Source organism: Tachyglossus aculeatus, chromosome X3 (assembly GCF_015852505.1).
Source record: "Tachyglossus aculeatus isolate mTacAcu1 chromosome X3, mTacAcu1.pri, whole genome shotgun sequence".
Classification (NCBI taxonomy): domain Eukaryota; kingdom Metazoa; phylum Chordata; class Mammalia; order Monotremata; family Tachyglossidae; genus Tachyglossus; species Tachyglossus aculeatus.
Window position 1 is genome coordinate 26525447 of NC_052099.1, and position 137623 is coordinate 26663069.

The following is a 137623-nucleotide window of genomic DNA, read 5'->3' on the forward strand; positions in this document are numbered from 1 at the left end:
CCGCCGCCCTCCCCGTCCCTCGTCGTGTTCGGACGGGGAAAGATCCGTTTAGGAGTCCGCTCGCGGGGCACGAAGAGGCGGCGGGAGGCGCGGCGATCCCGGCGCGCGCCCCCCCCTCCGCGATTGGTACCGCCCCGTCCTGGCGCGCGTGCGCGGCTGGATGGAACCTTCTGTAACGAGGGAGGAGGGAGGCCGGCCAATGGGAGGGAGGCGCGCCGCCGCGCCGCAGCCAATGGGGAGCGCCGGACGGCCGGCGGACGGGGCCATGTGCGCCGGCCGCCGCCGCCTTTTCATTCCTACAGTCATTCACTGCACGGCATTTATTGGGCGCTTACTGCGTGCACGGCGCTGTGCTAAGCGCTTGGGAAGTCCCAGTCGGCGACATCTAGAGACGGTCCCTACCCAACGAAGGGCTCACAGTCCAGAAGGGGGAGACGGACCAAAAAACAAAACATATTAACAAAATAAAAATGCAGTCCCGTTGCATTCGATCGGATTCGTTTATCTATTTATGGAGCGCTTCTTTCATTCATTCATTCAACGGCATTTATTGAGCGCTTTCATTCATTTATTCAATGGTATTTATTGAGCGCTTCTTTCATTCAGTCCTACTTCATTCAATGGTATACATTTATTTATTGAGCGCTTCTTTCATTCAGTCCTATTTCATTCAATGGTATACATTTATTTATTGAGCGCTTCTTTCATTCAGTCCTATTTCATTCAATGGTATATATTTATCTATTTATTGAGTACTTTCATTCATTCATTCATTCAGTGGTATTTATTGAGCGCTGTTTAATTCATTCAGTGGTATTTATTGAGCGCTGTTTAATTCATTCATTCAGTGGCATTTATTGAGTACTGTTTAATTCGTTCATTCAGTCCATCATTAATTCAGTCACTCATTCATTCATTCATTTATTCATTCATTAAGTCCTATTTCATTCAATAGTATTCATTTACCTATTTTTTGACCGCTTCATTCATTCATTCAGTCATTCAATGGTATTTATTGAGTGCTTCTTTCACTTATTCAGTCCTATTTCATTCAATGATATGCATTTATCTATTTATTGAGCGCTCTTTCATTCAAGTCAGTCATTCATTAATTCAGTCACTCATTCAGTCATTCATGTGTTCATTCATTCAGTCCTATTTCATTTAATTGTATTCATTTATCTATTTATTGAGCGCTTCATTCATTCAATGAATGACTGAGACTGTGAGCCCGTTTTTGGATAGGGACTGTCTCTATATGTTGCCGACCTATACTTCCCAAGCGCTCAGTACAGTGCTCTGCACACAGTAAGCGCTCAATAAATACGACTGAATGAATGAATGAATTCAATAGTATTGATTGAGCACTTCATTCATTCAGTCATTCAGTCAGTCATTCCATCATTCATTCATTCGGCCCTCTTTCATTCAATCGTATTTATTTATCGAGTGCTTCATTCATTCATTCAATGGTATTTATTGAGCACTTCATTCATTCATTCAGTCAGTCAGTGCTATTTCATTCAATCGTACTTGTTTATTGAGCGCTTTTCATTTCATTTATTGTCAGTCAGTCCTATTTCATTCAATCATATTTATTTATTGAGCGCTTCTTTCATTCATTCATTCATTCTATGGTATTTATTGAGCGCTTCTTTCATTTCATTCATTCATTCATGTAGTCATTCATTCATTCAGTCCTATTTCATTCAAACAGTGCTTTGCACATAGTAAGTGCTTAATAAATGCCATCATCATCATCATCTATTTATTGAGCGCTTCTTTCATTCATTCATTCATTCAATAGTATTTTTGAGCACTTCTTTCTTTCATTCATTCAGTCAGTCCTATTTCATTCAATCAAATTTATTTATTGAGCGCTTCTTTCATTCGTTCACTCATTCATTCAGTGGTATTTATTGAGTGCTTCCTTCTTTCACTCATTCATTCATTCAATGGTATTGATTGAGCACTTACTGTGCGCAGAGCACTGTACTAAGCGCTTGGAAAGTACAAGTTGGCAACAGATAGAGATGGTCCCTACCCAACAGTGGGCTCAAAGTCTAAAAGGGGGAGACAGACAACAAAGTGAAACATGTAGTCAGGTGTCAAAACTGTCAGAATAAATAGAATTATAGCTATAAATGTGTGCAGAATATCCATTCATTCAATCTTATTCACTCAAATCGTATTCATTCAATCATATTCATTGAGCGCTTACTGTTTGCCTAGCACTGTACTAAGCACTTGGAAAGTACAATTTGGCAACAGAGACAGAGCACTGTACTAAGCGCTTGGAAAGTACAATCAGACAGCGTGATAATAATACTAATAAAGGCATTTGGTAAGTGCTTACTATGTGCCAAGCACTGTTCTAAGCACTGGGGGGGTGGGGATACAAGGTGATCAGGTTGTCCCACGTAGGGCTCACAGTCTTAATCCCCATTTTACAGATGAGGTCACTGAAGCACAGAGAAGTTAATTGACTTGCCCAAAGTCACACAGCAGACAAATGGCAGAGTCCGGATTAGAACCCATGCCTTCTGACTCCCAATCCCGTGCTCTGAGCACTGTACTAAGTGCTGGGAAAGTACAATTCGGCAACAAATGATAGAGACAATCCCTACCGAACAATGGGCTCAAAGTCTAGAAGGGGGAGACAGACAACAAAGTGAAACATGTAGTCAGGTGTCAAAACTGTCAGAATAAATAGAATTATAGCTATAAATGTGCGCAGAATATCCATTCATTCAATCTTATTCACTCAATCGTATTCATTCAATCATATTCATTGAGCACTTACTGTTTGCCTAGCACTGTACTAAGCACTTGGAAAGTACAATTTGGCAACAGAGACAGAGCACTGTACTAAGCGCTTGGAAAGTACAATCAGACAGCGTGATAATAATACTAATAAAGGCATTTGGTAAGCGCTTACTATGTGCCAAGCACTGTTCTAAGCGCTGGGGGGGTGGGGATACAAGGTGATCAGGTTGTCCCACGTAGGGCTCACAGTCTTAATCCCCATTTTACAGATGAGGTCACTGAAGCACAGAGAAGTTAAGTGACTTGCCCAAAGTCACACAGCAGACAAATGGCAGAGTCCGGATTAGAACCCATGCCTTCTGACTCCCAATCCCGTGCTCTGAGCACTGTACTAAGTGCTGGGAAAGTACAATTCGGCAACAAATGATAGAGACAATCCCTGCCGAACAAGGGGCTCACAGTCTAGAAGGAGGGAGATAGACAACAAAACCAAACAAGTAGACGGGCATCAATAGCATCAACATAGATAAATAGAATTATAGATCTATACACATCATTAATAAAACAAATAGAATAATAAATATGTGCAAATATACACAAGTGCTGTGGGGCGGGGGAGGGGGTAGAGCAGAGGGAGGGAGTTGGGGCGATAGGGAGGGGAGGAGGAGCAGAGGAAAAGGGAGGCTCAGTGTGGGAAGGCCTCCTTCATGATGATGATGGTAATGGTATTTGTTAAGCCGTTACTATATGCCAAGCACTGTTCTAAGCGCTGGGCGGGCGGGGGGGAATACAAGGTAATCAAGTTGTCCCACGAGGAGCTCAATCCCCCTTTTACAGATGAGGTAACTGAGGCCCAGAGAAGTCAAGTGACTTGCCCAAGGTCACACAGCAGACATGCGGCGGAGCTGGGATTAGAACCCATGACCTCTGACTCCCAAGCCTGTGCTCACTAGGCCACGCTGCTTCACCGCCCGGCCTCACTTTCATTCATTCATTCATTCATTCAATCGTATTTATTGTTTCTAGACTGTGAGCCCACTGTTGGGCAGGGACCGTCTCTATATGTTGCCAACTTGTACTTCCCAAGCGCTTAGTACACTGCTCTGCACACAGTAAGCGCTCAATAAATACGATTGAATGAGTGAATGAATGAACTTTTACTTCCCAAGTGCTTAGTACAGTGCTCTGCACACAGTAAGCGCTCAATAAGAGAAGCAGCTCAATAAGAAGTGCTCAGTTGAGAAGCACTCAATAAGAGAAGCAGCATGGCTCAGTGGAAAAAGCCCGGGCTTTGGAGTCAGCGGTCATGGGTTCGAATCCTGACTCTGCCAATTGTCAGCTGTGTGACTTTAGGCGAGTCACTTAACTTCTCTGGGCCTCAGTTACTTCATCTGTAAAATGGGGGTGAAGACTATGAGTGGGACAACCTGATCACTTTGTAACCTCCCCAGCGCTTAGAACAGTGCTTTGCACATAGTAAGCGCTTAACAAATGCCATTATTATTATTATTATTAATAAATACGACTGAATGAATGAATGAATATCGAGCACTTACTGTGTGCAGACCACTGTACTAAGTGCTTGGGAAGTACAAGTTGGAAGCATATCCCTACCCAACAATGGGCTCACAGTCTAGAAGGGGGGAGACAGACAACAAAACCAAACAAGTAGACAGGCATCAATAGCATTAAAATAGATAAATAGAATTATAGATCTACAACATCGTTAATAAAACAAATAGAATAATAAATATAATATCATAATATATATATATCAATATAATATATATCATAATATAATATAAATATAATATTATAATATAATAATAATCATCATCATCATCAGGGTATTTGCCAAGCACTGACTAAGCACCAAGAACTGTTCTAAGTGCTAGGGTTGTTACACGGTAAAATCAGGTTGTCATTCATTCATTCATTCAATCGTATTTATCGAGCGCTTACTGTGTGCAGAGCACTGTACGAAGCACTTGGGAAGTCCAAGTCGGCAACATGTAGAGACGGTCCCTACCCAACAACGGGCCCACGTCTAGAAGGGGGAGACAGACAACAAAACAAAACCCGGAGACGGGGTCAAAACCCTCAGAATAAATAGAATTATAGCTATCTGTTGTCCCACATGGGGCTTACGGTCCTAATCCCCATTTTAAGGATGAGATAACCGAGGCCCAGAGAAGTGAAGTGACTTGCCCAAGGTGGCATAGCAGACAAGTGGCGGAGGCGGGAGTCGAACCCAGGTCCTGTGACTCCCAAACCTGTGCTCTTGCTGCTTTCCAAGTGCTTAGTACAGTGCTCTGCACACAGGAAGCACTCAATAAATACAATTGAATGAATAACGAATAAGAGAGGTCAAATTGCGCCTTTGCGGCCTCTCTCCTTCCCTACATGGCGCTGGGAGAAACGCTTTAGGAAATGGACTGGGCACATGGGGCCGCAACAGCATCAACGTGCTTACCTCCTCTCAAAAACTCCGACGCGTTCCTTCCCTTCACTTGCTCCCGGGGGGACGCTTCTCTGAGGAACAGTTAAGCCACACAGACGCCCCCAGTTGCAGAGTTCTAGAAAACTTGTTTTATTTTTATTTTATTTTATTTTATTTTATTTTATTTTATTTATTATTTATTTATTTATCTATTTATTTATTTATTTATTTATTTTGTTAGTACGTTTAGTTTGTTTTGGTTGGCTTCCTTCTTACCTCCTTCCCTTCCCCACGGCACCTGTATATATGTATATATGTTTGTACATATTTATTACTCTATTTATTTGTTTATTTATTTTACTTGTACATATCTATTCAATTTATTTTATTTTGTTAGTATGTTTGGTTTTGTCCTCTGTCTCCCCCTTTTAGACTGTGAGCCCACTGTTGGGTAGGGACCGTCTCTAAATGTTGCCAACTTGTACTTCCCAAGTGCTTAGCACAGTGCTCTGCACACAGTAAGCACTCAATAAATACAATTGATTGATTGATTGATTAGTACAGTGCTCTGCACACAGTAAGCGCTCAATAAATACGATTGATTGATTGATTGATTGTCCACCAGACGACTTGATTTGGTTTCTGCCTTAACTAATGCCAAGACACGGTTCCTTCGAGGTTAAGGAAACTGCACTGAACAACGAACAATGTCAGATAAAAATAATAATAATGACAATGGCATTTAGTAAGCGCTTACTATGTGCAAAGCACTGTTCTAAGTGCTGGGGAGGTTACAAGGCAATCAGGTTGTTCCACGGGGGGCTCACAGTCTTCATCCCCATTTTCCAGGTGAGGGAACTGAGGCCCAGAGAAGTGAAGCGACTTGCTCAAAGTCACACAGCTGACAACTGGTGGAGCGGGGATTTGAACCCGTGACCTCTGACTCCAAAGCCCGGGCTCTTTCCACTGAGCCACGCTGCTTCTCCGAAGCATCGCTAGTAACAATACTTTATTTGTTAAGCGCTTACTATGAGCGAGGCCTTGTACTAAGCGCTGGGGTGGAGACGAGCAAATGGGGTGGGACGCAGTCTCTGTTCCAGTGTCTCAGTGGAAAGAGCACGGGCTTGGGAGTCAGAGGTCTTGGGTTCAAATCCCAGCTCCGCCACTTGTCAGCTGTGCAACCTTGGGCCAGTCACTTAGCTTCTCTGTGCCTCAGTTCCCTCGTCTGTAAAATGGGGATTAAGACTGTGAGCCCCATGTGGGACAACCCGATCGCCTTGTATCCTCCCCAGCGCTTAGAACGGTGCTTTGCGCATAGTAAGCGCTTAACAAATGCCATCGTTATTATTATTATTATTATTATTATTGATCCCCATTTTACAGATGAGGTAATGGAGGAACAGAAAATTACGACTTACCCGAGGCCACACAGCAGACAAGTGGCAGAACCCAAAATGAGAACCCAGATCCTTCCGACTCCTGGCCTATAAGCGACATCGCTTCCCTAGTAAGTGCTCAACAAACATAAAAAAATGAACCTCATTCATCATCATCATCATCAATCGTATTTATTGAGCGCTTACTATGTGCAGAGCACTGTACTAAGCGCTTGGGAAGTACAAATTGGCAACATATAGAGACAGTCCCTACCCAACAGCGGGCTCACAGGCTAAAAATCATCTCCTCAAAGGATGTAGAGGGGGACACCGAGGGAGGAAGAGCATGTTAAGTGCTCCTGAATTACTCTTTTAGACATTTAGAAAGTCCAGGTTCATTAAAATAGGGAACATATTCTTAATTAAAAAAGAAGCTACTCCACGCAGAAACTGGCCTGTTACTAGGTTTTTCAAGCTACTTAAAGAGCGCCCCTTTTGTATCAAATTAAAGTACGAACCTCAGATGCGGAAACCATTTCAACTGAAAAAAATGAAGCAAAGGGTGTCTTTCTGGCCGAGGGCCCAGTCCAACCGCCGTAAAAAGAAATATTCTCAGGATTTGGCAGCTTTCCCTACCTGTACTGTATGGCATCGTCCTATTTTATTTACTATATTGGAGGCCGTCAAGGCATTTCCAAGCACTGTGACCAAACCTGGCTCCTGCATTTTGAGCTCCTAGGAGACACTCTTGTCTTTCCGGCCTCTTCCTAGTACCACGTTCTTGGTCAGTCCTCGCTGACATCGGGTTTGGGGTTAAGCAGGGGAGCCCCTTCGTTAATCGGGTAAGTATTAACCACTTCGCATCAAAATTGGGCTCCCCAAAAAACTGTTATTGATTGCATCCTGGTTGTTCATGTTCTCATTTGACATCCACATACGTTCCCGCGTAGATTTGAAGAGCCACGCGTCTGCTCACGCCGGCCCTTGGGAATTCGCTGCATTTGACATCATCATCATCATCAATCGTATTCATTGAGCGCTTACTGTGTGCAGAGCACTGGACTAAGCGCTTGGGAGGTACAAGTTGGCAACATATACAGGCATCAGTATAAATAAATAGAATTACAGATATGCACATATAAACACAAGTGCTGTAGAGCAAAGAGGGTGAGTCGGGGCAACACTGAGGGGAAGCTGAGGAAAGAGAGGCTTAGTCTGGGAAGGCCTCTTAATTCCCATTTCCAGATGAGGTAACCAGTGCAGAAAAGTTAAGTGACTTGCCCAAGGTCACACAGCAGATACATGGCCTTCCCGGACTAAGCCCCTTCCTTCCTCTCCCCCTCGTCCCCCTCTCCATCCCCCCCATCTTACCTCCTTCCCTTCCCCACAGCGCCTGTATATATGTATATATGTTTGTACATATTTATTGCTCTATTTATTTATTTATTTTATTTGTACATATCTATTCTATTTATTTTATTTTGTTAGCATGTTTGGTTTTGTTCTCTGTCTCCCCCTTTTAGACTGGGAGCCCACTGTTGGGTAAGGACCGTCTCTCTATGTTGCCAATTTGTACTTCCCAAGCGCTTAGTACAGTGCTCTGCACATAGCAAGCGCTCAATAAATACGATTGATGATGATGATGATGGTGGAGCTGGGATTAGATCCCAGGTCCACTGATTCCCAGGCCTGTATTCTTTCCACCTGGCCACACTGCGTCCTTATTTGTAATGTACTTTCCCAAGCGCTTAGTACAGTGCTCTCCACACCGTAAGTGCTTAATAAATACCATTAATTGACTGAAAGAGGATAGTGAGGTAGGGATGTCAGGGTGATTTTGACTGTTTACCATATGGACAGTTAGAAAGCTGTAGCCCACATGGTGTGAGATGAAGTTTTCCTCATGTCTGGAAGGAAATTGGAACATCGATGTGACTGACAGGAGGAGATTAACCAGGCGCATGGACTTCCAGAGGAGGAGTTGACCTCCTTTTTAAACCATTGAAACTTTTGAACGTGGGGGCAGAGTCTGACATTTTGGATTGCGATCCCGTTTACGTCCATGCCGTTTCTTTTTTCGCGCTTACCGCTCGAACCTAGTGACGTTTATGTGTTTGGCGTCTTTTCCCGCTGGGCCTAGGGTTTGCACGGATCTTCCGGAGAAAGCAGGGGAGGAGAAAGTGAGCTCCTTTGGGTGGCTCCTCACTAACAGCAGGAGGCACCCTTAGCCTGCGTGGCTTACGGAGTCCTTCTGCTTTAATTCAAAAATAAGTGGCTGGATAAGGAGTGTCATGAGCTCCTTTTTTTTTTTAATGGCATTTATTAAGCCCTTACTATGTGCAAAGCACTGTTCTAAGTGCTGGGGAGGTTACAGAGGGATCAGGCTGTCCCACGTGGGGCTCACAGTCTCACTCCCCATTTTCCAGATGAGGCCCAGAGAAGCTGAGTGACTTGCCCAAAGTCACACAGCTGACAACTGGCGGAGCCAGGATTTGAACCCATGACCTCTGACTCCAAAGCCCGGGCTCTTTCCACTGAGCCATGCTGCTTCTCCTTGAAATTGCCGTAGCGGCCCATAGTCCCAGCTGCAACGATGGGCAGGGCGTGCGTCCGTTCATCGTTGAAGTGTCCTCTCCCGAGGGCTCAGTACAGTGCTCTGCCCACAGGAAGCGCCCAATAAGCTCAATAGAGAAGCAGCGTGGCTCAGTGGCAAGACCCCGGGCTTGGGCGTCAGAGGCCGTGAGTTCTAATCCCGGTTCCGCCACCTGTCTGCTGTGTGACTTTGGGCGAGTCGCTTCACTTCTCTGGGCCTCAGTTCCCTCATCTGGAAAAGGGGGATTCATTCATGCAATCGTATTGATTGAGCGCTTACGGTGTGCAGAGCACTGTACTAAGCGCTTGGGAAGTACAAGTTGGCAACATAGAGAGACGGTCCCTACCCAACAGTGGGCTCACAGTCTAGAAGGGGGAGACGGACAACAAAACAAAACATAGTAACAAAATAAAATAAATAGAATAAATGTGTACAAGTGAAATAAATAAATAAATGGAGTAATAAATATGTACAAACATATATACATATATACAGGTGCTGTGGGGAGGGGAAGGAGATAAGGTGGGGGGGGATGGGGAGGGGGAGGAGGGGGAAAGGGAGGAAGGGGCTCAGTCTGGGAAGGCCTCCTGGAGGAGGTGAGCTCTCAGTAGGGCTCTCAGTAGGGGATGAAGACTGTGAACCCCCCGTGGGACAACCTGATCACCTTGTATCTCCCCCAGTGCTTAGAACAGTGCTTGCCACACAGTAAGCGCTTAACAAATACCAACATTATTATTATTAGTAAATACAACCGATTGACTTGACTAGCCACAGTGGCAAAAACAGCATTTCTACCGTTTTGTCTCTAAGGTAATAATAATAATTTTGGTATTTGTTAAGTGCTTACTATGTGCCGAGCCATGTTCTAAGCGCGGGCTAGATACGAGGTAATCAGGTTGTTCCACGTGGGGCTCATAGTCTTAATCCCCATTTTCCAGATGAGGTCACTGAGGCACAGAGAAGTGAAGTGACTTGCCCAAAGTCAAACAGCTGATAAGTGGTAGAGGGGGTGGTTTCCGGTGGCAGCAATCCATCAGTCAATCAATAGTATTTATTGGGCTTCAGGGTACAGAGAACTGTACTAAGCGCATGGTGAGCACAATAAAATAAATAATAATAATATTAATGGCATTTATTAAGTGCTTACTATGTGCAAAGTACTGTTAATAGAAAGGATTCCTGCTTTCAAGGATCGTACAGTCTAGCAGGGGAGACAGACGCGGAAATGATCTACCAATAGGAGGAAAAAGGGAAAGGGGATATGTACGCAAGTTAGTGCTTAAATCATTGTGCGGGCATAAAACGTAGGCAAGTGTTATGGGACTAAGTGATACATATATGCTGAGGTGGCAGTTGGGTGAGGAAATGAGAAATTCATCAAGGAAGGCCTTTTGGAGGAGATGTGATGTCAGAAGGGTTTTGAAGAAGATGGTTTTTTGAAGAAGATGGCTGTGCTATGGCTAAATCAATCAATCGTATTTATTGAGCGCTTACTGTGTGCAGAGCACTGTACTAAGCGCTTGGGAAGTACAAGTTGGCAACATATAGAAACAGTCCCTACCCAACAGTGGGCTCACAGTCTAGAAGGGGGAGACAGAGAACAAAACCAAACATATTAACAAAATAAAATAAATAGAATAGATATGTACAAGTAAAATAAATAAATAGAGTAATAAATATGTACAAACATATATACATATATACAGGTGCTGTGGGGAAGGGAAGGAGGTAAGACGGGGGGGGATGGGGAGGGGGAAAAGGGGGAGAGGAAGGAGGGGGCTGAGTCTGGGAAGGCCTCCTGGAGGAGGTGGGCTCTCAGTAGGGCTCTGAAGGGAGGAAGAGAGCTAGCTTGGCAGATGTGCGGAGGGAGGGCATTCCAAGCCAGGAGGAATTTGTACCCAATAATCTGTACATTTGTACCTTTGTACCTTCTCTTCACCCAACATCCAGCTCCACAGCACTTAGGCACAGACCCATAATTTTTTTTTATTTATGGTAATGTCTGCCTCCCCTTTAGACTGTCTACCAGCTTTGTTGTAATGTGCTCTCCCAAGTACTGAGTACAGAGCTCTGCATATAGTAAGCACTCAATAAATATGATTGATCGGCCGATCGATAATGCCTGAGGTTACATCCTGGAAATCCTGGATACTTTCTACGGCACATAGATTGCATAGTGCTAAATTAGGCTTTGTGCACTGCCAGGCCCTAATCCTCTGATGGCTTATATCCTCAAAATAATAATGTCATTGGTATACATATCAAAGAATTATGAGTAACTGAGCCGAAATAAAATATAAAATGAAAATGTCCACATATTTTATGTTCTGTACAAACCCAAGAATAAGTGGGATAAGGGAAGGTGGAATCATGAAAGCTGACTGGGGTTGGGGAAAATCAGGGAACGGTTTGCTCCATTTAAAAGCAAGAATACTGAAGAAAATTAAACCGCTTTTAGATAGTACCACTTGCACCACAAATCTAAAATGGTTCCTTCAGTTACTACTGGGATTTTCCCAAGATTCTTTTTCTTGCCTGACAGATGGGCTGCACTCGATTTCTCTTACTTCTCTATCTTTATACAGTTTCTCCAAGTGCCAACTTCAACAGTATGAAAGCCCCAACATGTCTGAAATGCTCAAATTAGAAAGTACCATTCTGCTTTGTAAATATTAAACGAGACTCCACCGTGAATGAAACTTCCCTGTGTTCTTCCTTATGCAGACAATATCGCTCCGTCCTTTGTGTCAGTAGATGATGGTACAGGAAGAAGCCGGTTGAGGTATCTGCTCACCGTTTCCCTTGACTGCCTGGAATGAGACTTGAAACTCAAGGAGTTACGACCCATCTAAAAGCTGGTGGGAAGAGTGAAAGGAGGTCCTTGAAAATGACTGCAAACATTTTCCCTCTCAGGAGTTGGGTAAAAATTCAAGTATTGTTCATAAATATTCATTGCCCCATACCTAGGGGGCCAGATGAGGTGAAAAGGAACCGGAATTAAGACACCAATCCAGACGACGTAGACATAAAAATCTCTTTCCAAAGAGGGACTTTTTAAACTTGAATTATACAGATTGCTCACTTTGAATAAAATTAACTTAATTCCTCACCTCTTCACTTCAACTGGCCTGGATACCCGTAGACATAGCTGAGATGAATCTTTAATCTTTAATTGGCTACATAGGATATACTTTAATCACTTATTTTAATTGTCTTTATAGGAACAAGCCTCAGATTCTTTCAGGAACGAATGGTTTTGAGAGGGTAATTGATTGAGTTTTAAACATTTAAGTCCTATTTTATGGTGTGGCTATTGTTTCTGTTGCTGAATAAAGTGAGGGAATTTAATATCACACCACAAATCTCAAAGGGGAGTGAAGGATGTATTCATTATTGATTTATGGTAGTAGCTCTCAAGGTTAGCTTTTCATAATGGAGACAATTGAGGCATTTAACTCAGGAAAGGGAATTCCTATGCATCTTTAAAGAAACAGTTTCTAGTCCATGTAGCAGTATGACCGTGAACTATTGAACAGTACAAAATGTCACTATTTTCAGGGTGTATTTAGTAGTTGAAAACTAAGGTCATTACGGCTGTCTGGGATGATCAATCAATCAATGGTATTTATTAGTGCTTATTGGGTGCAGAGCATTGTACCTGTAAGCATTGTAAGCACTTGGGAGAGTACAACAGGAGGTAGACGTGTTCCTGGCCCACAAAGAGCTTACAATCTAGAGGGGGAGACAGTTATTAAAATAAATTATCGACATAGACATAAGAGCTGTGGGGCTGAAGATGGAGTGATGATGTGAATTTTTAAACTCAATAATAGTCATGATAATAGTGGTATTTGTTAAGAACTTACTATGTGCTAAGCGCTATTCTAGGCACTGGGGGAGATACAAGATAATCAGGTCCGTATGGAGCTCACCGTCTAAGTTGGAGGGAGAACGGGTATTGAATCTCCATTTTGCATTTGAGGGAACCGAGGCACGGAGAAGTTGGGTGACTTGTTCAAAGGGAAGAAAACTTTCTCTATCTCTACCGTGCTCTGTCCTTCACCCAAACCAGTCTTACTGCCCATGGAAATGGTGAATTTTGACCAGGTGTTCGAAAGCTGGTTCCGCATCTCCCATGCTTAGTTTATTAAGGTGTTCCAGAGAGCTGTGGTAAGAGAACTAAAACGGCTGCCATTGCTCTCCAGTACAGTCCATATCAAACATCAGTGGTCACAGAGATTTTTACATCTGTTCTATTGCCTTTTCATAGGGGCACTACATTTACTTGCTCCCTTTTGAATGCAGGGATGACATAACTTTTCATGAAACAGGTTTTTGAAAGGTGCCATCTCTTGCCGATTTGCAAGCGTCTTTTTCCGGGAACCTATAAAGTGTGTCATTTCACCTGAGGGTCACCAGGGCCATTACTAATGGAGCCCTTTAAGCTCATAGGTGATAAGAGATGGGAATTTCCTTACCTTTTCCTCAGTCTCCATTTTGTCTTCACCCTAGTTGTCCTTGAAAATCATTTCTCCGGCTCACACGGCAAAATTCTCGTGTGAATTGCATTAGTAACAAAGTCATATTTTTTCAGAGGTCAACTGTTCTGTTGAAGTATCTGTCATTACAATTTGATCTTTGGGCATCTGGGCAAAGTCCATCCCGTCAGTCTGTCCAAACCTCGCTTTTCTTTTACCCAGTTCAGGGAGTAGAAGCCAAATATGGGTGAAAGTTAAATTCCCAGGTTGTGAACTCTCTTGGTGCCGGATCCTTGCGCTCACAGAATGCCTGTCTTGGCAGTTGGATTTCAGAGGTGGCGAGGACATGCTTGTGGGTTGATGGGCTTAGTTCAGTGCTTAGAACAGTGCTTTGCACATAGTAAGCGCTTAACAAATACCATAATCATCATCTAGGGAGACTTGGATCTGCTCACTCTAGCTCCAGGAGGGCAAAGCTGAGCCGCATAGAATCAATTTATTGATTGAGCGCTTACTATGTGCAGAGCACTCTACTAAGCTCTCGGAGGGTATGGTACAACAAAATTAGCAGACATGTTCCCTGCCCATGACGAGTTTACAGTCTTGAGGAACTCGGTATTGGAAAGCCCACTGAATTGCTGTTTCCCCGGCTCAGTCATCAGACAACCAGAATTGTAGTCCTCAGTGACAACCTGTAATATTTGAGGCCCTGACCAAACTCAAAGACTCCCACCGTATTAGGCAGATACAAATATTCTTCACCCTGGAAATACACTGCCGCTATGCTAACCTTCTGAAAAAAAGTGAAATATATCTTACTCTATAAGGGTCTCTCTTTTATTGACTGGAGATAGGCATTAGGAAAATACAAATTAAGCCAAAGAAGTAAAATGAAAGACAGGAGGGGCAGAAATTGTGAAGGAGAGCAAGCACCCCCTTAACCTTCTGAGCCCTTTTACCATTTCCAGACTCCATGAAGAGGCCACTCTGGAGGTTCTATTTTGCTGCTGAGTTCTGCAACCGGCAATATTTTGAAATGATAAAATCCAACAGTTCTCTCTTGTGTTCACTTATTGTGGGAATTTCTGCCTTCCCATCAGAAATGTTTTCCAGCTTGAAAGACCATTGTTACAGCTGTTGAAATGTCTGGGCATCGGTTTTGTGGTTTCCTTTTCTTGAGAAATCATCATCATCAATTGTATTTATTGAGCGCTTACTGTGTGCAGAGCACTGTACTAAGCACTTGGGAAGTATAAGTTGGCATCATATAGAGACAGTCCTTACCCAACAGTGGGCTCACATGTAGTGGTAGATGATGGAAAATGTAATGGATTTCACTGCAGCATACGCAGTCTTAGGTGAAACGAAACACACCAATTTATCTACCCACTGCTTATAAAACAAGCCTTTCTGGTGGTCCTGCTCATTAATAATATGTTTCTTTCTTTTTTCTACCAGAATAGGTATCAGAACATCTAAAAGCTGTTTTTACTCTAAGGTGAAATCAATTACCTTGGTGTGGGTGATGATTCTGATTCTGGGTTTTCCATTTGGTGCGACACCGAGGCTCCGTTGGCTGCTTTCACTTGGCATGCAGTCCTGCATATCAGAGCCTACAAGAACTAATAACAGGAAATTAATTCACATATCATGGAATTTCATCTTCAGACATTCACTCATGCATCTGCGGATGTTATTTGTTCACAGCCCAGGCCCAGAGATGAGTTAAAACTGCCTTCGGTTATCTGATTAATAAGGAACTGCTTTCGGCATGTAGAGGTGTTTAAAGCCAACGTGGAGAAGAAATTGGAGATAAATGGTTTTATGCCTAAGGATAGACCCTCCCTGCATCCCAGAGCTGAGGCAATCTGGGGTAAGACAGGTCACCTAGGACCATTCCAATCAATCAATCAATGATATTTATTGAGCAAGGGCTTACTGTGTGCGGAGCACTGTATTGAACGATTGGGAGAGTACGATGTAATAGAATTGGTAGAGACGGTCCCGCTGCCCTCCTCCAAACACACAGTGGGGCTGCCTCAATTCGAAGCTGGACTGGAAATTTAGATTGGACTCTCCTCTTTCTATGCAAGCCCACCCCCGTGCCCCATGTCCACCTCACTGGGATTGTATCTGTTCTGCAGAATCCTTAACTAGGTGTGGCCCTCCCTTTGCCCTCTGTGAAATTTTCTCCTCCAGCCAGATCACGCGGTTGCTGGCAGAGGAGAAAAAACCAGCTGGCTTTCCCTCGAGTCGCATCCAATACTCCCGGCACCTCTCTTCTTACCAAACCACCTAGCCTACCGTCACCTGGGGACTGTGGCCAGTTCCAAGTTTGCTATGGCTGTTTTTTCTTTATTTTTTTATGGCGTTAAGTGCTTACTCTGTAACAAACAGCTCTGGGGAAGATCCGGGTTCATCCGGGTTCATCAGGCTGGACGTGGTGCCTGTCCCATATGGGCTCAGGGTCCAAGCTGGAGGGAGGAGGATTCAGTTCCCATTTTATAGATGAGATAACTGAGGCACTGAGAAGTTAAGTGATCTGCCCAAGGTCACACAGCAAGCCACTGGCAGAGTTGGGATTAGAACCCAGACCCGCGCTCTTTCTACTAGGCCATATTAATCCTCCCCATTTCTCATTTGAGGATGCACAGAACCTCACACACTGTTGGTGAAGTCCACTTGCCTGCACAGGAGGGAACGTTTGTCTTCCTTTAATCACACGTTATTTATTAAATGAAAGTTAGCCTTCGCATTCCAATTTCCTTACTTCATTCTGGAGAAAGCAGATGCTCTTTTTAATGTACGTGACTTCAGGACATGTTAGAATAAATTAATGTTGGCTGACCGTGTACAGTCAAAACCTAAGGCCTTGGGGTAATCTATTTTTTTTTTTTATTTAATAAGACTTGTGAGATTTATTCTGCTGGCAAGTCTCTTGAGTTGATGCCCTTGCGTGATTATTATACAGGCTGTGGTGGTTTGTATTTAAAGGCAGTTGGAATCGATTCCAAATTCTCATTCTAAGCAGATTTACACAGCAACTGCTAATAGTACTGAATATGTGCATTATGCTATCCACACTCCTCTTCCCGATGCTGTGTTTAAGTGCTCTGGAAAGCAAGAAAATCAGTAGGGATTTCTAAAAGAAATTTCAAAACTGCCTTTTAAAGTAGGCGGGCATCCCTTCATAACAACTACTGGTCTTTGTCAATGGGCCAAGAATTCTTCCCCAGACTGGTGGATGCACGAGGGTGATTTTGGATGGGAAGAAAAGGAATGTTTCTTTTCTCACTAACAATATAAAATTTGAATTCATTTCAAAACTAGTGTGAGAAGCAGCGTGGCTTAGTGGAAAGAGAGAGGGACCGTGTCCAACCCAATTATCTCACATCCAGCCCAGCGCTTAGTGTAGTACCTGGAGCACAGCACTTAATAGGTATCGTAAATACCATTAATTTTTTTTTTCAAAACCTAGCTGTGAAATAATTCCTCTTTTGATGACATTGCTTTTGCATTGGGAAGGCTTGGGGACCTGAAATTAGAGCTTTCTGAGAGGGTTTGATGGATCGATTGATTGACTGATCAAAAACCATCCTGGATGTGTACAGAGTATGGCTTTGAAATCTGCTTCAAAAACAAACTTGAAACACCACCTACACATTGCATAATAATAATAATAATAATAATACTGTTGGTATTTGTTAAGAGCTTACTATGTGCCAAGCACTGTTCTAAGCACTGGGGTAGATACAAGGTCATTAGGTTGTCCCACGTGGGGCTCACAGTCTTAATCCCCATTTTACAGTTGAGGTAACTGAGGCCCAGAGAACTGAAGTGACTTGCCCAAAGTCACACAGCTGACAGGTGACGGAGCCGGGATTAGAACCCACGACCTCTGACTCCTAAACCCGGGCTCTTTCCACTAAGCCTCACTACCTTGTGACATTAGATGGAAGCTAAACCTCTGAGTTTCCTGATGACATTTTGGATTTGGATCAGGTGTCTAATGAAATTCTCACATCTCACTGTGTTTTTGGTAGAATCCCACCCCATATCTTGCAAACAGCTCGATGTGGGCAGGAATGTGTCTATTTGTTGTAATACTGTGCTCTCCCAAGCCCTTAGTATCGTGCTTTGCGCACAGTAAGCGCTCAATAAATACGATTCAATGAAAGAATGAAGAATGAACAGAGACCCATAAACACCTTACCTGTATTCTTGGCACAAGAGAAACAGACACTTAAAAATAATCCAGTATCTCTCTCACCTCATGGTAGCAAGAGGAAAGGGGTGTTTCCTCTAGTTTGTAAATTCACTCTGAGAAACTGATCTCGAACTGCATTTTATATTTCCTCCTATTCAAATAAATCCTGGAAGGGGAATTGTGCAGATAGGAGTTGTACCTCACTGGCTTGTATGAACACCACGTGAAGGGGAGTATTAATCAATCGATGGTATGTCTTGAGCGCTTACTGTGTGCAGAGCAATGTACTAAGCGTTTTGGAAGATTCAATGCAATAGAGTTGGGAGGCATGATCTCTGCCTTCAAGGAGCTTACAGTCTAGTAGAAGGAAACGATCCTGAGAGTCAGAGTCATACTCAATCCATCAATCAGTCATACTCATTGAGTACTTACTGCATGGAGAATAATAATAATAATGATGAAATGATGGCAGGGATGTCTGCCAGCTAGGAAAGAATGAAATAGGAGAAATTTCCTATTAGCAGAGTTGGGGGTTTGTTTGTTTTTTTTTTTTTTTTTTTTTGGTGTGTGTGTGTGTGTGTGTGTGTGTGTGTGTGCTTTTCTGGTGCCTTCACTGAAAACCTAGCTCTCAATTTCTGAAAATTTAAGAACATTCAATGGCTACACTAGGATGGCGACTGACGATCCCCCACCAAATGTTCATTCATTCATTAAATCATATTTCTTGAACACTGACTCTGTGCAGAGCACTATACCACGCACTTGGGAGAGTACAACATAACAATAAACAGACACATTCCCTGCCTACAATAAGCTTACAGTCTAGAGGGGGAGACAGACATTAATATAAATAAATTAAGAAGTAAATAAATTACAGATATAGAATGCTAGACAAGGAGATGAGCATGATGTCTCACTCATCGTGTAAACCCATGGTACACTGTGATGACGTCTCAGGTGCCCTTTTCTAGAGGAGGTGATTTTCACTCAATCCTAAAACATTTCTTTGGTGGGGATCCCTAAGCCCCCCTACATGCTCTGGAGCCTCCAGTTTCCCCATCCAGGTGCAGGCAAAGTCAGGCCCAACTTTTGAGCTGTGGGACATAGCGGCAGGAGGCTTCGTACTAAAAATGAAGAGAGGACATCAAAGCGTCTGCTTCCATTTTGGAAGCAGACAAGGGACAGGCCAGCTGAAAACAGGACTGTCTGGTATAAAACCAGACATCTGTCCATCCTCATGCTCAATTAACCATTAATTGCGGGGGGGGGGGGGTCTATATATAACCCAGATAATTGAAAACCCAGATAAGTCCCAGAACCCTGCTTCTGTCATGTTCAATTTTCCCTCCCCACTGATTTGAGTTGAACTGCTAGCAATCAGTAAAATGAACGGAATTTAATTTCATCACCTTGCTTTTCCTCTTTAGTTAGACCCTCTGATTGGGGTACGAATGTAAGGAATGGCAGAAGTGAAGAGGAAGAGAAGCCAGAGATCTGAATTTGCTCTCTGAGTTTATCATGTACTTGACATTTATAAAACTGGCAACAAGAGGACTACTGAATGGCTTGAACTCTGAGTAGCATGCCAAAGAAAGCCATCAGGAGAGCCAAGGAAACTGAAAGATGAGCAGCTTCACACTATATTTTGACCTCCAAGTTGGCCCTTCAGTTCAACTCGCTTCTCTGGACTACTACCTTATGCAGCTTCCCTTCTTACCCCATAAAACTGGATTTCTAATTCCAGAAACGTAAAATCCAATTTGGTTGAGTGGAGCAGAACTAACCTAATGATATATTCAGTCACCAGATTGGGGCATGTGGTTATAAGAAAAATATCTGCTGGGTATAATCATCATCATCATCAATCGTATTTATTGAGCGCTTACTATGTGCAGAGCACTGTACTAAGCGCTTGGGAAGTACAAATTGGCAACATATAGAGACAGTCCCTACCCAACAGTGGGCTCACAGTCTAAAAGGGGGAGACAGAGAACAAAACCAAACATACTAACAAAATAAAATAAAAAGAATAGATATGTACAAGTAAAATAGAGTAATAAATATGTACAAACATATATACAGGTGCTGTGGGGAAGGGAAGGAGGTAAGATGAGGGGGATGGAGAGGGGATGAGTCGTAAAGTACTGGAAATAAGCAAAAGAACAGTGGTTAAGGTCCAAACTTGTCAGGCTAGCGTGCAGGGTAGGAAGTCGGGGCGTGGGGAGCGGTCCGTAATCAGAAGAGTGTGTTAGGTAAGGTGAGGCCCAGATTGTCTCACATCACATCATGGTAGCAGTTGTCAAAAAATCCCGGTCGGCAGAGGCTGACAAATCACCAGACGTGGTACGGCCCACTACAATCTTCCTCTGCTGGCACAGAGGGGTGTGACTGGTACGGTCTCCTCTGTTAAAAGAAAAATAGCTTCCATCTACAAAGGCACTAGCAGAGGGTGGCAGAGCCAAACCCACGCCAGGCTGGAGAAACAATCACAAACAAACAGAGCCCAGTCTCCAGAGATTTACTGGGATGCGATTAAAAACAGGAATCGGCCTCTGAGGAAATGGGAGGTGAGTTCTGACAAGTGACAATTATAAATGAAAAATTCTGTGCTCCGTTTGGAAAGAATTGATTTTTCCAAACTCTCACTTTCCAATTTCCTACACTGAATATCTTGTGTGTTTAATCTGCTTGACTTTAACGTGAATATACGGCTGAGGGTTTCTCACCAGTTCAAACAGAAAAGCCTTTATTAGATGGTATTTAATATGGTGAATTCGGGGAGTATCTCAGTACCTGAGTCTGATTAACTTGATTCTTGACTAAAGGCTGGCCTACAGAGTGCTCAGATTCGGGCTGTTTGTGTCAAACATGGTGTAATAATATCATCTATCATGGGGAGTCCTTAGTCCCCCAGGAAGGATGCATTGTTAAACTAGCCCAAATGCCGCAGGTATTGCATGGGAGAACAAAGTCTATTCTCAGCGAAGCATGCTGGGTTACTGTGTGTTGAAATTATATGGTTGGCTCCATACACCAGCTGCTCAAAGGTTTATTTTGTTGGACTCCTTGGAACAAAAGGTTGTTGCCTCCAGGCCTGGAGAAAGAAGACAGGCTTTCTAACGGGTGGGAGGCTAAGCTTTAAGGCTTGTTCAGGGAGTTGCTGCCCGACTCCCAGTGAAGAATAACTGTAATGGCACTTTAATAATAATAATAAGAAGAAGAAATCGAAAAAGAGGACCACAACATCAATTACAAGATTAGTCTTTTATTGAACACCTATGTGCTGATCACTCATCTAAGTACTTGGTAGCATATAAAAGAAGTAGAAGGAATGATCCCTGTCCTGAAGGAGCTTTAGAATCATACCAACATTTGAGAGTTGATTCGATCTCTACGATTATCCCAGTTCATCAACACATAACTAATACTTTTTAACTATTATTCCCCAAAGACCAATCTGAGGGCAGTGATGGGCAGAAAATGGGGGAGAGGCTATAGGCTACTCCCATGTAATTACCTCCTCTTCCATAGAAGACAGAAGTAGAAACATTGCATCAAAGCCCAATAGTATGTTCCCGTCTCCCATATTTTTGTTTACTCATTTCCAGCAAGCTGCCAGAAATAAGAAATAACTGGTAGAAATTAATTTCACAGTAGGATAATTTGGGGTCTTGATAACAAGAGCACCACGTTATTGGCCCCAAACTGGAGAAGAAGCATTTCAGGATAGGTTGCTGAAACATACTGAGCTCTGGTGCCCCAGCCAAGTATGCTTAAGAACAAGGTGCAGCACTTAAGGAACAGATAAAAAGCCAAAGAAGAAGGCATCTTTGGGCTTTTGAACACCCTGAGTTCCTTGGAAAAATGGCCCAACGTGACTTTAGGGTACAATTACTATTTAGATTAGTACTATTTAGGGTTAGAGAAACAGCATGGCCTAGTTGAGAGAGCACGGGACTGGCAGTCAGAAGGACCCGGGTTCTAATCCCGGTTCCGCCACGTGTCTGCTATGTGGCTTTGGGTAAGTCACTTCACTTCTCTGTGCCTCAGTTACCTCATCTGTAAAATGGGGATGGAGACCGTGAGCCCTGTGTGGGACAGGGACTGTGTCCAACCTGATTATCTTGTATCTGTCCCAGCGCTTAGTACAGTACCAATACCACAATTATTATCATTACTACTATTATTACTACTAGCCTTTGGCCTACAGCAGAAAGTCTGGTCTGATGTTCTCTGGGAAAAACATCCGAATACATTTCATGACTAAATGCTGACCTCAAAATAATTCTGACATGTCCTGAGTAAAAATCAGTAAAGAAAAAAAAATATCCAGATTTGGGTAAAATGTTTGTTTCTATAAGTTCCAGGGGTCTGCTTTACTGGTGCGTGTTTGAAAGGTATAACGCAGACAGTGACCAAGTGGCCTCAACTCTGTTTTAACAAGGTGGTACCAGCCAACCTTAATGTCAGGAAGGATTAAGAGCCTCGTGGAAGTGATAAATAGCAAACCTTTAAAAAGTAGTGAAGCACCGCGTCCCGGGAGGCCAGAGCTGGTAGGGAAGACAGGGGATGCTCCCTGAAAGAAACAGGACCTGAAGGACCCCGCCACCAACCTTTCGGTTTAATGAGCCAGTCCAGCCCTGTACAGCGAGGACTTGCTTATTTAGTGCCCTTTCACACTCTGCTAAAAATCACCAATCTGAAATAATGGCAGTGGGAAGCAGTGGGGCCTAGTGGAAAACGCTCGGGCCCGGGAGTCGAAAGACCTGGGTTCTAATCCCACTGGCCTGCTGTGCGACCTTGGGCAAGTCATTTGGCTTCTCTGTGCCTCAGCTTCCTCATCCCTAAAATGGGGATTGCTCCCTCCTACTTAGACTGGAAGCCCCTTGTGGGACAGGGACTGCGTCCAACCTGATTATCTTTGTACCTACGCTAGTGCTTAGTACACTGCATGGCACACAGTGAGCACTTAAGAGCCACAATCAACCAGTGCTTAGAACAGTGCTTGACACATAGTAAGCGCTTAACAAATACTATCATTATTATTAATAGTAGTATTAGTATTAATATAGTGATGATATGGATATATTAATAATATATTGATATTAATATAGCTACTCATTCAATCGTATTTATTGAGCGCTTACTGTGTGCAGAGCATTGTACTAAGCACTTGATATTAATAATAATAATATCAATAATAGTAATAATGGTACATTCGGTTGTTTCTTTGAGAGTTTTTGGCGAGTGACACCATTTCAGGAGGGATCAAAGGTATTTTTTCCCCTTCCATTTTCATTGGGTTTTGTATTTGGGGGCAGGACTGGGAATTCCAAATGCGGAAAGGGCAGCAGCAGGGACAGAGGTCAAGAGAACTAGCGCCCAGAATACAGGAGTAATATAAACCTTGCCATTAAATCAGATATTCCCGCAGTCACAATAAGAGGTAGATAACAAATGAATCACTCCCATTTATCTCCACAGACGCAGCCATTTAGACACTGAAAAGTGAAGTGGCTGTCAAGGTCAGAGAAGCAGCGTGACCTAGTGGATGGAGCAAGGGCCTGGGAAGCAGAAGGACTTGGTTCCAATCCCGGCTCCACCGCTGATCTGCTGTGTGACCTTGAGCAAGTCACTGAACCTCTCTTTGCTTCAGTTACCTCACCTGTAAAATGGGGATTAAGACTGGGACCCGGATTAGAGAAGCAGCGTGGCTCAGTGGAAAGAGCCTGGTCGGGCTTGGGGGCCGGAGGTCATGGATTCGAATCCCACCCCGCCACCTGTCAGCTGTGTGACTTTGGGCAAGTCACTTCACTTCTCCGGGCCTCAGTTACTTCATCTGTAAAATGGGGATTAAGATTGTGAGCCCCATGTGGGACGATCTGATCACCCTGTACCCCCCCAACGCTTAGAGCAGTGCTTTGCACATAGTAAGCGCTTAACAAATACCATCATCATTATTATTATTATTACTATTATGTCCAACCTGATTAGTTTATATTCTATCTACCCCCAGCACTTAGTACAGTGTCCGGCACATAGTAAGTGCTTAACAAATACCACTGAAAAACAAAAAAACAAGATCACCCTGCAAAGTCAATGGCCAGGTTGATCGATCAATCAATCAATTGAATTCATTGAGCACTTAATGTGTTCAGAGGACTGTACTAAGCACTTGGTAGAGTACATTATAACATTATTACTGAGCTGGTGGACGAATTCCCTGCCCATGAGTCTACAGTCTGGAGGAGAACTGGAAGTTTGAGCTTTACTAGCAGGTCCAGGGCCATGCTGTCTTCCAGCCTGATACTCTATCATCATCATCATCAATCGTATTTATTGAGCGCTTACTATGTGCAGAGCACTGTACTAAGCGCTTGGGAAGTACAAATTGGCAACATATAGAGACAGTCCCTACCCAACAGTGGGCTCACAGTCTAAAAACTCTAAAAACTCTATTGTTATTACCCAGAAAAGGTTTTTGTTACTCTGGGAAAACACCTGCAGATTATTGTAGGTGGTTGTGGTCCAGAAGTGTGCTTCCCCAGAGAGATTCCAAAGCAAATGTCAAACTTGTAAGCTTAGGATATACCAAAATTTCACCCTTATCATGATTAAAACACAAATGGAATTAAAGCTTTCCTGAAAGTTGGGTAGTCTTCAAATTTCTCAAGATACCACCTAAAAAAAACAAACAATGAAAATTAGTACTGCTGCGTTAAACCAATTGTCAACTTCCAATATAGGGCAACCCCGCCCCAGACAACTCTTCTTTCTGAAACCCATTTTGCAAGTCCTCCCTCTCCAAATGGTTCTTAAATACATGCGATCAGGGTGGGTGGCACAGGAGCCAGCTTTTCATTTCTGAGCCAGAGCCCGAAAAGCGGGTGGGGACTTTGTGGGGGGAAATGAGGACAGGGAGGGACATCATTTGGGGTCTTTTTGGCCCTGCTTGGAAGCTCTCAGATCTTGCCGGAGGCCTGGGTTGAGCAAGTCTGGGAGCCCAGGTCCTCCAACGGTGGAGGCCACCACACTGGTTGTTTCTGTGGTGGGTGGGGAGGGAAAACGAGCTGCAGGCTACGGTGGTCCAGAGTCCCTCAGGGTCCTTTTCAATAAAGGGATCTTCAGGGAAGAGGCCTGAGGTGGCACAGGATCCCTCTCAGGAAGCGACAGGAAAGTCTCCCCGGAAGCTGACTGGCTCCAGTGAGGTAGGCTATTATCCAGGTTGGGAGGAGACCAATCGACCAAAGACAAAATCTTGTGTATATTTGTCCATATAGAGAAGCAGTGTGGCTCAGTGGAAAGAGCCCGGGCTTTGGAGTCAGCGGTCATGGGTTCAAATCCCTGCTCCGCCAATTGTCAGTTGTGTGACTTCGGGCAAGTCACTTCACTTCTCTGTGCCTCAGTTACCTCATCTGGAAAATGGGGATTAAGACTGTGAGCCTCCCGTGGGAAAACCTGATCACCTTGTAACCTCCCCAGTGCTTAGAACAGTGCTTTGCACATAGTAAGCACTTAATAAATGCCATTCTTATTATTATTACTCTATTTTATTAATGATGTGCATATAGCTATAATTCTATTTAGTCTGATGGTATTGACATCTCTCTACTTGTTTTGTTCTGTTGTCTGTCTCCCCCTTCTAGACTGTGAGCCCATTGTTGGGTAGGGACCGTCTCTCTACGTTGCCAAATTGTACTTCCCAAGCGCTTAGTACAGTACTCTGCACACAGTAAGCGCTCAATAAATACAATTGATTGATTGATTAGTACAGTACTCTGCACACAGTAAGTGCTCAATAAATACGATTGAATGAATGAGTGAAAATCAATCAATCAAAATTTAAAAGATCAAGTGAAATCTGCACTGGGGGTTTTAGTCCAGGACTGCGATTATGGTGCAATGGGAATATTTGGTTTGTGGAGGTAGGGTATTCATGACCACACTGTTAGACTGGCAGATTGGTTGTTTCAGAGAGCTAAAGAGGTCAAGAGAGAGGTGGTATTGCCTTGTTAAGCAATGATTTTGTACCTGCTCAAAGATGGAGTAAGCACGTACAGAGTATCTAGGTGAAAAGTGAAAAGAATAAAGGTAACATCATGGAAAGAATCTAACAGAAACTTCCAAACCAGGGCCCCTAGTTGATTGATGGCAGATAGGGTCTTCTACAATCAACCTGCTTGGGTCAGGATCTGTTGGTGATTAGGACCTTTAACTACCCAGATGATCAGATACGGTTTTTAGACTCATTTGGCAACAATTTCCTCATCTGAAAATAAATGAATCCGCTATTTATCGAGTTGATTCTTATAAAGAAAGGAAAGAACATGGGGCTGGGAGTCAACAGACCTGGGTTTCAGACCTAATTCTGTCATTTTCTGGCTGTGTGACCTTGGGCAAGTCACTCAACCTCTTTAAAAGTCAGTTTCTTCATCTGCAAAATGGGATTAAAATACCTGATCTCCCTCAGACTCTGAACCCTACACGGGGTAGGGGCAGTATCTTACATCTACTCCAGTGCTTATCACAGTGTTTGGCACATAGTAAGCACTCACCTATCTACGTTTTTTGTCACCTGTCTACTCGTTTTGTTTTGTTGTCTGTCTCCCGCTTCTAGACTGTGAGTCCGTTGTTGGGTACGGACTGTCTCTATCTATTGCCGAATTGTACTTTCCAAGTGTGTAGTACAGTGCTCTGCACACAGTAAGCACTCATTAAATACAACTGAGTGAATGAATGAACTTAACAAATATAGTCTCAGTTTTTACGATCGTTATTAGGTTGATGGGAATCTTAGTAGGAGCAATCACAAACACGTAAGGGAAGGTAGAAGGGAACCCAGAAGGAGAAACGAAATAAACTAAAGGAAAGAAAATTTTTATTTCCAGGAGAAAAAAATTGCTGTGGCCAAACAACCTAAGAAAATTGGCTATTCTTCAAAATGACAGCTCTGCAACCTTATGAATAAACTACGCTGGAGCTCAAGGAGGGCAAAAAGAGTAGCTTGATATTGAGTGGATTAAAGCTAAAACTCTAATAACTTTAAAGTCAAATGGGAAAGTTAAAAAGTAGCAATTAGATCTCATCACCAAAGAGGAATATGCACAGATAGCACAACTCTGCAGAATAAGTTCATTCATTCATTCAATCGTATTTATTGAACGCTTACTGTGTGCAGAGCACTGTACTAAGTGCTTGGAAAGTCCATTTTGGCAACCGATTAGAGGCAATCCCTACCCAACAACGGGCTCACAGTTTAGAAGGGGGAGACAGGCAAAAAAGCAAGTCGATAGGCATCAATAGCATCAAAATGGATAAATAGAATTATAGATCTATACACATCATTAATAAAATAAATAGAATAATAAACATGTACAAATATACACAAGTGTTGTGGGGCGGGGAAGGGGGTAGAGGAGAGGGAGGGAGTCGAGGCGATGGGGAGGGGAGGAGGAGCAGAGGAAAAGGGGGGCTCAGTCTGGGAAGGCCTCCTGGAGGAGGTGAGCTCTCAGTAGGGTTTTGAAGCGGGGAAGAGAGCTAGCTTGGTGGATGTGAGGAGGGAGGGCATTCCGGGCCAGGGGGAGGACGTGGGCCGGGGGTTGACGGCGGGATGGGCGAGAACGAGGCCCAGTGAGGAGATTAGCGGCAGAGGAGCGGAGAGTGCGGGCTGGGCTGGAGAAGGAGAGAAGGGAGGTGAGGTAGGAGGGGGCAAGGGGATGGACAGCTTTGAAGCCAATAGTGTACCACTGGTTGATTGATATCCGACAGACAATTAATCTCCCCACCTTCAAAGCCTTATTGAAGACACATCTCTTTCAAGAAACCTTCCACTAAGCCCCCATTTCCTCTTCTGCTACTCGCTTTAGTGTTGCCCTTCACTTGGATTTGCTCCCTTTACTCACCCCCAAAGCATTTATGTACCTATCCGTAATTTACTTATGCATATTAACGCCTGTTTCCTCCTCTAGACTGGAAGCTTGTTGTGGGAAGGGAATGTGTCTGCCAGGTCTGTTTATATTGGTATATTGCACTCTCCCAAGCACTTAGTACAGTGCTCTGCATACAGTAAGCACTCAGTAAATACAGTTGATTGATTAACTGATTAGACAAAATGCTCTAATAAGAACCTGGCCAAAGCAGAGCACAGCAGAAGGAATACTCCCAGGGGGCTTTTTATAATGTTAAGGATTTTTGTCCTGAATCCTTCTTAGTCAAAACCTCCCAATGGGGAAGTTACTCCATTATAGTAAGCTAAGCAATGGAAACAACCCCTTCGAATCATTACAACCCCCTCTCCTGACCCCACAGCACTTGTGTATATATGTACATATCTATAATTCTATTTATGCATAATTAATGCCCGTCTACTTGTTTTGGTGTGTATATATCTATTATTCTATTGATTTATATTGATGCCCGTTTACTTGCTTTGATGTCTGTCTCCCCCCTTCTAGACTGTAAACCCGGCGTGGTCAGGGATCGTCTCTTTTTATTGCTGAACTGTACTTTCCAAGCACTCAGTCCAGTGCTCTGCACACAGTAGGCGCTCACTAAATATGACTGAATGAATGAATGAATGCATGAACTGTTATAAAATCGGTGCTCCACTGAACTAAATGGTAAGCAGCTGGAGACTGTCCTTATGTGAAAGATAGCAAAGGCCGTTCAACCCCCTTTCTCTTTCTATGTACGAGAGCTGGTCTAAGCCACCTGAATGGACAGGGAATGTGTCTTTTTAATGTTACTTTGTACCCTCCCAAGCACCTAGCACAGTGCTCTGTACACAGTAAGCACTCAATAAATATACCGAATGGATGAATGAAAGTTCAGGCCAGCTCCACCCCGCCATTCCCCCCGCCCCCATACTCTACACACAGTAAGCGATCAATAAATGCAATTGAATGAATGAATGCTTCCAGTGGTCTGGACTCTGCTGGGAGGTTGGGTTTTTTGGCCACCAAGGTGATAAGTTCACCCTCCCTGGGGGTGGAGCGTAGCTCTGGCGGGAACTGGGCAAGAGCAACTGTGACTTTTTGGAGTGAGCACGGCTTGGAAGAGCAGGCCTGATTCCTGTCCTGAGAGACCTGGCCGGAGCCACGGCTTCAGATAGGTCGTTTCTCACTCCCTCTCCAAGCTGTTATCTGGGATAGAAAGGAAAGTTACAGTGGAGTTTTTCTGATGGTCTAAAGCTGTTTTCATTCAGGACTGACTCTAGCCAGATTTTTCTATGCATGTCAATCCCATACTTATTTGCTGTGAATTCTCCTAGGGAAAAAAAAAAATCCAACAATATGCATCCTGCTCTCCCTGCAGGTAAAAAGCAATGCAAATGCAATGACAGATATCTGAGTTGGAAATCTGAGCCCTGGCTAGCTGGATTGATTTTTTAAAAATCAGATTTTCCAGTACATGTGAGGGCAGGACTATCTGAATAGAGCTGAACAGCCAAAGGTTTGGTTTTACACAAGCCCCCAGGCTTAATTCGTTTAGATTATCATCTTTCTGTTGAACAAGATGAGGATTTTAAACAGCTCTTTGGAAAACCACTGTCTAAATACTTATGTTAAGATGCCATTACTCCACAAAATCCTTCCTCACAGAGATCTGCTATTTGCCTTGTTAAAATATCTCTAAAGTTTTACATGTGTCCTGGAGTTTTCTCTTTCAAGTAAACAACGGCTAAAGAAAATATAACCCCAATTCAGATCCTGAATTTACCTTCTGTCATGGATTAGCAGGGACTGGGAAATGGAGGAGAGAGAGGGAACTTGAGACAGAGAAATGAAGAGAAGTAAGGGTCTGCGAGTCCAGAAATCAACCTCAACTCACAGACAAAAGACAAAAGATGGACAAAGGACAAACCAAATTCTGAAGCCACTGCTGCCTATTTAGCCGAAAGTTCCTCCTTTCTTGCAACTATGTCCTTTTCTGTAACCGTTTACTCCTCTACTAGACTCCCTTACTTTCTACCTCATTTACGATTTAGGTGATAGAAAAGCTCACAGTCCACGTGGCTCAGTGCACGAGCTTGGGAGTCAGAGGTCATGGGTTCCAATCCCTGCTTCGCCAATTGTCAGCTGTGTGACTTTGGGCAAGTCACTTCACCTCTCTGTGCCTGTGACCTCATCTGTAAAATGGGGATGAAGATTGTGAGCCCCACACAGAACAACCTGATCACCTTGTATCCTCCCCAGCGCTTAGGACAGTGCTTTGCACATAGTAAGCGCTTAACAAATGCCATCGTTTTTATTATTCCAAACTTACACTATACCTCTGAAATAAAAAAATTCAGTGGCCCTTCGCGTTGATTGGCTAACGGTAAAATGAGCAAATTTCAAAGGGACTAAGACGATCAATAACATTACATGGTAAAATATCTTTTGCAGGTTCACAGCACAATTGTCTTCTTTTTAATCCCCTGTAGGTATAAAAACAAAACCTAGAAAAGCCCGCTGAAAGCGTAGAAGACCTACCGATGATGATGTTGGGCTCTTCTGGTGAGAAAACAAGCGGAGAAAAAGGCAAAAGCAGCGCTTTCAATAGACCAGCTGGCAAGTGCATAACCACACCATTCTACTATCTCTCCAAAGAAATTGGCTCCGCTGACATATTCAAACAGGCCTCCTAGGACAATTGAAAACACACACACACACACACAGACACAGACAAACCATAAAAAGCCACTTAAATGGAAACCCTCATTGTGCAAAAATAAAATGGCATCTGCTGCTGAGCAGATGGGTTGCAGTTACGGCCCTGAAGATTAACCCACTTCGGAGAATTAGCAATTGATTAGGTCAATCTTTGCTTCTCAGAATGTTTCACGACTGAGGCTCGGTCTTCACTTCAGCTTCCCCATTTCTACCACCTCGGTGAGCTGCCATATGTTCTCTTGGCTGGCTTGGTCTGTGACAACGTAGAGCTTTAAGGGTAAGACAGAGGTAGTAGAAGCTCTGCCCCATTTCTCTCCACAGTGCAGCATGGCACAGATGATAGAGCCCATGCCTCGGAGTCATGGGTTCTAATTCCGGCTCCACCACTTGTCTGCTGTGTGACCTCGGGAAAGTCTTTTTACTTCTCTGGGCCTCAGCTACCTTATCTGTAAAATGGGGATTGAGACTGTGAGCCCCACACGGGGCAGGGACTGTGTCCAACCTGATTTGCTTGTATCCACCCCAGCACTTAGTACAGTGCCTGGTACATAGGAAGCGCTTAACAAATACCATAATGATTATTATTATTTCCCTCTGTCCCCCAAGTTTGCCTTATTCTCACTGCTTAGTCCCCCCATCGCAATGGTCACCCTGGCCATAGTGGGGGGGGATCCACAGGGGCCCCTACTTCCAGCACACTGTCGGTTAGTGGTCTGGCACATAGTAAGTGCTTAACGAATCCCATCATTATTATTTTGAGGCAGTTCCCGGCAGGGAAATAACATGGGCACCCGAGCAGACATCTTCCCTGGGCAGGAAAGAGTGTTTCCTCCTAGGGCTAAGCGTCTCCTTTTGGCAGGTCCAGGCTGGCATGTGCGCTTAGCAAAGTGGGGAGGTAGTCATTTCAAAAGTAGGTCCCTATAAATTCTAGTCACCGCCCTTTGAGGTTGTTATCTATCTCTCACTATATATTGCTGTATGTCTATAAATATAGATATCCATAGCTACAGCTATAAAATATAGATATATAAATAAAGATAGATATCTATCTAACATCAGGTGAGGCCCGAGTAAATTGGCCAGTAAATAAGCATGGAATTGACATGCTAAGAAAAATCTGCCTAGAATCCTGAATGAAAATATCTTTCCGCGATCAGAACTTGAACCCTTTAGCTGCACTGAACCAATTACTACTTAAAACTAAAACTGGACTGCTTAAATCTACAGGGATTAGCTTGTATCTACCCCAGCGCTTGACACATAGAAAGCGCTTAACAAATACCGTTGTTATTATTATTATTATTAGTCATATTGGGAATGAGAGGGAATCAATTGGCAGCCCATGGGGAAATATTTTACCTGTTCCTTGTTTTAGGCAGAATTAGGAAAATCTAAGGCTACAGATTGCCCAGTTGCAAATTTCACACCTGATAGACATAACTCCCAAGCAGCCTAAAGGAGCCCAGAATAGGAACGGCTTCTTCTGGAATAAGGAGTTTTGAGTTAGTTATGATAGGCATTAAGTGATTACGATGCGTCAAGCACTGTGCTAAGCCCTGGGTTATCAAAAGGATAACCCAATCAAGACCTGATTCCTGTTTCATATGGCTCAAAATCTGAGACAGGAAGAGCAGGTAGCTTATCCACATTTTACAGAGGAAGAAACTGAGGCACAGAGAAGGGCCACTGGTCTGTGGCACTAGTTGGGGTCACTCAGCAGGTCAGTGACCTACCATCCCTAATTTTCCCTCTACAGTCCTACCGTCCCCCTCAGTACCCTATAACGGACCTCTCGTTGATAAACTTCTCCAAGCACTACTAGGACTTTTTGATATTTTCATCATGCATAACCTTCCATAAGGTGTGAAAAAGTGGTTCTTTCATTTGCCTTAAACCTTCTGTGAGTGTTTCCTTGTTATATTGTTGCGGGGAGCTGGTGAACTCCAATTCTGGGTTTGCTCTTCCCCAACATTTGTGGCGTTATTACTTCAATCGTGTCCCCCTTTTAGCCTCTGTCATGCCGAAACAGAAGACCTCTAGTCTTTTCAGTTTATCCTCCTATGGACGTTGTTTTGTCCACCTCCAATAACCTTGGTAGCCGTTCTCTGTGCCTTCTCCAGCTAGCTCTATTCTGTACTTCAGGAAGAACTGCGTGCGTGGAGCTACCACAGATCTGTAGAATGACCAAATTGTGTCTTTGTTGTCTTCCTTCCACTTCCTGATGGAAGCCCAGCAATTGGCTGGTCTTTCTGGCTGCCACCAAACTGTGGGTTTCAAAAGAAACTTTTAGACTGTGAGCCCACTGTTGGGTAGGGACTGTCTCTATATGTTGCCAATTTGTACTTCCCAAGCGCTTAGTACAGTGCTCTGCACACAGTAAGCGCTCAATAAATACGATTGACGATGATGATGATGAAAAGAAGGCAGGCCTGAAGCGAAACCAAACCGAACCACCCAATCTGCACATCTCGCTCCTCTACTGCCAACCTACTTTCTGTAGCTCACTCTTGTCTATCTTACCTCCGACCCCTTGCCGTGTCCTCCCTCTGGCCTGGACCTCCTTCTCCATTCATATCTGGTAGACCACTATTCTCCCCATTTTCAAAGCCCTATTAAAATCACATCTCCTCCAAGAGGCCTTGGCATCTAAGGCCTCATTTCGCCTCTCACCCTCCCCTCAGTGTTACCTGTGCATTTGGCCGTGAACCTCTTAAACTCTTTGAAATTCACTCCAGCCCCACAGAACTTAAGCACATATCCTTATACTCTATGTTTCCCCCGGCAGTCATTTATTATAATGACTCCCCGTTGCCTGTAAGCTCCTTGTTGGCAATGACTGTGTCACCATCTCTATTCCACTGTGCTTTCCCAAGTGCTCAGCACAGTGCTCTGCACACATTAAACACTCAATAAATATCACTGATTGACTGATTCATTGAATCTTTTTATTGGGAAAAATCAACTAACTAAAGAGGGGAAATCTTGGTCCCCTGAAATCCAGTCAATTGTACCAATAATGAAGAAAGATAATAAATCTTGTTAGACCACGTTAACAAGGTCGATCTGATATGGTTGAAAGTTACCCTGAAAATCTGTGATAGTTTCTGAAGAAGTTCACCCAAATTTTAGCGATGCTCCGTGCCAGACTGAAAGCTAATCTTCTCCGGCATTTGACTCACCCCTTGGTATCTTGTACTCCGTTTCGCCTGGTTTTCTCAGGTTTCTCAGAATGTGATCTGAGTGGATGTTAATTAACATGCCAATCAGCCACATAAGAAAACCTACAGAGGTAAAGAAACACAAACAAAAAACTCTTTTGGTTAAAAGGGAATAAGCAATGGCATATTTTCTAAGCAGACACATGGAATGATATCTCTGTCACAGTAACTGCAGAGGTCCCACCAAGTTGAGTTCATTTGTTCATGCATTCAATCGTATCTATTGAGCGTTTACTGTGTGCAGAGCACTGCACTAAACGCTTGGAAATTACAATTCGGCAACATATAGAGACAGGCCCTACCCAACAACGGGCTCACAGTCTAGAAGGGAGGGGGGGGGAGACGGCAAAACAGAACAAGTAGACAGGTGTAAATACCATAAAAATAAATAGAATTATAGATATGTATACATTATCAATAAAATAGAGTAATAAATCTGTACAAATATACACAAGTGCTGTGGGGAGGGGAAGGTGGTAGGGCCGAGGGAGGGAGAGGGGGTGATGGGGAGGGGAGGAGGAGCAGAGGTCCTTCTGACGCAGGTCCATGAAGCCACGCTGCTTCTCAAATCTAACGCACTGTATCCTTCCTAATCTTCTGGGACGTCTAAGCTGCCCTAGACACTGTGGACCATTTCCTTTTCCTGGGAACCCTAATTACATTTGATTTTCCTGACACGGTTCTCTCCTGGTTCTCCTTTTGCCTCCGACTCACCCTTCTCAGTCTCTTTCACCAACTCTTTTTCGGATTCCCACTCCCAAACCAGGGATGTCTTTAAGGCTGTCTGGATCCCCTTCTTTTCTAAACCCACTCCCTTGGGTAGCTTATCAACTTCCACAACTTCAACTACCCCCATCAAGGGCAAATATGGCTAGTGCCTTTTCAGGTATGCCCTCTGAGGACCACTTCTTCGGTCCAAGTCTAATGGGCTATCCTGCTGAAATCTTAAGGGGGCCTCACCCTCAGACATCTAAATGAGCTTTCCCACAACACAGAGCTCACTGAGGGACCACCATAAGATCTCAAAGATGCCACTACAATAACCACCTTCAAGAAAAAAGGGAAGACACCTGCCTGTGGAAAAAAAAAGGGAAATTTTCCCATTTCCCATTGCTGGTGAGAATCTAGCCAGAGCCCTTCCGAATGAACTACTGAAGAATACGGTCAACACTGCAATACGGAAGTCATAGTGAGGTTTCCATCCAAATCACAGCACAGTAGACGCAGTCTGCGCAGAACAACGGATTCGGGAAAAGAACAGAGGATATTACTGATTTTGTAAAAAACATTAGCATGTTTGTCGATTTTACCAAGGTGTAAGATACCATAGAGAGATCTGGTCCTTTGGGAATTGTTAAGCAAATTCAGTTGTCCCGAGAAATTCATTCAGACTCTTAAGCTAGTTCAATAAGGGATGGTTAGTCAGGTTAGGGTTGGTGTAATCCTATCTGACTCATCAGGTTTTCATGTTCCACCTGGCACTAGAACATGTTTCTGATCCATTGGGAAACTCTTGCAGCTCAATGGATTAAGAGTACCATCAAAAGGTATTGAGATGATGAATCAAGAGTGCTGATGACTGTACTCTAAAGACACAAACACAAAGCAACATTCAAATGATCAGGAATCAGGCTGGAAATGGAAGTCATGTCCCAGCCTATGCCTGGGAAATCCTCCAGCTGACCAAAGGTTCCCATCAGCAGCACAGAATTCAAAACAGTCAATGAGTTCTGCCACTTCGGCAGTACGTGCTGTCCGGTGATGCACGGATAAACTGGAACAGAAAACTGAATCAGAAAGGCCATGTCGTGAAGGCAGAACCGACAGGATTTTGTGACAGTCAGTGTGTGGGTTGAATGAGAGCGATGAGTCAAGGACAGTGTCTTTGTGAGAAGGGAGGATGGAAATGCTGCCTTCAGTGATAGGAAAGTCATGGAAGGGCAGGGTTCGGGTGGCATTTATTGAGTGCAGCACAATAGAGTTGGTAGACATGAACCCTGCTCTCAAGGGGCTTACAGTTTAGAGGGAGAGGCAGACATTAAAATAAATTACAGACAGGGAAAATGGCAGGGTATATGTACATAAGCTCTTTGGGGCTGTGGATGGGGTTGGATAGCGAGCATTCAAAGGGTACAGATCGAAGTACAGAAGGCCAAACCGCAGGGAAAGCTGCCAGAAAACTAACCTGGAGCTCTTTCCAGGATTGGGTGGATAAGACATCCAGAGCCTTCCTCTCCTCTCTTCCCCTCCCTGCCTCCCCTTCTCGAGCAGGAGACTGGCCCAAGCCTACCAAAGCCACATTAGAAATGTGTAAAGGATTTAAATTGGGAAGTATCCCAAGCCTTTCCACCACTGGAGCCCCTTTCTTCTCCTACCCCACCCACCAACATCCAGGGGTCCCCCCAGTTTGGCAGGGACGTGAGGCTTCCAATAACTGGGGACCTTGTCCCCAGAGTCATGGGCAGTGAGCAGAAGTTCTAGACTTTGAACTGTATAAAATGGTCGGCACAGTCTGAACTCCCTGAACAGCTGAGCAGAGAGGGACTCGTTTGCCTCTAATGGGCCCTTCTGCACTGACCTGCTTGGGTAGTTTGGTTTTTCTGTTCTTTGGTATTTACACTGTGTTCTTTCTGTGTTTGTTTATATAAACTTATCTTTCGCTCTGTGTATTCACTCCTCCCTTAGATTTCAGTTCCTTGTGGACAATCAATCCATCAAGGGTATTTATTGAGCGCCTGTGTGCAGAGCACTGTACTAAGCACCTGGGAAAGCACAAAACAACCAAGTTATAGACACGTTTACTGTCCACAAGAAGCTTGCTTACAGTTTAGAGGGGGAGACAGAGAGTAAAATAAATCAGGGATATGTACCCAAGTGCGGTGAAGCTAAGGGTGGAGTGACTATCAAGTGCTTAAAGGCTACAGAATCAAGTTGGAACCATTTCTTTTATTCTTTCATATGATTTACATAAGTTGGAAAGGTTGGGATTAGTCCAATGTACAAAAAAGGAACTTAAGAGTTGATGTTGGTAAGGATGCCGATGCTTCCTTGTCTTCAAGGGTGCTGGGCAAGGACTTTTCTGATCTCCCTATAATGGAATCAATTGCTAAACATTTACCAAAACTAAAATTAAGAACAAGTTATGTCATTCGATGGGACGAAAAAAATCTTCGGGTATTGGAGGATCAGTCCATCAAAATGCTTCGGCGAGGAATTAATTATTACTGATGTATGGACTTTTGACAGATCTGTGCAGGATTCTTTAAAGCAAAAGACAGGAGGTGCACAAAAAGTTCACCAAATTTTTTCAGTGATGGCTTTCGATTATAAAGGTGGTATTGAAGGAGAGGAGATTGTTGGTTGAGGAAATCAATCAATCACTGGAATTTATTAAGTGATTAATGTGTGCAGACCACTTTACTAAGTGGTTGGAAAAGTACAATACAATAGATTTGATATAGGTGGTCCCTGCCCACAAGGAGCTTCAATTGTATTTATTGAGGGCTTACCGTGTGCAGAGCATTTTGCCAAGTGCTTGGAAAGTGCAATTCAGCAATAGAGACAATCCCCGCCCACAGCGGGCTTCTAGTCTAGAAGGGGATGGGCGGGGGGGGGGGGGGGCGGGGAGGGGATGAGGGGAACAACAGACATTTGAACAAGTAAGCAGTCATCAATAAAAATATAAATAAATAGAATTATAGATGTACATATACACATCAAAACAAGTAAACAGGCATCAATGACAACAATATAAATAAACAGAATTATAGATCTACATATACACACAAAAACAAGTAAACGGGCATTAATTAAATGAACAGAATTTTAGATATGTACACATATACACAAGTGCTGTGGGGAGGGAGCCTGGAAGTATAGTTCCTTGTCTCTTAAGTAAATGACAAAAAATGACTTAAGGTCTCCAAATGTGGGCTCCGGCTGGAAATAAGAGGATCCTCATCTCCCTCCGGACCTAAATCTGCAGCAGCTCGGTCGGCCAAAGATGATAATGGTAACAATAACAAAAGCAGAAATAATAACGATGGTATTTGTTAGGTGCTTACTTTGAGCCAAGCACTGTATAAGCACTGGGGTAGATACAAGATAATCAGATCCCACATGGGGGTCACAGTAGGAGGGAGAACAGGATTGATACTCCATTTTGCAGAAGAGGGAAATGAGGCACAGGGAAGTTCAATGACTTGCCCAAGGTCACGCGGCAGGTAGGTGGCCGAGTCGGGATTAGAACCCAGGTTCTCTGACTCCCAAGCCCTTGATCTTTCCACTAGGCCACTCTGCTTCTCCGTCTAACCAAAAGGAGTCCATTTTCACTTTAACATATAGCAAGGGATACATTCTGTCTACTCTCCTGGCCAGAGTTTAGATTAAGATGCTATCAACATTTTTAAGGTACGTTTGGCTCCTCAGGGGATATACCATTAATCAGCCACATTTGAGGATTTACGGTTTCCCACACCAGTCCCCTGCATTCCTGCAGAAGACCAAAGTGTCGTGGTAAAGGATAATCTGGATAACCAGTCCCTGAAAGGAAGTGTTCAATGAAGCGGCAGGGCCACTGGGGAAGGGAGGGGGGAGGACGGGATTCATCTACTTTATCTCCTAATCAGGGGAAATTTCCCAGGTGGTTTCTCGAAAATGCAAAGGAAGGAGGAGCTAGAAGCGGGCATCAGCTTAGAGATATAATAATCCTAAAGTAGGAGTTGAAAGGAAAAAAGGAACTGAGTTATTTCTCCAAAGAGTGCTCCGATTTAATTCATCACGAAGGGCAAGACTGTTTCAATTATTCAGTGAAAATAAATATGAATTGTATTAAAAGAACAGTGAGAGAACCTGACTGTAAACTCGTCCTGGGCTGGGAGGGTATCTACCAGTTCTGTTTTACTGTATTCTTCCAAGCGCTTAGTACAGTGTTCTGCACCCAGTACACGCTTGATAAATACGACTGATTGACTGAGTGACTCTCCAGGTCATCCTGGCTCTATACGTAGGCACCAAGGGTGAGTACATGAATTGCAATTTTCAAATCCACTTGAGTATTTTTTTACGGTATTTGGTAAGCACTTATCACGTGCCAGGCACCGTTCTAAGCACTGGGCTAGTCACAGGCTAATCAGGTTGGGTACAGTCCGTGTCCCGCATGGGGCTACCAGTCTTAATCCCCACCTTATAGACTAACTGAGGCCCAGAGAAGTGAAATGACATGGCCAAGGTCACACAATAGACAAGTGGTAGAGCCGGGATCCCAGGCTCTTTCTGTTAGGCTTTGCTGTTTCTCCTTGAGAGAACTGGGGAGTCACAGTCTATCAGTCGGAAGCTTCTCGCTGGTTGACTTTAGATGCTTCATGAACTCTCTGAGGCGACCATGCAGTTGTGCTGTTGTGGTTGGGAAACTCATTCAAGGCTTACCGATCCTGGACAAAATAGATCTCATCTGACTTCCCTTTTCAGTTGAAGTCAAGAAACTTGAGAGGAAAAACTGATACTACTGGCTGGTGTGCTTATTAGCTGCAGACTCTTTTGAAGCGGCCTCAACTGAGGAACGAAGTGCCTAATTTGTGAGTCTGAACAAATATGCGATACTATCATTCGACTGCCATTGATTTATTGATCTCACTCACCAATGATGAAACGGGGGTTGCTTATCCAACTAGTGGAATAAACTGCATATTTAGTTAAAAATTGGCCTTGTATGTATCCGTTAATGCTACAGAATATAAAAGCCATGACGAACGTGTAGATTGGCGTTGGCTTTCCTCCGCGAATCAGGAAAGGGAAAACCAATGACCTGGAATGAACGGGAAACAGAGATACTTTAAAAACGGCCTGCTCGTTTCAAATTCCCAGTCCTCTCATTTCCCTCCCCGTCAACCCAGCCAAGTCCAGCGCATGCCCTCCCCGCCGCCCCCCACCCCCGACATCCGTTGGGAGGTGAAACAGGAGTCAAGTGTTGTGAGTAGGGAAGGTATCTGTTTATGGTTATATGGTCCTCTCCCAAGCACTTAGTACGGTATTCTTCGTACAGTAAACGCTCAATAAATACAACGGACTGACTGATTGATGAGGTCCTTGTCAGGCCTTGGCCATCAGTGGTGAAGTAGCGTGGCTCAATGGAAAGAGCCCGGGCTTTGGAGTCAGAGGTCACAGGTTCAGATCCCGGCTCCACAAATTGTCAGCTGTGGGACTTCGGGCAAGTCACTTCACTTCTCCGGGCCTCAGTTCCCTCATCTTTAAAATGGGGATGAATCCTGTGAGCCCCACGTGGGACAACCTGATTACCTTGTACCCCCCCCAGCGCTTAGAACAGTGCTTTGCACATAGTAAGTGCTTAATAAATGGCATTATATAAAGTAGTCTCGCATACAGGGATCCTGAAACTGTCAAGGCTGCAAAGGCTGCTGTGGCTACCCGGGTGGCTACTCTGGTAGGCGCCTGCTGGTCTGGGGTGCTTCAGCACACCGTCGCCACAAGGCTGGGGTCACTTTGGACAGAAAAGGTTTAGAGTTTCATTCCGGCAGGATCTTGGCAACGTGCTGCACCCCCTTCTGCCTATCCGTGGCTGGCATCTGGAGTTTGTTGAGGAGCGGAGTGACTTGTCCCGAACGTTTCTGTAGAACAATGGCCTGGGTAAGAGAGTGAAGTATGGACTGGAATGGGGATGAGGCGGGAGGCTGGGAGGTCAGCAAGGAGGCTGATGCGGTAATCCAGGCGGGATGAAATGAGTGATTGTACTAGCGCGGCAGCAGTTCGGATGGAGAGGAAAGGGCGGATTTTAGCGATGTTGTGAAGGTGGGACCGACAGAATTTAGTGATGGACCGAATATGTGGTTTGAATGACAGAGAGGAGTCAAGGATAATTCCAAAGTTTAAAATTTCCCCAACGATTTTAACAATGTCATTTCCTGAAGGACCTGTCCCTTAAAATTGGCAAACGCTCGCGGTCATTCTATTCAGAATGCAGCCACTGGCCGCAAAACAAAAAAATCCATTCACGGAGCCCGATGTACAAAATGTACAGTACAGCACTACTGAAGAATGGAGGTCTCTTGGACTGTGGGCAGGGTAGAAGAAAAAGAGACCAGCGGATCTGCAAAACATCAGCCTTTGCAGGGCAACTGCATTAAGCACAGTTTAAACTGGGATGATGACGGTATCATAAAGCAGATCATCTGTTTTACCAGGCCCTACGTACGTTTCTATAGGCAAAAATCCTTTCAAGAGCACCTTCAATTTTTGCCCTACAATAAAAATGATCAAACTTGACTCAACGTTCCCACTTTTTAGTTCGGTATATCCGGCTAATAAAAGAGAACACCAAAAAACTCCACAGCACACTGATCTTTCTCTTTTCACCCCATCTTCATTTCTTTCCTCACATCCAATAAGACTTCTCAACGCCGCTTTTCTCTTTTATCTCCCAAACTGCAATTTCCTTTACATTATTTTTCATCATCCAATTTTCCCTTTTTTATCTACTCCCCCCACTTGGGCTCTCCTACTGCTCTCCCGCACTACCTTTGTCATTTCTTGTTGACCCTCTTTCTTGATTTTCCCTCAAAACAACAAATCAAAGCTGCTCTCCTCTAGACCATCTCTACATTGCCACATTCCCCAAATCCTCAAGCACATCCAGTGGTTGCCCATCAACCTCCGCGACAAACAAAAAGTCCTTACCGTCGACTTTAAAACATTCAATCGCCTTACCCCCTCCAACCTTACCTCGCAGCTCTCCTACTTCGATCCGGCCCGCAGACTTCGCTCTTCGATGAGGGTTTCGTACCGTATCTCAGTTTCTCTCTCCCTCAGTCTTTCTTCCTATCTCTACCTTCCCGTTTCCATCTGTGGCTCCCCGTGTCCAGAGATCGGGCGGTGAGCATGTCATTCCACTGGGAAAACACTTTCTGTTTTCCAATTGACGAATAGAGTGTGATTGCTTAGTGTTATGTTGTACTCTCCCATTCGTACAGGGCTTTGTACACAGTAAGCGCTCAAAAAATACGACTGACTGAATGAATGAAGTAGCTGAGGTCAGTGATTGAGCTGAATTTAGCAGGGGGTGCTGATCACTATTCAGTCAGAGACTTGCTGCTGAATTCCCCCCGTAGAATATAAGCCACTTGCGGACAGGGATGACATCTACCAACTTATTACCTTGTGCTTTCCCATGAACTTTGTACAGTGCTCCGCACAGAGTAAGCACTCAATCAATACAGCGAATGGACCGATGGATCGACTGAATTCGGAGCCCACGAATCTGGTTCTCAGATCTGTCCCTGGGGAACGCCGAAATTTGCTTCCCAATACCAGTGGGGCTGGGAATTCTCCCGAGCACAGTCTCGGTGGCTGGAATTCCGGGAAACTTGTATTGGAAATCTGGAGAGGCTCTAAATTCTCCGCTCCGTGGAGCTCGGTCAGGCTTCGGCATGGCCTGAGCCGGCTGGGTTTGGACAGCTCCCTGCCTGTCCAGTGTTTTAGTGAGAGGGTGAGTGTTCTTCCTTTTGGCTTCATTGTCCCGATGAACATTTAGCCCAAGCAAAGAAGGACGGGTAAGCTACCCTTCTGATGCGGATAGAGCACAGGCCTAGGAGTCGGAGGGAATCAGGGTTAGTTTTAGGGGAATGACTGCAGTTAAGAACCAAGCCGGGAATGGGTGTGAAGTGGGAGTAGAGGACAAAGGTCTAATCGGTCCTGGGCTCAAGGTAAGGCTTGAACTGAGTTCAAGTAGGGACAAACCTGAGACCAGCTTCAGGGCCTCGACTCATTCAATCGTATTTATTGAGCGCTTACCGTGTGCAGAGCACTGTACTAAGCGCTTGATGTGTAGGAGGGTCGCTGTGGGAGGCAGGGAGAGCCTTTATCATGGTATTTGTTAAGAAAGCACTTACTATGCGTCAAACGCTGTTCGGAGAGCTGAGGTAGATGCAAATTAAATAGGATGGACACAGTCCCTGTCCCCGTCCCTCATGGGGCTCACGGTGATTATTATTGTTATTATTAAGTAGGAGGGAGAACAACGTGGTCTAGTGGAAAGAGCACGGGTCAGAGGACCTGGCCCCACCGCTTGTAAGTGACCTTGGGCAAGTCACTTTACTTCTCTGTGTCTCAGTTCCCTCATGCGCAAGATGAGGATTAAGGGGGTGAGCCCCACGTGGGACAAGGACTGTGGTCAACCTGATTATCCTGTAACTTCCCCCGACAGGCCCGGCACATAGTGAGCACTTAACAAATACCATAAAAACAAACAAACCGAGAATTAAAACAGGAGAACTGAGGCACAGAGGAGTTAAATGACTTGCCCAAAGTCACACAGCAAGCATCTGGCCTCTGGTTCTCGAGGCTGTACTCTTTGTACTACGCCACTCTGCTTCTCAGCATGCTGGGTATTTCTGTCCATTTCACACTTTATCGCTCATGCGCAGCACCGTATTAAGCGTTTAGGAGAGCGCACTACAGTAGAATTGGTAGGCATGATCCCTGCCCACAGTATAGTCGGGGAGACAGACATGAAAATAAATGACAGATAGGAAAACTGCAGGATATAAGGACAGGGAGTAAGTACGAGAGTGTTAGAGACGGCTCATGGATTTATGTGAGTTGCGGGGCTGGGCACAAACATTGGGAGGGTTTTTGGGAGGGGAGGGGCTTTTTGTGGGTTCTAGGTCTTGGTTCTGAGTGGCGGTGGTGTGTATGTGTGTATTTGTGTGTGTCTCTGTCCCCACTCTCTGGCCCCAACTCCGTCTATGCCACATTTTTTCCCTAGCCCCATCTCCCCATTTTTGTATCAGTACATTTCTCTAGTCACTCTGTTCCTCATTGTTTTCCTTTTTTTTTTTTTCCTTTGGTAAGTTAAGCAACTAAACGTCTCATTGTAACTGGAAAATACTCAGAATTTGGTTTGGGGAATAATGTGTCCTCACTGGTTGAGAAAATCAGATGTGAAACCCAAATCAGCTAATGTGCTCGTGGGCCTGCATAGACCTGTATTACCTGTTCAGTAAGATTTACCCAAACAATGCAACAGGATAAAAGAAGAGGGAGCCCTTTTGGTTTCAGGTTGTGAAAAATACATACTTATCTTAATTCTCCTTTATTTTGTGGGGTGTGCATATTCAGCTTTGAAGGCTCAGGGCACCAAAGAATTGTAAACATGTACAAATCTCCTCCACGGTCCAAATTCTGGCACTTTTGCTCTAACCAAGTTAGACTTACCTGTATTTACATACCCTTCGGAGTAGATGAGAAGAATCAAGCACAATTTCTACAACAAATTTTCAGTCAAATCTTTGATTATTTGAAGACTGGATTATTGCTTCCCCAGTCCCACAGCACTTCTTATGTCCATAAATTCACACTCTGCTTCTTCTCCTAGTTGTCATTTATTTTAATATCTGTTTCCACCCCCCAGGCTGTAAATCCCTTGAGGGCAAGGATCGTGTCTACCAATCCACTGTATTATACTCTCCCAAACACTTATTACAGTGCTCTGTACACGGTCAGCCCTTGAGAAATACCAGTGATTCATTGATTCTTTTCCACTTTGCTTTTGCCTATTTCACTGACCAGTAATCAAAAGATAGAGACGGCAAGGAAAAGGAAAATGAGCACCAAACAGCCAGTTCTGTCTCTTAGGGCCGCTTTTTTAAGCAGTTGGTTGGAGAAAGAAGATCAAATTATTGGCTAAACTTCTCCTTTAATTATTCAAGCTGCACTGTTCCTCATGAGCATAGCTATTCAGAGCCTGGACCCAGTGAAAGTTAATATTTCATGTTCTTGAAAAAGTGCAGGAGAAGCAGCGTGGCCCAGTGGAAAGGGCCCGGGTTTGGGAGTCGGAGGTCGTGGGTTCTAATCCCAGCCCTTCCACTTGTCAGCTGTGTGACTTTGGGCAAGTCACTTCACTTCTCTGGGCCTCAGTTACCTCATCTGTAAAATGAGGATGAAGACTGTGAGCCCCACGTGGGACAATCTGATAAACTTGTATCTAACCCAACGCTTAGAACAGTGCTCGGCACACATATGAAGTGCTTAACAAAGACCATCATCATGATTATTATTATTCAATCTTATTATTATTATTATTATTATTCATTCTTTTAGTTGGCATCAGGAGAAGCAGCGTGGCTCAGTGGAAAGAGCCCGGGCTTTGGAGTCAGAGGTCATGGGTTCAAATCCCGGCTCCGCCAACTGTCAGCTGTGTGACTTTGGGCAAGTCACTTCACTTCTCTGGGCCTCAGTTACCTCATCCGTAAAACAGGGATTAAGATTGTGAACCCCACACGGGACAACCTGATCGCCTTGTATCCTCCCCAGCGCTTAGAACAGTGCTTTGCACATAGTAAGCGCTTAACAAATACCAAAATTATTATTAAAATTATTATCAGGTCACCACCAAGAACATACATCTGCTTTGCAGTTGTACACGAATGCCCTTCAGGAGCTATTAATGGCTGAAGGCGGCTAGTCGGACTCGGAATCACTGTTCCTCGCGTTATATATTTCAAAACACTTCTTTCGGGGGTTTCTGTTCAAGTAACCTCGCTAGTCACAAATAAACCTTTTTTTTTTTAGCAACCTATCAATTCATCGATGGCGCTTACTGAGCACTGTACTAAGTGCTTGGGAGAATCAGCTACGACAGAGCTGGTAGACGCATTCCCGCCCCAAAAGGAGCTTCCAGTCTAGATGTTATCTGAAGTTTCGACCACGCTTTCTTTAACTGAAACTCCACCCCTTCATCATCCACCCACAGGTGCTGAGAGGTGGAATTTCACTCTACGGAGGAGTTCCTCCCTTAAATATTAAAGATGCCTTCATTAGCCCAGTTCCTTCTGCGGCCGGACTTCAGGCCGCTGTTGTCACAGCCACGGGAAGCGGCCTCCTCTTCAGTCTGCAATATCCGCCTCAGCTCCGGCTGGGGGGGAATCTAAATTGAAAGTTCATCCTCTGGACTGTAAACTCCTCCTCTAGGCTGCTCCTCGTGGGCAGGGATCATGTCCGTCGTAGTCTACTCTCCCAAGCCCTTAGTACTGTGGTCTGCCCGGAGTAAGTGCTCAATAAATACCACCGACTGATTGATGATTGATCTGGGGCTGCCCAGGATTGGACGACCTGATCGGTAGTGACTGGTGGCAGGGGCAGAGGAAAAGGAGGAGGCCCAACAGACGGGCTTCACGGGATCTACAAACTGAGAGAAGGGCTGCTAGCATCAGTGGAGGCAGCTACAGCAAGTCTGCTAATGATAACAACAACAACAATAATAATAATAGTAACAGTGATAATGATCATGTGGTATCTATTAAGCTCTTTGGGACTGTGTCCGACCTGATTATTCTGTAGCTACCCCAATTCTGAGCACAATGCTTACACGTGGTAAGCACTTAATAAATACCATATCGGTAATAACTGTTACATTATTATTACTGTCGTTCATTCATTCAATCGTATTTACTGAGGGCTTACTGTGCGCAGAGTACTGTACTAAGCGCTTGGGAAGTACAAGTCGGCAACGTGTAGAGACGGTCCCGACCCAACAAGGGGCTCACAGTCTAGAAGCCGTGTTGTTATCACGGCGGTTAACTGACTTGCCCAAGATCACAGAGCATGGAGATTTTCGATCCATGTTTCTAAGGAAAATGTATCATATTGTTGAATAAAAATAGAAAACCTGAAGATTCATTCAATCGCATTTATTGAGCACTTACTGTGTGCAGGGCACTGTACTAAGCGCTTGATTCATTCATTCATTCAATTGTATTTACTGAGCACTTATTGTGTGCAGAGCACTGTACTAAGTGCTTGGGAAGTCCAAGTTGGCAACATATAGAGACGGTCCCTACCCAACAGTGGGCCGCAAAGAATAGGAAGGATGCCCCAGATGCCTAGCATTTTCAATTAAAAAAAATGGCAACACCAAGCTGCAAGTCGCAAATACTTCGGTTCCGCTTCCTTAGAATTAAAACTGCGCCATCAATTTTCTAAAAATAACTTCACACAAAGAACCTGTGCGAAACCGAAGTTCTCTTCTTCCTGGAGATTTCCTCACCAAAGCCTAGGTAGCCAGTTCCTTGAACCCATTCTACTGCCTGCCAGCTCGTCACTTCGTGACATTGATTAAACGCTTACTATGTGCTAGGCACTGTTCTAAGTGCTGGGGGAGATACAAGTTAATCGGTTTGGATGCAGTCCCTGTCCCTCGTGGGGCACACAGCCGGAATCCCCATTTTACAGATGAGGTAACCCAGGCACAGAGAAGTGAAGTGTCCTGCCCCAAGTCACACAGCAGACATGGGTCAGTGGTGGGATTAGAACCCAGGTCCTTCCGACTCCCAGACTCTTGCTCTATCCACTGGGTCACAAGGCAGAAGCCTCGTAAACCCTGGTGTAAAAACGATTTATAAGCAGCAAATCGAAAGGAAACTGGAGAGGGGTGTTTCGCGCACGGAACGTGCTCAGTAAATACCCTCGATTGATTTTTGATTAGCCAATGCCTCAACTATTATCATTATACCCATTTATTAGAAAAGTAGCATTGCCTAGTGGCCAGAGCCCCGGCTTGGGAGTCAGAGGTCGTGGGTTCTAATCCCGCCTCCTCCACTTGTCAGCTGTGTGACCTTGGGCAAGTCACTTGACTTCTCTGGCCCTCAGTTCCCTCATCTGTCAAATGGGGATGAAGACTGCGAGCCCCCCGTGGGACCACCCGGTCACCTTGTAACCTCCCCAGCGCTTAGAACGGTGCTTTGCACAGAGTAAGTGCTTAACAAATGCCATCATCATTATGATGATTATTATTGATACCATTCCTTCAGTGGTATTGACTGAGCGCTTACTGCGTGCAGAGCACTGTGCTAAGCGCTTGGAAAGCCCCATTGAGCCACCCGGTTGTAAGCGTTGAGGAGAGGGGATGGGGGCGGGGTGAGCCCCGTTGTTCATTCATTCATTCAATCATATGGATTGAGCGCTGACTGTGTGCAAAGCACTGGACTGAGCCCCTTCCTTCCTCTCCCCCTCGTCCCCCTCTCCATCCCCCCCCCAGCTTACCTCCTTCCCTTCCCCACAGCACCTGGATATATGTATATATGTTTGTACATATTTATTACTCTATTTATTTATTTATTCATTTTACTTGTACATATCTATTCTATTTATTTTGTTTTGTTAGTATGTTTGGTTTTGTTCTCTGTCTCCCCCTTTTAGACTGTGAGCCCACTGTTGGGTAGGGACTGTCTCTAGATGTTGCCAATTTGGACTTCCCAAGCGCTTAGTACAGTGCTCTGCACATAGTATTTATAGTATTTATAAATACTATGTATAGTATAAATATTTATAGTATAGTATAGTATAGTATAGTATTTATAGTATTTATAAAAAATAGAGTAATAAAAACTATACTATATATACAGTACAGTTTTTATTACTCTATTTTACTTGTACATATTTACTGTTCTATTAATTTTGTTAATGATGTGCATCTAGCTATAATTCTATTTGTTCTGACGATTTTGACACCCGTCTCCACGTTTTGTGTTGTTGTCCGTCTCCCCCTTCTAGACTGTGAGCCCGTTGTTGGGTGGGGACCGTCTCTGTTGCCGACCTGTCCTCTCCCAAGCGCTTAGTACAGTGCTCCGCACCCAGTAAGCGCTCAATAAACACGACTGAATGAATGAATATAGATTTAATTCTACTTGCTCTGACGATTTTAACACCCGTCTACATGTTTTGTTGTCTGTCTCCCCCTTCTTTTAGACTGTGAGCCCGTTGTTGGGTAGGTACTGTCTCTATCTGTTGCCGACTTGTCCTCTCCCAAGCGCTTAGTACAGTGCTCTGCACACAGTAAGCGCTCAATAAACACGATTGAATGAATGAATATAGCTTTAATTCTACTTGTTCTGACGATTTTAACACCCGTCTACATGTTTTGTTGCCTGTCTCCCCCTTCTTTTAGACTGTGAGCCCGTTGTTGGGTAGGTACCGTCTCTATCTGTTGCCAACTTGTCCTCTCCCAAGCGCTTAGTACAGTGCTCTGCACACAGTAAGCGCTCAATAAACACAATTGATTGAATGAATGAGTGAACAGAGCTTTAATTCTATTTATTCTGACGATTTTGACACCTGTCTCCATGCACTGTTTTGTTGTCCGTCTCCCCCTTTTAGACTGGGAGCCCGTTGTTGGGTAGGGACCGTCTCCAGATGTTGCCGACTTGGACTTCCCAAGCGCTTAGCACAGTGCTCTGCACACAGTAAGCCGCGTGTGGCTCAGTGGAAAGAGCCCGGGCTTTGGAGTCAGAGGTCATGGGTTCAAATCCCGGCTCCGCCAACTGTCAGCTGTGTGACTTTGGGCAAGTCACTTTACCTCTCTGTGCCTCAGTTCCCTCATCTGTCAAATGGGGATTAAGACTGTGAGCCCCCCGTGGGACAACCCGGTCACCTTGTAACCTCCCCAGCGCGTAGAACGGTGCTTTGCACAGAGTAAGAGCTTGATAAATGTCATCATTAAACTACGGTAAGCGTTCAATAATGGCATCTATTAAACACCTGTATATATTCTTGTACATATTTATTACTCTATTTATTTTTACTTGTACATAATTATTCTATTTATTTTATTTGGTTAATATGTTTTGTTTTGTTGTCTGTCTCCCCCTTCTAGACTGTGAGCCCGCTGTTGGGTAGGGACCATCTCTATCGGTTGCCCACTTGACTTCCCGAGCGCTCAGTCCAGTGCTCTGCACACAGTAAGCGCTCAATAAATACGATGGAATGAATGAATGAATGAATGAATGAATGAATGAAAGCACTGGTCTAATGAATGAATGAAAGCACTGTTCTAAAGCTCTGGATACGGTTGAATGGATGAATAAAATGGGGATGAAGACCGTGAGCCCCCCGTGGGACAACCCGAGCGCCTTGTAACCTCCGCAGCGCTTAGAACAGTGCTTGGCACAGAGTAAGCCCTTAATAAATGCCATCATTAAACCACGGGAAGCGCTCAATAAATAATGGCATCTATTAGCGCTGTGGCACAGAGTAAGCGCTTAATGAATGCCCTTATTATTATTATTATTATCCTCTGTGCCTCAGTTATCTCATCTGTCAAATGGGGATGAAGACTGTGAGCCCCCGTGATCACCTTGTAACCTCCGCAGCGCTTAGAACAGTGTTTTGCACAGAGTAAGCGCTTAATGAATGCCTTTATTATTATTATTATTATCCTCTGTGCCTCAGTTATCTCATCTGTCAAATGGGGATGAAGACCGTGAGCCCCCCGTGGGACAACCCCATCACCTTGTAACCTCCCCAGCGCTTGGAACAGCGCTTGGCACAGAGTAAGCGCTTAATCAATGCCATCATTAAACCACGGTAAGCGCTCAATAAATAACGGCATCTATTAAGCGCTTACTCTGTGCAAAGCACTATTCTAAAGAGCTGGATACGATTGAATGAATGAATGAATAAAATGGGGATGAAGGCCGTGAGCCCCCCGTGGGACAACCCGAGCACCTTGTAACCTCCCCAGCGCTTAGAACAGCGCTTAGCACATAGTAAGCGCTTACTAAATGCCATCATTATTATTATTATTCTCTGTGCCTCAATTACCTCATCTGTCAAATGGGGATGAAGCCTGTGAGCCCCCCCGTGGGACAACCCGAGCACCTTGTAACCTCCCCAGCGCTTAGAACAGTGCTTGGCACAGAGTAGGCGCTTAAAAAATGCCATCATTAAAGCACAGTAAGCTTTAATCCAATCGTATTATTAAGCGTGTTCTAAGCGCTGGATACGATTGAATAAACGAATAAAATGGGGAAGAAGACCGTGAGCCCCCCGTGGGACAACCTCATCACCTTGTAAATGCCCCAGCGCTTAGAACAGTGTTTGGCACAGAGTAAGCGCTTACTAAATGCTATCATCATCATCATTATTATTATTCTCTGGGCCTCAGTGACCTCCTCTGTCAAATGGGGATGAAGACCGTGAGCCCCCCCGTGGGACAACCTCATCACGTGCCTCAGTGACCTCATCCGTCAAATGGGGATGAAGACCGTGAGCCCCCCGTGGAACAACCTCATCACCTTGTACCCTCCGCAGCGCTGCTTAGAACCGTGCTTGGCACAGAGTAAGCGCTTAATAAATGCCCTCATCATCATTATCATTATTATTATTATTATTATTATTCTCTGGGCCTCAGTGACCTCATCTGTCAAATGGGGATGAAGACCGTGAGCCTCCCCGTGGGACAACTTCATCACCTTGTAACCCCCGCAGCGCTGCTTAGAACCGTGCTTGGCACAGAGTAAGCGCTTAATAAATGTCCTCATTCTTCTTCTTCTTCTTCTCTGGGCCTCAGTTCCCTCATCTGTCAAATGGGGATGAAGACTGTGAGCCCCCCTCGTGGGGCAACCCGATCACCTTGTAACCTCCGCAGCGCTGCTTAGAACCGTGCTTGGCACAGAGTAAGCTGTTAATAAATGCCCTCGTTATTATTATTCTTACTCTCTGTGCCTCAGTTCCCTCATCTGTCAAATGGGGATGAAGACCGTGAGCCCCCCCGTGGAACAACCTCATCACCTTGTAACCTCCGCAGCGCTGCTTAGAACCGTGCTTGGCACAGGGTAAGCGCTTAATAAATGCCCTCGTTCTTCTTCTTCTTCTTCTCTGGGCCTCAGTTCCCTCATCTGTCAAATGGGGATGAAGACCGTGAGCCCCCCGTGGGACAACCTCATTACCTTGTAACCTCTGCAGCGCTGCTTAGAACCGTGCTTGGCACAGCGTAAGCGCTTAATAAATGCCCTGATTATTATTATTATTCTCTGGGCCTCAGTTCCCTCACCTGTCAAATGGGGATGAAGACCGTGAGCCCCCCGTGGAACAACCTCATCACCTTGTAACCTCCGCAGCGCTGCTTAGAACCGTGTCTGGCACAGAGTAAGCGCTCAATAAATGCCCTCGTTATTCTTCTTCTTCTTCTCTGGGCCTCAGTTCCCTCATCTGTCAAATGGGGATGAAGACCGTGAGCCCCCCTCGTGGGGCAACCTCATCACCTTGTAACCTCCGCAGCGCTGCTTAGAACCGTGCTTGGCACAGGGTAAGCGCTCAATAAATGCCCTCATTATTATTATTATTATTATTCTCTGGGCCTCAGTGACCTCATCTGTCAAATGGGGATGAAGACTGTGAGCCACCCCGTGGGCCAACCTCATCACCTTGTAACGTCCCCAGCGCTGCTTAGAACCGTGCTTGGCACAGAGTAATCGCTTAATAAATGCCCTCGTTATTCTTCTTCTCTGGGCCTCAGTTCCCTCATCTGTCAAATGGGGATGAAGACCGTGAGCCCCCCCGAGGGCCAACTTCATCACCTTGTAACCTCCGCAGCGCTGCTCAGAACCGTGCTTGGCACGGAGTAAGCGCTTAATAAATTAAATTATTAAATTTTAATAACTTAATAGCTTAATAGCTTAATAACATATTTATTACTCTATTTATTTATTTATTTTACTTGTACATTTCTATCCTATTTATTTTATTTTGTTGGTATGTTTGGTTCTGTTCTCTGTCTCCCCCTTTTAGACTGTGAGCCCACTGTTGGGTAGGGACTGTCTCTATGTGTTGCCAATCTGTACTTCCCAAGCGCTTAGTACAGTGCTCTGCACATAGTAAGCGCTCAATAAATACTATTGATTGATTAATAAATGCCCTCGTTATTATTATTATTATTATTCTCTGGGCCTCAGTGACCTGCTCTGTCAAATGGGGATGAAGACCGTGAGCTCCCCCGTGGGACAACCTCATCACGTGCCTCAGTGACCTCATCTGTCAAATGGGGATGAAGACCGTGAGCCCCCCGTGGAACAACCTCATCACCTTGTAACCTCCGCAGCGCTGCTTAGAACCGTGCCTGGCACAGAGTAAGCGCTCGATAAATGCCCTCGTTATTCTTCTTCTTCTTCTCTGGGCCTCAGTGACCTCATCCGTCAAATGGGGATGAAGACCGTGAGTCCCCCGTGGGGCCACCTCATCACCTTGTAACCTCCGCGGCGCTGCTTAGAACCGTGCTTGGCACAGAGTAAGCTGTTAATAAATGCCCTCATTCTTCTTCTTCTTCTTCTTCACTGGGCCTCAGTGACCTCATCTGTCAAATGGGGATGAAGACCGTGAGTCCCCCATGGAACAACCTCATCACCTTGTAACCTCCGCGGCCCTGCTTAGAACCGTGCTTGGCACAGAGTAAGCGCTTGATAAATGCCCTCGTTATTCTTCTTCTTCTCTGGGCCTCAGTGCCCTCACCTGTCAAATGGGGATGAAGACCGCGAGCCCCCCTCGTGGGGCAATCCGATCACCTTGTAACGTCCCCAGCGCTGCTTAGAACCGTGCTTGGCACAGAGTAAGCGCTTTATAAATGCCCTCGTTATTCTTCTTCTTCTCTGGGCCTCAGTGACCTCACCTGTCAAATGGGGATGAAGACCGCGAGCCCCCCTCGTGGGGCAACCCGATCACCTTGTAACGTCCCCAGCGCTGCTTAGAGCCGTGCTTGGCACAGAGCAAGCGCTTGATAAATGCCCTCGTTATTCTTCTTCTTCTCTGGGCCTCAGTGCCCTCACCTGTCAAATGGGGATGAAGACCGCGAGCCCCCCTCGTGGGGCAACCCGATCACCTTGTAACCTCCGCAGTGCTGCTTAGAACAGCGCTTGGCACATAGTAAGCGCTTAATAAATGCCCTCATTATTATTATTATTATTATTATTATTCTCTGGGCCTCAGTGCCCTCACCTGTCAAATGGGGATGAAGACCGCGAGCCCCCCTCGTGGGGCAATCCGATCACCTTGTAACGTCCCCAGCGCTGCTTAGAACCGTGCTTGGCACAGAGTAAGCGCTTGATAAATGCCCTCGTTATTCTTCTTCTTCTCTGGGCCTCAGTGCCCTCACCTGTCAAATGGGGATGAAGACCGCGAGCCCCCCTCGTGGGGCAACCCGATCACCTTGTAACGTCCCCAGCGCTGCTTAGAGCCGTGCTTGGCACAGAGCAAGCGCTTGATAAATGCCCTCGTTATTCTTCTTCTTCTCTGGGCCTCAGTGACCTCACCTGTCAAATGGGGATGAAGACCGCGAGCCCCCCTCGTGGGGCAACCCGATCACCTTGTAACCTCCGCAGCGCTGCTTAGAACCGTGCTTGGCACATAGTAAGCGCTTAATAAATGCCCTCATTATTATTATTATTATTATTATTATTATTCTCTGGGCCTCAGTGACCTCATCCGTCAAATGGGGATGAAGACCGTGAGCCCCCCCCGTGGGCCAACCTCGTCACCTTGTAACCTCCGCAGCGCTGCTTAGAACCGTGCTTGGCACAGGGTAAGCGCTTAATAAATGCCCTCCTTCTTCTTCTTCTTCTTCTCTGGGCCTCAGTTCCCTCACCTGTCAAATGGGGATGAAGACCGTGAGCCCCCCTTGGGACAACCTCATCACGTGCCTCAGTGACCTCACCTGTCAAATGGGGATGAAGACCGTGAGCCCCCGCCGTGGGCCAACCTCATCACCTTGTAACCTCCGCAGCGCTGGGGACCGTGCATGGCACGGAGTCAGCGCTTAATAAATGCCGTTATCATCATTATTATTATTATAGCGCTGGATACGACTGACTGAATGAATAAATGAACGAATGAATGAATGAACGACTGACAGCCGTCAGGGTCCGGAGCGTGCGGGTCGCCGGTGGGCGGCGGGCGGCGGGGCGCCCAGCGCAGTCCCGGGGGGCGTCTCCCCCGTCCGTCCCCCCCCCCCCCCCCCTCCCCGTCGGGTCGGGTGGGTTACCTGTGCAGGTAGTGCAGGAGGAACATGGAGAGGAGGAGCCGGTTGGGCCCGTGGCGGAGGCGTCGGTGCGCGTTGGCGGCGGCCAGGCCGGCGGGCAGCAGGACGGAGGGCAGCTCCTGCAGGGCCCAGGCCAGCCGGGCGGGCAGGCGGGGGCCGCGGCCCAGCGCGTACCGCCCGTACGCGGCCCACCGGCGCCGCCGGACCGACAGCAGCAACAGCGACAGGCCCAGCAGCCAGTACGACAGGACTTCCAGCAGGCGCAGCTCGGACGGGACCATGGCGGGCGGGCGGGCGGGCGGGCGGACTGACGGACCGACGGACGGGCGGACCGACGGACGGGCGGACTGACGGCCGCCCATGGCCCGCCGCCCGCCGGGGCCACCCCCGGACCGCCTCCGAGCCCGGGGGCCCGACACGCCCACGCCCGTCCCCCGCCACCCCGCCCCGTCCAGTCCGCCGTCCGACCGCCTCGTCGGGCCGCGCCCCCAGGCCGGGGCTCCGGGAGGGCGGCTTCGGGGGCGGGGCGCCCCGCCCACCGCCGGCGCCCATTGGCCGACGTCCACGTCCGTCACCCCGCCCCGCCCCGGACTGTCCAATCGGGCGTCGGAGCGCCCCCAGTGACCACGCCCCCAACCGGTCTGGGGTCGGGGGGGGGCGGCTCCCCTCTCACCGCCGGCCCTCATTGGCCGACGTCCCCGTCCCGCACCGCGCCCCTCCCCGGACTGCCCAATCAGGCGTCGGAGCGCCTCGTCCGGCCGCGCCCCCAGGCCGGGGATCCGGGAGGGCGGCTTCGGGGGCGGGGGCGCCCCTCCCACCGACGGCGTCCATTGGTCGACGTCCACGTCCGTCACCCCGCCCCCCCCCGCCCCGTCCAGTCCGCCGTCCGACCGCCTCGTCGGGCCGCGCCCCCAGGCCGGGGCTCCGGGAGGGCGGCTTCGGGGGCGGGGCGCCCCGCCCACCGCCGGCGCCCATTCGTCGACGTCCACGTCCGTCACCCCGCCCCGTCCCGGACTGCCCAATCAGGCGTCGGAGCGCCCCCCGTGACCACGCCCCGAAGCCGGTCTGGGGTCGCGGGGGGCGGGGGGGAGGCTCCCCTCTCACCGCCGGCGCCCATTGGCCGACGTCCCCGTCCCGCACCGCGCCCCTTCCCGGACTGCCCAATCAGGCGTCGGAGCGCCTCGTCCTGCCGCGCCCCCAGGCCGGGGCTCCGGGAGGGCGGGATCAGGGTGGGGGCGCCCCGCCCACCGCCGGCGCCCATTGGTCGACGTCCACGTCCGTCACCCCGCCCCGCCCCGGACTGTCCAATCAGGCGTCGGAGCGCCCCCCGTGACCACGCCCCGAAGCCGATCTGGGGGGTGGGGGCTCCCTTCTCACCGCCGGCGCCCATTGGCCGACGTCCCCGTCCCGCACCGCGCCCCTCCCCAGACTGTCCAATCAGGAGTCGGAGCGCCCCGCCGGGCCACGCCCCCAGGAAGGAAGGGGCTCCCGGAGGGTGGGATCGGGTGAAGCGCGCCCCGCCCACCGCCGGCGCCCATTGGCCGGCGTCCACGTCCGTCACCCAGCCCCGTCCAATCAGGAGTCGGAGCGCCTCGCCTGGCCACGCCCCCAAGCCTGTCTGGGGTGGGGGGGAGGCGCCCCGTTCACCGCCAGTGCCCATTGGCCGGAGTCCACGTCCCTCACCCCGCCCCGTCCAATCAGGCGTCGGAGCGCCCCGGCCACGCCCCCAGGCCGGGTCTCCGGGAGGGCGGGTTCGGGGGAGGGGCGCCCCGCCCACCGACGGCGCCTATTGGCCAACGTCCACGTCCGTCCCCATCCCCGTCCAATCAGGCGTCGGAGCGCCCCATCTGGCCACGCCCCCAAGCCTGTCTGGGGTCGGGGGGGAGGGGTGCCTCGCTCGCCGCCGGCGCCCATTGGCCGACGTCCACGTCCGTCCCCTCGCCCCGTCCAATCAGGCATCGGAGCGCCTCTCCTGGCCACGCCCCCAGGCCGGGTCTCCGGGAGGGCGGGTTCGGGGGTGGGGCTCCCCGCTCACCGCCGACGCCTATTGGCCGACGTCCACGCCCGTCCCCCCCGCCCCTTCCAATCAGGTGCCGGCGCGCCTCGCCTGGCCACGCCCCCAAGCCGGGGTGGGGGTGGGCTCTCCTGTCATCGCCGGCGCCCATTGGCCGACGTCCACATCAGTCGCCCCGCCCCTCCCCGGTCTGGCCAATCAGGCGTCGGAGCGCCCCCCGGCCACGCCCCCAGGCCGGGTCTCCGTGCGAGGGGGCGGGGTTGGGGGGCGGGGCTGACCCCCACCGCCGGCGCCCATTGGCCGGCGTCCCCGTCCGTCGGCCCTGGCCGTCCAATCAGGCGTCGGAGCGCCCCGCCCGGCCACGCCCCTCCGAAGGCGGATCGGTCGGAACCCGAAGCCCGGCGCAGGCGCGGTGGGGGTCGGGCGCGCGGGGCCGGGGCCGCGTGCGCGAGGCGGGGGGGGTCGGGATTTGGGGGCGCGGGGGCCTCGGGGCCCTCGGGGGCCTCATGGGCCGCAGGCACAGAAACCGGCGCCGCCTGCAGCTGCAGCAGCTGCAGCAGCCGCAGCCGAAAATGCAACCGCAGCAGGAGCTGCAGCCGCAGCCGGTGCAGGCCGGGAAGCGCCATCCCACGGTAAGGGGGCCCATGTCCCCCGGATCGTCCGCCAAGTCATTCCTGGAATGCCCCCAATCCCTCTGCCCATCCGCCAAGCTGGCTCTCTTTCTCCCTTCAAGGCCCTGCTGAGAGCTCACCTCCTCCAGGAGGCCTTCCCGGACTCAGCCCCCTCCTCCCCCTCCCCATCCCCCCCACCTTACCTCCTTCCCTTCCCCACAGCACCTGGATATATGGATATATGTTGGTACGGATTTATTATTCTATTTATTTATTCATTTTACTTGTCCATATCTATTCTATTTATTTTATTTTGTTAGTGTGTTTGGTTTTGTTCTCCGTCTCCCCCTTTTCGACTGTGAGCCCACTGTTGGGTAGGGGCTGTCTCTAGATGTTGCCAATTTGTACTTCCCAAGCGCTTAGTACAGTGCTCTGCACGTAGTAAGCGCTCAATAAATACGATTGATGATGATGATGATGATGATGATTCCCTCTCCATCCCCCCCATCTTACCTCCTTCCCTTCCCCACAGCACCTGTATATATGTATATTTGTTTGTACAGATTTATTACTCTATTTATTTTGCTGGTACATATCTAGTCTATTTTATTTTGTTAGTATGTTTGGTTTTGTCTCCCCCTTTTAAACTGTGAGCCCGCTGTTGGGTAGGGACTGTCTGTATATGTTGCCAGTTTGGACTTCCCAAGCGCTTAGTACAGTGCTCTGCACACAGTAAGCGCTCAGTAAATACGATTGATGATGATGATGATGATTCGTTCACTCAGCCAATCAATCAATCAATCGTATTTATTGAGCGCTTACTGTGCGCAGAGCACTGGACTAAGCGCTTGGGAAGTCCATGTTGGCAACATCTAGAGAGACGGTCCCTACCCAACAGCGGGCTCACAGTCTAAAAGGGGGAGTCAGTCGTATTTATTGAGCGCCTACTTGAGAAGCGGCGGAAAGAACCCGGGCTTTGGAGTCAGAGGCCGTGGGTTCGAATCCCGACAGTCTAATAATAATAATGATGGCATTTGTTAAGCGCTTACTATGTGCCAAGCACTGTTCTAAGCGCTGGGGGGGGATACAAGGTGATCAGGCTGTCCCACGTGGGGCTCACAGTCTTCATCCCCATTTTACAGATGAGGTCACTGAGGCTCAGAAGTTAAGCGGCTTGCCCAAGTCACCCAGCAGACACGTGGCGGAGCCGGGATTCGAACTCATGACCTCTGACTGCAAAGCCCGGGCTCTTTCCACTGAGCCACGCTGCTTCTCTAGGCTGTGAACCCGCTGTTATGATATAATGATAGTATTTATTAAGCGCCTACTATGTGCAAAGCACCGTTCTAAGCGCTGGGGGGGGGGAATACAAGGTGATCAGGTTGTCCCACGTGGGGCTCACAGTCTTCATCCCCATTTTACAGATGAGGTCACTGAGGCGCAGAGAAGTCAAGTGGCTTGTCCAGGGTCACCCAGCTGACACGTGGCGGAGCCGGGATTCGAACCCATGACCTCTGACTCCAAAGCCCGGGATCTTTCCACTTAGCCACGCTGCTTCTCTAGACTGTGAACCCGCTGTTATAATATAATGATAGCATTTATTAAGCGCTTATTATGTGCAAAGCACTGTTCTAAACGCTGGCGAGGATACAAGGTGATGAGGTTGCCCCACGGGGGGCTCACAGTCTTCACCCCCATTTTACAGATGAGGTCACCGAGGCTGAGAGGAGTTAAGTGGCTTGCCCAGGGTCACCCAGCAGACACGTGGCAGATCCGGGATTCGAACCCATGACCTCTGAATTTAAAGCCCGGGCTCTTTCCACTGAGTCACGCTGCTTCTCTAGACTGTGAACCCGCTGTTATAATGATAGCATTTATTAAGCGCTTACTATGTGCAAAGCACCGTTCTAAGCGCTGGGGGGGATACAAGGTGATCAGGTTGTCCCACGGGGGGCTCACAGTCTTCACCCCCATTTTACAGATGAGGTCACTGAGGCCCAGAGAAATTAAGTGACTTCTCACTTATATAAACAAGTGCTGGGGGGGCAGGGGGAGAGGTAGAGCCACAGGAGTGAGTCGGGTGATGGGGTGGGGAGGGGGAGCAGAGGAAAAGATCTAATTATCTTATTATCAGGTGTTAGCACCTAGTATGGTAATAATAATTAGGGTACTTACTAAGCGCTTACAATGTGCCAGGCACTGTTTGTCGGCATCCTTCCTCTGGCCTGGAATTCCCTTTTTTTCTCCCCGCCGCCTCCCTCCTTGAGTGGAGTGAAGAGGAGAGGGAAACTGCCAGAAACAGGGGAATGCCTCCAGGGACCACGCCATGTGAAGCAGCGTGGCTCAGTGGAAAGAGCATGGGCTTGAGAGTCAGAGGTCGTGGGTTCCAATCCCGGCTCCCCCACATGTCTGCTGTGTGACCTTGGGGAAGGCACTTAACTTCTCTGAGCCTCAGTGACCTCATCTGTAAAATGGCGATTTAGACTGTGAGCCCCACGTGGGACAACGCGATCACCCTGTATCCGCCCCAGTGCTTAGAACAGTACTTTGCACATAGTAAGCGCTTAACAAATGCCATTATTATTATTATTATTATTATTATTATTATTATTATTCCCAGACTAGGAGGCCTTCCCAGACTGAGCCCCTTCCTTCCTCTCCCCCTCGTTCCCCTCTCCATCCCCCCCATCTTACCTCCTTCCCTTCCCCACAGCACCTGGATATATGTATATATGTTTGTACATATTTATTACTCTATTTATTTACTTTACTTGTCCATATCTATTCTATTTATTTTATTTTGTTAGTATGTTTGGTTTTGTTCTCTGGCTCCCCCTTTTAGACTGTGAGCCCACTGTTGGGTAGGGACTGTCTCTATATGTTGCCAACCTGTACTTCCCAAGCGCTTAGTACAGTGCTCTGCGCACAGTAAGCGCTCAATAAATACGATTGATGATGATGATTATGTGTGGTGAAGGATTCTCACTCGAGAACCACCAAAGCCAAAGGCTGCCAAGTTGGCAACCGAGGATTGGACTGTGGCACCCCAACACATATGCTGCGGTCACTCTGGCTGTAAATGGGTTTTGATTGTAAAATTCCCGCTGCGCTTAGCAACGCGCTGCACCCCTGCCGCCCACTCACTCATCGCACCTACTTCCCCAGCGGGAATGAGACTGCTTAGGGATGCAAGTGCGATCCTAATCCGAGACACAGTTCCTCTTCCCAGGTTCCAGACCCTGCGAAGTCCTCATGACCGGACCGACTGGACCGAGGCTCCTCCGTCGCTCCTGACAGGAGACTCCATCAGCCTTGCATCTCCCCACTTGCATCCTCCGTCGGGCAGACTTTTAATCTGGTGTCGTGTTCCTCTCCAGTCCGTTTTCTTCCCGAAACCCCCGTGCCCACTGCTAAAAGTCTCGTGTCTTCGCAGGGCTGGGAAGGAGGTTACCCGGAGATCGTCAAAGAAAACAAGCTCTTTGAACATTATTATCAGGAGCTGAAGATTGTTCCAGAGGGCGAATGGGATCAGTTTATGGATGCCCTCAGGGAGCCTCTTCCAGCTACTTTAAGAATAACTGGATACAAGAGGTAAAAAGAACATCTGTTTTTCACTGCATTGGGGGTTAGATGACGGGCACTTTTAAAAAAATATTTAGAACCCCAGTAAGGGTAAGGATTTTCATGTGCTGGTATTGACTATCCGCTGAGAGCACTTTGAACCAAGTGCAGTAGAGGATTCGGCAACATGGAGAAGAGTGCAGTCTAGGCCAAGGGGATTCCTGCTTACCCGTAGTGTCTGGTTTCACTACTGCGATTGAAACCTGGTTAAAGTATAATTGGTATTCTCTCCCAAGAGTTTAAAACTGTTCTCCACACAGTAATTGATCAATAAATCCCATTGCTTGCTTGATTGGCTTGACACCCCCCCCCCTCCAGCCTCACTGAAATTTCCTTGAATAGTCAGTCATATTTATTGAGCACTTACTGTGCACAGAGCAGTCTTGGCAGTCCAACAGACACATTCCCCATCCACAACGAGCAAACAGTCTAGAGGGGGAGACAGACATTACTATAAATAAATAATTGTGGAGATGTACATTATAATAATAATGGTGGTATTTGTTAAACGCTTACTGTGTGCAAAGCACTGTTCTAAGCGCTGGAGGGGGATACAAGGTGATCAGGTTGTCCCACGTGGGGCTCACGGTCTTAATCCCCATTATGCAGCTGAGGTAACCGAGGCGCAGAGAAGTCAAGTGGCTTGCCCAAGGTCACACAGCTGACAAGTGGCTGAGCTGGGATTAGAACCCATGATCTCTGACGCCCAAGCCCACGCTCTTTCCACCGAGCCACGATGCTTCTCATAAGTGCTTCTGTTGGGACTGTGTCGGGGGAAGAGTTAGGGGAGCAAAGTCAAGGAGATGCAGAAGGAAGCGGAAGAAAATGAAGAGAGGGGTTAGGGAATTTGAAGTCTAATGTGAAGACAGTTCTTCTAACTCCTCCCTAAATTATTACAGATCAAGATAATTGAATTTTGTTTTGTGCTAGTTAACTATCCATTATTTGCTTATGGACTCCTTGGCTTCGTGAGTTGGTTAACTTGGGTTGTGGTGGGAGAAGAGAAGAGATTAATGGGTGGGAAAGAGATGATTGAGTGCCTTAAATCCAATGGTCAGTTTTTTTTTCCTGGTTGGTGTAGGGAGGCATGGAAACTACTAGAGGTTTTGAGGAATCTGATGAAAATAATGACTCTTTGACTGTGTTTCCGTTCTTGCTCATATTAATCCAATTTATTGCTCTCGCTAGCCATGCAAAAGAGATTCTCCATTGCTTGAAGAACAAGTATTTCAAGGAGTTGCAGGATCTCGTGGTCGATGGACAGAAAGTTGAAGTGCCACAGCCACTAAGCTGGTAGGAAAATGAGGCCGCATCGTGTTTACGGGCCTCTTTTAATTCACATCGGCCACTGCCCGCCTGTATTTTGCCTATTTATTCCCATTGAAGAGATCACCCCTTTACCGTATGTTGTCTGAGCATCAAGAACAGTCCTGTATTTAGAGTGTGTGCTCAGTAATGATAATAATAATAATAATTATAGCATTTATTAAGCGCTTACTATGTGCAAAGCACTGTAAATACTGTCAGTTTGTAAAGCTTGCTTGTATTGATCAAATGGTCCAGCTTCTGTCCTCAGTATTAATTTTGATAAAAGCTAGTACTGTAACGAAGATTCATTCGAGTATATTTTAGCTACTGGCAAAACAATTGATGAACTGTTCTGACGTCCCTGTGGTACCTCTTCACTGTTAAACTGAAGGACAGAATTGAAATGAGAGTTTTTTCCTGTGTTGTAGTAGTAACAGTATTTATTAAGCACTTAAGGTGTGCAAAGCACTGTATTTAATGTTGGGAGAGAATACCACTTGGAAATTAGTCCCAGTCCTGTAGAAGGCACTGAAATTGATTTTATGTCACCAAAGTGCTAAAATCAGTCTCCACGCTGAATGCAGTCTTCTATTTCTACCATGATGGGTGGATGGGGCGTGAAGAGAAAGTCCACTACTTTGTTTTCCCCAAATTGTAGTTTTGGGTTATCTTTTAATTAACGTTCAGAGTTATATTTCTGTTGCAAAGGTTTCTGTCAAAGTCTCTCTTGAAAGTGGGTGTTAAGGTGCTTCCTGGTGACATAGTTTTGGAACGTTTTTGACATTTTGGGGCACACAGTCACTAAGGTTATCACTGCTTTTGGTCAGGTATCCAGAAGAGCTTGCCTGGCACACAAACCTGAGTAGAAAGATCTTGAGGAAGTCTCCACAGCTGGAAAAGTTTCACCAGTTTCTAGTCAGTGAAACTGAATCTGTAAGTAGATGAAAATTTTTAGTTGTTGAAGTTCTTTATGTGTGAAATTAACTTTCAAGCAAGAGCAGTGTTTCTTAGAGAATACACTCTGAGTCTAAAACACCCAATAGATTAAAAATTGTCATGGGGGGAAAAACACTTTTCATTTAAACCATGGTGCAGCCTACTGTATTGGAAGAGTTATTGGAGCCGAGGATCCTAGAGCCTTATTCAAGCCAGTGTGCAATTTTGGAACACCTCATCTTCATCCCTGAACCTCTCACTGATGCTGTAAGGGCATCGGGCTTCGGGTCAGTCTGAAGGGGGTGAATACCGTTGAGCCCGATGGTTCTCGCTCTGTAGAAGAACTGGACAAAATGAAACCTTCGAGCAGGTGGTGTGCAAAGACCTGTATGATTTATGATCCCCCCCAACCCTTGGTGTTCTGTCAATCAATCGTTAGTATTTTTTGAGTGTTTACTATGAGCAGAGTACTGCACTAAACCCAGTAACCATCTGTGCTGTCGCACCATGTTTGCTGCCATCAGGGAGGGAAAAGAGAGAAGGGAAGAGAGCTTTGGGGGCCTTAATGGGGCTGACGTACCCCCGTTTCTCCCACCACTCCTTCCACCAGCTCGTGTCCGGCCTATCTAGAGGAAGCCCTCCACCCCATTAGCACCAGCAGGAGAAGCTTGGTGAGGAGGGGGCCGGAATGGCGGGGAGAGAGAGATACAGAGGTGAATTTCATACACGGTGGCTTGCCATCGCCCCTGCTTGATTCTGCTCCCGAGAGCCTCCGACGAGCGTTTATACTGCCTGATCCAGGGGCCGCTCTTGAAAATCACTTGAGTGCTCAGAAAGATCCGTGAAGAATTTGAAACTGCTTCTCGACGGCGTGGCTGGCTGTGCCGGAGCCGGTTGCACCCTGTCGGAGCCATTCCCCGTCACCCGTAGGGTAAAGGAGGGCTACACAGTGAACCCTGTCCTGTCCGATTGAATCTACGCAGTCACTGGTCGGTGCAGCAGGAGACCCATAGGTCTTAGACTTTGCTTCTGCTCCTTCGGGAAATTTTGATGACTGTACCCTAGTGGGTCAAATCCAAGAAGACACGCAAATGATTGGGAACCTCTTCGCCAAATCAGCCAGGTTATTATTGTCCCAGGTGACCAAAAAGTCTGACATAAACCGAGGCCACTGTCAGCCCGCATCAAGAAAGCCATACACGGAACTAAAATTCTAGATTGTCAGCCCGGTGCAGCGATAGGAAAGGTACAAACAGAATCGAGGTTAACAGTCTAACAGGGATCGCTGTGTGGTACCAGGCCCCACACCATAAGGAAGGTGTACAGAGTTAGAAGGCTGTCCAGCCCTCTCTGTTGGCACGAGACTTTGGACTTCCCACAGCCACCCTCCCCGGTTCTGTCAGCATCACTAATGAAGTCCTAGAACAAAATCAGCCTCCTCGCGTCAGCTCGTTGTGGGCAGGGAATATGTCTGTCGATTGTAATAGTGTACTCTCCCAAGCGCTTAGTACGACGCTTTGCATGCAGTACAGTGCTCTGCACATAGTAAGCGCTCAATAAATACGATTGATGATGATGATGATGATGCAGTAAGCACTCAATAAATTTGATTGAATGAATGAATCTCTGGAAGGGCCGCAGGCAGAGAATGGGCAATAGCGGCCTATCCAAACAGCTTCTCTATGGCGAACTGAAATCGAAGGGGCGAAAGGAAGGAGGGCAGAGTCGATTGCTGTAGCTAGACCAGTGTGCTCCAGTGACATCAAGGAAGGAGCCACTCGCTTAGAGAAGAGGCTCGTAAGAATTGGGAGGCAAGGTGCCGCAAACCACAAGTAGCACACGCGCACAATGCGGTCAGGACGGCGGGTTCTGCCTTGACATTTTCAGTCACACGTACATGCGCACACCTTGGAATGACTGTCACCATCAGTAGCCTCTTCAAATACCAAGATAGAGAAAGAGAGCGTGCTGAACTGAGGGTGAAGCACTTCCCTAGGCCATTAGAAACAAAAGCAAAATGCCACATTCCTGGTCCTCGTAGATCTTACAAGCTAACGGAGGTCGACGGTCTAGATGTCAACCTTATCTTGTGAGTGTAGGACAGGGACTTTGCAGGGAATGTGTCTGTCCCAAGCACTTAGTACAGTGCTCTGCACACAGTAAGCGCTCAATAACTACGATTGATCGAATGAATGACAGGCTTCAGCGGAGCAGTGGATGAGCCGAGGAGTCGCCATTTGGGGTCTCTTCAGCCCAGCACTGGAACTCTCCGGCCTAGTCAAAGACATGGGGTGAGCAAGGCCTGGAGTCCAACGCAGAAAGGCATGGGAACGATTTAGCCCCTACTGAGTTGGCACCTATGATAGACGACCATTATTTTACAAATACTGTGATCAGGAGGAAGAACTGAGACCCAGCAGGAGCTACCAAATAGCGATCAATGAAATATTCTGAATATATGAATTCAAAAGTGTACCTAAACTCTGAAATAAGTGGTGTGTGGATTGCCAGGGGTTGATGGGGTAGAAGTGTTTTGAGTGAGGACATCAGTTGGAGAGGAGATAAGAGTTTTAGAGGAGATGGGGAAACCTATGTGTGATGGATTCTAGTGGAAAAGGAATTCCAGTAACTGGTTGGAGGCAGAGGAGTGGAGAGTTGAGTGTAGTCATTGCCTCTCCTGAAATCGTGGGATTATTCTGCCTCTGCCTTTACACAGATCCTTATTGGCCTCTTTATGTTTTTGGATGCTATGACCATTTATAGACCATCTTGAAAACTGAGTAATATGCTCGTGGCATGTTTCCTGATATTTTTGTGGTAAAAAGTTAAGACCTGGGTATTTGTATGTTTCAAGGTTCTTTTAAAGAACATTTCGTGTGGCTTTTCACAAATATTGGTGAAATAGTGCAGTGAAATAGTCTCTTCTTTTTTTTTTTTAAATCAGGGAAATATCAGTCGTCAAGAAGCTGTGAGCATGATTCCACCTTTGCTGCTGAATGTGGAGCCTCATCATAAGGTATTTGCAGTTTAAAAGCTACAGAATTCAGAAGTGTTCTGTCAGTATTGAAGTGAGTTCCATCGGTTTTCCATGAGCACCTCCCGTTTTGGAAAACTCACAATAGAGTGCACAGACCTTGACTACATCCCTCTCCCTTCTGTGTCATCTCTGCACTTGGATCTGTAACCTTTGGGAATTTGTTATTCACCCTATCCTCCACCCCACAGTACTTAGCTTTAAATTATATATTATAAATTATGTATTTATAGTAATGTCTGTCTTCCCCTCTAAACTAAGCTCACTGTGGGAAGGGAACATGTCTGCTAACTCTACTGTAGCATGCTGTACTCTTCCAAGTGCTTAGTATAGTGCTCTGCCCATAGTAAGTGCTCAATAAATACAATTGACTGATTGACCGACGTTCCCCACATGCACGGGACTGTTTCTTCCAACCCCACATTGTGTTGTCAAGGTAGATGTGTCCGGAGAAGACTGTTTCCTAATTTCTGAGCAATGTTCTCTCCAGAATGTGTAGTGACAGCTCATATTAGGCAGAACTGACTATCGTTTTTAGGTAAAGCTACCAATAGCATTTTTTGTGATGAAACGGCCTTTCTGGACTTGACCAACCGATCCAGCAAATTTACTGTGTGCAGAGCCCTTGGGGGAGTGCAGTATTACAGAGTGGATAGACACGTTCCCTGCTCTCACGAAATAAACAGTCTAGAGGGGGAGACAGACATTAATATTACTAAATTACAGGTAGGTACATTTAAGAGCTTTGGGGCTGAGGGAGGGGTGAATAAAGGGAGCAAATCCAAGTGGAAGGGTGATGCAGAAGGGAGTGGGAGAAGAGGAAATGAGGGCTGATGAGAGAAGGGCTCTTGGAGGAGCTGTGCCCTCCATAAGGCTTCCAAGGTGGGGAGAGCGATCGTCAGATGTAAAGTGGGAGGACGTTCCTTCCTTTTCTTCACTAAATATTTAAACGGCAACACAGCCTTTGCGGTTGGTCTGGGAGTCGATCAGTAGTTTTAACCCGTGTCACGGGCAGTCCTTAGACTTAGGACAAAGTTGCATCCTTAAAACTGGATTTCAAATCAGCCTGGAAAATGGGCTGATACATTGGCAGATGCGCCAACCTTCTCACAGGAACAGCGACGTATAGAGAGGATTGATTCCGGATCTAAGGTCAGATAACCCGGTTTTTCTGAAAGTGCTCAATTATGTACTTGTTTAATTTTAGATGAGTAATGTATAAACTGTGTACAGTGAGGTAGGGGAGCTTCACAGTAGGGTATTCATTCATTCAGTCGTATTTATTGAGCGTTTACTGTGTGCAGAGCACTGGACTGCGCACATATAGAGGCAGTCCCTACCCAACAACGGGCTCACAGTCTAGGGTAGCAGACATTTATGTTGTTGGAAGTTAAGTGAACATTTCCACCCTCTCTGGTGATCCTGTCTGGCCTGTCCCACTCTACCTCAGCTCATTCCCAGCGCTTAGAACAATGCTTTGCACATAGTAAGCGCTTGACAAGTACCGTTACGATTATTCTCTCCCCCTCTTCTCCCGCCCTCCCCCGAGCTGCGGCTTCAAAATCGTTTTCCCGGTTCGCCATAGTCAGAAGTCAACATGTCCTAAAGCTGAAACATTTGGAAATGTTGTCAGTGCCTTTTGTCATGACTGGAAATGTCAGCAGTCGAGTCATCCTCTCCGCCTGGGGAGTCCTGCTATTATGACAGCTCCACCCCGACAGTTCCCTGCTGACGATCTCTGCTCTGGAGAGTCTTACACAAAGATATGATTCAGGGATATGATGGATTGAGAGGATGAACCAAATTCTCCCTCTAATTTACACTGTGAGCCCCATGTGGGAGCTTATTATCTTGCATACTTGGCTCGTAGTAAGTGCCTAACAAATACCACCATTACTGTTGTTATCATTATTATTATTATTATGAAGCTGCTTTGGAAAAATGGTAGAATGTATCCATTGGTAGAATGGTACAATGGTAGAAAAATCCACTGTTTTTTTTTTAACTGGACAGATTTTAGATATGTGTGCTGCGCCAGGATCCAAGACTACCCAGCTGATTGAAATGCTACACGCTGACATGAATGTTCCTTTTCCAGGTAAGTTTTGGAATTGTAGCAGGGATGAAATGAATGCTCTTGAGGCTAAATTATCTTTACAAAGCCAAAATGCCATGTTGTAATGAGACCCTTATGCCTACTTCAAAGCTGTAATCCACGTGTGGTGGTTTCACTGCTCCCTGAATTTAAAACGGAAGTCGAAACTTTTTGATATCATGAGCTTTTCTTTCCATAATCTCTGCTAACTTGGTACAAGAGTTGGTTTAGAATCTTATTTGACTTATGAAAGCAGATTTTTTAAAATCTCTTAATTGTATAGGGTTTATATCACCCATTTCTCAAGCAACAGGAGGTTCCCTTTACCTCTACTTGCTAATAATGTTCAGATTTTAACACTGGTGTTTGCTGTTTCAGTGATACCAAAGACTAAATGAGTCCTGGGGGCTTGTTGGTCTGTTTTGGCCTATTCTTTGCCAAAATAGAAAGATGAAAAGGGACAGATAAGATTTTTTTAAACTGATTTGAGTTTCTTGGATACCAGATGTATTTTTGCAGATGCAAGTAACTTCTCTTGGAACCTTTTCTCTGTCTAGTAACTGTGATACTGGCCAAGTATATGATCAGTTATTGGATGGTATTGAGTTTTTGCTGTGGACAGTGCACTGTACTGAGCGCTTGGAGAGTACAGCAGAATAGACTTGATAGACACAAGAAGCTGACAGGCTACAGGAAGAAGCAGCAGACATCAAAATAAATTGTGAATGAGGGGAACAACAGAGGATAATGTTACGGGCACAAGTACTCGAACTCTTCCTTAGGTTCACTTCTCTGTTCTCCAATCTTTCTTGGCAGGACTGTCTTGCTAATTTACTCTTTTATTTCTTCTGTCACTACCTAAAAATGCTTTGCATTGTGAGTGAACCAGGAAAACGGATCTACACTTGGTTTTGCGCCCTTTATCCACCCCTCCCTCACCCCTACACCACTTATGTGCATATTGGTGATTTATTTATATTAATGTCTGTCTCCCCCTCTAGACTGTAAGCTCATTGTGGGCAGAGAGAACATGCCCACCATGTCTGTTATATTGTACTCTGCCAAGCGTTTAGTACAATGTTCTGCACACAGCACGTGATAAATATGATTGATAAATTGACTGCTTTCGCCTTTGAGCATTAGAAATGAGAAATAAATGAACTTGATTCAGATGTAGAGACAGACTTGACTATGGCCATTCTCTGAGCCAGTTGTGATTTTTTTCCTTTCTCTGTGAAAAGCAGTGCCGTTGTGAAACTCATTTTCATTTCATCTCCTGTTATGATTGTGTTTTCCCAGAGGGATTTGTAATTGCTAACGATGTTGACAATAAACGCTGCTATTTGCTGGTGCATCAGGCGAAAAGGTTAAACAGTCCCTGTATCATGGTGGTGAACCATGATGCATCGAGCATCCCTAGACTACACATTGACGTGAATGGAAGAAAAGAAGTTCTCTTCTATGATCGAATTTTATGTGACGTTCCCTGCAGGTATTTTAGCTCTTCCCCTGCCGCCCTCACTTTACCATGCTCGTCCCCATCCTTTACTCTCTCTTGTTTTGAATGCCTCATATTTTTTCTTTTCCCGTACATGCAAAACTTTAGACAAGCATCTCTTTTGTCAAATAATGAGCTGCTGCATGAGTGTTATAGGTCGAAGTAAAAAGTTCCTCTTGGTAGTTTAGTTTTTTCCAGCGTAGAGGTCATGTAAATAATGTGCTTTTTGAACCCCCAAGTGGTGTAGTAGTACCAAGGGTTTTCTTTTTTAAATCCACTTCTGGAAGCCATAACTTTGGATAAATCAAATTGGCCCAAAGCTATGGAAGTTCTTTAATAACAGTAGTAATAATAATAATAATAATGGCATTTATTAAGCGCTTACTATGTGCAAAGCACTGTCCTAAGCGCTGGGGAGGTTACAAGGTGATCAGGTTGTCCCCAAGGGGCCTCACAGTCTTAATCCCCATTTTACAGATGAGGTAACTGAGGCCCAGAGAAGTTAAGTGACTTGCCCAAAGTCACACAGCTGACAGTTGGCGGAGCTGGGATTTGAACCCATGACCTCTGACTCCGAGGCCCTTGAACTTTCCATTGAGCCACGCTGCTTCTCTCTCTGAATGAGTGTTATAGGTCAAAGTAACAAGTTCCTCTCGGTAGTTTAGTTTTTTTCATTGTAGAGGTCATGTAAATCAATAATGTGCTTTTTGAAACCCCAGGTGGTGTAGTAGTACCAAGGGTTTTCTTTTTTAAATCCACTTCTGGAGGTCATAGCTTTGGATAAATCAAATTGGCCCAAAGCTGCGGAAGTTCTTTGTGTCCAAAGGTTAAAAACTTGAGTAACGGCTTGACGAGTTGTCTTTACTGTATCTTGGGCGAGTCATGTAACTTCTCTGTGCCTCAGTTACCTCATCTGTAAAATGGGGATTAAGAGTGTGAGCCCCATATGGGACAGGGGACTGTGTCCAACTGATTAACTTGCATCTACCCCAGCACTTAGAACAGTGCTTGGCGCATAGTAAGTGCTTAACAAGTACAATAACAAAGTCAAGGAGCTCGTTTTGGGCAGGGATTGCCACTCTTTATTGTTGTATTGTGCTTTCCCATGCGCTTAGTACAGTGCTCTGCACACAGTAAGTGCTTAATTAATATGATCGAATGAATGAATATAGAGTAACGGGGGAGACAAGCACAAAATAACGTACAGGTAGAGGAAGGCGAGACTGGAAATGGTATATGGAAAAGCAACTTAATAGAGTGTGTTAATCGATTTATACTAAAGTGCTGCAAGTGGTTTTGAGTGAATAAATGTTCAGGTGGTGCTCAAGTGCTGGGATAGTAAACTGGGAAAAGCTTCCCGAAGGAAGTGGAATTTCAGAAGGACATTGAGGATGGGGAGGTTTGTGCTGTCGTGGCTTCAAAAGGGGTAGGGAGTCCCAGGCGTGAGCAAAGTGTTGGAAGAGAGAGAGATGAGAGGAGGTGAACATCTTGCCAAAAGAGGTTGGTGTGTTTTTTCCAATGACCTTAAATTCTAGATAAAGAAACACCCAGTGGGAACATGACTTTGTTTCGTAAGTGATAAAAGATGAAACTTTATGACAAGCCCTGTCATACCCCGATGGTTCTTTTATGGTGGTGGGGTGTAACCTTTAGACTGTGAGCCCGCTGTTGGGTAAGGACCATCTCTATATGTTGCCAACTTGTACTTCCCAAGCGCTTAGTACAGTGCTCTGCACACATTAAGCGCTCAATAAATACGACTGAATGAATGAATGAATGAATGAACCTCTCCTGATAAATTCCAGAAAGTAGGAATTGATAGCACTGGTGATAGTGCTGATAGCTCCTAGGACTTTGACCTGATGTTTATCTGCAGGGGAAAAGTCGAAGTAGTAGCAGAGATGCGGCCTTCTTACTAACATATCTTGCATTTTCAAGATTGTAATAATTTGCTTTGAAATTTTTTAATTGGCTGTCTGAGTGAACAGACTGAGTTGGAACGTTAGGATGAACCTTGCAGAATCTGTTCAGATTGACTTCCTTTCTGGATTTACGTTTGTGGTGGCTTTGTGACTGGTAAACCCCACCTCCTATGGGAACTTAATCCCCATTTTAAGACTATTTATCAACATGTCACATTTGTGAGTCTCCAGCAGGGTTTTGGGCAGTCTCCCCATACTGGAAACTGGGAAATTAAATCAGAGGTTAGGCCTTTGAGTAACCTAGGTCCCAGTCCCATATCCCTGACCAATTCCCTTTAATAGAAATTAGTGAAATATATTTTTTCAGTTGTATAGATTTATTTTCCAAATTAAATGGCAAAGGCTTAATTAGTAATTTCAAATTAAAGTCATTTGTAATCATCAGTTTGCCTTTCAATTGTGGAAAGACTTTGGCATTCTAAATTTTTCTAGGTTCTGCAAGACTGCAATGTAGCTGTTCATTAGTCTAAAATGAACTTTCCAATTCATTGGAAGTGGACTTAATTTTTAATTGATTTTACTTTTTAAGCACAGTCGGTGTAATGAATTAACACTGTTCTTTTTCATTGCAGTGGAGATGGAACAATGAGAAAAAACATTGACGTATGGAAAAAGTGGACAACACTAAACAGCCTCCAACTGCATGGGTAAAATTCAGTTAATTTTATAATACTGCTAGTGTTATCTGTTAAGCTCTTAGTTACGTGCCAAGCACTCTACTGAGCCCTGGCGTAGACTCAGGATAATCAGGTCAGGCCCAATTCCCATTCCGATGTGTGAGACTCACAGTTTAAGGTGGAGAGAGAACAGGTATCTAATCCTCATTTTACTGATAAGGACATTTAATAGGGTTTAAAAATCAATGCTTAAGTCGTGAAGAAAATGCAAATCCATCAGGCGTGCCAGTACACAGATAGAACACAACTGCAGAATTAGGAAAAATTATTCCGGGTATAGTAGGTGGGATGAAGACAATCAATCAGTGGTATTTATTGCATACTTACTATGTGCAGAACAATGCACTAAATGCTTAGGAGAGTGCAGTATGACAGAGTTGGTAGACTTGTTCCCTGCTTGTGACATACTACCCTGCAAGTTTTCTGAATTTGGGAGTTCTCTGAGACCGCCCCCACTTTATAGGGGAACTGATTGTTTAAAATTTTGTAAAGGAAGGCTCAAATTTTTGGCTGTTTGAATTAATTTAATTCTTTCACCGGACAGATTCCTGGAAGTAAACCTGGAGTCAGTTTACAAATGGTCAAAAATGAGCAATAAAGTGGAGTAATCGGTACAGGTCTCCCATATTTTAAAGGGTAGGTTTAGGCAGAGTAAGGAGGTTGGACTAGAAAATCTTGATATCAAATTGATCGTATATGCACGGCAGGTTATGTGGAACAAAGACTTGTTTTAGTTACCCTGGCCCTTCATAGACCCCCAGGACTTAGCCTATATGCACTTTCAATAACCTACTCCACAGAAAGAATATGCTAACGCGGTCTTGAAGATTGAACCCAGCACTATTCAGGCCCAGCATTACTAGTCCCTCTTGACTGTAAGCTTGTTGTGGGCAGGGAATGTGTCTGTTATATTGTTATACCGTACTCTCCCAAGTGCTCAGCACAGTGCTCTGCACACAAGAAGCGCTGAATAAATACAGTTGGCTGACTTATTCCAAGCTGTTATTGTACACTAATAATAACAATGATGTTATTCGTTGAAAGCTTGTTATGTGCCAAGCACTGTAGTGACTGACGTGGTGGATACAAGATAATCAGAATGGACAAAGTCCCTGGCTCACATAAGGCCCACAGTCGACTTCAGAAGCAAATTCCTGAGGTCAAATAAGCATCATAATCAATAATGGCTATGTTTGCTGATAGTTTTAAGTTCTGGGCACATGCTGATTGGCATGGCTGAATAATAATCATTAAGAATGTAATCGTTATTGAGAATGATATTTTTTTGCACCTAATGAGTCCAAGACAATGTACTCTAAATGATTGCGAAAGTACAACAGAAATAGAGGACACGTTCCCTGTGCAGGAGTTTACAGTCTAACTTGACAGTTATGTAACTCTTTTGTCACACAAGCTCAGTGGTCTTATAGAAATAAAATCCCTTTTTATACTGCACAGCATGGACTCTGCAGGGCATGTCTGTTGAGACTCCATTTAACTGAGCCCTCAATTTTTAGTTTGCAGCTACGGATTGCAACCCGAGGTGTCGAGCAGCTGGCAGAAGGCGGTAGGATGGTGTATTCGACATGTTCGCTAAATCCTATTGAGGATGAAGCAGTGATAGCATCTCTGCTGGAAAAGAGTGAAGGTAAATTGATTCACTTTTCTAGTCTACTTTGATCTGTGAGAAAATATTTTTTTAATACTAATAATAATATTTGTTAAGCGTTTACTATGTACCAAGCATTGTACTAAGTGCTGGGGTAAATTCAAGATCACAGTCTAAGCGGGAAGGAGAACAGGGCAATCCCCGTTTTAAAGATGAGAAACTGAGGCACAGAGGAGTGAAGCGACTTGCCCGAGGTCACACACTAGGCAGCTGGCAAAGCTGAGATTAGAACCCAGGACCTCTGACTCCCAGGACTGTCCTTTCTGGTGGGTCACACTGTTTCCTTATGGAATGCACATTTATAGTGTTGTTTCAAATGTCATTCATCCCTACAGTTGCAGACAGGTAACTCTGTTTATAAATCATTGATATTTATTGAGCACTTGCTGTGTTCAGACCACTATACGTAGTTCCTGGGAGAGTACAATACTGGAGTTGCTAGACACATTCCCTGCCCACAAGTAGCTTTCACACAGACCAGAGGGGAAGACTGACATTAAAATAGGTTACGGATAGGGGAAATAATAGAGTATAAGAATATTTACCTAAGTTCTATGGGACTGTGTTATTGGGTGACTAAATTAAATGAGGGCAGTAGAAAGACTGAAAATAAAGGGGCTCATATTTAGCAGGTGATTTATTTAGAATGTGGTTCATCACACGTTTCTCACTGAGAGCCCTGTATGTACTGTCAAGATGATATAATGGTTTTCTAGTCCGGCTTCCTAAATTGTCAGGAATTTCCCATCTCGGAATCCCCCTTCCTGACGCAAATGCAAATCAAAACCTTTCCCATTAAAACTCTCCCATTAGAGTAAGACATTTTTAACGTATACATCAGACATTAAAGGGTGTGAACTGGAGACTGAAATACCTCTTTGGGGATCGCTCCCCCAAAGCAAAACTATATCTCTTGCTCTTTGTATGGGAAGTGTTTGGACTATTTGCGTTCCGCACTCAGCACAGTGATTTTTGCGTGTGCTGGTTTTTGTGTTTTAATTATTAGTTGATCGGTATCCCTGAAAGTCTCAAATCTATGTAAAAACTTCGCAAGTCTCTCCAATTCATAGTCTTCAGAAATCAGTCACAATACATGAGTATTAAGACTATGTTGGGAAGATTATAACTTTTTTCTTTGTTTTCACTTTGGGGTTGTTTATAGGTGCTTTGGAGCTTGCTGATGTTTCTTCTGAGCTTCCAGGATTAAAGTGGATGCCTGGAGTCATACAGTGGAAGGTATTAAAGTTTAGCCTCATCGATCTAGCAGGCGTGATCCAGTTAAACAGAAATCCGTAGAGTTCCAGAGAGGAAACTGAAAAAATAATGCTTTTTCCATACTTGCCCAAAGCAGGCAAAGGTGGTTGTGAAACAAAACATGAACTTGATTCAGATTGATGTTTTAGATTGAGAGATGAAATACACATTTAAAGATTCAGCCACTGAGCTTATTTTCTGGTTAGGCTATGAACATTGGCCCGTGTGTCTTTTGGTTGTTTGTAGAAAGCAGTTTTCCTTACTAAATAATTGGCACCAGTCATCTTGATGCAGTAGCGTTTTCCCCCTTAAGGTCTGATATTAAAATGGTAGTACTCTAAGAGCAAGCAAATACTCCCCAGCTGCACAATTAGCTGCACGCCTGTATTAGCTGCCTACCCCACAGCACCTGTATATATGTATATATGTTAGTACATATTTATTACTCTATTTATTTTACTTGTACATACCTATTCTATTTATTTTATTTTGTTACTATGGTTTTGTTCTCTGTCTCCCCTTTTTAGACTGTGAGCCCACTGTTGGGTAGGGACTGTCTCTATATGTTGCCAACTTGTACTTCCCAAGCGCTTAGTACAGTGCTCTGCACACAGTAAGTGCTCAATAAATACGATTGATTGATTGATTGATTACCCCAAACTAGAGAGAATTTTACTGATAAGGTGGATAGAAACCCAGCCCAGTGTGGCTAATCTGTAGCGGATCTCAAGCGTTTTTCCTGAAAAAAGTGTTCATGTGTTAAGAAACCAGAGTGGCTGTGACTATATACTTGGCATTCCTACCAAAGCCATCTTCCCTGTAGATTGTGGCTGAATCTGCCCAGGGAAAACCTCACCTTGAGGAGCAATTAACACTAGTGAAGATTGTGCTGTGCCCACAGGACCATTTTGTCATCTCTTATTGCACGCAAGTCCACCTCCGAACTCACCCTGATAACCGTGACTTCACACAGGTTGTCTGACAATGTTGTGGAGCTCCTCTCCCCAATGCTGTCCCAAACCATGCTGTCTTTCAGAATAGTTTACCAAGAGTCCAGGCAGGCTGCTGATAAAGAGAAAATTACCCCCAAATTCCCAGCAACGTCTTCAAATTAGCTAGCAAGTGGATGGTCTTTTTGGTCAATCAGAAGGATACAATCTTTTTTTTTTTCTTTTTTTTTTTTGGTATTTGTCCCATGGGGGAAAAAAAATCAGGTGTACATAGCCTCAGTCTGATGTTTTTGTCCTTTGGGCGCTTAACACAAGACAAAAAGTACCAGTAGTAAAATGTCTTAAACTTAACTCATTCACCCCAATACTGAGAACCATGTTTGATAGCAAGCATTTATCAAATACCATTAGGGGGGAAGAATCAGATTTTGTTAGCACCATTAAGAAGCCCTAGGTTTGAGGAAATATTTTCAGCCTGCCACTAAGGGTGTCCAGTTCATACACAGCTCTGATTTTGTTATCTTTTCACTGATCAGGTGATGATGAAAGACGGGCAGTGGTTTGCTGATTGGAAAGATGTCCCTCAGAACCGACATACCCAAATTCGACCCACCATGTTCCCACCAAAGGATCAAGAAAAATTAGCGGCGATGCATCTAGAGCGCTGGTACGTACAAAGATGGAACCATTCGAGTTTCAGGAACTTTCTTTGGAGGTTGACAGATCATGGTAGGGGTAGAAGGTATATGGCAGACCTATCTAATGGGTCAGCTCTGCTGTTAGTGCTCCACTTGGCCAGGAAAAATACTCCAGTACCTGTCGTAATCAAGGCTTTGATGCTTTCCTCATCTCCTGTTCACCCCCTGCTATGGCTGTAAATTGCTTGTTAATAATAATTGTGGTATTTAAGTGCTTACAGTGTGCCAGGCACTGTACTAAGCGCTGGAATGGGTACACGCAAATGTACCCCTATTCCTCTCTTGCTTCACATGGTCATCTCAGTTGGGGAACAGAGCTGGGAAGACCCAAATCCAGTCTCACCTACATCACTCCCTGCATTTTCACGCGGGGCAAGTTTTGTCTTCCGTCCCCTCATCTTTGTAAGGCAGAGTGGAGGATGGTGGATAGATCCACTGCATGGCATTCAAGAGAAATCGGTTATTCTTTACAAAGAAGAATTCTGGGGTTCTGCCTCGGTGCAGTCCTCTCCTTTCTGGTCTGCTGCCAAAGGGCTTGAAAAAAATACATGGGAGATTTTTCCATTCAGATCTGACGTGTTTCAGATGTTGCCTTGTTTTAATGCAGAAACACGGTTGGATCTATGGAGCAAATGCAAATTTATATTTTTCTTCTTTCTAGTCTCAGAATATTACCTCACCATCAAAATACCGGAGGGTTTTTTGTGGCAGTTCTAGTCAAAAAATCTCCAATGCCGTGGAATAAACGTCAGCCCAAGGTAAGTTCTGTTTTTTAAAATAGTCATAATGAAAAGGACACTTGAAAAGGTGGTTCTGAATTAAGAAATACAGTGCCTCTATGGAATAAATAGACAATGTGTGTGTTTTATTTCCGTCCTTGGTTAGGTATTTTGTGCCAAGCGTGATATAAGGCCTTGGGGATTGTTCATAGATTATCATTCAGAAAAGGTCTCTGGCAAATAGCAGGCTCACAGTCTAAAAGCTAGTTGGAGGGGTTGGGATGGGACAGACCCACTAAGAAAGCAGCAATTGAATGCCTAAAAGGAAAGCCACCATATATTGCTGCTGGGAGAGAAAACTCCTTTTGGCTCTTTCCACTCCAAGGCTAATCTGTCCCAATTTTCCAACAGTTGTTTCAGGGGCTTCTCAAGTAATTAGTCAGTCATTCATAGGCACCTGCTGTACTCTTACTGAGTGGAAGAACTTTGGAAGGAACAGTAAACACAAGACCCATTTTCACTACTTTCAAGGAGCTTACAGTGTAATGGAGGAGGGAGGTGAAAACTTTGTAATTTACAAACGGTGGGAGCAGAAGGAGGATGTAGTACAAATGTCAGGGTGAAAGAGCTAATTATACAAAATACAATTAACCCCGCATACGTACATAAGCACTGAGGATAGGCGTGCAAAGCTGGGCATAGATGTTAAGGGTGGTTGTTGAATTGATGCGACGAGGGTGGTGTGAATTCATCACAAGAAGCAGCATGGCCTAGTGGAAAGAGCACAGGCCTGGGAGTTCTAACCTGGCCCTGCCATTTTGCCTGCTGTGTGGCCTGAGGCAAGACACTGAACATCAGTTTCCTCATCTATAAAATGGGAATTGAACATCTGTTTCTCCTTCCTACTTAGGCCGTGAGCCCTGTGGCTGACCTGATTATCTTGTATTTAGTGCTTAGTAAAATGCTTGGCACTTAGTAAGTGCTCAACAAATACCATCATTGTTATTGTTTTCATAGAAGGCTTCTCAGAGGAGGTGGTGGGATTTTAGGAGGGTTTCCAAGATAGGAACTGCTGGGAGAACAGAATGAGAAAAGAATTGGGTGGGTGAGTTGAGTTAGGTGCATATAGAAGATGAGCTTGAGAGGACTGAGGGGGTTTAAGAAGGGGGAAGTCAGTGGAGAGCCTCAAAGCCAATTGTGAGTTTTTGCTTGTTGCAAAGGAAATGGATAGCCAGTGAAGGTGTTTGAGGATGGAAAAAATGTGCTTGAGAGACTCTTTCTAAACCTAATCCAGGAAGCAGCATGGAGTATAGATTGAATGGAGTTGGGGGCTGAGGCTAGAGGCAGAGGAGGACACTGATAAATTTGTCTAACTTTTAGACCCCGGGGTTGGAAGGGGAAGGGACAGCTGTGGGAGACGTGGAAGTTAGCAGTCTACTGTGTGAGCCAAAAGACAGTGAGGAGTTGACAGTGACACTGAGCTTGTGGGCTTCTGGGCCAGGGAGGATGGGGAGGGGAAGTGTGCTTCCCAGAGTTGGGAGGGAAGGGGTATATAATGGGATTAGGTCCCAAGGAAATTTATTTCATTGGGCAAAGTATTCTCTGCACAAAAAACCACATAGCTAATTCATTCATTTAATCATATTTATTGAGCGCTTGCTGTGTGCAGAGCACTGTACTAAGCACTTGGGAAGTACAAGTTGGCAACATTATAGAGATGGTCCCTACCCAACAACGGGCTCACAGTCTAGAAGGGGGAGACAGACAGCAAAACAAAACATGTGGACAGGTGTCATCAGAATAAATAGAAATAAAGCTAGATTCCACTGTGTATATACTGTAATTTGGAACAAACAATTCAATACTGAAATGTAACCATCTAATTTAGTACCCCAACTCATCAATTTTTTGGTTTTCTTACTATTACTGCTAGCCCTGTCCACTATATCACTTTCTGGATATTTTTGACTTGTAACAATGGGTGATAAAATCATGATGTTAAAAAGGCCAGGGATTCTGTTCAGGATCGACACAGCGAAAACAAGCAATGATTTGTCATAGTGGAGCAGACTGTCATTTAGCTTCATTCCAGGTCTTAGCAGGTGCAGAGCAGTTTTAGAATGGAACACTGCGTGACTTTTAAAATGAGAGGTTTCTAGAATAGGTCAGCAATTTAACAATGGAATAATAATAGTATTTGTTTAAGTGCTTACTGGATGCCAATCACTGTTCTAAGCGCTAGGTAATCAGGTTGGACAGAGTCCCTGTCCTACATGGGGCTCACAGTCCTAATCTCCTTAGACCACATACTTGGTTAGTACAGGTGTAAATAACTTGACATGAATATTTTAGAAACACATTGATACCTTCCCTCATGTAACTCCCAGTAAAGGTACGAATTAATTTGTCTATCAAAAAATTATAGTTGCTCTGAGATTTGGGGCACTGAATTTTAGCCTCTGAAGCGATCATTTTTTCTTTTTTTTTTCTCCTCATTTTTTCTTTCATAACAACATGTTTTGTTGTCTGTCTCCCCCTTCTAGATTGTGAGCGTGTTGTTGGGTAGGGACCGTCTCTATGTGTTGCCCTCTTGTACTTTCCAAGCGCTTAGTACAGTGCTGTGCACACAGTAAGCGCTCAATAAATACGATTGAATGAATGAATGAATCATTTTCATGGCACCTAAGTGACGGTATTCTTTATTACAGCTCCAACGCAAAAATCCACCCGTAGGTAGAGAAGCTTCGGAGACGGGCAGCGAAGCTCCCCTGGAAGCGGGCAGCGAGGCCCCCCAAGAAGTGGGCAGCGAGGCCCCCCAAGAAGCGGGCAGCGAGGCCCCCCAAGAAGCGGGCAGCGAGGCCCCTGCAGATACTGACAGCGAAGCCCCCTTGGAGACTGAAGAGATCCATGGCTCTCTGAATTTAGAGAGTGATGGAAACAAGAAGGATGGCGTATGTGGGTAAGATTGAGATTTTGATACTGGCTCTAGAGATGGGGTTTGTATACAAGACCGCCAAGCAGCCCCTTTTCAAATAGACGTGGCACTTCTAGTTGGTGTGTGAGAGGAGGAAAGGGCTTATTCAGAACCCAAAAAGAAGGGTCCCTTTTGTCACACGGCAGAAGATAAGCACGTGGAATTTGCTGCCCCTAGAAATTGCACAGACCAACAGTATCACTGGGGTCGAGGTTTTGGTTAGTTTGTGGAAGAGAGAGCCATAATGGCCCACGAGAGGGAAAGTTAGAGGTGTTCAGAAGGGCACCCAAAACCTTGAGGATGGATGTCAAGAAGAGCAACAATCACCCCATTTCTCCACGTATCCTTAGACCATTGTTGTAGGCAGAATTCTGGCCTGCCCGGACCATTGCTCTGATTCAAAAGCGGTGTTTATCATTGTCGTGATCATAATAATAAATAGTAATTGCGGTATTTTTTTAAAGTGCTTATTATGTACCAAGCATTGTGCTAAGTGCTAGGGTAGATATAATAATTAGATTAGGCACAGCCGTTGTCCGACATAGGGCTCATTGTCTAAGGGGGAGGGAGAATAGTCACGTGTTTTCATTTTCTTTTTGCTTGCAACTGTGGCAGACATAGAAGGATAAAGAAGGGAATGTTCATAGCGTTACAAGTTTATCCACTGTAGACTATGAGCTTGTTGTGGGAAAGGGGTTATGTCTACCAATTCTGTTGTACTCTCCCAAGTGTTTATTTAGTGCATTGCTCTGTGCACAGTCAGCACTCAAATACATAATTATTATTATTGTATTTGTTAAGCACTATGGGTTAAGGAAAGTTCTATATTGATTTATTATCGTATGTAAGTGTTTTCATAATTTATGAGATCTGATTCTTTTTTTAATTTTAAAATTTAACATTTGATTTTTCAAGTGCATTCAAAATCAGTTAGGTAGTAGGAAGCTGGAATACCTGTGGGCGGTTTGTAGAAAATATGATCTGTGTTTCCTGATGGTTTAGAAGTTGTAATGACAAGTGCATTAATTTTACAAAATAATTCTTGATTTCTAGGCCACCTCCAAATAAGAAAATGAAGTTATTTGGATTTAAAGAAGATCCGTTTGTGTTTATTCCTGAAGATGATCCATTATTTCCACCTATTCAGTAAGAAGATATTCGCTCTTTTAAATCTTGATTGATGAAAAATAACGACTGGCAAAAGTGTCCATCCTTTGCCCGGGTTACATGGATGGTGAACTTTTCCTTCTCTGTCCATCTTTCTTCCTCTCTCCTGGTCTTTTTTGAAGAGTGTTGTCCCCATGGTGCTCTTCTCCTCTCTCCCTGTCTTTCTCCTCCTCTCTCAGGTCTTTGTATCTCTTTCTCTTTCCCTCCACCAGTCATTTTTTCCTTTTTGTATCCTCCTTAGTTCTCTCCTTGTTTTCTTTCCATCTCCTTATGAAGATTGCTTTTATCGCCCCATCTCATTTTTCCTCTCCTGTTCTTCTCCCCTTACAGACTCTAAGCTCCTTGTGGGTGGGGGACGTGTCTACCAACCCTGTGGTATTGATTGATGGACTGATTGTCTCTCTGAAGGCCTTTCAACTTCTCGTTTTTGATTTCCATGCCCCTCCTTCCCTCTGTTTGTCTGGGCACCTCTTTCCCTTTCCCTGTTCTCCCTTAAAGTCTTGTTGGGCACTAATCTTGGGAACACCAAGGCTCCGGGTTTGTCCAGGAGCTGCTAGGTTATGACACGTCAGTCTTCTATGGCCATCTTATCGGCAGGAAGCATCCAGAAGTAGCCGTGAACTTGAACATGCTTTTCATCTGTTGGTGGGTTAAACAAATGTAGGGCTGCTTGAAGCTTTAACCATGTGAGTCCATGCAGTGGTGTGCATCTGTAGTTTTCTAACGAACCTACAGTAGTCATTTCAAGAGTGCTGCCCAGGGCCATCGTTTCCTCAATGGTTTTCCGTCTTCTTTTCATTCATTTTTTCAATTCCCATTTTTGCCTTAGCTGCAGCTCTGCTCTGGGGGAAATGTATATTTCCATCAGATAAAACTCTGGGAAATGAAAGTATGTCTTTTATGTAAAAGTAGAAATTGCTGTGAGATTTCAGCTGCTGTTGAATCCAATGAGCTGTCAGTTTGAGGAGAAAGATCGGGCCACTTTTGTGTCCAGGGCAGCTCTGGAGTTGCCTTTAGCAACTATAAAAAGCATTTAAAATTGAAATTCACAGCCAGAGAGCTAAATGTGCATCTGCCTGTAGACTGTGCAGGCAGAGTGGAACTGATTAGGGAGTGTCATGCATTGCTGAATTTTGAATCCAAGTCATACAAAAGAAATTGCTTTGTTTACAGGAACTTTTATGCTTTGGCTCCTTCATTCCCTAAGATGAATTTGTTAACTCGAACTCAAGAGGGGAAGAAGAGACAGTTATACATGGTCTCTAAGGAACTGCGGAATGTGCTGCTGAACAATAGCGAAAGGATGAAGGTATAGTTAGTTGATTTTTGTGTTTTCCATATGGGTTTGAGGCATTTGTGCACCAAATGTGCAAATAGGATTCTAGAAGGACTAATTCTGATAACCTGATCACCTTGTAACCTCCCCAGCGCTTAGAACCGTGCTTTGCACATAGTAAGCGCTTAATAAATGCCATCATTATTATTGTTTGTGAGTTGAACAACTCTCGTGCATTTTAAGAGCCTAGAAGTGTGGCCCAGTCAGCTGGGGAAGGAAAGGAAAGTTGGAGACGGGTTTGTTAAGTAACTGGGGTGCCTATCAAAGTAAACCCACAGGGAGATTACAGCTGCAGTCTGTGTGTTACACCTTTCAATGACGTGTGGGCCCAGAAAGCTTTCCTTTAGGCCAGGGCTGATAAACAAGGGAGTTGTGGCCACTAATGTCCTGGGCCCTGACAAGTCAACCCTGTATATCTAGCCAAAAGAAAAGTTATATTTAATCCAGTGCTGTGCACACAATAAGTGCTCAGTAAATACAGTTGATTTGATTTTTCGTGCTCTAGTCAATCAGTCAGTGGCATTTATGAGTACAGAGCACGGTACTAAGCGCTTGGGAGAGTACAGTACAGTTGAGTAAGTAGAAATATTCCCCGCCCACACTTGACTTTCCAGTTGGAAGATCTCTGAACAGGAACTGTTTTGCTAACTACCGATGGCTGACAAGGAGAGACTAGTTAGGAAATGTTAGATTTTGACTCACCCCCAGGGTAGAAATAAACTTCTAAATTTGATTTATCTGCCCCGTCCTACCTTGATCAGATGAGTGACCTGAAAAATGTTAATATCTATTTTATTGACATGTGGGTGTGCTTTTTCTGACCTGATTATGCCCTTGGCAGGTTATTAACACCGGGATAAAAGTTTGGTCACGCAACAATGATGGTGAACAGTTTGGCTGTGCCTTCAGACTAGCACAGGAGGTAAGTGTAGAAATTTGTTCATTTCTGTCATCCTAGCCAGTTTTGGAAGAACAAATTGAACACGATAACATTTCCTCCCTTTCCCCTTTTCATTCTTCTCTCCTTCCCCCTCTTTTTCTCTTCCTCCCTCTCTCTCCCTCCCCACCTTTCTCCCTCTCTCTCCCTCTTCTCCCCCTCACATTCTCTTTCTCCCTCTCTCTACTTCTCCCTCCTCCCCATCCCTTGAGGAGGGTCTTTTCCTACCTTGTGCTGCTGCAGCTGCCCTCACTGTAGCTCAGCATCCCAAAGACATTCTATCCAGAGTTTCCGCTTTAGAAAAAGGCATGGTCTGTGAAGTGAGAACACTTAGTGGTCTATGAGAACTCTCTGGGTTGTGATAAACTCTGTAGCAAACCCCAGGAGATCAATCAGCTCACCCAGATCGGCTTGTCGAACCGTAATTTAGCAGAAGGTAAATTTGGAGGAAAAGGCACTGAAGAAGGAAATGAGGAACCAGGCACCTTTAAATCCTGCAAATTTGGCTCAATCTGTGAAAGTCTCAAGAGCAATGAACCGGGTAGGGGAAAGAGGAAGAAGGTGGAAAACAACGTCCATTAACGAGGAATGATTTGCCCCTTGGGCTGAGGATCTTGGATGTGTTTGATCCTCGCATTCCTCCATTTCTGCTGGGATATAGGGAAGTAGGATTTTGTGCAGGCAGCTCTTGTAAGCTCCCTTGGGGGCAGAGATCTTCCATATTCTATGGCACTCTCCCAAGCACTTACTACAGTGTTCCGCACTTAGTAAGCACTTACTGAAAACAGTTGGTTGATTGGCTGAAAAGCAGTCCTCCGAAGGTATAGCCAGAAACCAACAGGCAGGGCAGAGTCGGGAATTGGCTTTCAAGTTCCTAAATATTAATTTTAAAGTAGGAATTTTTGAAAAATGTGAAACCTCAAACCACCCCCCCTAAAATTACACTTTTAAAGCTGTCGTTCAATTAAAAGGCCATTTAAGATGAAGATGATAATGAGATTTGCTTACTGTGTGCCAAATACTGTACTAAGCATTGGGATGGACTTAAGACAGTCAGGTTGGGGACACATTCATTCAATCATATTTATTGAGCACTTACTGTGTACAGAGCACTGTATTAAGCGATTGGAAAGTACAATTCATAAGGGGCTCAGTCTAAGCGGGGAGAGTGAACAGGTATTGAATCCCCATTTTACAGCTGAGGAAATTAAAGCACAGAGAAGTTAAGTGACTTATCCAGGGTCACACAACAAGCCAGTGATAATAGCCAGCATTGGAACCCAGGTTCCGTAGGCCATGCTGCTCTTCACGGTGATGATGATGTGGTGATACTGTTTTCTTTTCCTCACACCAGGGAATATATACATTGTATCCATTCATTAATTCAAGAATAATTTCTGTTTGCATGGAAGATGTTAAAGTGTTGTTAACCCAGGAAAACCCATTTTTTAGTAAATTTAGCAGTGAAACACACAAGCAAGCTAAGGATTTGGGTAAGCTTTTTTTCTTTTGCTCAAGTGTTATTTGTGGGTAACAAACAAAATATCGAAATTTTCTTCAGTTTTGACAAATTCATTTTAATTTATTAATAATTCATTTCTTTCTTTAAAATGTATTGATAATTCTTATTAATTTATTAATAGCATTGTGCATTAAGCATTGTTCTAAGGGTTGGGAATACAAGTTAATCAGATTGGACACAGTCCCTGTCCCCTATACATATTAGATACATTTAGCATCTTTAGTGCTTATATTTTTTGAATGTCTCTGTGGGTTATATTTGCTGATCACATCTCAGTCCTGACTGTTTCTTTTTTCATTTTGGTTCAGTGCTGTTGAATAGTTTCAAGATTGCCTTATTTCTATCCTGGTGTGTTTGTGTGCTTTCTTTCAAATCCCTTTAAATGGATTTTCTGCCAAGGTCTTAATATTGCTCTGTTCTACTAAAAAATAAGACAATAGAAATGGGGCTTGTGGCTCTCTGTCTACAGTCCGGTAGTAGATAATGTTTCTGAGTGTGGCATGTTTATACATCTGTTCCTTCATTTCGGGAAAGCACTTTTGGAAAGACGTATCCTAACTTTGAAGAGTGTCTCAGAGGATTAGAATCAGTCTTATTAAAATCACATCTTCTCCAAGAGGCCTTTCTCAACTAAGCCTTCATTTCCCCTATTCCACCTCCCTCTGCATCGCCCTTGCACTTAAATTTGTATCCTTTACGCACGTTGTATTCATTTCCCTGCATCAGCCCTACAGCACTTAATATAAATATCCATAATTGATTTTAATGTCCGTCTCTCCCTCTAGACTGTAACCTCCTTGTGTCCAGAGAACGTCTACCAATTCTGTTATATTGTCCCAAGAGCTTAGTACAGTGCTCTTCACACAGTAAATACAACTGATTGATCGGTTAGAATCAGAACAAGGAAACTTTGTTTCTTAGATGTACATAGTGTTCATTGCCACCAGTAACTTTGGTTTAGCTCAGTGAAGGCACATATTTGGCTGCCATTTTTGAAATAAATGAAGCACTTTAATGGTGAACTTGAGACTGTTTTTATTTCTCTTCTAGTCATGGGAAGTATTGTCCTGAAATATGAACCAGATGCTCAGTAAGTAGATGCTCCGTGCTTTGATTTGATTTTGAACCTAATTTGGGCTGGGGATTCATGGAGGGGTTAGAGTGCTTCAGCTTGGGCAGAAAGCCTTAATTTGAACTTGCACATTGTGTCCGAGCCGGACAGGGCTCAGGGCTGTGTTTGGTACCATGTAAGCACTTAAGAAAACCACAATTCTTGTTTTATTATTGTCTCCGTGGAGGACTGAGGTAGACTGCTATAGCGCTCTGAGAGCCGGTGTCCTCCCCACCACTGTGGTCTGAGAGCCAGCCTCAGCGCTCTGAAGGCTGCATATATATGTAGGACCGGCGGGTAAAATGTGACCCATCCCAAGAGGGGTTTTCTGGTTCAGTCTGGACTGCGTCTTTGCTACTCCAGCAATGGAGGGATGCTGTGACTCTGGAAGTGGAGTTTGGGACAATCCAGCCCACAAACCACAAAGTAATCAAAAATCGAAAGTTGCCGTAGGATGAGACTTGGGCTCCTTTTTGATGCTTTTCAGTGTTCAGTCCATCAGCTAATCGGTGGTGTTTATTGAGAGCTTACTGTTTGCAGAGCGCTTGGGAGGGTACACTAAAATGAAGTAGTAGACGTGAGGTACTCCCTTGAGAGAAATGCTACTTTCTGATGTTTTTAATTATTTTACTGTGGGTGACCATTTTCATCTTGATTGCATTTGAAGGAAACAAGATACCCTTCAGTGCCCCATTGTGCTGTGTGGATGGCGTGGAAAGACCTCAATTCGTGCTTTTGTGCCCAAGAACGAAAGGTTCCATTACCTAAGAATGATGGGAGTCGAAGTGTTCCGAGAGAAGAGGAAAGAGGGCGATCCCGAGAACAAAGCAGAAGAGAATCAAGCCACTACCGGACCGTCGGAGGAAGAGATGAAGGAGGAAGGTCCAGCGAAAGAATCCGACAACTCGAACTCAAAAGCAGGTGCCGAATCGGATGAACCTGGGCAGGAACCGATGCAAAGCAGTGTTGACGAAGCAGAGAGTAAAACAGGAAGCAGCCAGGCCGACGACACTGAGAGTCAGAAACATTGTTGATCAGAGAATGCCAAAGACTGAGTCCGTTTCAGTTTTAAGTTCATTTACCTGCCTTGCCTTCAGAAGACGCAGACCTAGAACTTGGCTCGGGCCGGAAAATACTTTTGAAAGACAAGATTAAGTGAATGGGACTGTATGCCTGGCGTGAATATCCTGTCGAGCTGTCCCTTGTTTTACTTTTTTACAGAGTATAACAAAGGATATTTTTCAGCTTCTTACAAGAAGCTTTTGTTTTTATTAGTATGGCTCAGGTGGTTGTGTTTTGTCTATTGCCGGCAAGATTGTTACAGGATTGCAAGATTGTACAGAAATTTTGTATTGCTGGTACAAGATCTCGTACCAGTAAAATCATTAAGCAAAGTCAAGCCTAAGCCTGGGCTTTGGGAAGTTTTTAGAGTTCATTAATCTTACATTCATATTCGCTAGGGCGGTGGGGGAAAGTCCTGTAAAATACCAGTGCGCTGATCTTTGGACCATCGGATTATTTTTATTAGTCCGTACCTCCTGGGTGGACTAATAGGAAAATCCTCCTTTTAGCTTTAATAGTTGTGTGAGTTGCACATTGCAGGAAGGGGCATTTTTTTTGGAGCAAGGTTACTATCTCAGGTTTCGGATGAGTTCTGTACTTTTTGAAATAAAGGAGATGCTATACTGTTTTTCTCAAAGTAAAAAGTGAATTGTGATTCTAATTTTACCCAAAAGAAAGTACTTTGGTTTCGATGCTTTTGTAACTATTGTTTAAAATCACTTACAGAAGCTTTTATCAGTCAAGAAAGTTGGGACAATCATGCGGATGCGTGAGGATTTGGAGTCTGTCATTGATAGGGAAAGAGGACTGATTTAGGTGGTAGGGTTGCATTTCCAACTTAAAGTAACCGTTCAAGGAACAAAGTCTTCCTTCCTTAGGATGGAGAGGGCTCCTCGATTTCAGACATTTAAGCACAGGTCCTCCCATTCTCTCTTATCCAGACAATCACGTACACATAGGCAACACCTTCAAATGGAGCAGAGAGGCAGGAACAAGGAAGATGACAAATTCCACTCACTACTGATGTCCAGAGAGGCATGGTGGCCTAATGGAAAGAGCATGAACTGGGTTTTAACCCTGGCTCCACCCTTCCCTGCTGAGGGACCCCGTGCAAGTCAATGATAATAATAATTGCGGTATTTGTTAAGCACTTACTTACTTTTGTGCCAGGCACTGTTCTAAGTGCTGGGGTAGGTACAGGATAATTGGGTTGAACACGGTCCCTGTCCCACATAGGGATCACAGTCTTAATCTCCATTTTACAGATAGAGAAGCAGCTTGGCTCAGTGGAAAGAGCCTGGGCTTGGGAGTCAGAGGTCATGGGTTCAAATGCCGACTCCGCCAATTGCCAGCTGTGTGACTTTGGGCAAGTCACTTCACTTCTGTGCCTGTTACCTCATCTGTAAAATGGGGATTAAGACTGTGAGCCCCACGTGGGACAACCTGATCACCTTGTATCCTCCCCGGTGCTTAGAACAGTACTTTGCACCTAGTAAGCGCTTAACAAATGCCATTATTGTTATTATTATTATTATTATCATTATTATTATTATTAGTCCAAGGTCACACAGCAGACAAGTGGCAGAGTCAGGATTAGAACCCTTGTCCTTCTGACTCAGGCCTGTGCTCTGTCCACTAAGGCAAAATGGTGATTGAATATATTTTCCCCGACCCCCACCCCTAGACAGCCCTGCATACGGTAGGGACCCTCTCTGACCTGCTTGCAATATTCCTATTTCCAATATTTAACAAGGTACTTGGCACCTAGTAAGCATTTAACAAATACCGCAATTATTATTTTATCGTTGTTGTCATCCTGCGCCTCACCACAGCTTCAGCCTTGCCTCTGACTTTTAGCCGCCGTTGGCCAGGATGGTTGTCTGTCCTGGTCTCTTTCCTGTAGCGCTTCTGGTGAAGTGCAAACCCCAGGGAAACGGCAATCTCTTATCGCTGTTCCCGTGGAATATTCTCCTTTCCCTGGGAGCCATCGAAAAGAGGAGCAGCGGTAGCAAGAGCAGGTCAAAATGCGAACACTTGTGGCTGTATCTGGATGCCTCCTCTAATTCTGCCTTGGACACCAGAGCAGATCCAAGAGGGTGATGACCCGAATCCTGCTTCTTGGCAGTCACTTCCATCTGGCTTCATCCTCGCCGTGCCACTGAGTTTCTTCTGGCAGTACCAGTTAGTGGATTGGAAACAGCCCTTAAAAATAAGGACTGGGTAAAGCTCCGATAATCATAATTAGGGCATTTGCTAAGCGCTTACTGTGTGCCACTGGGATGCAGTCAGATCAGACATCGACCCGAGGGAACAGCTATTTTATCCTGACTTTACAGGTACGAGAACTGAAACACAGAAGTAAAGTGACTTGCCCAAGGTCACACAGCAGGTAGGTGTCAGAGCTGGGAGTAGAACTAATTTGCTGACAGGTTTTTGGACTGTGGGGTTGTAGAATAATGAATTGGATCCTGTCCAAAAAAGAAATCCTCGCGAAGAATCAAAATGCAATTTAGAATGAGCAGATTGGACGAACCTTTGAGAAACATTACAGTACATCAAGCTCTCCCAGGAAGGTGAGTCTCTTTTATAATAATAATAATAATAATAATGATGATGGCATTTGTTAAGCGCTTACTATGTGCAAAGCACTGTTCTAAGCGCTGACAAAACCTGTAAAGAAGATTCCTTAGCTAAAAGGGGAGTATCTTTGGTTAAATCAGTGTCCGTTGAGTGCTTACTGAGTACAGAGCACTGTATTAAGCACTTGAGAAAATGCAAGTTGGATGAAATGATCCCTGCTGTACCGGAGCCTAATTCAATATTTGATTTTGCCACTGCAAGAGAGAGAGTGTGTGTTTAGAAAGCCATTTTTTTTTCCTTCATAAAGCCCCTTGTAGCAGGCCTTTTGAACATCTCTGCATCCATTTGAACACCTTTCTCTGTCAGGGTCTTCTTCAATCATTTTTGAGTCACTTTCTTGAAAGTTGATGTTTTTAAACATGCAAATTTGAGGTGGTGGTTCTGCTAAGATTCTAGCCTTAACAACAGCCATGACAATCTACTCATGCTCCCAAGCAGGGAGAACAGATTTCTCCACTTCGAAAAGCCGCACAGTATTTGGGATGGAGTAGAAGGGCAGAGGATTGAGGTAGATTTAGTCCACCTCTTCTTACCTTGATTTTTCTTCTGCTTTCAGGTAGAACGGAGAAGCTGACTTTCAGTTCATGTTTGGGAGTGGCAGGGGAAGTGGAGCGAGGCGACGGCTTGAACGTGGATTTCTCAGTGCTGTTTTCGGGTGAAGGAGGAGAAGGTGACTTCTAGATTGAGTTCAGGTGGGGAGAGGAAGAGGTGGGGAGGAAGTTGAACTCCCTGCAGTGATTGGGTGTAATGTCTGATGGGGCTCAAGGATCCTGGGCTAAATCAGCATTGTGTAGCTCCGGATTATTTTTTAACATATTGTGGTTCAATCAGTCGTCAATCAGTGGTATTAGTGAGTCCTTTGTATGCACAGAGCACTGTTAAAATTAGTAGGCAGGATCCCTGCCTACAAAGAGCTTGTGCTCTACAGGGAGAGGCATGTATATATTAAATTACAGATAATTTAAATTACATTACAGATTAATTGTTAGTGAGGACCTGTTCTTGCTTCTCCTTTTTTGGTTCTGCATGCCAAGGATGTCAGTTTGGTTGCCTGCACTTCTAAGAGCCTGGGCTTGGGAGTAAGAGGTCGTGAGATCTAATCCCGGCTCTGCCATTTGTCAGCTGTGTGATTTGGGGACAGTCACTTAACTTCTCTGTGCCTGTTACCTCATCTGTAAAATGGGGGTTAAGACTGTGAGCTCCACATGGGACAATCTCATTACCTTGTATCAACCCCAGTACTTGGCATATAGTAAGTGCTTAACAAATACCGGTATTATTATTATTATTTTGCCATCACAGATTCCGAGGTAATTGAACAAGCGACCTAACTCCTCTGCACTGTTTTCTCACTAAGCAGGGAGATGGCAGAACCGAAATGATGAGAACCGGTGTGACCCAGTGGAAAGAGGTTGGGAGTCTGAGGACTTGGGGTCTAATCCCAATTCCACTACTTATATTTTCTTTTTTGGGGGTATTTGTTAAGCACTTACTCTGTGCCAGGCACTGTACTAAGAACAGGGTTAGAGACAATCTTATCAGGTTGGAAAAAGTCCATGTCCCACATGGGGCTCACAGTATTAATCCCCCATTTTACAGATGAATAAACTGAGGCACGGAGAAGGGAAGTGACTTGCCCACGGTCATATAACAGACAAGTGCAGGGGCTGGGATTAGAACCCAGGTCCTTCTGGCTCCCAAGCCCGTGCCTTATTCACTGGGTCACGCCTGCTGTGGGACCTTGGGCAAATCACTTAACTTCTCTGTGTCTGTTCCCTTATTGGCAAAATGAGGATTCAATACCTGTTCTCCCTCGTACTTAGACTGTGAGCCTTATATGGGACCAGATGATTGTAGTACAGTGTGTGGCACATAGTAAGTGCTTAACAAATACCGCAATTATTATGATGTAAAAGTGCTTTGTGGTTTGCATGGTATATGCACATAAATGGAGATTCCTGTTTCCTCTTATTCCGATGATCCTATTTAACGTAGGAGTGGATAGGTACTCATCCTTTCCTTTTTTTAAAGGCATTAGTTTGTTTTAATGGCATTTGTTAAGTGCTAACTACACTGGGGTAGGTGTAAGATCATCATTTGGATCCAGTGCCTGTCCCACACAGGGCTCACTCCCGTGGCTTCGACTTCCATCTCAATGAGGGTCATTCTTAAATCTACATCTCCAGGCTTTCCCCAACTAGACCCTCATTTCCTCTTCTCCCACTCTGTGTTGCCCTTGTACGTGAATTTGCACCCTTTACCCACCCCTCCCTCAGCCCCACAACACGTACAGACATCTCTGTAATGTATTTATAGTAACATTTGCTTTTCCCTCTAGACTGTAAGCTTGTTGAGGACCAACTACCAACTTCGTTATTTTGTACTTTCCCAAGCGCTTAATACGGTGTTCTGCGCACAGTAAGCGCTCAATCCAATTGATTGGTGATAAGTAGGAGAGAGAACAGGTATTTTATCCCCATTCAATTTGGGGGTTGGGGATGGAGGATGAGTCCTGTAAATAGCAAGTTTAAGGTGTCTTTAGGACTGATGGGCATTAGTTTGTTTTGAAAACATGATTCTTAAAAGCACGATCCTCCTAAGGAACAAATAATGTTCTGCATTCTAAATGGGGTGAAGTCCAGACCTGGCAACAAACACAACAGTGGGAAATTCATTCATTCAATCGTATTTATTGAGCGCTTACTGTGTGCAGAGCACTGTTCTAAGTGCCTGGGAAGTAATAATAATGATGGCATTTATTAAGTGCTTACTATGTGCAAAGCACTGTTCTAAGCGCTGGGGAGGTTACAAGGTGATCAGGTTGTCCCACGGGGGGCTCACAGTCTTCATCTCTATTTTCCAGATGAGGCCCAGAGAAGTGAAGTAACTAGCCCAAAGACACATAGCTGACAGTTGGGGGAGCCGGGATTAGAACCCATGACCTCCGACTCCAAAGCCCGTGCTCTTTCCACTGAGCCACGCGGCTTCTGTAGTACAAGTCTCCAGTGGCTATCAATCAACCTACGCATCAGGCAAAAATTCCTCACCCTCTGCTTCAAGGCTGTCCATCCCCTCGCCCCCTCCTACCTCACCTCCCTTCTCTCCTACTATAGCCCAGCCCGCACCCTCCGCTCCTCTGCCGCTAATCTCCTCACTGTGCCTCGTTCTCGCCTGTCCCACCGTCGACCCCTGGCCTGGAATGCCCTCCCTCTGCCCATCCTCCAAGGTAACTCTCTTCCTTCCTTCAAATCCCTACTGAGAGCTCACCTCCTCCAGGAGGCCTTCCCACACTGAGCCCCCTCCTTCCTCTCCCCCTACTCGCCCTCCCCATCCCCCCTGCCTTACCTCCAGCGCCTGTATATATTTATTACTCCATTTTACTTGTACATATTTGTTCTATCTATTTTATTTGGTTTATACGTTTTTCTTTGTTTTCTGCCTCCCCCTTCTAGACTGTGAGCCCGCTGTTGGGTCGGGACCGTCTCTATAGGTTGCCAACTTGGATTCCCCAAGCGCGTAGTCCAGTGCTCTGCACACAGTAAGCGCTCAATAAATGCGACTGAATGAATGCAAGTCGGCAACCTACAGAGACGGGGGATGTTGAGTTCTGAAGCCGTGCTGCAGTTCGTGTGATCCAGACGAGCCGTTTCACCCAAAATGCCATTGCTGGCCCATTTCTCTAGACCTTTGGTTCTCTTAAGGTGCCAAATGTTTGCTTCACTTTAGGGGGGTATAACCCATCCCATCTTCTTTGGGCTGAGCGATGGCCAAAGCTCCTATCAGACAGTAGAGAGCAGTACACAGTTACTAAAGGAAATAAATGGTCGGCCAGGCTTCAGGACGATTTGGGCCCTGGGACTCTTCTTTACCTGCATTCGTTCATTCAATCCTATTTATTGAGCGCTTACCCTGTGCAGAGCACTGGACTAAGCGCTTGGGAAGTACAAGTTGGCAACATAGAGAGACGGTCCCTACCCAACAACGGGCTCACAGTCTAGGATGTTGGCAGCAGCTGCCTGTGGTCAGTCCTGGCATCAGGACTAACGTTAGACCGAGCCTATGCCGTGTTTTTTCTGTAGCTGCTTTTGCGAGACGAGGCGGGGTATTTTGGGGAGAGCTTTTTTTGCAGATTCCTGTTTTTGTGAACCAGTTCTCTCACGAGGCGTTCCTTCGAGACCCAGGTTTTAAGAGCCCGGGCTTGGGAGTCAGAGATCATGGGTTCGAATCCCGGCTCCGCCGCTTGTCAGCTGTGTGACTTTGGGCAAGTCACTTCGCTTCTCTGAGCCTCAGTTCCCTCATCTGTAAAATGAGGATGAAGACTGTGTTAGTATGTTTGGTTTTGTTCTCTGTCTCCCCCTTTTAGACTGTGAGCCCTCTGTTGGGTAGGGACTGTCTCTATATGTTGCCAATTTGTACTTCCCAAGCGCTTAGTACAGTGCTCTGCACATAGTAAGCGCTCAATAAATACGATCGATGATGATGATGATGATGATGACAACCTGATCACCTTGTAACCTCCCTGGCGCTTAGAACGGTGCTTTGCACAGAGTAAGCGTTTAATAAATGCCATTAAAAAAAAAAAAAAAACTGAAGGAATGCCTTACCCCTGGATGCCCGGGCTGTAGGTCCTGGTGGAACAACCTGATCACCTTGTACCCCTCCAGCACTTAGAACAGTGCTTTTAACAAATACCATCATTATGATTATTATTATTATAAATCCAATCCTGTAAATCTTGGAAAAAATTCTGCCTGAGGTTTGGTGTGCTTTTCTATTTTTTAATGGTATTTGTTAAGCGCTTATACTACCCAGAAAAGAAATAGGTTTAGTCTCTCCCTTCTTCAGCGCATACACTGTCCAGAAAAGAAATAGGTTTAGTCTCTCCCTTCTTCAGCACGTACTTGTTCCGCTGCGTGGATCATTTTTCTAAAATGTAATTCTCAACGCGTCTCCCCACTCAAAAACTTGGATAACCATTCCTCTTTGTTTCAAGCAGAAACTCCTGACCATGGGCTTTAAAGCAGTCCATCAGCTCGATCTCTCCCTCCTACATAACCACTCTGTTCTCCCACTACATACCAGCTGGCACACTTCATACTACTCAAACCAACCTACTCTCTGCCACTGACCTGTTCACACCCTTCCCACTGCCTGAGGCTCCCTCTCCCTTCCAATTCAACAGACCACAGCTTTCCCCTCATTTCCAAAGCTCTTCTGAAATTGACTTCCTTCCAGGAGGCCCTCCCCGATTAGATTGTAATCTCCCCAGGTTAAGCACTTAGTGCAATGCTCACAAGCTCCATGAGGACAAGGATCGTGTCCACCAATTCTATGATAGTCTCCCTCCCAAACACTTAATACTATGTAGACATTTTGGATAGGGTGACCAGATTTACAAACTGCACCTAAGTGCCTAACAAATACTATTATTATTATTATTATTATCCCCCAACTGCTACTTCAGCACTTCTGGGCCACCTACACACTTGTGTATTCACAACCACCCTTAGAACTTATGTGCTTATCTTACATACCCTATTACTTAAGCATGAACTCACCTACATATCCACTTTTCCTCCCCTCTTTCCTTTTATGATAATATTTGTGTCTCTCTCCCCTGCTAAATCACAAGCTCCATGAGGACAAGGATCGTGTCCACCAAGTCTATGATAGTCTCCCTCCCAACACTTAATACTATGTAGACATTTTGGATAGGGTGACCAGATTTACAAACTGCAAAGCTTGAATGGGCCAGCCTTTGACCCCATTTTAATAATAATTATGGTACCAGAGAAGCAGCGTGGCTCAGCGGAAAGAGCACGGGCTTGCAAGTCAGAGGTCATGGGTTCAAACCCCGGCTCTGCCAATTGTCAGCTGTGTGACTTTGGGCAAGTCACTTCTCTGTGCCTCAGTTACCTCATCTGTAAAATGGGGATTAAGGCTGTGAGCCCCACCTGGGACAACCTGATCACCTTGTATCTTCCCCAGCGCTTAGAACAATGCTTTGCACGTTGTAAGCGCTTAACAAATGCCATCATCATTATTATTATTACCCGTAAAGCACTTACTATCTGTCAAGCATTGTTCTAAATGCTGGGTGGATACAAAATAATCAGGTCAGGTACAGTCCCTGCCCCACATGGGGTTCACAGTCTCAGTAGGAGAGAGTAGAATTTAATCCCCATTTTACAGATGAGGAAAATGAAGCCCAGAGAAGTTGAGTGATTTGCCCAAGATTTAATCCTGGTGGGGCCAGGATTAGAACCCAGGTCCTCTGATTCCCAGGCCTGGGCTCTTTCCATAAGGACATGCAGCTTCCCACTTTCCCTAAATTCACTACTATCTGTTGAAATTATTTGATGTGGGGACAGGTCCACTGGATGGAGCCTTATTCCACCTCAGTTTGCAGCCTTTGATTAGGAGTGAAGAAAGGAGAGAGATGATTCTCTTTTGCAGCGGGAAAGGGAACTCTCTTGCCTCCTTTACAAGGAACGAGCAATGGGGCTCTCCCAGGTCTCGCCCCTTCGAGAAAGTTCCCTTTCAGGAGGACGCGATGGTTGTTGTTAATGGTATTTATTAGGCACCGACTATGTGCCAGGCACTGTAAGCGCTGGAGTAGATGCAAGATAATCAGGTTGGACACAGTCCCTGTCCCACCTGGGGCTCACAGTCTTAATCCCCATTTTACAGATGAGGTAACTGAGGCACAGAAACTGAAGTCACAGGACCTATGTTCTAATCCCAGCTCCACCACTTGTCTGCTGTGTGATCTTGGGCAAATCACTTAACTTTCTTTATGCCTGTTACCTCACCTGTAAAATGGGGGTTAAGATTGTGAGCCCTACGTGGAACAAGGACTGTGCCTGACTTGATTATCTTGTTTTGGCCCCAGGATTTAATACAGTGCCTGTTGCATAGTAGTAAGCGCTCAACAAATACCATAAAAAATTTTCACCTGTCTTTGTTTTCAAATATTTCCTCCCCGTGCGGTCCAAAGAAAATCATTTTAATGAGGTGAGCAATTAAAAGGAGAGCCGTGATTAGTGCGACTGCAGATGAATTTCCAGCAGAAGGCGGAAGACAGGCAGCAGCCAATCCCCTAAAAATACAGCTAGACTCTCACAGGTGCATAATCTGCCACCTCGCACCTTCTGTTACCTTCTTGCAAAATTCAGAGCCATGTTGGTGGTAAGATGCCTGAAAAAGGCTTAGGGGAAAAGAGGTCGAGGTAGGTGGGAATAACTCTGCTCATTTCTGTGCAGCTGTGAAACAAGAAATAATTAGATCCGGGAGGAAGTGGTCGAGAAGAGACTCAAACTTGTCGGTCTCCCAGAGCTATTGGGTCCTGAAATGTGGGCTGGGTAACCAAACCAACATATATGTCACAGAGAAGAGAGGACTCACTCCTTCCCTGAGTGTTATCCTGACTGGTGAAATTCTCTAAAGAAGGCGGGGACCATTTTCAGTGTGGCGTAGTCTGTGGGGGTTGCTTGGAAAATTGCTATTGTGAAGATGGATGTGGCTCAGTGTATCTTCTGAGTGCTTTGCAATCATTTTTATTGGCTACTATACCTCAAAAAAGCTGTGGGAGGGAAGTCATTCTTATCCCAGTTCTGCAGATGTGAAAACAGCGAGACAGCCAAAGGCTGGAACCCCTTTCTAATTAGCTATTTCTACTCCCTTCCCAGGAAATAGGCGAGGTTGAAGGTGGCCAGTGGGAGAGAGAGAGCCTAATTTAACACCTGAAATGTTTTTAAGACGTGATTTGGTGACCACACCAAAGGTAGATTTTTGCTCTATCGTAGACTTAAAGTGGCCACTCACAGACCAGCTGGAGATGGACAGCTCTGGGGGAAGTTTGTCAGTCAAGCAATGGTATTTATCGAGTGTTTACTGTGTGCGGAGCACTGTGCTAAGCACTTGGCAGAGTGCGATAGAGTAGGGAGACATGATCCCTGCTTTCAAGGAGATTACAATCTAGTGGTGGCCTGAAAGCCTCTAAGGATGGCAGGGATTGCAGTGTTCTCCACTACCATCACCATCTTTTTCAAACTTGAGCACACGTGTGCAGAGCAATCAGTTAATCGATCCATAGTATATATTGAGTGCTTACTACGTGCAAAGCTTGGGAGAGTACAATATAACAGAATTAGCAGACACATTCCCTGCCCATGACAAGCTTAGAATCTAGAAGAATCTGTGTATATGTTTGTACATATTGTGTATATGTTTGTACATATTTTTTTACTCTATTTATTTATTTTATTTGTACATATCTATTCTATTTATTTTATTTTGTTAGTATGTTTGGTTTTGTTCTCTGTCTCCCCCTTTTAGACTGTGAGCCCACTGTTGGGTAGGGACTGTCTCTATATGTTGCCAATTTGTACTTCCCAAGTGCTTAGTACAGTGCTCTGCACATGGTAAGCGCTCAATAAATATGATTGATGATGATGATAGAAGGGGAAGACAGACATTAATGTAAATAAAATAATACTAAGCGCTAGGGAAACTATGTCCCGTCTAAATCTAGTCTGTTGCAGGTTAAACCCATTTCCTCTTGTCCCACCCAATATGGAAATGGAAAAACAGGTCATCCTTATTCTTGGAACTCCACTTCATCTACTTAAAAACTATAATCAAGTCATCTGTCAGCCAAAATTATCCTCAGCTAAAGCAAGTGGCCGTTTTTCAACACTCTCGTCTTTTCCTTCCCACCCATTTTCATTCAGGCCTCTGAAATGTGGGTCCCCAGACAGCACACCCTGTGCTACAAAGGCCAGGAGGATGCTGAGAATTGTGGAAGGAATAGTTCTTGGTTTGGCATGTTGAAATCCTCTATGGACTCCCTTTGCAAAGTCCCAGATGGCACCCCCAAATCATGCCATCTGGTATTTGTAGACTTTATTTTTCTTTCCTGAAATGTCCTACTCTGGACTGGTCCCAATTTACATTCCAGACAGAAAAGAGACCTGGAGTCCATGTAGGATCACAACAGGTCAAACCAGTGACCACTGACTTCTCCCTGGTGGCCAAGGCTATTTTGAATTCCAGTCCTATTTCCTGAGGTTAGTCACTTGTCCCAACTTGCTGAGATCCCTCTGCTCTCTATCCCATCTTTTGGCAATCAAGAAAGGAGCAGCTCTTTTTGAGCAGATGTTTCCTAAGGCCATGAGACAAGGTTAGAGGAAAAGGTTAACAGCACTAGGTGCTGCCGACAACACACACGACAGCGAAAAAGGAACAATCTTTGTGTGTCCACAATGAGGTCACGATTGTGGCTCTTCCATTGATTGGAACATGCGCCCAGAAGTGAATTTCAGCATCACTGGCATCTTTGAGTAAAAAGAGGGAGATTGTAAACTTGAACAATTCCTGGTAAGCAATTTGAGATCCTCGAAAGTAGTGAGAAAAGCAAGGGTCTGGGCATCAGGAGAACTGCATTCCAATCCTGGCTCTGCCACCTATCTGCTGTGTGACTTAGAGCAGGTTACTTAACTTCCCTGTGCTTCAGTTTTCCCATCTCTGAGACAGAGACTAATTACCTTTTCTCCCTTCCCCTTAGACAGTGAGCCCCATTTGGGACAAGGACTGTGTCTGTTCTGTTTATATCATATCCATATCGATCGAAGCAGCATATCCTAGTGGAAAGAGCTCAGTCCTGGAAGTCAGAGAACCTGGGTTCGAATCCAGCATCTGCCTCTCGTCTGCTATGCGACCTTGGGCACGTCACTTCTCTTCTCTGTGCCTCAGTTACCTCATCTTTAAAATGGAGACGAAAACCGTGAGCCCCATGTGGGACAAGGGACTATGTCCGACGACACATAGTAAGCACTTGAAAATACCATTAAAAAATATCTACCCCGTTGCTTAGTACTTGCTTGGCCTATATTAAGACCTTAACAAATTCCATAATAATTATAAAAGATAGAAATTGAGTTTCAAAAAAATAAACAAGACCAACTGTTATAACCTGACAGGATGAATTTCAAGATTGTATGAAAATCCAGATTTGGGGATTAGCAATTTGAGCTTTTCCCTCTCTTTGATGTCATTTTTGAAGTTCCTTTTAGGTACAGCCTAGTAGAGGACAAAGGATGAGGTCATTTGTACAGTGCAGACAGCAACCGAATTCTGGAAACTCTGAGATAATTTAGATTTTTTTTTAGGGCAAAGATCATTTAAATGAAGCAGATGATTCAAATGAACATATTTGTAATGTGAAAACTCTTGCTTAATTGTTCCATTATTCTGGGCTTGACTTTAGGTAGATGGTAGAGAATAAATGTTTGGCTGTATCAGGAAGAACAGTTCTTTCAACTAAATCCTCTCCCTCCTTCCTTTCCTCTTTTCTCTCCCTGTCTCCCTCCCCCTATCTCCAGGTACCTCCCTTCTCTTCCCCTTTCTCCCCTTTTCCCTACCCCCTTCCTTTTTTCCCATTCCCCTCCTGCCTCTCCCTCCACTCTTTCTTTCTCTCTGATTCTCAAACATGCGATCGTTGTCTGCAAGCACTCTCTGGTCATCCAGATTACAGGTGGGTTGTCCTTGCTGGCCAAGAAAGCCCAATTTTCCCAAAACGGACTCTAATTTCTCTTCTGGGAGGAGTTCATATTTAGGAGTTTCCATTTCCTTTTTTCAGCTCATTAAAATAGAAGCTTGTGAACCGTAAGAATGACTAAAAGCTCCTGCTCCCCCACCCCTTTCCAACTGAAATGAGTAACTTCAAGTTAAAATGGTTTGGTCCACTGACTTTGGCTAATTTTAGCTTTATATTCTCTTCCTACAGAAATCCACTTGGGAGAGAAAGAACAGGCTTTCCAACCGAAATGGGTAACTTCAAGTTAAAACGGTTTGGTCCACTGACTTAACTGGTTTATTTTAACTTTATATTCTTTTCCTCCAGAAGTCAGCTCAGGAGAGAAGGAACAGGCTTTTCATTCTAGTGGGTCTCCGATGCAATTGGCATGTACATCCCTTTCCTTGAGTGCCTTTTTGAAGCCCTGGGGCAGGTTGTCGGTGGAGTCACATCTTTCGAAATGCCAGTGGGGACAAGGCTGTTCCTTAAATAGGTAAGACCAGTGGCCCAAGATCAGTGAGAAAGATAGGTGGGAAAGGGAGTCCGAAAGGGGAGCAGAGAGACAGAGATCAGTTGAAGGGGAAGAGGAGGAAGTGGAGAAGATAAGAAGCAAGGGAGAATCATATGGAAGGAGGGTGGGAGAAAGGAAAAGTGGGGGGAAGTGAAGGAAGAGGGGGGAAAGGCAGGAATGACCAGTACATACACATACAGCACTCATGTAGTCACAATTACCCACCACACTTATGTACATATCTCAAAATGCTATAAATATGAACAATACATACTAGTAATTGATTGAAGGGCAGTCTACAGGTGCTGGCAGATAGGGTCTGACAGTACCAAGATCAGGTGCTGAGTGAAATCTCAGGGCCAGAAACCAGGTTGGGGACAGCAGCAAGTCACATTAGTAAGGACCAGTGGGCAGTAGTCCTGCCATTGTATAGAGAAGGGTCAGAAGTGGCCTGGAGGAAAGAGCACGAGCCTGGGAATCTGGATTCTAATCTCAGCTCTGCCAATTGCTTGCTGTGTGACCTTGGGCAAGTCACTTAAATTTTCTGTGCTGAAGTTTCCTCAACTGTAAATTGAGGATTAAATACCAGTTTCCCTCCTGCTTAGACTGTGAGTCCCATATGGGACAGGGACTGTGTCTGACCTAATTAACTTGTACCTACCCTAGTGCTTAGGACAGGGTTTGACACGTAATAAGCCCTTAAATACCATAAAAAAAAATTGTGCCCCACTTTCTACCTCTGCTCAGCACTCCTGGCCTGGCTCTCCAGGTGACTTGCCTGGGTGAACTGTTTCTACCTCTGACCCAGCTGGGAGGTGCAAAGCTCGAGATGCCAGATCTAGAAAGACCCTTCTCGAAACACACAGCCTGTGTCCAACCCAATTTGCTTGAATCTACCCCCAGTACTTAGTACAGTGCCTGGCACGTAGTAAGAGCCTAACGAATGCCACAATTATCATTTTCCAGCCCGTTCATAGCCTACTCACTCCTGGATCGAAGGTCAATTTCCTCACAGTGGGTTTTCAAGGTGACTGTCTTTTCTTGTCAAGCCAACAATTACCTGCTTGGCTTCTCCCACCGAGGCATTATTAACTGGGTTTGCCTTTATACATGCATTCGTCTCATGCTCTGCTCCCTTTGCTATTCTATTTTTGGGCAATTCACTTATCAATTATTAAAGCAATCCTGTCCACACTCAAATCCTCGGTCTCTTAGCAAACAGTTTTGTGATGCTGAAGGAAGGAACGTAACAGAGACTGTCATATTAATGAACAAATCGAATGAATCCGGGCAGGTATTCTGGACCACCTTTAAGGCAGACATTGCAAATGTGCATTGCAGCTTGTCGTTGAAGAAGGTGGTGTCGGCTGTGGCAAGATGTGAGCTTGAAATGCCCAAGGGAAGAGGGGTGAGGCATGGGGTAAGTGCATGGTCAGATGACACTGTTGCATTGTTACATAATAATAATAATAATGGTATTTGTTAAGCGCTTACTATGTGCAAAGCACTGTTCTAAGTGCTGGGGAGGTTTCAAGGTGATCAGGTTGTCCCACAGGGGACTCACAGTCTTAATCCCCATTTTACAAATGAGGTCACTGAGGCACAGAGAAGTGAAGTGACTTGCCCAAAGTCACACAGCTAACAGTTGGCGCAGTAGGGAAGCAGCTTGGCTCAGTGGAAAGCGCATGGGCTTTGGAGTCAGAGGTCATGGGTTCAAATCCCGGCTCTGCCAATTGTCACCTGGGTGACTTTGGGCATGTCACTTAACTTCTCTGTGCTTCAGTTCCCTCATCTGTAAAATGGGGATTAAGACTGTGAGCCCCACGTGGGACAACCTGATCACCTTGTATCCTCCCCAGCGCTTAGAACAGTGCTTTGCACATAGTAAGCGCTTAACAAATGCCATCATTATTATTATTATTATTATTATTATAGGGATTGGAACCCATGACCTCTGACTCCAAAGCCCATGCTCTTTCCACTGAGCCATGCTTCTTCTGTGGCTCATGCGCCTCTTCCCCTATTGGTCTCTCTCCCCAGAGCCTTTTGTTCTCTCCATGTACCCTCACTCACTGTCTTCCTGCCCTGTTCTCTCTTCTTTTTCCAGCTGTTCTATTTTCCTCACCTTTCTCCCTCCCCTTCTCCACCAGCTCCTCCTCTTCGCTCTCCATCTCTCACACATGATCTCTACTCCATTGTTTTCCTACTCTTCATCTTCTCCCTCTTCCTCTCACACTTTCTTCCCTGCTTCCCTCTCTGCCACATCTCTAGGCAGTAAGCTCACTGTGGTCAGGAAACCCGTCTATCAACTCTGTTATATTGTCCTCTCCCAAGCACTTAGTACAGTGCTCCAATTGATTGATCGGTCTTTTCCCTAAATGTCATACTTCCTGACCTTCTCTAGAGCTTTTCCTCTCCTCAAAGCTCCTGAGTTACTCTTCTTCCAAGCCTCTCTCCCTCACAGTCTATCAGTGGTACCTAAAGACTGCTTTCTTTGTGTAGAGTACTGTACTAAACACTTGGACAAGGACAATAATCACGATCCCTGCCTCCAGGAGTCCTGACAACTCAGTGGGCAGAAGATGTGGCCGTCCTGCTCTCTCTCTGGCTCCCCTGCTTCCCCACGCTCTCAGGAGTTGGGACAGACTCAGCCGTGTGGGCAGGGCTTCACCCCGTCTTCCCATTCTGGTGTGGGACAGAACTTTTTCAGGCTCCATGCAACACTGTTGCATTGTCACAAAATAATAATAATAATAACAATAATAATGGTATTTGTTAAGCGCTTACTAGTGCAAAGCACTGTTCTAAGCTCCGGGGAGGTTACAATCAATCAATCGTATTTATTGAGCGCTTACTGTGTGCAGAGCACTGTACTAAGCGCTTGGGAAGTACAAGTTGGCAACATATAGAGACAGTCCCTATCCAACAGTGGGCTCACAGTCTAGAAAGGTGATCTACAAGTCTACAAGGTGATCAGGTTGTCCCAAGGGGGGCTCACAGTCTTAATCCCCATTTTACAGATGAGGTAACTGAGGCACAGAGAAGTGAAGTGACTTGCCCAAAGTGACATACCTGTTTTTCCTCCTTGCTCCATGGAGAGAGGTATGTCACTTTTAGTGCCCCACAGAGAGCCAGGAGCTCTAATGGTGAGGTGGAAACTCGTTTTGGCCCGGACCGTCTACCAACTCTGTTGCATTGTACGCTCCCAAGAACTTGGCAAGGTGCTCTGCCCACAGTAAGAGCTTACGTGCCATTCATCGATTGATCGATACCCAGTAATAATAATAACGATATCTGTTAAGCACTTACTATGTGCCGAGGACTGTTGTAAGCACTGGGGTAGATACAAGTTAATCAGGTTGGGGACAGTCCCTGTCCCACATGGGGCTCAAACGCTTAATACTAATTTTACAGATGAGGTAACAGAGTCCCAGAGAAGTTGTGACTTGCTCGATGTGGTAGAGCCGGGTTTCGAACCCAGTTCCTTCTAACTCCCAGGCCTGTGCTCTATCTACTAAGCCACACTGCTTCTCTAGTGCACTGCCCCCATCGAGCTTTAGTCTTCCTACTTTTCAATGGGGCAGGGTTTTCTCTTTAGGAGCCAGCCAGGCAGCATCTGTGACCCCCAAGAGCTGCTTTACAATTCAATCGATCGGTCAATCGTACTAAGTGCTTAGGAGAGTACAATTCTATACAGTGAGATTTAAACACTTCTCCTGGCCAGCTATTGATAACGGTACTCCTCATCTATGATGGAATCCGAGATCTGTATTTAAAGCTATGAGCTCAGAGTTGTGAAATGACTCATTTCGGAATGAACAGAAATAGAACAATTATCTTAGTAGTTGATTAGTAGCAGGATTACATTATCTAAATAAATTAGCTGTTCTGTGAGTTGGCTAACTTATCTCTGCCATTGAACCCATCCTATTACTCCATTCTATTCTGTAATTGTTAATGATGTGCATCTAGCTTTACTTCTATTTATTCTGATGACTTGACACCTGTCCATATGTTTTGTTGTCTGTCTCCCCCTTCTAGACTGTGAGCCCACTGTTGGGTAGGGACCGTCTCTATATGTTGCCGATTTGTACTTCCCAAGCGCTTAGTACAGTGCTCTGCACACAGTAAGCACTCAATAAATACGATTGAATGAATGAATATGTTGCCAACTTGTACTTCCCAAGCGCTTAGTACAGTGCTCTGCACACAGTAAGTGCTCAATAAATACAACTGAATGAATGAATTCCATAAAAGCCTTATGGAGAAGCAGCTTGAGAAGCAGCGTGGCTCAATGGAAAGAGCACGGGCTTGGGAGTCAGATGTCATGGGTTCAAATCCCGGCTCTGCCAATTGTCATCTGTGTGACTTTGGGCAAGTCACTTAACTTCTCTATGCCTCAGTTACCTCATCTGTAAAATGGGGATGAAGATTGGGAGTCCCACGTAGGACAATCTGATCACCTTGTATCCTCCCCAGCGCTTAGAACAGTGCTTTGCACATAGTAAGTTAACAAATACCAACATTATTATTATTATTATTATAAGTACAGACTGAGATACAAAATACCATCATTATTATTATTATCAAGTACTGACTGAGATACAAAATACCCATACATTTCTTTTTCTAACAGTAAGAGCTCATTCAAAAGTGTGTGAGGGAAGAGGAGTGAAGCCAACTCTGTTTCTTTTAATGGTATTTGTTTATTTGTTTGTTACTATGTGCCAGGCACTGTTCTAAGTGCTGACTTTCCTTAAGTGTGCTCTTGAAGTAGCATTACCACCGTACAAAAACACTCTAAGCCAAGCTGCACTAACTCCCAATGCCTAAGAGGTCTTCAGAAGACTGAGATCACTTCATTTTTGATACTTAATCTCTGGAACATTTGGCGTTAATCTCCACTGCAAGCATTTTCACCTAAATTCCTCCTCTCTAGTTAGAGAAACCACATCTTATAGAATATCTTCATCAGAGACTGGTTTTCAAATCTAGGTTTTTTGGAGACTGATGAGGAAAGAAGTTTTTGTTTTGTTTTTTAAGTGATCTCTGTTAAGTGCTTACTATGTGCCAGGCATTTGTATTTAGTGCTGGGGTAGATACAAGCTAATCAGGTTGGATACAGTCCATGGCCCACATGGGGCCCTCAGTTTTAATACCCATTTCACAGGGAAAACTGAGGCACAAAAAGGCAAAGTGACTTGCCCAAAGTCACACAGAAGACAAATGGCAGAGCTGGGATTAGATCCCAAGTCCTCTGGCTCCCGGGCCCGTGCTCCAGGCATGCTCTGCCGCTTGTCAGCTGTGTGACTTTGGCCAAGTCACTTAACTTCTCTGTGCCTCAGTTACCCCATCTGTAAAATGGGGATTAAGACTATGAGCCCCACGTGGGACAACCTGATCACCCTGTATCCACCCCAGTGCTTAGAACAGTGCTTTGCACACAGTAAGCGCTTAACGAATGCCATCATCATTATTATTATTATTATGAAAAGAAATGGCTTTCCTCAACTACAGATCAGCAGTGATCTGAAGATTAACACAAATTGAAGGTTCATCTTCGTAGACTCTCCTCTGGCAAACACTTATTCTTTATTCAGTTGTCCCCCTGGATGATAGTTTGACCCAGGGTATGCAGACAGTTGGTGACAGTAGCAAATTGAAAAGGCAAAATCCAGCCCACAGCCAAGCTCCTGCAATGATGCTGTGGTGTTTCATGTGATTGAAAAGCTATATTTGAAGGGCTTGATGCCACATTGGCAAAAATGGGCTTGCCACCTAGGAAGACTTTCAGCATGGGCCTCCCTTATTAGCTGACTAAGCCTTCTTTTCCTCTTCTCCCACTCCCTTCTGCATCACTCTGATTTGTTCCCTTTGTCTTCCGCCCTCCCAGCCCCACAGCACTTACGTACACAACTGGTAATTTATTTATATCAGTGTCTGTCTCCCCTCCTCTAGACTGTAAACTTGTTGTAGGCAGGGAATGTGTCCGTTTATTGTTTTATTGTACTCTTAGTAAAAAGTGCTGTACACACAGTAAGCGCTCAAATACAACTGAATGAAATCCAACTGAATGAAATACTTTGTTTTCACTTCCCCTTAGACTGTGAGATCCATGTGGCCCCCATATCGGTTATCTTGTGTCGACCTCAGTGCTTAGCACAGTGCTTGCTTGACACATAGTGAGCACCTAGCATGCCGCAATTGCTATTATCATTCCTAGTTGACTGCTGTTCTGCTAACTGGCGACTTCCAGAAAGCTTGTGCAACTCTCAGGATTATACAGTGACAGATGTTTGTACCACACAGTCAGTATCTCCTCGGAAGTTTGTTAAAGGAGGGAAAAAAGAAGAAAAATTGGTCAGTCTGCTAAAGCGCTGAGAGGGTCACAGACTGATTTCAGTGCTCAGCGCTTAGAACAGTGCTTTGCACATAGTAAGCGCTTAACAAATGCCATCATTATTATTTCAGCCACCGCAGGGGAACGTTGTGGATGAATTCAGCCTCACCGTGAGCTGGCAGGAGAATGAAGAAGAATTACTCCGGGGCTGACGTCGGCCAGCTGAAGGACAATGTTAAGTAGCCAGATCTCATTTCCCCAGCTGCGTTCAGCCAAGTGGCCCCAAGATGGAGGGTACAACGGTACTTTTTATTATGTCCCGCAGTCCTGCCTCATGGCTACTGAAGGCAGCCGTGTGCCCATGCTAGAGTGCAAGCTGGACAATTGGGAAATTGTGAACTAGAGTAAGGACTGCATCCCATCCAAGTTTCCAGTAAGAAAGTGAACTTGTTACTGAGAACGACGGCATTCAAGTAGCCAGTGCTTTCTCTCGAAGAAAATAGAAGCCTCATTATATATGTGCTCTGGTCAAACCCACCCACTGCATAGAGGCTGCATTCAGGGCAAACCGGTTAGAACAAATCTCCGAGGGAAGAGGTGGAGGAGCTCTTACATTGGCATAGTGCCTTTCTTTTCTAGGGTAAACAAGGCAACCCTGACTGATCGATTTGAAGAAAAGCAATTATTCATAGCGAGATTTGAATTCGGCAACAAGACTCAGACTGATCCTTGGAAGGAAGGGGTAGAATATGGGGCTCGAGGTCTGTGTATTTTGTTCTATTTTTACTGATCTGCTTGGTGATTTGGGGTGAAGTCTCCTTGCCTGTCCACCTTCAGTTATTGTTGCCTTGTGGCAGAGACATTCCGAGAATCCGTTTTAGCCAATTTAAGGCTCCTCCCTCCTCTGGTCCAGGATATAATGTATCCATCAGTAGCTGTGTCTAGGGTGTACTGGTACTCACAAACACACATACAGAATCACACACAGTAAGTTCCCCCTTATTATGGGATTTCAATCCCGACATCCCTGCAACACATCTGGTGATGCCATTTTTCTTGAACACTGATTGATTGAAATTGTAGTCTTTAAAAAACAACATGACTAACAGCCACTTCAGTGCCATCGACATACAGCATTTAACATTTTATAGAAACCTACGCCCAGACCCAAATATCAGAATTAGAAAATCGGTGCGGCAGGCATTCCTCTCACGATCTAGCAGGATAACCACCTCCGTGACGGTAAAAGGTCGTGCCTTTGAGTTTTCTTTCAGAGTTGCAGAATGTCTATTTATACATGACGATTAAATGAAAGCATATTGTGGAACTGAAGCTGGAAAATTGACCCCGGGCTATAAATGTTCTATGGCATAACATTTGCTGTGGGAAAAATAAAGTTTGGGGGTTGCTGGATGAGTCATTTATTATGACTGTAATTCAATTTGGGACACTGAGGAAAGTTGGGGATAGAAAGCCAAGTAAATTGCCACTGCATGCTCTCTAGTCACCCTTCGCAATTTGCTCTTTCAGCATCGGAGGTAAACGATTGCAGTTCATCCTTCCAGCACAGCATTTTATGGAATTCTTTCCTTCTAATTTTATTTCCCAACAGATGTCATTGTTGTCGTAGGCTTCCCTCAGCCACGGAGTGGTTGAAATCTGGAAGAGCAAGAAACCTAGGAGCATAATAAGTATGGCCTTGCTGGGAGTTGTAGTTCAACTTGGACTATATGTTGGGTTAGAGATGGTGTCTGTATGTTGCACCAGGAGAGAGTCCTACTAGGAGAGTCCAGAGATTTCCAGGAGACTGAGTCCTGATGACAAAGTGCCCTTCTGGGGCACTTTGGGGAAAAAAAAAAATGAGGTCTCTTAAATTGTCTTGTTGTCAGAGGCCTCAGGTTCGTCCTCAGCTTTGTCCTTGGGCCTCGGGACAATCACATCATCATCCTTTTTGTTTTCTCACCTGAGAGGGCTTCACAGAGTCGTGGTGATTAATAACTGGTAAAAATGATTGTACGGCACTTTTCAAGCCTGAGAATCCTGGGGAAATGCTGAGCCGTGATAAAGCGGCTCTGCTGACGTTAGGACGGTCCATTTCTGAGAATTGATTTGGCAAGAGAAAGACCAGAAGTCCTTTTTTAAACTGGCATCTTGAAGGAAAAGGCAGGGTATTTTCAACAGCAGTTTCTAAACCACAGCTTTTCAATTCCATTTGTTGAGTATCTAAATTAAGCCTAAGCTGTCTTCCACAGAGCCTTCCTTGGAAGCAGCATGCATGGTTCTTTACAGGCATTACCTCATTCATTTTCTCTACTTCCTGTTCTTCTCTGAACTGACGTGGCAGAAAACCCAAGGCTCCTCAGATTTTCCTTTTCAGGGCTGGACAACCTGAAGCTTTCTCCATGAAGAAAGCTATCTCCATGAAGAATGACTATCCAAAGACTGGTGTAATTTATCTCAGGAAGTTTTTCCAGGCTCTGTTTGTGTTTCATTTCTTTGGAACACATAAAAGATGATGTGAGAAGTAGCTTGGCCTAGAGGATAAGGCACAGCACTGGGAGTCAACAAGAGATCTGGGTTCTAATTCTGGTCCCACCATTTGTCCCCTGGTTGACCTTGGGCAAGTCACTTAACTTCTCTGTGCTTCAGTTTTCTCTGCTGTAGAATGGAGCTGAAATAACCGTTCTCCCTTTCACTAGACTGTGAGTCCCATGTGAGAAAGGGACCCTGGCCAATCTGGTTATCCTGTATCTACCTCAGCCCTTAACACAGTGCTTGGCACATAGTAAGCACTGATCAAATGCCACAATGATGATGGCAAGGAGCAGAACCAGTCCACCAGGGCTAGGTTCTTTAGTAGTTCATTAACCCACCATAAAATCTGAGAGGGAAGAGGGAATTGGTGAGAAGGAAAGAGAAAGAACAAAGGAGACCTTGGTGGCGTGTTTATTCGTTGCTGAGATCAAATCTGGAAAGAACAGTAGACCCTTTCAAATTTAATTCACACTGGTCTCCGGCACCTTCACTTCTACCCTTACTTCTTTCTCTTTAATAGAAGTCTATTTAATAATAGACTGGCTTGGGAGTCAGAGGTCATGGGTTCTAATGCCGGCTCCCCCACATGTCTGCTGTGTGACCTTGCGCAAGTCACTTAACTTCTCTGAGCCTCAGTTACCTCATTTGTAAAACGAGGATTAAGACTGTGAGCCCCGGGGCAACGTGATCACCTTGTATCCACCCCAGTGCTTAGAACAGTGCTTTGCACATAGTGCTTAACAAATACCATTATTATTATAATTATTAACAAATAATGGTATTTGTTAAACACTTACTATGTGCCAAGCACATTGATTTGTCCAATGTCTCACAGCAGGCAAGTGGCAGATGTGGAATTAAAACCCAGGTCTCTTGACTCCCAATCCTGTGCTCTTTCCATTAGCCCATACTGCTTTTCCAGCCACGTGGCTTCTACCTGAATGTTAAGTTGCTAAGCTCTGCTGCTATTGCTAGCTCAGTCAAGGGAGTCTGACTCCCATTCCTATTTATTTTATTTTGTTAGTATGTTTGGTTTTGTCTCCCCCTTTTAGACTGTGAGCCCACTGTTGGGTAGGGACTGTCTCTATATGTTGCCAATTTGTACTTCCCAAGCACTTAGTACAGTGCTCTGCACACAGTAAGCGCTCAATTAATACGATTGATGATGATGATGATTCCTGCCAAGCCACAAGCCTGTCAACTGATTGGACAAGTTCTTAGTAGATTGCTGCTTAAAGGAAGAATGCTTGCCTGTGAAGTCATCCCTCCAGAAGTAAGGAACGGGAAACAGTACTCCCTCCAGGACACACCACTGGAAACGTTTTGCTAGAATGCTTTGATGGACTTTTTAAAAAAAAATGCAAAAAGGGAAATTGGACATTTAACACCTGGAACTGTAGAGATTCATTATGGTGGTGTTGGGCTCACAACAATTTCCTCCAGGTCTGAGAAATCGTTTGCTACTCTATATTGCCCTTCTGTTTCTGGAATTTCTGGTAACATTAGTATTCCTTTTGTGTGCCCTCTAGAAGGAAGAAAGGAGGAAAAACAGAGACAGGCGGAGAGGACAGTGTCCTAAAGAGAGGAATATGAAACAAGCAGTCAAGTCAAGGTTACAATACGACTTTCATTACACCTCTGTTTTGCTTGTTCCAAAATGTTTCAAAATATTTCCCTTTTGGCCTGAAATTTTTCACAGTTGGTCATGATCCAGTAGGGAATGTTTTTAGAAAGTCTGAGCACAACCATCTCCGATATATATTTTATACATGTATATATATATATATATATATATATATACAAATGCAATTGGGGGAAATCACACTTTTTTCTGTTTTGGACTATATTTGAGGCATCATTTAAAATATAAACAAGGTTAAAATGAAAATCCTTAAAGCTCCTTTGTAGGTAAGCTTGAACATAAACTTCAGGATAACAGAGGAGCTGGCAAGGGGGTCTGTGCTGCAGTTTATTGACTGAACAGACTCTTTGCCTGGATTGTATGCATGTCCTGACTTTCAAACACACACTGATTTGTTTGCCAATTTCTTGGGGAAGCCTCTGGGGCCCGTGAACTTCAGTGTGGTCCAAATAAGGTGAGATGGGTCCTTGTCTAGAGGGACAGGTGATCACCCCGGGTGAATTGGGACCAGGTCCACTGGAAATCCAAGCAGAGACTGGGCAGAATGTGACGGAGACTCTCTGGGCTGTGAATACTGCAACACTAGCGGGTGTCACTTTTAATAAGGAAACAACAAAGCCTGACAAGAGAGTCACTCTTGTGTAGGAAAAAAGAGGGAACGATCCCTAAGGAGTTGGTTGGGTGCTTAGGCCCCATTTCACCTGGTGCAGAGTTGCTATATGTGTGACATTCATGAATCCCATTGGGAGAAGGTTTTCTGCATCTGGGATCCTAAACCCTCTGCTGCCACTGCAGAGACCAGAACTTTTTCGTTATTATTGTTATTATTATCAGTAATCATATTTGTTCATTTATTCATTCAATCGAATTGAGTGCTTACTGTGTGCAGAGCACAGTACAAAGTGCTTGGGAAGTCCAAGTCAGCAACGTATAAAGACGGTCCATACCCAACAATGGGCTCACAGTCTAGAAGGGGGAGACAGACAATGGAGACGGGTGTCAAAACTGTCAGAATAAATAGAATTATAGCTATAAGCACATAATTAACAAAATAAATAGAGTAGTAAATATGTACAAGTGAAATAGAGTAGTAAATCTGTACAAATATATACAAGTGCTGTGGGGAGGGGAAGGAGGTAGGGTGGCGGGGGGAGGAGGAGAGGATGTGCCAAACATTATACTAAGTGCTGAGGTAGATTAAAGACAATTAGGTCCCACATGGGGTTCAGAAGCTGTATGACCTAGTGTTTAGAGGACAGGCCTGGAGCCAGAAGGACCTGGGTTCTAATCCCAGCTCCGCCATTCGTCTGCTGCACGACCTTGGACAACTCGCTTCACTTCTCTGTGCCTCAGTTACCTGATCTGTAAAGTAGGGATTGAGAATGTGAGGCCAGTGTGAGACAGGGGCTATGTCCAATCTGATTACCTTGTAACTACCCCGGTGCTAAGCACAGTGCCTGGAACACAGTAAGCACTTAAACCACAAAAAGTAGGAAGGAGACTAAGTATTGAATCCCCATTTTGCAGATGAGGGAAATGAGGCACAAAGGAGTGAAGTGACTTGCCCAAGGTCACACAGCAAACAAGTGGTAAGACCAGGATTAGAACTCAGGTCTTCAGACTCGTCAGGCTCATGCTCTATCCACTAGGCTGTGCTGCTTCTATATAGGACTTATGCCACCAGCACAAAAGTAAGAGCAGCGTGGCTCAGTGGAAAGAGCGTCGGCTTGGGAGTCAGAGGTCATGGGTTCGAATCCCTGCTCTGCCACTTGTCAGCTGTTTGACCTTGGGCAAGCCACTTAACTTCTCTGTGCTTCAGTTACCTCATCTGTAAAATGGGGATGAAGACTGTGAGCCCCAAGTGGGGCAACCTGATCACCTTGTATCCCTTCCAGTGCTTAAAACAGTGCTTTGCACATAGTAAGCACTTAACAAATACCACCATTATTATTATTAAAAGGGGCTTCCAGCTTCGGGATCCAGCACACCAGACCATCAGGAGCCTCTGTGAGGGTGACCCTATATTCCGGACAGAGATCTGTGGAAGCACCTGGTGTAAGACTTTCTTATTTGGGGTATCCTTCAAGGTACCAGGCTGGATGCTTTAATGATGTTATTCAGATCCAATAAACCACCATTATCCTTCTTGTAGGGGGAAAAGTCCACTGAGGAGTTTAAACATCAAGGCTTTTAGGATGGGATGGGACTTGTGGGTGTAGGAAGATCTTTTTATATATATATATATGGTATTTATTAAACACTTACTAGTACCAAGCACAGTACTAAGCACTGGGGTAGAGAACAAGATATTCAGGTTGGACAAAGTCCCTGTCCCACATAAGTTCACAGTTTTAATTCCCATTTTACAGATGAGGTAACTGAGTCCCAGAGAAGTTAAGCGACTTGTCCAAGGTCACACAGCAGACAAGGGGCAGAGCTGGAATTAGAACCCAGGTCCCCTAACTCCCATGCCCATGCTCTTTCCACTAGACCACGCTGTTTCTCTGGCTCTTTAGTTAGAGGAGGTGAAAACATTAAGGTTATATAACCACGGAGTGATTCTAAAAAGAAAAACAGACGAAAACCTTTCATAGCACATAGTTTTGCTTGCATCACTAGAAATCTGGTCATCTTTTTATGACACAGATAGTTGTGGAAGTTGTTGGTACATTTAAAACCACTCAGAAATGCAATTTATGCAGCCTTGATGTATTCTTCTTGTAATTTTCCTTTGTGTTTCTCTTTTTCCTCATAGGCCAGAAAACCCAATGCAGAACCGGTGTTAATGCAAATGCTACAATGTAAGTACAGAGTAAACATATTCTGCTTATGAAATGCAAATATTGAAGTCAACCAAGTAATACTAACTGACCCTACCTCGACATGCTGAACCTTGCAATCACACACTTCAGATTGTGGAAATGTTAAATGCTTATTTCCTTATGTGTTCTTTTGCTTCTAATTTCTTTTAGTTTTTTTTTAATCCAAGAAGTAGGCTAATTCCCCTGAGAGCAAATGATAATGACAGTATGACTAAAAAGCTAATAAAAATTTAAGAAGGCTTAGAAGTCCAGCAGTGGAACCGTGGTTTCTATGTGAATTTTTTTTTTTACATATCTTCCATTGGTTTTGGAATTTACCGGGCAGATTCATCCCCGTTGCTTCTACATTAGTGTTCAGGTGTTTTGGAGAGAGAGGGGTAAAGGGTTGGGTTGGATAAGGAGGGGCAGCCCTGCATTTAGGTTCACCTCACAGGATTTACCTCACATTCCCAAAGTGGTCCAAGGGATCCTTTGGGGATGTCAGAGTCCCCAGAGGAGTCTGAGGAGGCCAAAGACCTCTGAGAGGCTAATCCTATTAACAAATAATCCTGGGATATTTGTTAAGTGCTTACTATGTGCTAAGCACTGAAGCAGATACAGGATAATCAGATTGGACACAATCCCTTTTCCATTAAGGGGCTCACATTCTAAGGGGAAAGAGAACAAGTATTTAATCCCCATTTTGTAGGTGAGGGAAATGAGTCACAGAATTGGTGTTTGGGGTGGGGAGGTGGTTTACTGGTGTTACTGGTAAGGGCCAAGCACAGTACTAAGCACTGGGGTAGATACAAGATTCTCAGATTGGACACAGTCCCTGTCCCTAGTGGATCTTAGAATTTGAGAAGGGAGTAGGATTCCCACTTTACAGATGAGGCCCAGAGAAGTTAAGTGAGTCACCTGAAGTCACAAAGCAGGCAATTGACTCTGACTGATTTGGTGGGTATCTCTCCTGGGAAGCCATCTGTTCCTCTTCCCCTCTCTGATGGGGTCTGGGTTTGCTGCATCCACAAGTCCTAGACACTGTGTGTCTCCTCAGTCAGCACTTAATAAATCCTATTGATTGATAAGAGGACAGTGGGAGTTTCACTGAGTAAAAAGCACATTTTTTAATGGTATTTGTTATGGTATGTGCCAGGCACTGAACTAAGCGCTGGGGTAGATACAACCTAATCAGGCTGGACACAGTCTGTGTCCCCCATGGGACTCACAGTCTTAGTTCCCATTTTGCAAATGAGATAACTGAGGCCCAGAGAATTGAAGTGACTTGCCTAAGGTCACAGAGCAGGCAGGTGGTGGAGCTGGAATAAAAATCCAGGTCCTCTGGTTCCCAGGCCCAGGCTTTATCCTCTAGGCCACGCCGCTTCTCATTTTCATTCCTTAGATGGAAGGTGCCCCTTGGAAAGCCCGGTTTACCATGAGCACCATGAAAAGCAGCTTATTCATGCCCCCAGCTAGCAACGAGTCAGAAGACAACCGGCTCTCTGCTCATTTAGCTGATCTGTGGTAGTTGTATTGAGAGATGTACTGTTGTTCTGCCCTCCTTCTACCCCTCTGCCCTCTCCCTCATCCCCATGCGGCAATCCCAACTGCCAAGAGGAAATAAATGACACATGTGAGCTGTTCCCTTTAGGAAATGTGGTTTCTATTGTGTTACTTGTAATCAGAGTCATCTTTTCAATGTCAACGAGCCCAGGGTGATGTTCCGTGATTACCCACATACTTCATCAAACAGCCCTTTGCCATTTTTTCAAATGAACTAACTCAACTTACTGGGGATATACTGACTCCGGGGACCATTTCACTGAAATCTTTATAGATCCCCTTTCTTACCACTGGCCATGTTTCATAGAGTTAGGTTAAGAATCCTGATCAGGAGGACAAGCTGAGAAAAAGAGTTAAAAGGAAAACTTTTATAGAAAGATCATGAGTCCAGTTTCATAGAGTTTTGCAAGATTGCCCCAGACTAATTTTCCCAAAAGAGAGTTGGAACTTCTGTCTGTCCAGGGGAGGGAAGGAAGGTTCCCACTCCCCATTTTGTCAAGGTAGAGCACTTAACTCTGATTCCTGGTTGTCTTCCAGCCCAAGTAATTACCCTCTGCATACTGAAAATTCCCCTTTTGCTCTAATTAGGCATCCTTTGCATTTTCTTTTGGATTGTGTTACTGCAGCAGTTCTAATGACAGTCATGCTTTATTCTAGCAGTGGCTTCATGTGGGATATGAGGCAATAGAGCAATTTTGAGTGACTCGTGTTTTGAAACGGCAACTTTCATCCACAGGGCTATATAAATCTTAACCCCCTCCACCAACTTCTGGTAGGAAAGAAGCGAGATGTACTGCTTAAAATTTTAAGTTCAGAAGAGGGGAAAACTGAGGTCCCGGCTGGGTATCTAGCCACCCGAAGGACACCAGCTGGTCCAGGGAAGCAGCATGGCATAATGGATAGATGATGAGCCTGGAAGTCAGAAAGTCATGAATTCTAATTCTGGCTTGGCAACTTGTCTGCTATGTCTTCTCTTGGCCTCAGTTCCCTCATCTGTAAAATGGGGATTGAGACTATGAGCCCCACAGGGGACAGGGACTGTATTCAACCTGATTTGCTTGTATCCACCCCAGTGCTTAGCACAGTGCCTGACACATAGTAAGCATTTAACAAATGCCTCAAGTAGAACAAGCTCTAGTGGAAAGGCCACAGGACTGAGACTGTGAGCCCGTTGTTGGGTAGGGACCGTCTCTGTATGTTGCCAACTTGTACTTCCCAAGCACTTAGTACAGTGCTCTGTACACAGTAAGCGCTCAGTAAATACGATTGAATGAATGAGAGTCGGGAGAACTGTGTTCTAATCCTGACTCTGCCACTTGGCAGCAGTGTCTCTTTAGGTGAGTCACTTGACTTCTCAGTGCCTCAGCTTCCTCATCTTTAAAATGGGGATTAAATACCTGTTCTCTTCCTTGGCTAGTGAGCTCCTTGTGGAACAAGAACTGTGTCTGATCTGATTGCATTATATCTACTCCAGTGCTTAGTACAGTGCTTGGCGCATTTGTTAAACACTTACTCCCAATCAATCAATTGTATTTATTGAGTGTTTACTGTGTGCAGAGCACTTTACAAAGTACTTGGGAGAGTACGATATAACAGAGTTGGTAAACGCATTCCGTGCCCCCAGTGAACGTACACTATACAGTCAGGGAGTTTACAGCTTACAATTTTACACTGGGATAGATTCCAGATAATCAGGTTGACCAGTCTAAGTCGGCGGGAGTATTTAATCCCCATTTTATAAATGAGGTAACTGAAGTAACTGAAGCCCAGAGAAGTTAAGTGTCTTGCCCAAGGTCACACAGCAGACAAGTGGCAGAGCTGAGAGTAGAACTCGGGTCCTCCTGACTCCCAGGGCTGTTCTCTATCCACTAGGCCATGCTGCTTTTCACTCTCCGACTCCCCAGACCATACCGGCTCAGCCTTGTACACACAATGACTCCCACCGTTTGCTCTTTGGGTCTTACCTGGAATACCCAGATCCCAGGTCAGTCTGACCAGCATGGATTAAAGCCTAGGGTGACCAGTCAATCAATCTATCATATTTATTGAGAGCTTACTGCGTGCAGAGCGCTGTACTAAGCACTTACAACTCCCAGACACAGAGGAAACATTTACTCTCTGCAGCCTAAGAAAGGAATCCCAATCGAGAGTCCTTCATCTCCCTTTTCAAAACTGAAGTTTGGGTGCAGCACCTAATTTAATTTAATTATCTTATCATAGCTAACTATGCATAAGAAATTAGGGGAAATTTGAAGTGACCCTAGAACTAATTTTCACTCACCGGAGCTCATTCCACAAAGCAAAGTCAACGTGTTAAACGTAATGTTTGATGCGGGGAGGAATGGGCAACAATCGGATGCTTTTGAAGAGTGGGCATATCTAAGAAATAAAGGAAGAGCTACTCCTGTCAATGTAGGCAAGATTAAAAACACCGCCACCAACATTTTTAAAGTACAGAGGGCCTCATACATACCTACTTATGATGGCTAGGCAAAAACACACCTAATCATGTGATCCTTCAGATGACAAAGTCTTAAACTTGCAGCTACAACTGACTCCAAGATCTAGTCGAAAGCGGCCCCAACAAACTAGGTTAAGAGGAAAAGAAAATGACACATTTGCCCTCTAAGGAAGCCCAGAGTCAGAAGGGATGGAAAGAGAAAACCAGCATAAGCACAGATGTGCTGACCCAAATAAAAAAAGATGATATTCACAGGGTTTTCTTTACAGATATTGCAGGGGGCTTAGCAAGTGTACCAGGGCTCCTGAGAAATCTTTCCCAAATTGCCTACCTGTGCAAATCACGCTCAATCTCCCTAAAGCTCCCAACCCCTCTTGAGTCAGTTCAAAGAACACTTATCAGAGATCAGACTCTTCCATCTGCCCTCCATAGCCAGACAAAGCCAAACAAGTACCTGCAAACAGGATCTCCGTGGTATCAACCATCTTGCCAGGAGAAATGCCCAATTTAGCAAATAATAATCTCACTTTACCTCCTCCAAAACTGGGCTGGTTTCTCCCATTGTCCTTGGGGGTTCTGATCTCCTATCGTTTGCTCTGTGCTTTGCACATAGTAAGTGTTTGATAAATGCCATCATTATTATATCATTCTCTGGGAATTGGGGCTCTGAAGTTTTCCCTCTCTTCATTTTTTTGTAACCCACATCTCCCAGGTTGTATATTGCTCCACAGTTGTGACCCCCGCCAGCTTAGCTGGTCGCACCTTTATTCTCCTGCTGTTGCTTATCCTCCTCCAATGTCTCACTCAACATAGCTGTGTTAAGGCAATTATAGCTTTAGTCTTAAGAGACGGACACCATTCTAAGAATTTTGCCCATCTCAGTCAGGTCCAGGCAGAATCACACTACAACCTAGGTCTCCCAATTCCCTTGAGTAATTGGGAGAGCAATGCTAATGCTGCTGTTATTACCCCAGGCCCCCTTGTCCCTCTACCAGAGCTCTTGCTCCAACAGAGCTTTTGGGCTGAGTTGGCTCTTTGCCGGCAACCTCAGTTTAGGAAAACCGTTCTGCTCCTGGTTGCCAAGGCCTAGGCTCCACATGCACACCCCGACTCTGGAGTGGAAAGAGCCTGGGCCTGCATACTGTGCTAATCACTGGGATAGATTCAAGATCATCAGGTTGGACACAGTCCATGTTCCACATGATGCTCCTGGCTTAGTCCCCATGGCTGAATCCCCAGTTTACAGGTGAGATAACTGAGGCTCAGTGAAGTGACTTGACCAAGATCACACTGCTGTGTGGCAGAGCCTGGAATAGAACCAATGTCCTCTTACTTCCAGGCCCGTGCTCTATCCACGAGGCCAAACTGCTTTAGAGCAATTCATGGTCTATTTCAGGCTCCTACCCACTTCAATTCTCAGGGAGTCACTGGCTGGGAATCATCAAGGCCTTAAGTTTGGTCAGCCCAAGACAAAATGGCTGCCAAAAAACCCCATTTACTGTTGGTAGGACCAGGCCGCCTTGAACATCTGGGAGTCCAGGCACGAAAGACTAGGCACTTCTGGGAGCTCTGCTCATTATACTGAAAATGGAGGAGGGAAACTAAGTTGAACAGACAAAGGAGGCTCTTTGCTCAAGTCTCCAGGACCTGAATAATATTTCTTTATGCAGAGACTGGTTCTCGTGAGGGATCTATTGCCTCTGGGAGGGAGAAGAGCTGCATAAATCAGTCCTCGAACTGCACCCACTTCTGTTTTGTGGAAGGACCTGAAACCTCTTGCATCTGTCTTTTCAGGATTCAGTGATGGCTGGGCCTATGTAAATAATAATGATATTAATTGTGGTATTGGCAGGGATTGTCTCTTTTTGCTGCTGACTTGTTCTTTCCAAGCACTTAGTACAGTGCTCTGCACACAGTAAGTGCTCAGTAAATATGATTAAATAAATTAATAAGTCCTGTGCTAAGTGTTGGGTTAGATACAATGTAATCATTAGTTACAATGTAATCAGATCGGACATAGTCCCTGTCCCACATAACCTCACAATCTAGAGGGGAAGAAGAGCAGTATCTCATCTCCATTTTGCAGATGAGAAATAATACATTGTACTAGGGAAGCAGCATGGCTCAGTGGAAGGAGCATGGGCTTTGGATTCAGAGGTCATGGGTTCAAATCCCTGCTCCGCCAATTGTCAGCTGTGTGTCTTTGGGCAAAGTCACTTAACTTCTCTGTGCCTCAGTTCCTTCATCTGTAGAAATGGGGATTAAGACTGTGAGCCCTCTGTGGGACAACCTGATTGCTTTGTAACTTCCCCAGTGCTCAGAACAGTGCTTTGCACATAGTAAGTGCTTAATAAATGCCATCATTATTATTATTATTGATATTAAACGCTGGGATGGATATGTAATATTCAAGTCCCACATAGGTCTCATAGCCTAAGAGGGAAAACAGGTACTGAATCTTCATTTTGAAGAGGGAACTGAGTCACGGAGAAGTTAAGTAATTTCCCAAGAACATACAGCAGATACGTGATGGAGCCGGGATTAGAACCCAAGTCCTCTGACTCCCATACTCTTTCCACCATGCTGCTTCTGAGGCACAGAGAAGTTAAATCACTTGCCCAAGGAAGCAGTTGACAGAGCTGGGTTTAGAACTCGGGTCCTCTGACTCCCAGGATTCACGCTCTTTCAACTAGGTCAAGGTGCTTCTCTTTCTATTAGTTATCTCTCATTCTTGGAGGGAGGAGGGATAGGAATAGGAAATGCCCAACTCAGAAGATTCAGTATTCCTCAGGGTCTGAGCATTTCTATTCATTACAATAATTGTGGTGTTTGTTAAGCGCTTACTACGTGTCAAGCCCTGTGCTATGCAGTGGGGGAGATACAGATCGGACACATTTCCCTCCCCACGTGAAGCTTACAGACTATGGGAGTTCACAGTGAGAAGAGCAAGGCCTAGCATACTTTCTCCCCAAGTGGAATGCAATTTGGGAGTGAAGGGCTGCAGGCTATTGCTTGGTTAAGTCCCAAGTGGCTCTGTAGAATGATCCTTTCTCAGGGCCTGTCCTCTTACCTGCCGGTGACAAACCAAGAGCACATTATATTGCCACTCTTTACCCAACATCATTGATTGTAGCTTGTGTTGCAGGATGTTTAATGGCCGAACTGGGCAGGCTTCCCCAATCCTTTGCCTCCTCAGCTATTCTGACATTGGTGGATTTTCTTTGCACATTTTGTTCCTTTATCAGCCCCGCTTCTGCTGTGACTGCAATCCCTGCTTCTTCATCATCATCATCATCAATCGTATTTATTGAGCGCTTACTGTGTGCAGAGCACTGTACTAAGCACTTGGGAAGTACAAATTGGCAACATATAGAGAGAGTCCCTACCCAACAGTGGGCTCACAGTGTAAAAGTCTTCACCTTGAAGCAGAGTGGCCTAGTGGGTAGACCGCGGGCATGGGTGTCAGAAGAACCTGGATTGTAATCCCGGCTCCGCCACTTGTCTGCTGTGTGACCCTGGGCAAGTTGCTTCACTTCTCTATGCCTCTGTTACTTCATCTGTACAATGGGGGTTAAGACTGTGAGACCCATGTGGGAAATGCATGTGTCCCACCTTTTTAGCTTGTATCTATCCCAGTGCTTCATAAGCACTTAACAAATACTATTAAAAAAAGTATGGCAGGGATTTTTCTTCTTTTAATTTTGCTTTCCTTTCTCCAGGGTGAAAGGTGTGTGCAACATCTCTTTTGACTTGATGAGCATCCATCAATGGTATTTATTAATCAATCAGTAGGATTTATTGAACGTTTACCATGTGAAAAGCACTGTATTAAGAGCTTGGGGGAGTATAGTAGAAAAGAACTGGTAGACAAGTTCCCTGCCCAAAAGGGTCTCACAGTCTAGTGGAGGAGGTGGACATTAATACGAATAAATAAGTTATAGATATGTTCAGAACTGCTATGGGACTGAGGGTGGGGTGTATTTCAAGTGGTTTGAGGGTTCAGATCCATGTGCGTTGAAGACGTGAGAGGGAGTGGGGAACAAGAGAGCTTAATTGGGGAAGGCCTCTTGGAGGAGATGTGATTTTAATAAGGGACAGTGGTAGTCTGGCGTCTATGGAGGGGGAGGAAGTTCCAGATCCTTATCTTCCTTCTCTCTTCCTCTAAATGGCCATCGTCCTCTTCCTGTTTTATACACAACAAAGAGGCAAAAATCATTTATGAATTCTTTCCTCATCCATCCTTTGTCTTGTCTTTATTCATTTTTGCTCATTTTCTTTGTCACACACTCCTAATTCTTCTTCCTATCAAACCCCTTTCTCTTCCCCTGTTTTTTTAAAGGGGGAAAATGTGTGACTTTATAAAAATATTAAAAAAAAAACCAAGTGGAAGAATTTTAGGAAGCTCAAAAGGGCAATTTGGTCCTATTCTGTGAAACTTATATCATTTTAACACCCACACAACTTCTCCCTGCCAAGGTCTCTTTGTTTGGACCATCCCCGCTGAGCTAAGTCACAGGGAGGAAATTCAGATCAAGGCCAAATGACAGCAAGCTAGCTTTGAACTTTTCAGAGATACATCTATTAGCTTTGCTCAATTCAGTTGGCTAGACAAAGGCTCCATTTTTCATTTTCCCTCCACCCTAGAGAAAAGGAAAATTAAAGAGACAGAGGCAGAGGTATGTCTACACAGATCTAGCCTAATCTATGCCTCCTGGCTCACTCTGTTTGGGTACTGCATTCAATCAATCAATCAATTAATCATATTTATTGAGCGCTTACTGTGTGCAGAGCACTGTACTAAGCGCTTGGGAAGTACAAGTTGGCAACATACAGAGACAGTCCCTACCCAACAGTGGGCTCACACTCAGAAGTGACCAGGAAATGTCTGTTTTTCAATTGTATTTTAATTCTGTCAGACCTACTTAGTGGGGCAATCTCCTGCTATGAGTCTTTCTTCTAGAGGTGTCCAGTACTGTGAGAATCTAATTTCCTTTTTATATCACTTCTGGTTTGTGCAAGATGGCTTTCTAACATGAATCACTGCTCTGAGTAGCCTGAGTGGGCTAGTGGATTGAGTACAGGTCTGGAAGAACACTTCTACTTGCAGCTCTGTCCCTTGTCTGATGTGTGACTTGGGTCCAGTCACTTAATCTCTTCCTGCCTTAGTTTTCCCATCTGCAAAATGGGGATAATAATACCTGTCTTTCATAGCGATACTGTGAGGACAAAAATGACCTAAGTATTGTGACCTAAGTGCGCTTTGGGAATAAAAGTGCTTTATAAAGTGAAGGATTTATTAGAGGAGAAGCAGCATGGCTTAGTGGAAAGAGCCCGGGCTTTGGAGTTAGAGGTCATGGGTTCAAATCCTGGCTCCGCCACTTGTCAGCTGTGTGACTTTGAGCAAGTCACTTCTCTGTGCCTCAGTTACCTCATCTGTTAAAATGAGGATGAAGACTGTGAGCCCCCATGGGACAACCTGATCACCTTGTAACCTCCCCAGTGCTTAGAACAGTGCTTTGCACATAGTAAGCACTTAATAAATGCTATTATTATTATTATTCCAGTTTTAAAGAGACCATGGGGATTTCTGGCCTGTTTCTGTTCCATGCTGATAAGGCACTCGATACCTTTATGCCTGGTATTTATATTGTAAATACCCAGTCAACCTCTATCTTAGCTCCTGTGGTTTAGAATTGGCACTGGTGTTTCCAAGGACTAGGAGAGGAATGAAATGGCTTTTCAGCCAGGGCATGGAGACAGGGTTTCACACTTCAGGTTCTGCAATTTCTGCAAGGAATCGATTTGTACATCCTTATGATGTCATTATGTTACACAACCTACATTACAGAACATATGTCCATTTTTTCTGGGCAGGCCGAGAGGTGGTCTGGTATTCTCCAGGGTCATGAGCGGCCCCTCTGGCTCCAGAACAACCAGGCTAAAATCATTTTCTTGATGAAAAAAACCCTCAAGAGGATGATGACAGATCAAAATGTTGTAACCAAGGAGAAATTGAAATGCAATGAAGTTTTTTTCCCCGTGTCCCCCACGGAGATTGCCAGAGTTGTTTTTAATGTTTATTCCAGAAATTATGTGGTGCCTCCATTTAGGTCTGTACAGAGAGAATCTGGATCAGCTTTGAGATGAGAAGTAATTCATATAGCCCAAAGAACCACCCACATTTTTCCAAATGCAGTACAGAGGCTGCCAACTAGTTAAACTGAGCTGACGTCGATTCTCTCGTGCTTTTTTTGTTGTTCCAAGAACATTTTCCCCATTAAATTATCTTCTAATTACCCCTTCAAGAGGGTGGGAGAACGGCAAGAGGAAAAAGAGGAATAGTTACCCTTGGTTTGAAGGTGACGTTGCCCATTGCGAGAACATCATCATGAATGGCTTTGAGACAATCTTTTGCTCACTTGCATAGTGTGTCCCTGAAGATACAGTACTGTCACTTTTCTATTCCCTGGCCATTCAGGCAAGCATTCCTCAGGCACCCATGGTTAAGAGGAGAAGGGAAGTAGGAAGAAAACAACATCTGGATCACTGAGAATGGATATTTGCGCAGCAGTAGAAAGAATCCAAGCCAGTCAAACCATCTAGGGTCTAAGGTTCACGTAGGGAGGGTCTTTGGGATTGAGTTTGGAAGATGAGTCAATCAATCAATCGTCAGCTCCACTAGGGCAGGGGTCATATCTGCTTTCAACATTGTACTGTCCCAAATGCTTAGTACAGTGTTCTACACAGAGTAAGTGTTCAGTGAATGCTATTTATTGATTGATACTGAGAGTTAATTGTGGACAGAATACTGTGCTAAGTCCTTGGGGGAATGGAATAGAGCCGGCAGACTTGGTCTCTGACTTCAAGGAGTTTGTAATCTAGCAGGTAAGGCAGGCATTAAAATAAATAACAGGCAGAGGGAAACAAAGGACTATAAAAATAGGTGCATAAGTGTTGGAGTGAAAGATGGGTCGAGTTCCTAAGTGCTTAAAGAGTGTGGACTCATGAGTCTGGATGATTCAATAAGGGAGGGAAAATAGGATGAGGAGATGAGAGATTAATCAAGGAAAGCTTCCTGAAGGCAATATTTTTTTTTAATAGAAGATGGGGAGAATAGTGGTTTTCTGAATGTGAAAAGGGAGGGAGTTCCAAACAAGAGGGAGGATATGAGCAAGAGGTTAAGAGGAAAGAGAATGAGGCACAGAGCCTGAGTAAATTGAGCAAGCATTCAAGATTGATAATGGTGCTCTGTCCTTCTCCAAATGAAACGATTAGCAGTTTGGGCTCTTTCTGCATCACGTTTTCACCTAACAGTCCTTGCACAAATGCTACTGTGGAGGGTTTGGGAGAGCATGTGAGGTAAAGTTATTTTGAAGAAGGAAATACTTCTATCTAGTGAATGATAGTGTGAATTCACATCGGTAACAGAATGGCACCGTCTGTGAAAAGCTTCTGGGCTTTTCTGGAAACTTACATTTCATAAATTTCTAGCTCATCTTCTCCTTCCCAGGATTGTAACACTTATCTTTAAAGGCAGAGCAGCCTTGGCTATTTCAGAACCCAAGCATTGGAGTCAGTGCCCTAAAACTGTGGCACGGAGGAGACCTTCAAGAGCTAGCTGGGGGCGGAGTATTGGAAAGTTTCCCTCATCTCTCGGCATGCCTTTCAATCCATCAGTCATTCCTTTAAATAATCAGACCCAACTGCCAGGGCTGGAAAATTCTCTGAGTTATGTTAATGGCAAAGATGGCTCATGGGTGAGTGAGAGTCCTGGGATTCTGGATTATAAATGAGAAGAGGATCAGAAGAGTGATTTAGGGCAGAAGGCTGAGTTAGTTTGATGACCTCAAAGGCTTGAAGACCCCCAGCTCCAGTGCAACCCCCTCCGGCCTGGGGCACTGGGAGACTGGGTGTTGTGGTTTCTGTGGCTGGTTTGTGTGGGGAGATGAAGGGGGAGATCCTTGGCATCTATCATCGTCTGGCAAGAGCAACAAGCCTTGTGCAGTTGGATGAATGTGTTTGAAGCCCATCAGCTCCCCTGGCCTCCATGCACCATGTCAGATGTGGCTGACTAGCCTTTGGGAACCATCATAATAATGGTATTTGTTAAGTGCTCACTATGCGCTTACACAGTACTAAGAACACTGTACTAAGCACTGGGGTGGATACATGCAAATCCGGTTGGACACCCTCTCTGTCCCGCTTGGGGTTCACAGTCTTAATCCCCATTTTCCAAATTACGGATGCATACATAAGTGCTGTGGGACTAAATGAGGGGTGAAAAAAAAAGCAGCAAATCCGAGTGCAAGAGCAACATGTCAGTGAATTCTAAAGATTCCCTAAGTAGAGTGTATGTGAACGGATCGCTGCCAGTAACGCTGATCATCTAGAGCTAAAAAGACATTTTGAATATGGGTGAAGGGTCCATGTGTAACAGGAAGGGGTGAAGTCCGTGGATTTGTGGCCTCAGGCCACCTGGATAACCTGGGTGGCCACCGCACCATTGAAGGGCATCTGGATGGGTTTAATAGGAATGAGGATGTTTCAGCTAAATATTTAGAGCTGTCATTCGATTTAAAGAAAACACCGTGGATAGTGAAGTTCACCCAAGAGTGTGTTTGTGGCTGAAATAGCTAATGTGGGACTCAGTCCCCATCACTGTGTGCACACTAGTGATCTGTACTGGTCTATTACATAAACCAAATGCATTTATATTTAAATTAGTAAAATGCTTTCATGTCCTTTATCTCATTCTGACCTCACAATATTCTTGTGGGGTGAGGGGCAGGTAATTTTACCTGGCATTCATTCAGTCATATTTATTGAGCGCTTACTGTTTGCAGAGCACTGTACTAAGTGCTTGGGAAGCAAAAGTCGGCAACATATAGAGACGGTCCCTACCCAACGACGGGCTCATAATAGCCATAATTTATATCTGTATTTATTTTAATGTCAGTTTTCCATTAAGCCCCTTGTGGGCGGGGAATACATCTACCAACTCTGTCATACTGTACTCTCCCAAACAGTACAGTGCTCTGCATTCAGTAAGCAGTCAATAAATATGATTGATTGATTGATTGAAGCACCAGGAGAGTCAATAACTTGGCCTAAATTCTCCCAGAAAGCCAGTGGCAGAGAGAGGATTTGAATATCCTGATTTCCAGAGCCGTTCTGTGTCCACAATGTATCCACAATGAGGAGGTATGTTCAAAATAAGAGTAACCTGAGTGATTTCCATTTAGTTTTAATATTTCAAATGGCATGCATTAGGACACCCAGAATAAAAATGCAAGTGGCAGATGGGTGGCAAGCATTCCCAACTCCAAAAGAACAGAACGTTCAGAAAGATTGCAGATCAGGAAAACAACACTTACTAAACTTCCCTCTCCCCAATCTTAACTCTATCTTACTGCTTTCTTGAAGTCTGGTAAGAATTTCATCTGAATGTTTCCATGTTCTACTCTGTGGTAATTTCTGGTACTTGAATGAAAGATGAAGCTGTCACTTTCTGTGTTTGCCCTTAAGATTGCCTATTTTTCTACGGAGAAATATCAGAGAGCTGAACCGAAGGGGGTCAAAGCTTGCACAGCAAAGCTTTTGGGCTGGGTGCTGAGAAAATGACAGAGCAGGCTTCCTTGCAGGTGGACCATCTTCATTTTCTCTCCCACTTGGCGGTTCATTGTGAAATCTGCCTTCTAGAGCTTTGTCCAAAGAGAAAATATACACCTCTCTTAAGCTGCACGGGCTATGGAATGTAGGAAAGGCATAGGTGAGGTTTAATTGTTGCCTCCAAAAAACTTCTGTCATCATCCACTTGGCTCATCTCTTTGAGCCTTCGAGCCCTATTGTAAGATTGGAGCCCAGAGCTGATTGACTCTTTTGGCAAGAAGGAAAAGGCAGGAAGAACCAAGCCAACAATGAAAACATGGTTTATTTTGGAAAACAAGGTGTTTTCAATCTTAAATACCGATCTGAAGGTCCAGGAAAATGGCAGTAGTGTTTTGAGAGAACCACAGCTAGCAAATGGCTTGATTCACCAACAGGAAGAAATTTTCACACTGGGTTTCACAGTGCCACTGAGAAGCGTGGCTCAGTGGAAAGAGCACGGGCTTTGGAGTCAGAGGTCGTGGGTTCAAAGCCCGGCTCTGCCAACTGTCAGCTGTGTGACTTTGGTCAAGTCACTTAACTTCTCTGGGCCTGTTACCTCATCTGTAAAACTGGGGTTAAGACTGTGAGTCCCCCGTGGGACAACCTGATCACCTTGCAATCTCTCCAGCACTTAGAACAGTGCTTTGCACATAGTAAGTTCTTAATAAATGCCATGATTATTATTATTATTATTATTTGGGCCAGGCAGCTGCTCTTTCTTACTAATGATTCTTCAGAACCAACGCTCCCTCCTTCCTTCCCAGGGGACATGGCATGGTCACTTTCTCATGTACCTAGGGCTATCCAACCCATTAATCAATGGTATTCATTGAGCACTTAGTGTGCACAGGCCACTGTACTAAGCTTTAGAGAGTACAGAGTAAGTAGAAACACCCTCAAGGAGTTGACAATCTAGTGGGGGAGACAGGCCCAAAAATGTTATAGATAAGGAAAGCAATTGAGTTATGTACATAATCTAGGGGTAGGGTGAGCACCTAAAGTTCTGAAGCAGTAGAGAGAGAAAATAGGATAGAGAGAGATGAGAGATGAGTCAGGGAAGACTTCCGGAAGAGATGTTATTTTAGTCAGGTTTGGAAGATCAAAAAAGTCTGTACTTCTGTACTCAATTTTTTTAGTGGTATTTGTAAAGTGCTAACTGTGTGTTAAGAACTGTTCTAAGAACTGGGGTAGATACAAGTTTATCCAGGTGGACACAGTCCCTGTCCCACATGGGGCTCACTGTCACTGCTCCACCACTAGCAACTGGGTGGGCAATGGTAATTTGAAAACCCCCAGCTCCTCCCTGGGAAAATCTGGGAAAACTGGGTAGGGAAAATCCCATTCTACAGGGGTGTGATTGGGAACACATGTTAATGCCTGTAAGCACTTTGAGGTCTTACAGTACTTGCCATCTGCCTTCCTTGAGAGATGTTGGGAAATTAAAAAGATAATTTCTGTTAAATGCTTGGGCCTTTTAAGATGAAGGCAAGGGGTATTTACATTGGGCATGGACATAGATAATGTAGTAGCCACAGAGCTACAAACTATGAAGTGGCAAAGCTGGACTATGCAGGGGAAACTTTTGCGCACATACTGACACTATCTCTATGGCAACAGAGACAAGCACATTTATACTTAAGAGTAAACTAGCCAGGTATCTCTCTTCCTTCTTCTTCCTTTCCCACAGTGCCCTATAAATTTTTGCTTACTTCTGGGTGCGTGAATCAGGACTGTGGTCTGTTGTCAGTGCTGTAGGGAAAATCCCCTCTCCAGTAAGAAAGGTGGTAACTCAATAGACTAAATAAATAGAGGAATAATTGTGGTATTTGTTAAGTATTGTACAATTCTCTGGGCCTTTAAAGCCTTCCCTGACTAAGCTCCCCCTTTCCTCTTCTCCAGCTCCCTTCTATGACCCCTTGACTTGCGCCCTTTGTTCTTCCTCTCTCCCCCATCCCCATAGCACTGATGTACATATCTGTCATTTGTTCATATTAATGTATGTCTCCCCCCGCCCCCCCCCCACACACACTGTAAGCTGATTGTGGATAGAGAATATGTGTTCTCCCAAGTGTTTAGTACAGTGCTCTGCACACGGCAAGCGCTCAATAAATACGATTGAATGAATGAATGCCCACTTCAATTCCTGTCTCTGACACTCTATTACCGTCTATGGCCTGGAGCAAACTCTCCTAAAAAAGATAAGTAAGGAGGCCCACATCCCCTTCCACTCCTATCAACACACCACCATTCTGCTGTGATCTAAAAAAATTCAGTTTTCATCAATCAGTGACTCAGTGTGTTCATGTTTAATGAACAGAATGCATTCAAACTGAAAGACTGTCATTTGGCCATGTAAAAAGTTAGAATGAAAGCCCATAGGTATTAAATGATATCTCCAGTGCTATTAAGAGGTACTTATTTGTATGCTGTAAGTGGTCATGCATCAGTGTGACAAGGAATTCCTCATGTAGACACTGAGCAATGAGTCTCTTGCTCCCTCATTGAAAATGGTGGGTCTCTAAATGTCTTTGCACATAGCCACTCTTGCAAACTGTGAACTTAGGAAATATTTTTTTTTCAAATGAGTGGTAAAACTTTGAAAGTTTCAAATTTCAAGCCAGGGCCTATTTTGCTTATCCTGGCAAAACTCTCAGAAAGATCAATAAATGGAAGCTTGTTCTGAATGGACACTGCATTTTTAATTTTCCAGGAGGCAAAAATAGCAATTTCTGTCTCATAACTAATTACCCCTTTTCAATTAAGGGAAAGATAAATCCAATTTTCATAGGAACTGTCATAGTGCACTTGTAAAGGAACAAAGTTATTTCAAGCTCTCTAGTAGAAGTTTTTTTTACTATAATACTGCTTGTGAAGAGAAATAATAAATGTAATCTTGAGCTCCACAACGCTTTATATTAAAGCTATTATACAAAATATTTTTTAAGTTGACAGAGCTACTTATTCAGAAAAAGCCTCCTAATTCCTGCTACATGGGCTTTGTAATATAGTTTTTAAGAGTCAAGGTAGTTATCTTATTCTACTGACATGCTTCTTACACTATTTGTGTTGCAAACATGGAAATCTGACCGTTTTCCAGCATTACTTCTGTGTCATTGCTTTCCCTCAAAAATATACTGGCTAGTTCAGTAATACATTTCACTGTGGTTATATGCTGAAAGAACAGTTACTGTTTAGTTGAGGAACTTTAATGGGAATCTTTGGCACACAAGTCTACAAATCTTTTAAATGCAAATGGGAGCTGAAGGAGAGGTCTTCTAAATCACGGAGACACTTCATTAGATTTGGTTCAGTTACATTTCATTGATATTTATAGAGAATACCCATGACATGCTTCAAAGCCTTCATTTGGCAAAACCACACATAAGTTAAAGCACAAAGGATCATAGAATATCACATGACAGAAAACGCGACAACAATGACCACAAAGGATAATGAATGCCAGGAAAACAGGCAATAACTGATTTTATACCATGCAACTATGCAACAGATATTCAGTGTAAAGGCTATTAGATTTAAATTGATTATCAGAATGATCACTTCAGGAAACTGTCTCTGTCTCTCTCAAATCATTTCCCCTTCCAGTTTCTATTAAGATATTTTAGGGCATATTGCAGTTTTTTCCCCTCTGAGAACCACTTAAGGCTGATTTGGGAATACTGTAGCATATACCAAGGGTACCAAAAGTTAAACCAAAGTGAGAAATCAGGTGCTTGTCTCTTTCTCATATTTCAGCCTTATGCCATTGTCCTGATGGCGACTTGTGAAGATAAGCCAAGCAGAAACAATACAAACCACCTCCAAGCTTAAATCAATGTTCTCAATTTGGCTCAGTCAGATATTACCAAATGCACAGATGACATGTGAATCCACCCAAAAGAAACAATGTGAAAAAGCTGTGCAAAAAAGAGTTTTAAATAGTGTATTTAAAATGATGTATCAAAATGCTTAGAAATGTGAGTATCATTTTTAGATTGATGTTGATGCATCCAAAATATCTTATAGTTATATATTTTATTTACAGAGGCTGCAGTAATTTTAATTTTTGTTCTCGAATCACAAGTGCATTGTGATCACCTTTCACTTGGAAACATATTTCACTTTACTTAAACTGATAGGAGTCATTTAATCCTAATGGAATGCTTCTGGGAGTGCCCAGGTCAGTTGGAGAATTGCCTGAATTGGATTCTGTGGACTTGATATTACTTATTGTTTATTGTTTTACCAACTCTAGTGAACTTCTGGATTGGATCTTTTCAAAATCTAGATTGAAACAATTTATAAGCAACTTTAAATAGACACAGTGATAGCTTCTTTTTGGGATGAAAATGTCATGGATGGATAGGTCAGGCCTTTGTCCCAAAGTAAAGTAGATCAATTTCTACCTTTTATCTCCTTTGGGTTTGATAGGAATAAAGCAGCAATTATTTGTGGTCTATCATTTAAAAGTGGGACAACAGTCATCTAGTTTCAACTTCATAAGCCTAAGAATTAATCAGCGGTGGGACACGAACACATCTCTACCTGCCACGGTTCAGAAATTCAGCTCATACTGTAGAGACAGCAGGATGTATTACACTTACTCCTTTATATGCTGGATTTACTGAGCCAAAACATTGGTTCAATCCCCCTCCCTATTAGCGTGGCTTCCAGTGACATTGAAACAGGATCCACTTATCCTTCTGATCTTTTCCCCCTTGTTCAAATCCTTCCTTTTGATCATTTCTGTTTGTTCAGCAAGTCTGGCTCTTGGGTTCATTATGGAGCACGTTCCAACATCTATTCACGAACCTGGTGTTGCTTCTTGTCCTAATGTCACTATTGATCGGGCTGGGATAGGCTCGATAGTCTGCGCTGCTCAGGGAGGCTCTGAGTTGGACAATAGGCAGCATGGTGTGAAACAGTATCTTCCCTCATCTTTCAAACCCAAGGGGACATTGCCCAGCCAATTACAAGGTTAAAGATCAGAGCCTTCCTCCGCTTGACTCCTATCTTATGGGGAAAATGTGGTGCTGTAGGAAAATCTCCCACTTGTCTGTGGCTATATTCCATTTGCTGGGGACTGAATGGTCACAGAGGATTCAAGATCCAACACCAGGTGACCTGTTGGACTCTATTACGCTTCTGTTTGCAGAAGGAGACAAATCCTTGAGACGATTCTCTTAACTTGATGCATCCTTTCTCTGCAGTTTCACACTGAAAAAAAGTGAATCCCCCAAGGATTCATCATCATTCATCATCAATCAATCAATCAATCAATCAATCGTATTTATTGAGCGCTTACTATGTGCAGAGCACTGTACTAAGCGCTTGGGAAGTACAAATTGGCATCACATAGAGACAGTCCCTACCCGATAGTGGGCTCACAGTCCAAAAGGGGGAGACAGAGAACAGAACCAAACATACCAACAAAATAAAATAAGTAGGATAGAAATGTACAAGTAAAATAAATAAATAAATAAATAAATAAACAGAGTAATAAATATGTACAACCATATATACATATATACAGGTGCTGTGGGGAGGGGAAGGCGGTAAGGCGGGGGGATGGAGAGGGGGACGAGGGGGAGAGGAAAGAAGGGTAAGTAAGAGGTTATCAGTCATCAGTAAGAGGTTAGTTCTTTCTAATAGAATACCGTAACTAGAGACAAGTGTAAGACATGGAAATTTATCTGGTCATAAAGAGGAACTTCTTTCTCCCCCTTAGACCCTGAGCCTCATATGGGTGGGGGAATGTCTGATCTGATATCTTGTGACATTGCCAATGCTCAATAGAGTGCTTGAAACAAGTAGAAGCTTAACAAATGCCACAATTATTATTAGTAAGTGCTCAATAAATACCCCAATTGATTACGAACTTGCTATTCAGGTACAACTAGTGGGCTACATAAAACAGAATTTCCAGAGAATGTTGGCAATTTGGTCCAGGGAAAAGAACACCAAGGGCAGGGGTAGGGTTTGATTCCCACCTGTATATTCTCTCCCAGAGTTTAGTTCAGTGCTCTGCACACAGTAAATGAGCAGCATGGCTTAGTGGAAAGAGCCTGGGCTTGAGAGTCAGTGGTCGTGGGTTCTAAATAAATACGATTGAATGAGTAATACCAGATCCGCCACTTGTCAGCTGTGTGACTTTGGACAAGTCACTTAACTTTCTCTGTGCCTCATCTACCTCATCTGGAAAATGGGAATTAAGACTGTGAGCCCCATGTGGGACAACCTGATTACCTTGTATCTACCCCAGCAATTAGAACAGTGCTTGGCACATAGTAAGCGCTTAACAAATACCATTATTATTATTATTATTATCATTACTGCTACCATTATGAATGCCGTCTCTAGGTAACTGGAGCATGTCACTTATCTCTGTGCTTTAGTTACCCTCTAGACTGTATGCTCATCCCCCTAGACTGTAAGCTCATTGTGGGCAGGGAATGTGTCTGTTTATTGTTATTTTGTACTCTCCCAAGCACTTAGTAGAGTGCTCTGTGTGCTGTAAGTGTTCAATAAATATGATTGAAGGAATGAATAAAATGAAATTTACCCTGTCTGAAAGTACTCCAGTTTCCTCACAGGGATGAGGTGAGGGAAACTGGAGTGTGGGAGGGTATTGAGTTTTGGAAAAAAAAAAAGTCCTGTGGGAATCCAGATTGCACTTATTGCCACAGGTGAACTCTCCAGAGCTACAGAGAGGAGACAGCAAGCTCGTTCTTCCCCCGTCCCTTGTTTCTCCAGTTGGAGCAGGAATATTGGAGAGCTGTTGGCTGGTCAACCCTTGGGCTGTATTTCCTCCCTCTGCTCCTTCCCTTGGAGGAGTCCTGTGGGGAAGGTGCCGGCGGGAAGAGCAATCACAAGGACGACACTGAAGGTAGGATTGTAATTTGTTGAGGCCCGGCTCGGCTGCCTTAGGTGTCTGCGGGCAAGGGGAAGACTGTTTATCTCCAAGGCACTTAGAGGTGGACGTCTGTGGGTTTACTGCAACATGCTCCCTCCCTGCCCAGTGGGACAGTAAGTAGCATTAGGAACATGCTTTAGTTGGCCTGCATCCCAACCATGGAGCATTCCCATAAACAAACTGGATTAGGGAGACGAGGCAGTGACTTGAAATCAAACAAATGATCTGCTTTTGATGAATTATCCACATTGCTTGGGGAAACAGGGTTGTTTTTTCTACAGCCTCCTTTTTCTTAAACTTTTTTCACACTGTCATCCTAACTTGCTCCCTTTATCCATCCCCACTCCCAGCACCAGAGCACTTATGTACATATCTGAAATGTATTTATTTATATTAATGAATGTTTCCCTTTCTAAACTGTAAGTTTGCTGTGGGCAAGGAATGTGTCTATTATACTGTTATATTGTACCCTCCCAAGCACTTAGTATTGTGCATGCAACACAGTAATCACGCGGTAAATATGATTGACTGGAGACTCAGTCACATTGCAGAAAATTTATGTCCACATGTGGAACAGGGACTGTATCTGATCTGATTATCTACCCCAGTGCTTAGTACCACGTTGGGCACATAGTAAGTACTTAATAGATGCCACTAATTATTATTATTGTCATGTGCCCCTGCATTCAAGATACAAAGTCCCTGGAGATCGGGAGGGTGGAGATGGTGTGGTCTCTTCAGCCTCCCGTAGGGGAAGCAGGAAGGAAGGACCTGACAATTCTCTACATCCAGGAATATTTTCCCCAAAATTACCCTTTCATTCCCGGTCACTTTGTTCTCCTAACATTGGGAATCTAGCAAACGTCAAGATGGAAAGGTGAAAGTCCCCTAGAAGAAGATACTTATGGCAGGTGTGAGTTTTGGAGTTTTTTGTGGGCGTTTGATTGTGTGTGTGGTTTGAGGAATGCGTTATTTGCCTCTTTTGATTTGGACTGGGTGGGGTCTTCCATCTCTGAGCTTGTTCAATTAGGGAGCCTAAGTGTGGAAAAGCTAGTGGAAAGAGCATACAATTAGGAGTCAGGAGGCCTGGGTTCTAATCCCGCTTCCTCCACTTACCTGCTATGTGACCTTATGCCAGTCAATTTCATTTTGCAATTTCCACATCTGTAAAATGGGGATTGAAGACCTTTTCTCAATTCCCCTTAGGCTGCAAGAGACAAGGACTGATTCTGATCATCTTGTACCTACTCCAGTGGTTAATACAGTGCTTGGCACAGAGAGCTTAACAAATAACACAATCATTATTATTATCAATTAGAGGAGAAGCCCTCTGCACCAGTTACTCTCTCACTGCTGTTCAAAATAAGACTAACAGGAGTAAATTTTGCAAGTATAATTTATTCCAGTCATTTGAAGGAATAAGCAAAACACACAGGCTTGCTGATATGTGAAGTCAACAGGGAGTTTGCTGCTTTACACATTTTCAACAAAATCAGGCATTTAAATGCAAACAGTCAGCATTAGGAAACCTCCTGTGAAGTGGGTATCATTTTTTGGAGGGCTTTAAGTAATGGATACAAATGATAGTCTCTGTTTCTTAAATTGGAAGAAAGAGCCTAGTTACAGGGGAGATTCAAAGTCATTTGGGAATCTGGTCACCAGGATGGGTTCAGCGTATCTTGGACACTGCCTTGCTAGTGACCCCGAGCAAGCTCCTTTACCTCACTGATGCAATGTCGCCTACTTTCAGAGGGATGTATGCAGTTTGCTGTAATTATACAGCCAGAGCAAGGCTCAGAAATTAGTCAATACCCTGGGTCAGGTTTGACTGAATTTTGACCCCATTTACCTAATGCAGGAATCCTGCCCTCAACATCTGATCCACCATGTAGATCTGGAATGCCATGGAAATGGATAGTGAAAGAAAAGATGTAAACTCAACTAGTTTTCTAAGAAAACCTGAACAAATGGCAAATCCCACTATACTGTAAGCTCCTTGAGGGCAGGGCTCCAGTTTCCTCAGTCTATTGCACTCGCACAGTGCTGACACCCAATAACTGCTCCATAAATACTATAATGATCAATGCATGGCAGAATAATTTGCTAAAAGGTAAGATTTACCTTTTTCAGTATTGGACTTTCTCCTCTAAGGGTATCTCATTTTCTTTGCCCTCTGCACTGACCCCCAAATAAGAACACTGGGTTTTCAGATCCGGCGTTAGGTTTTACAAAGATTAGCCTGTTAGTGCCAAAAAGTGTTTGTTTAACTGTAAGA

General features: G+C 44.8%; 3 protein-coding genes across 3 annotated transcripts; 2 read left to right on the top strand and 1 right to left on the bottom strand.

Moving 5' to 3' along the window:
• Nucleotides 1-24242: 24242 nt before the first annotated feature.
• SRD5A1 (steroid 5 alpha-reductase 1) lies at nt 24243-54908 on the bottom strand. Its single transcript, XM_038770285.1, has 5 exons — nt 54550-54908; nt 39371-39537; nt 33693-33794; nt 30334-30484; nt 24243-24541 (listed from the first exon to the last, which is right to left on the bottom strand). The coding sequence occupies exons 1-5, from the start codon at nt 54906-54908 to the stop codon at nt 24475-24477; spliced, it is 846 nt and encodes a 281-aa protein (XP_038626213.1). The 3' UTR covers nt 24243-24474.
• Nucleotides 54907-56837, top strand: LOC119948797 (basic proline-rich protein-like). Its single transcript, XM_038770286.1, has 2 exons — nt 54907-55000; nt 55039-56837. Exons 1-2 carry the CDS (start codon nt 54907-54909, stop codon nt 56835-56837), a joined length of 1893 nt encoding a protein of 630 aa, XP_038626214.1.
• Nucleotides 56838-57066: 229 nt separating this feature from the next.
• Nucleotides 57067-88365, top strand: NSUN2 (NOP2/Sun RNA methyltransferase 2). Its single transcript, XM_038770454.1, has 19 exons — nt 57067-57192; nt 60605-60762; nt 61981-62085; nt 62928-63033; nt 65981-66052; nt 68084-68168; nt 69465-69657; nt 72218-72292; nt 73840-73970; nt 75154-75227; nt 76732-76862; nt 77555-77651; nt 80321-80571; nt 81640-81732; nt 82927-83062; nt 83931-84011; nt 85381-85519; nt 86599-86638; nt 87327-88365. Exons 1-19 carry the CDS (start codon nt 57067-57069, stop codon nt 87691-87693), a joined length of 2460 nt encoding a protein of 819 aa, XP_038626382.1. The 3' UTR covers nt 87694-88365.
• The last annotated feature ends 49258 nt before the right edge of the window (nt 88366-137623 follow it).

Bases quoted from the DNA above. Each gene is read 5' to 3' on its own strand.
- NSUN2 (XM_038770454.1), top strand. From the start codon at position 57,067: ATGGGCCGCAGGCACAGAAACCGGCGCCGCCTGCAGCTGCAGCAGCTG. The intron at 75,228-76,731 runs GTATTAAAGTTT...TTCACTGATCAG, and splicing joins CTGGAGTCATACAGTGGAAG to GTGATGATGAAAGACGGGCA. The intron at 86,639-87,326 runs GTAAGTAGATGC...TTGCATTTGAAG, and splicing joins AAATATGAACCAGATGCTCA to GAAACAAGATACCCTTCAGT.
- LOC119948797 (XM_038770286.1), top strand. From the start codon at position 54,907: ATGGCCCGCCGCCCGCCGGGGCCACCCCCGGACCGCCTCCGAGCCCGG. The intron at 55,001-55,038 runs GTCCGCCGTCCG...CCGCGCCCCCAG, and splicing joins CCGCCACCCCGCCCCGTCCA to GCCGGGGCTCCGGGAGGGCG.
- SRD5A1 (XM_038770285.1), bottom strand. From the start codon at position 54,908: ATGGGCGGCCGTCAGTCCGCCCGTCCGTCGGTCCGCCCGTCCGTCGGT. The intron at 30,485-33,692 runs GTGAGTCAAATG...CAATTGTCCTAG, and splicing joins GGAGTACAAGATACCAAGGG to GAGGCCTGTTTGAATATGTC. The intron at 24,542-30,333 runs GTAGGTCTTCTA...TGTTTTTTTTAG, and splicing joins AGAGCCCAACATCATCATCG to GTGGTATCTTGAGAAATTTG.